Source organism: Meriones unguiculatus, chromosome 19, assembly GCF_030254825.1.
Source record: "Meriones unguiculatus strain TT.TT164.6M chromosome 19, Bangor_MerUng_6.1, whole genome shotgun sequence".
NCBI lineage: Eukaryota > Metazoa > Chordata > Mammalia > Rodentia > Muridae > Meriones > Meriones unguiculatus.
The window spans coordinates 36,930,215-37,068,527 of record NC_083366.1 but is presented as its reverse complement, the minus strand read 5'-3'; the positions used below and the strand labels follow the sequence as shown (position 1 = coordinate 37,068,527).

Genomic DNA, 138,313 nt, shown 5'->3' with positions numbered 1-138,313 from the left:
ACTACTCCCCTCAAGTTGATAAAAATCCTCCTCACTCTTTCTTTTGTTTGTTAAGTGTGATTTTTAGAAAGATGACAAGGACATCTTTGTCTCTGCTTTCTTTTTTGACAAGTAATAGGTATTTCTTTGAGCATCAGCACTGTCAGATTGGCTTACAGTCAATGTCCAATATATTCTAGACTCAAAGACAAGACAGTGGTTGAGGTGTAGTTAGGAGTAGAAAGATTGCTTCTGGGAGCTATTAAACGTTTCTCTAGTTAACAGGTGTTCTTTACTTAATTCTCTTGTGAAAGGGCCATTGAAAGAGAGAGAAAGCCACTGTTTACATATAATGGGATACGTTTTGTATGGAGTTAATCAAGCGGTCTAGAAAATACATATGCCCTCCAAGATTCTCCTCCAAGAAACTGCCATTTAATATGTATTTCTGCCAAGATGTCCACTTTTCTGAAGGTGACTGTCTGTCATCTGCTTTAGGATCTAACTCAGCGAGAGAAACATTTGTCATCTTACAATGGATAATTTTTGCTTACTTATAATAAAATGAGAAACAAGGCCTAGAACAAGATTGTCCCACTCATTGAACTGTTGAACAAAGAATATCTCCTTGTAATAGAGGCTCACTGAACATTCTGAAAACAGCTGGTGAGGTGAGTTCCATAGTGAAAGGTCACTGTGATGCTGCACTGCTTTGATAATACCAAGAAAGTTCACCCTGCACTTGCAGGGTGTCAGAACGGAGGGGAATCTGAAAAGTGGAGGCAGCTGTTTGGGAAAACAAGATCCATTTTGGAGAACTGCAAGCAGAAGGCATCAGGGCTTGGGGGGACTTAGTCAGTAGTTCTGAGCAAACATGAAAGTGCATGTGAAAGGCAGATGGGGAGGACAGCAAGAGGAACATACAAGGAAAAGGCTTGGGATAAAGGCAAAATGATATTGAGGAATATTGTTTCTTTTAGGCATACCTTAATATTTCGTGCTATTAACAATGAATGATTTCTCTTCCTTCCTTCCTTCCTTCCTTCCTTCCTTCCTTCCTTCCTTCCTTCCTTCCATCCCTCCTTCCTTCCTTCCTTCCTTCCATTATTTATTTTTCTTTCAGTTTGAGCCATAGCTCTTACAAAAGGCATGGTGTTGGTACAAAGATGTGACCATTGCCCATGTGACCTGTTATTTTAGACAAGAATCTTCATCTCATCCCTGGATGAAGAAAAGAGTCACTTAAAATCTAGACTGCACTCAGGGTCAGCCGCTTTGGACCCAGAGAAGAGCATGTCTGATTGCATGCAGGTTGATGCCCCAGGTCCCGCCTCTGAGAAAAAGGTATCAGATGGGTCTGATGCTCTTTGGGTGGATGACACCTAAATGAACATCGGTACAAGGTCCCAATTTATTTCTACTATCAGAGATCAGACCTCTACTCTTGCCTGATGCATCTAAAACAAAAAAGGGGAACTGTAGAGAGCTGCATAATGCTGTGCCTTAAAGATGGAGCTGGTTTCCGCCTTCCACCTTCCCGATGGTGAGTGCTCTCTGTCACAAACAACTCCATAAATTTGGCTAAGGCTGAGGATCTGGCTTGCTTCCCTGTATGTGGACCTATCTGCATTGCCCACGAGGCATGCTGGGGTTGGCTACCCAGAGGCTATTTTAAGCTGTGGGCTGGCTTTCCCCAGGGTCAGATGATTGTTCAAGGTTCCTGAATAAACTGCATTGAGAAGAGAAAAAAAAAAAGATCAGAAAAAAGGAGAGGAGGACCTCCCCTATCAGTGGACTTGGGGAGAGGCATGCATGCAGAATGGGGGGAGGGGAGAACCGGGAGGGGAGGATGGAGGGGCTTATGGGGGGATACAAAAGGAATAAAGTGTAATTAATAAAAGTTAAATAAAAAATTTAAAAAAAATCTAGAAGAGTCAAGACTGTCTCTTTTGTTCTCAGAAAAACATTGTCTTAAGTGTCAAGAGTAAACACCTGCCTCCCAGAATCACTTCTTCAGGTCTGCCCAGCTTTTTCAGGCATACAGTCTCAAGTTCAGGAATGCCAAGAAAGCCATGCATGATTTCCAATTCTGTACACAAAATACATGTTTCATAACAATCCAATTGTCTGTTGCATACCTTGATGTGTCTATTTCCTTTCTGCAGTGACTAAAGCATTCTTGATGACAATGTACCTTCCCCTGAATACAGGCAATGAGTCAATTAGATGTTATATGGCTTTCAAGGTTTATTGTTAATACTTAGGAAGTTTGATGTATATAATAGCAATTCACATGCAAGAATTGAGCACATGGAGAAGGTTAAAACATAGACAGCATAGAGAGTATCCAGAGTACATCTGCACAGAGACTATAGTCTTTTACCAAAGGTTTCTTGAGCATAAGGCAAGTAAACAGTAGCAGTCTTTCATCCGGATATGTCTTAAAATTTAAAGAGCAAAAAGTACCATTAATTTCATGAAATTGGAACATTCACCAGTAAAAGAAAAATAATTAGGAAAAGAAATAACTATGCTCTTTTGTAGTATACAAGTGAGAAAATGAAGATGGTGTGGAAGGTGGGGAGATTAATACTGGTTGGATTTTGATGAAAAATACAGTTACAAGCTTTACAAGCAGGTAAATTGTTGTATATGTTCACATGGTAATGAAAATATTTTTGGACCATTTTCCTCTTGATCTCAGAAGAAATCACGCCACAAACATGTTTCTTCAACACCACGGTCTTTTCCAGCATGAGACCAACTCTACTTCCTCACCACTTATCTTCTCAGGAGGCTAATTGCCAGCAAATCCACGTTTCTTCTAAAATATAATACATTAAGCATCAAGTGTGGGAGACCAGTTCTTCCACAGTTCTGGCAGCAAGAAGGCCATCTCTCCAGCAGTCCACTTCTTGTGTTTGTCTCCTGCACCCTCCCACTCCTAACCATACTACTGTTTCGTTGTATATCAGTTAGAATAAGAAAAGAGCTGGATACACACTCTGAATTATCTTCCCCTTTGTTTTTGAACCATCATCAAAATCTTATCTTCTATGAATTTCTATTACACACTTAGCTTCATAACATTGCTCTCCTTCGCCACTGCAAACTTTGTCATGAACTACTGACTTATAATTTTGGGTTTAAATTCCTATTCTACAAAAAAACATGTATTTTGAATTTTGTGACTAGTTCAAAACTGTCCAATACTGTCTACTATTTTCTTCTGTCACAGAGAATTCATTTTTTATGTTATTTTATTTTAATTACACTTTATTCACTTTGCATCCCCCCATAAGCCCCTCCTTCCTTCCCTCCCGGTCTCACCCTCTCTCCCCCTTCTTCATGCATGCTCCTCCCCAAGTCCACTGATAGAGGAGGTCCTCCTCTCCTTCCTTCTGATCTTAGTTTATCAGTTCACATCAGGAGTGGTTGCATTGTCATCTTCTGTGGCCTGGTAAGGCTGCTCCCTCTCAGGGGGAGGTGATCAAAGAGCAGGCCAATCAGATTATGTCAGAGGCAGTCCCTCTTCCCATTACTATGTAACCCACTTGGACACTAAACTACCATGGGCTACATCTGTGCAGGGGTTCTAGGTTATCTCCATGCTTGGTACTTGGTTGGAGTATGAGTCTCTGGAAAGACCCCTGTGTTCAAATTTTCTGGTTCTGCTGCTCTCCTTGTGGAGTTGCTGTCCTCTCCAAATCTTACTATTTCCCAGTTCTTACATAAGATTCCATGCACTCTGCCCAAGAGTTGGCCATAAGTCTCAGCGACTGCTTTGATAGTCTGCAGGGCAGAGCCTTTCAGAAGCCCCCTGTGGCGGGTTTCTAGCTTGGTTCCTGTTTTCTTCTTCTTCTGATGTCCATCCTCTTTGCCTTTTGGGATGGAGATTGAGCATTTTAGTCAAGGTCCTCTCTCTTGATTAGTTTCTTTAGATGTACAGATTTTAGTAGGTTTATCCCATGTTATATGTCTATGAGTGAGTATATAAAATGTGTGTCTTTCTGCTTCTGGGACAGCTCACTCAGGATGATCCTTTCCAGATCCCACCATTTACCTGCAAATTTCATGAGTTCCTTGTTGTTCATTGCTGAGTAATATTCCATTGTGTAGATGTACCACAATTTCTGCATCCATTCTTCAGTTGAGGGACATCTGAGCTGTTTCCAGCTTCTGGCTATTACAAATAAAGCTGCTACAAACATGGGTGAGCAAATGTCCTTATTGTGTACTTGAGCCTCTTTGAGGAAGCGCTATTCCTAGTTGTCTGAGAAAGCACCAGATTGCTTTCCAGAGTGGTTGTACTACATTCTGAACACCAGCAGTGGAGGAGGGTTCCCCTTTCTCCACAACCTCTCCAGCATGTGCTGTCACTTGAGTTTTTCATCCTGGTAATTCTGATGGGTGTAAGATGAAATCTCAGGGTCGTTTTGATTTGCATTTCCTTAATGGCTAATGACATTGAGCATTTCTTTAAGTGTTTCTCTACCATTCAATATTCCTCTACAGAGAGTTCTCTGTTTAGCTCTGTTCCCCATTTTTAATTGGATTACTTGGTTTGCTGCTTTTCAGCTTCTTTAGTTCTTTATATATACTGGATATTAGCCCTCTGTCAGATAAAGGATTGGTGGAGATTCTTTCCCAATCTGTAGGCAGTTGTTTTGTTTTGATGACGGTGTCCTTTGCTTTGCAGAAGCTTTTCAGTTTCATGAGGTCCCATTTATTGATTGTTACTCTTAGACCCTGTGCTGTTGATGTTCTGTTCAGGAAGTTAGGACCACAGCTAACATCAAAATCAAAGGATCTAACAGCCACTGGTCATTAATCTCTCTCAACATCAGTGGACTCAGTTCTCCAATAAAAAGACACAGACTAACAGAATGTATGCATAAACAAAATCCAGCAATCTGTTGCATAGAAGAAAAACACTTGAGTCACAAAGATAGACATTACCTGAGGGTAAAGGGTTGGAAGACGGCCTTCTAAGCCAATGGACCCAAGAAGCAAGCAGGAGTAGCCATTCTAATATCTGATAAAATAGACTTTCAACCAAAATTAATAAAAAGACATGAGGAAGAACACTTCATATTCATGAAGGGAAAATTACACCAGGAAGACATCACAATCCTGAACATCTGTGCTCCAAATACAAGGGTGCCCACATTTGTAAAAGAAACATTGATAAAACTTAAACCACATATAGATCCCCACACATTAATAGTGGGAGATTTCAACACCCCACTCTCAACAAAGGACAGGTCAACAAAACAGAAATTAAACAAAGAAACAATGTCTCTAACAGAGGTCATGAATCAAATGGACCTAACAGACATTTACAGAACCTTACACCCAAACACGAAAGAATTTACCTTCTTCTCAGCACCTCATGGAACCTTCTCCAAAATAGACCATATAGTTGGTCACAAAGTGACCCTCAACAGATACAAGAAAATTGAAATAATCCTTGTATACTGTCTGATCATCATGGAATAAAGCTGGAGAATTCTTTTCAATGCGTTTTTCTTCACCATTCGAGGAGTTCACATGATTCTGTACCAACTGCCTTTTGTCCCCACCGGCACACTTCTGAGTGGCTTCTTAGCAACTTCTTATCAAGGCAGGAAGCTGATGGTCAACCATCAGTGTCAGCAGCCAGAGGGACTAGAGAAACCTCTTCCAGGCATGAGATCTCTTGTTTATGGTTAGTATAGTGTTGTGTTCAGTAGATCACTACACACATCTATAATGAGTCTGGGGTGAGGAAGCTGTTTGATCTTTCTATACAAGCCTCCTCTACCCAATGCCAATGAACTGCTAAGTAGCATATGGAACCGCAGATGACAGGTGTTTTTCCATAGTGACAGTTCTGTTTATTTATTGAGGATACTGAGGAATACAATCATGCAGTAAGTCTTTCTTAAGGTGAAGTATATTGAATGCCATCTTATAAAATAGGCTTTTATAAATTCACTGTGTTGGCATCACAGCACTGTAGAAATACAACAAATACTTTAATTATGAGACTATCATTATGTGACCTTCGAGATGGTGGTTGTGAAAAGAACCATAGAAAGATAATTGTGTTGACAATGTCAGTCACTTACTTAGAAAAGAAGCCTTTGGCCTTGATATCCTTTGCCCAATCTTATAATTCAGTAGAGATAAAATAAATAAATAAATAAAAAGCCAGGGCCTACTGTTGCTGTTAGCAACATTGTCCTTGCTTCAGACACATTGCTTCAGAAAAATCTGCCAATGTTAAAAAAAAAAAAAACCCACAACATTTTATTTGAGATTGAATGTCGTTGAATTGTAAACATTCAAAGGACTGAACATATGCTGAATTGCTTTGGAATAACTGACTGGTGCTATTTTTCACTTTTAGAAATAAAGTCTGCCTCTTGTCAATATTAAAAGATTAAGAATATCATGCCTGTCAAAGGGTGGTTTGTTCCAGCTGGCGTGGAATGCTTGAATGCTCTTTAAAAGGCCTGGCTGGGTGACAACGTGCCCGACATGCACTGTGCCGTGGGTGGGGTTCACAGAAGGGTATGTCCAGAACAGTATTCAGCTTGGCAAGGAGCAGACTTGCTGGAAATGCAGCGTTCACACATTGGTTTCAGATTAATTAAGTTAGATGAAAATCATCAAACAGCTATCGTGCATGATGCAAATGGATTGCTCTACTGTCGTGCTTTGAAGAAATACAATCTTTTTGTATCCATAAATGTAAAACGCAGCTCCAAAAGATCAATGTGGTTCATACTTTTAAAGTGAAAATGCTCTAAAAAATGAAACCTCAAAATTATAAACGTTGTACCGACACCTCCATTGTTTTACCAAATTCGTGGCACAATACTCTACCCACCCCTCTGTTTTTGAATTGCAGCATCTGTATAAAAAATGCTGGAGTAATGCATGACATGCAACTACTTGCTACACTCAGTTTTGTATCACTGCTTTGCTTGCCTCCATGAGCTTTGCATAACAAAAGTTTCAAAAACACTGTGAGCCTTTTGAGTCTAGCTCCTCATCTCCCATCAGTTCTTTGGCCCAGGTCTGCTGTGTTTTAGACACCCAGCTCCACTATAGAATGTGCCAATGTTTGTTTTGTTTTGTTTTGTTTTCAGGTGTATATTTTTTTTAATTTTTAATTTTTTTATATTAATCACAGGTTATTTACTTTGTATCCCAGCCGTAGCCCCCTCCCTCATTCCCTCCCAATCCCACCCTTCTTCCCTCATCTCCTCCCTGCCCCTTTCCAAGTCCCCTGATAAGGGAGGACCTCCTCCCCCTCCATCTGACCCTAGCTTATCAGGTCTCTTCAGGACTGGCTGAAATGTCCTCTTCTGTAGCCTAGCAAGGCTGCTCCTCCCTCAGGGGGGAGGGGGTGTTGAAGAGCTCTCCATTTAGTTCATGTCACAAATAGTCCCTGTTCCCCTTACTAGAGAACCCACTTGGATACTGAGCTACCATGGATTTATATATGGGCAGGGGTTCTAGGTTATATCCATACATGGTCCTGTGCCAATGTTTTTGATGGCATCTGTTTATAAATCTGGTATTTAACCATGTGTCTTCATCTTAGTCTCAAAGAAAGCAATGATAAAATGAGGTTTCTATCATTGAAATATTTCCTTTACTTATTAGAAGCTCTTATCCTTAAAACCTTTTTCTCATACCACAGTTATTTAATTAAGTTATTTAACTTCAATTTCTACCCTATCTTAAAGTTTAGAATACCACAGGAAGCAATCCTCAGTGGTCTCTCTGCCTCTTTCTACAGAATTCCAGAAGAAATATCATATAATTTCATGGCTATAAATGTCAACTATATACTGACTTCTCCAAGTTATGGCTCTTGCCTTCCCTCTATCCTAAATTCTAGCCACAAACACAGAACAGCACATTTGAAACCACCATGTATAATCACAGGAAGCTTCAGTCTAAAGAAAGGAGAGCAGAACACTTGATTCCTTTTCCTCTTGTGGCCTTGATAATCTCAGAAATTGGCACCACATTTTACTGATTTGCTCAGACCAAATACCAAGAAACTATTCTTAATGTTCTTTGTATCCATCAAGGTCCAGCCAGGAAATGGAGACCACATGTACTTCACCAGAGAAAATTTAATATAATGAATCATTAGGAATACTAGAAGACTAGAGTAATAAAGAAATTAGCTATTAAGAAGTAATATACTACGGAATACAGTAAATAGGAGCTATGACTGTTATTTTCAAGTGAATTACAGAAAATTTAAGAGGAAACAAATTTGTTTAAAGCCTGCCACTCCCACCAACACTACCATAGGTTGAAATGATGACCTTGATTGGAAGAGTGTAGCAGAGGGTCTCTGCAATACTCGTTGAATAAGAGAAAGCTTCTCAGTGATATGTTGATGGAACTGTCTAGAAAGCCACCAGGGAAGGTGTCATGGCAGCATGTATCAGGGAATAAAGTCGGGACCATTCTGGGAATCTGCCCAAGGCACTGGATATCCCAGGGAGCCATGCGTTGATGTAAAGGGGAAGCTGCCCGGAGGTGTGGTGCTTATGATTATAGTAGCCTGCTGCAAGAACCAGATACAAGGGCAGGTAGGCAGCCTGTTCCTCCCCAGTGTCTCGTCAGCATCTTGCAGCATCAGATGCTTGGCTTAGCACCGTGTCTATTGGCAGGGGAAGGACGTTCTAGCTTCACTGAAGAATAGGAGTGGATCTGGAACAAGGAGACAACATGTCCCTCTGACAGTGCCTTTGTTTTGCCACTACATCTATTTTACTCACCAATTCTGACTCCACCTTTGAAGCATGACCCTTATGCCATTACTTCTTACCACATTCACTGCTACTGACTATGGGCTAATAGTACAGCCTCTTTCTCCCTATTTTGGCTGTTGTAATTACTCTGAAAAGAGTAATTTATTATTTAAAAATGTAAGTCTAACCTTGTTGGTGTCTTCTGAAATGTTCCAAACTTTCCATCCCACCCTGCCTCACTCTCACTGAATCCCATTCTGTTCCTTCTGTTCTTCTGTTTGATTGATCCTAGAAGCTTTGCATTTGCTTCTGCTCTGATGGTGTTTTTTTTTTTTTTTTTTGGCTGACTGGCTCATTCACATCACCACATATGCTCCAGTGTCATGTCCACAAAGACGTCCCTGATTTTCCTCTTTAAAACTATAAATCCTCATCCCCCACCATTAGGGCTGCTTTACATTCTTCTATGTCTCATTGCCGCAAGCAGTATTATCTATTCCTTTCTATTTTTTTTTCCTATCTGCTTCACTGCAATTAAAATATCATGAAAGAAAGTTTGGGTTGTTTTCTATTTTTTGAACTCCAGTTGCTATTATTATATAGCTATAAGTGGCGTTCAATAAACACATTGAAGGAATGAATGGATCGATGAAAGGGTGATGCTTGTTTATATCCTGGCAGCCATTCATAAATGTGAATCACCAGCCAGTTTATGAAGTTCTCGGAACTTTAAACTCCTTTTCCTCCCAATAGTAACCTAAAGCATCCAACTGCCAGCATCAATATGGAAATTTGCTGCAAGTCAGAAATACTAGTTTATCAAAGGAAGCTGGTGCCTGATCAAGTCTGGGTAGCATCTGCAAAAAGGAATCCAGGCTTAATGTTCATACTCGAAAAGTCTAGATGGCTTTAAAAAGGGTCTTTGTGTATAGAGAACCTGTGGATTGGACAGAAATGTGGTGTACTAAATACCTGATTTTGCAGATACAGTAACATGAGACAATAGGAGGTTTTAGATGGGTGAGCTGTTAGCACTAGCATATGAATATTCATGTCTGAATATATTTATGACTTATTCTTTAGCTAACAGCTTACCATTTATTCAACTAAAACTATGATGCTTAGGTTCCTTTGGGAAGCTCTTTCCTTTTCTGTCTCTTACGGAAAGTCTTAAGATTATTCTTTCACAGAGGGTAAAACATTTTCTTAGAGATATCCAATAATTTTTCAAGAGATTGTAATTATTCCTTTTGACTTTTTGAGTTAGTTCAATAGAGCATTAATCTCCTGAGTCTTAATAAATTATGTTCTAGCTTTAATAATTTTAACAAAAATGTTGAGGGTGTTTTAATTAGACGTTCTTTCTCCCTCAGTGAATTTGATTAAAACTTAAAATTAATAGCATCTTTAGGTACACAAAATCTAAATGTAAAAAGGCAAAGAGGTCCACATTCCTAGTCAGGTCTGCACTTGACAGTGGGATGCCTCTCTCCCTGTTACCAGACTTCGTGATTGTATCAGCTACCCAAGATATTAAAAAAAAAAAGCTTTTCTTTGTAACCCAGAACCATTGCTCAGTATGAGTTTTTATAGGAAGTAACAGGATAATAACCAAGACAATTCAGAGTGATGAAGGTCTTGATAATAATTAATGTTGGTTTTGCCAATAGTCGATAACTCAAAGTCCATCTTGATGACACTGGGAAGGCACTGTTTGCCTGGAGAGCTTTCTTGAGGATTAAAATGCTCTTCTGAGTTGGAGTGAGAAAGAAAACTGTGATATAGGCAATGAAGAATGAGTGGTAATTTGCATACAGAATGTATAAATATTGTATAAAGTATTCACATATAAAGATCTTAAGATAAATTTTCTCTTTTTAGTTGTACTTTTACTATTCACCTATTCCAGGTAAAAGCCAGAGTAGTTGGGTTGTTCTATTTTTGTAAATAAAAAAAAAATGAGTGTTGGGCTATATAATGTATATTATTAACCCTAATATTATCATGATGGTATTATTTAACATGATATCACACATAATAAGACACAGACACCTGTTAGGTTTTATAATTGCCTTATTTACCTTTGGCCTGGCAGATATTTCACATAGAGTAGCTCAATTACCTCACCATCCATCTCCCAGTCCCCATCTAATGCCATCCACCTTAATTCTCCTCATCTGGGCTACCTTCCATCCATAATCCCTTGGTACTTGCTTTTATTTTTCATCGGGGCATTTTTACAGCATTATTGGAATCCTTCCTCTTGGTCCACATAGTTTTTGCTCCACACTAAGCTGCCATGGTGTCCTCCTTCCTCCTCTCTTCCTGTCCATCTGTCTCTCATGATTCTCCTGTCCTCTCCAAGCCCAGAAACCTTAGCCACACCAACTCTATTCTGCCCTGCCCAGGTATGTATGTCTTAGGCAGATTTACAAAACAAGGCTAGATAATCAGATCTTGAGAGCTAGCATTAGAACAACCCCCATACTGGTCTGAGGGTATAGCCAGAAACTAGCAGAGACAGGATCTGTCTAAGTGTCTACTAAAATCTTATGCTCACACGCTGCACCATTCTGGGAGAAAATCACCTGTTACTAATGGAAATAAAATCTCACAGACACAGGGAAGCCAAAACCATATAGAAAAGGAAGTCCACTCTCTCTTGGTGAGACGCAAAGTTGCTGAGAAATAGATGCTTATTAGCTAAGATCAGCTGATTTTCAGATTTGAAACACTACAGCCCCCCCCCCCAAAGATTCTGCTTTCCTTGGGGAGGAGTTAAATCTCTTTTATCATCTCATCTACAGGATCCAGAGTAGTGTTCTGCTATGAATCCTTGGATAGTCATAGTAGATGTGGGTCACTGAAGAGCAAACTTTCAGAAGGTACACAGCAGAGCACAAACTCAGGGTTGGGTTTGATGTGCCTGTTAATACATGTTTGGAGGCAAAAATCTCCAAGCATACTCAAGTTTCTATTTTGCCAAACTGCCTTAAATTAAAAACCACTGGTAATATAAGGACATTGGTGATCATGTGACATAATTATTTTCCTGTTTAGGTGACAAGATATTCTCTCTCTTCTCTTCCAGCTTTCTTTTCTTTTTCTTTTCTTTACTTTTTTCTTATACAATACAACCCGACTGTAATTTTCCTTCCTTGACCCCTCTCATTTCTGTGTCATTCCCCATCCCAATCTCTCTTATATCCACTGCTCTTCCATTTCCCTTCAGAAAAGAGCAGGTCTCCCAGTGATATCAAACAAACACAGCATAACAAGATGCAATAAGTTTAGGCACAAACCACTATATCAAGGCTGGATAAGACAACCCAGCAGGAGGAAAGGGGTTAAAAAAGAGTGACAATACATGTTGGAGAGGTTGTAGAGAAAGGGGAACCCTCCTCCACTGCTGGTGGGAATGTAAACTTGTACAACCACTCTGGAAATCAATTTGGCACTTTCTCAGACAACTAGGAATAGCGCTTCCTCAAGATCCAGCCATATCACTCCTAGGCATATATCCAAAAGAGGCTCAAGTGCACAGTAAGGACATTTGCTCAACCATGTTCGTATCAGCCTTATTTGTAATAGCCAGAAGCTGGAAACAGCCCAGATGCCCCTCAACTGAAGAGTGGATGCAGAAATTGTGGTACATCTACACAATGGAGTATTACTCTGCAATGAAAAATAAGGAAATCATGAAATTTACAGGCAAATGGTGGGACCTGGAAAGGATCATCCTGAGTGAGCTGTCCCAGAAGCAGAAAGACACACACGGCATATACTCACTCATATAGACTTATAGGATAAACCTAAAATCTGTCCATCTAAAGAAACGAATCAAGAGAGAGGACTCTACTAAAACGCTCAATCCCCATCCCAAAAGGCAAAGAGGATGGACATCAGAAGAAGAAGAAAGCAGGAAACAACCTAGGAATCTGCCACAGAGGGCCTCTGAAAGGCTCTGCCCTGCAGTCTATCAGAGCAGACGCTGAGACTTTATGGCCAACTGTTGGGCAGAGTGCTTGGAATCTTATGTAAGTGTGAAATAGTAGGTTATGGAGAGGACATGAACCCCACAAGGAGAGCAACAGAACTAGAAGATTTGAACACAGGGGTCTTCCCAGAGACCCATACTCCAACCAAGTACCAAGCATGGAGATACCCTAGAACCCCTGTGCTGATGTAATCCATGGCAGTTTAGTGTCTAAGTGGGTTACATAGTAATGGGAAGAGGGACTGTTTCTGACATAATCTGATTTGCCTGTTCTTTGATCACCTCCCCCTGAGGGGATAGCAGTCTTACAGAAGATGACAGTGCAGCCACTCCTGATGTGATCTGATAGCCTAAGATCAGAAGGAAGGAGAGGAGGACCTCCCCTATCAGTGGACTTGGGGAGGGGCATGCATGAAGAAGGGGGAGGGAGGATGGGATCGGGAGGGAAGCAGGGAGGGGCTTATGGGGGGATACAAAGTGAATAAAGTGTAAAAAAATAATAAATAAAAAAGAAAACAAACAAAAAAATATTTAAAAAAAAAAGGCAAGCCAAAGAGCCAGAGATTCCTTCACTCCCACTGTGAGAAGTCCTACAAAACCCCAGCCAAACACCCAAAGCATATATATGGAGTACCTAGCTAGCATAGAGCCATTCGGGCTCTGTTATTGTTGCTTCAGAACCTGTGAGCCCCTAGGAGCCCTGCTTTTCTGGTGTCCTTACCTCACTGGCTCCTACAATCCTTCTCCCTCTCCTCTGTGGGGTTCCGAGCTCTGCTTAATGTTTGGCTGTGAGCCTCTGCATCTGTTTCATCACCTTCTGGAGGAAGCCGCTCTGATGACAATTGGGCCAAGCATCAATCTGTAAGTATATATGGGAAGGGGAGTGTTGCAACTTGTTTTAACTCTATAGCAACTCCATTGGTACCTATTTTAGTTCTTAGCATAACTGTGGCTCCTCTGTTAACACCTGCTGTCACCTTTAGCATGTAAAAAGCCATTTTTGCCCCCACAGCTCCATTTTGATTTATAAGGTAAAATTTATAAGGTAAAATTAAATACCCAGCAAGGCTGGAAAAGAGCATCAGATTCCTCTGCAACTGAAGCTACAGGTAGTTGTGAGCTGACATGTTGGTGCCGGAAATGGAACCTGAGTCTGCCAAAAGTGCCAGTAAGCACTCAGGACTACTGAACTACCTCTCCAGCTCCATTTTTTTTTTCTCTTTTCCTCCTCTTCCTCTTATTTCTTGGTCTTAAACAAAGCAAAGTGTAAAAGGATCACATGGAAAGCAGCTCTGAATACTGCCATCCTAGTGTGCTCTGGATGAAGCTACCTTGAAGCTATTTCCTCTGATTATGTAGAATATACAGGTCTTCTTCACAGTTTTTTGTTGTTGTTAATGTTACATGAATACATCTCTTGATTATACACACTAACGAAAGCTATTGTCCCCGTGGTGCATTCCCACAACCCAGACTTTTCCGTGGTTACTTCTGTCTCTTAGGTCTGCACCTTGTGCCATAATTTTGAGACTATAATCAGGCTAGTTCTAAGGTGGGACATGTGTGACATGAACACAGTTTGGTAGCTTCTGAGTTAATGCCTATTATCTACCAAGCTCTGACTCTGCTTCTCCTTTGCTCTAGAATTTAGAATGCCATATTCTTTTTGTAGGTGTCCATACAGGTAATACTGGCTCCTTTGTGTGGTACCCTAGAAGGACAAGGCCTCTGAAGAAGATGTCTTCTGGCATCATAGCAACATGGTCTAATCAAAAGTGTTCCTCACAGGTGACAAGGAAGTGTCATGCTGGGAGCCATGCAAATGACTAGCTTAGGTAAAACTTGGGTTTTGCCTAACCCTCTGACTATTCTTTTACTTTTCTTTGCAAGAATAAACACATTACTAGAATCATTGCCTCTACCTCTGGTATCTACAGCCACCATATTGTTCCCATCTGCTTTCTTTCTTTTCCCAGATGCAGTCTCTCTGGGTCTGTCATTGTGAACCTGCCTACTTTCTACCTAGCTATCTCTCTGAGGAACAGCTCCCTGGGGCATTTCCTTTGTGGCATCTATTTTCTTAGAGTCTGCTTCCTGTTTCACACTCTCTCTTTGGAGCCTACTTTTGTGCCAAACTTGGCTATGGCATTCCTGAGGGCCTTATGGAACCATTATTTAGCCATGAGTCATATGGATGTTTCCTAATTCCTTACCAAACCAAACCAAAAGAAACCAAACCAAACAACAAAAACAAAAACCAAACTACTAGCTGTATGCTTAAGGATGGCTTGCAGAATGCCCTAGGATAATACCACATTTTCATCTTAGGAAGCCATGACAAGTTTGTTGCACCTGTCAGTTATAGAGTTTCATCTTTTGAATAAAAACTTTCTTAGTGCAGGAAGCAAGATCATAAACTTGCCTGTTTTTTTTTTAAAATAAAAGGATTCAAAGATTCTGTGTTTAGTGCAAAGTCACACCTATCTGAGCCCAAATTCCAGCTGTCCCATTTCCTCAAGAGTACAATTCAAATGGCATGTCAAACTGTTCATTGCATAACAGAGTGACGCAATGGTCTAGAAGGAATTTAAAACTACATAGAAGGCAATGTTCTAAGAGTATCTGAGGCAGCACATTGCCCCAGGGAAATTAAACCCTGTCTCCCTGTGATGATGCCAGCTTTCTTGAGTGGCCTTTCATGCTGCAGCACTTGGATCCACCCTGCTTATCACCAAGGTCTATAAGCTTTGCTGTGATTTTTCATTAACTAATAAAAGGACAAATAAAGTGATATTTTTTAAAGTTTTATTTTCTTTGAAAAGAGGGAGGCTTGTACACTCAATTGAGACAGGTTTTACCACTCTAAGCAAAGTATCCAGTTTGGACTGGCAAAACCCACAGGGTTCGGGCTTTTCGTGAAAAGAAGGTTGAGTTTTAAAGGGACTTGTGAACTTTTGAGTTAAATGTGATTAGTGAAATTGTTCTTCATTCCAGCTGTAGTCTGAAAAAGAACACAGAGTTCTGTAGTCACTGTTGTAATCAAGACACAGTAATTATATTTCTACTTAGATAGTAGGAACTGCGAGATTTCTCTGAAGGCTCAGGACATGCAGGATTGGAGATAGAATCCTTAATGGATGAGGGTATTTCTTTGAGTTCTTTGAACTGTCAATGTAGAAAGTAGGTCACCACCAAAGGGTCCATTTTGATTGGACATCACACACTAACCCCTACGGCTTGTGTAAGACGGGCATTTTTGAGTTTTATCATATAAATAAGCAAAAAGCTTCCATTTTAAAATCTGTTGTGTAAAGTCCTCTATTTTTATAGCTACAAAGACTCTTTGACTTTAATCACATTTCCATTATCAGTGGATAGTTTTTAAGCTAATGTTTTCTTTCATCTTAGCAACGATACTCTGGTTGATCACATCCATCTTGATATTTCTTGTTCTCTGGATGCTTTGTCAGTTCCCTTAAGATCCTCATTACTACAAAGTACTTGCAGGGAAATCACTGAGACTAGGAGCTATTTAAGAAATTGTGCTTTGAGGTTGAAAAGAGGACTTGGTACTTAAGAGCACTTGCTCCTGTTGCAGAAAACCTGGGCTTTATGGTTCCCAACACCCCCAAGGCTTCTCACCACTACCTGTAACTTCAGTTACAGTGGATCCAGTGCCTTCTTCTGTTTCCCATAGGCACCGGCATGAACATGGTGAGCAGACTCAGGCAACAACAACAACAACAACAATAAAAACACCTCATATAGAGAAAATAAAAATAAATAAATCATAAAAAAACAAATTGTGCTTTCTTAGGTAAATATATTCAATAGAATTTTCTTTGAGAGAACACTTGAAATGTGTGACTAAGTAAGTGAACTGTTATATTTTACTTGATTGTTTAAAACAGATGCATGTGCAAATGGCTCTTGTGTGCACGGCGAGGTCCACACTTACTGTACAAGGTGTAGGCCACAGAGCAGTATTTTTCATGTCTCTTGGGTATGAGTTAGATCTCAGTTAGGATCTCAGGACCCTGAATTGGTAAGTCAGGGTCGCCATGTTAATAAGATCCCAGATGATTCATAAACACAATAAATGCTGAGAAGTGTTATTTTCGGTTGGGTATTTTTTTAAAGCACTACAGTGATACATCTGTTTGTATTCTAGACACTTCTGGGTGTTATCATACCCTTAAGAAGGCATTGTGACTTTAGGCCAACTCTCTCTTGTCATATTAATCGGACATATTGTGAATCATATCTCCAACTGAACTCCCTCTAGATAGTAAAATCTCAAGATCATTGGCATCTCAGGAAACTGTTGGAGTTAATCTTTTGATCGATGCTATATCTCATGTGTTAGCTAAACTGTCCATTCCTCTCATGTGCTCTTCTCTGAGGAAATGTCTTCCTTTAATATAGAATCAAAGAGGAAAGGAACTAACAAATCCTACAGTCACTTTAAGAGGTGAGCTGTTTTTTCTCAGGCTGGAGCCCTAAGGCACAGGGACGACTCTCCCCTAACATTCAAGGATCTGAAATAGAAAAGAATCATAAAAGTCTTTGTTGAATACAATACTTCCCCATTTCCTTACTTACCGGAAATGTTCATGTTCTAGGGTGCTTCCCAAATGTTAAGAGATATAGTAGCCTTCAAGACAGAATATGGAGCTAGCATCTGCTATAGTGCCTTTGGGATTGTTACCTTGGACAGCAGTGTGAGTCACTAAGGGAAAATGGATTTGGAAGCCTCCGAGGCAAGTAAGTCTGTTCAACCTTGGAGTCAAGCTGCCTCTGCAGCTCAGTTCCTTCCTGTAAAATGAGGAACTTAACAACATGAAGCTGGGTGGGAAGAAATGAAGAAAAGTCAGGGGAGGGGAAAACGTGATCAAAGTATATTGTCTGAAAATATTTTTCACAAAAAAATATCAAAATTATTAAATCATCACCAAAAAAAGAGTATCCCACAACTTCCCCTCTTGAAAGATCACATGCAGTTATACATTCATTTACATTATTGAATCAGTATAGGAATGCTATGCTCTATGCTAATCTGAGCACTGGGAAACAATAAGCAGTATGCTTAAGGTCCTAGGAAGTGTATCTTTAGGAGCCTGGTGGATAAGCCACCACTCCTAATTCCCAAAATTTTGACACTGACTCACACTGTAAAATGCCAAAGGCCAAGTCATAGAGACTGAGGGCAGAGTGATTCAGGAGAAGAGAAGCTGGCAATAAACCACAAAACTGCACGTGGGAATCATACATAAAGAAATTGAACAGGCCAGTGTGACAGACCCCCAAGCATACTCCCAACACTGTGACTGTTGGCGGGGGGAGGGGGGAAGGAAGTAACATCAGTGAGAACAGAATGACAAACGTCAGTCTCACTTGCAGAGCAGAGAAAAAGACCGCTCCAAGCAGAGAAGAAGGTGCCAAGGGTTCAGTGCCGGAAGCCCCGCTGCAGAAAAATCAAGGGCTGACACGACACACCATCCCGTGAATGGAAGTCCTATCTGTTTCTGTCAGCAAAGATTTTCTTCACCTCTAATCTCGAATTTCTCTCTTCCTCTACTTAACTTTTTCTTTTTAGGCTGAGGGGATGGTTCAGTGGGTCAAGCGTCTGCCACACAAATGTGAGGAACTGAGTCTGAGTCACCAGAAAGTATGTCAACGGAGGTGGAGACATGAGGATGCCCTGAAGATGCCCTGAAGCCTTTTGGCTCGCTGTCCTGGCATACACAGTGGCTAACAACAACAGAAACCCTGTCTCAAACAAGGTGCAAATGGAGGACCAACACCAGAGGTTGTCTTTTGACTTCCATGGTACCTGTACACGTACACTCACACATATCACACACATACACTGCCCTCATGCCACACATACATACACACAGAAGTAAAAATTAACACTATATTTGTTTTCTTTTTAGTTGTAAGGAACCAATGCTCTGCCAGGAAGTTACCCAGCTAGCCTGCAGTCCTCATGGAAGACTTGTTCCTGAAGGAATCCTTGATGCCAAAATCCAAGGTTCTCATGTCTCTTGTTATATAAAATAGGGTGGTATTAACCTATCATTATCTCATTTCCACCTATTCAATGCCTACTACAGCGTAAATGCTATCTAAATAGTTATGGTTTTAGAGAATAATGATACTAAAATGTGTGCATGTTTAGTACAGAGTTTTTTCCCCAAATAAGTTTCTGCCTGGTTTTAAAATCTGCTTGTGTGATGCCCCAAAAAGGAGAGAGCAAGGTAGGCATGCACACATATTTAAAGATGAGAATCCATGACTCTTGACTTCCAAAGACTTTTGTGTACCAGCTGTGGTTTTAGTACCTGAATCTCCATATGCTAGAAAATCAGCAAGAGTATACACTTTTTAAAATAAGACTTTGATTGACTCTTAAGAATACTGACAAGTTCTGGTCTGGGGCATCTTCCTGGGAAGAGGAGTTAGACACACACTGGGCTTCCTCCAGCTTTTATCTTCAGAGAGAATAGAAGGAATTAATCTTTATTTTTCTCATTCCTAATCTCTTATCTTTATAATAGAAAACTTGTTTCTGCCTATGAGAGCATTAGGCAGAATGAATGTGCACATACCCTGAGAAAAAAAGTAAATGAATAGAAAAAAAAACACAGATGCAGGTGTGGAGGGGGCTTGAAGTCCCCTACACTGCGTCCAGTATTCAGGATGACCTAGTGTCCACTTTCCAGGACTTTACAATGCAAGAATGTAAATAGGTTTGACTCTGAGTAGTTTCTGATTTTGTTACCAATTGCCCAAGGACATTTCCAGCAGCAGGTGAAGAACTATAGAGATGGTGGACAATCCCACCCCATCCTTTCAGGAGCAGAGACAACCCATCCATGGACATCTCAAAAGACATCTTCCATAGAAGGGTACACAGTAGGTCCTCTCGCAACATCTGATTCATGTATGTACCTGATGAGGACGTATTGACTTTGTCTTCTGAAACATTTCAGGCTAATAATTAATGTTCATGTCAAACTTCAGCCTATGAGGTTAGGAAAGACAATTCAGACAAAGTTTGAGGGCTAGGGAGATGGCTTGATGGTTAAAAGGATGTAATGCTATTCTTGAGGACTTGAGTTTAGTTCTTAGCATCATGTCAGATGGCTTGTAACTGCCTGAAATCTCCAGCTTCAGGAGATTCAGCACTTCTTCTGGCCTCCATATGTACCTGTATCCATATGGGCATACACTCATAGACACATGCGGATAAAAATAATTAAGTCTTTAAAACAGGAATTTTTACTTTCTAGGATTTTAAAAGTATTTCTAGAGGAATGTTTAGTTACATTCCAAAACCATGGTTTCAAAGACAATCTCCAACTTTCCACAGTCCTCAAGAAAACATTGAAAAACGCTACCAGGGATGCCAAGGGGAAATGAACCTGGCGCAGCCACCATAGAAATCCAGGTAGAGGTCCATCAAAAAGCTAAAAGTAGAAAGATCATGTGATCCAGATATACCACTCTGAGCACTCACTGGAAGGGGTCTGTGCCATCAAGCTACAGAGATGCTTGTGTAACCTCCTTTCCAGCTGCAGTGTTCACAACAGCCGGGAGGGTGAGCCAGCCTACATGCTGACCAACAGATGAATGATCAAGAAAATGCAGGTGTATACACTATAGTGTTTCAGTAATAAAGAATAAAGTCATCTCAGTCACGGGAAACGAATGGGATTCAGAATCATTATGGTGAGAGAAATAAGCTGGATTCAGAAAGACTAACACTGTGTTTTCTCTGAATACAAATATAGCCTGTGCCTTTAGGAGGAAGGAGGTAATGAAACAGGAGAAAGAACAGCAGAAAAGTTACTCTGGAAAAAAAAATCTAAGAAAAATACACAATATGCATGTATTAAAATGTCAAAGAAAGCATCCTGTTTGTATAGTGAATGCAGGTCAACTGAAATAAAAAAATAAAATAAACAGTAGAAAATGCATTAACTGTTACACTAACAAAACCCTCTTACCATGTGCATCCTGGTGGAGTGGATGTGATATTTTAGAACAAGAACCATGGCTTCCCCCCTTATCTGCCCTTAACTGGTCCTGCCGCCTGTGATAATGTCCTCATCTGTGAGTTTCAGTTGCCTAAGAAGATTGTATAATCCCAAAGTAAATCACTTCGAGGCTGCCTTGTTGGGGATCTGTTGTTTCTCTTTGAAGTTACCGTGACTGCATGGAGAAAAGGCTGGAGCTGCCTGTGGGTGGAGCCTGTTTGGGCTTGCTGTGTTTTTTCCCTGCTGTGGAGGGCCTTGCACACATTAGAGCGGAAATCCGTGCCTTCAGCCTAAGCACTAGGTTTGCATAGTTCTCAGTGACCGTTGTTTTATTTTATTTCCTGCTGTTGGCTGCAACTAACCTGTTCCCCAGTTTTCCTTCCTCATACAAGCAACCTCTAAACATAGCACCGTTTCTATGGAAACATACTTTAGCCTACAGATTCGAAAACGCGTTTTATTTGAAAAATAAAGATTGTCACATTAATACATCCAAATCTGGGCTGTGACCCAGATTTTGTATTTTATGAATTAATTTGACTTAAAAGGAGTTGCTTAAAATTGGTTGAAAATTGTTTCCATGTGATATTTTTTTTTCTAGCCAAGTTGAGCTGGTTAAAATTTTATTTTCTTAGGAAGAGTCAAACTTTTGTCTTTTGTTTACATTTTTTTTCAAATAATTAAGCAGGCAGGCCTATAGATTACAAGCAGATTCTGTTGTTTCACACCTTCAAAGTAATGAGCACTGTTGGATGATTGAGTACACCCAGACGGCATGGGTACAGGTGATGCTTATCTTTTCACGCACAATTTGAAGATAGTTTCCCTTCATGATCATAGACCACGATGAGCTTGCATTACAGACAATGACATTTCAGTTGATTTTAGTTTCTGTAGCTGAACATCGGTATGACTGCTGGCGGATGTGCCTGCGCCCATCAAAGGTGTATTGGCCCCGTTTATCTTTCTGTGGTACTAAGTTTACACTTCTTTTACAATATGTCTTGGGACAGCTAAAGATGTCTGTGAGGTTAGGACAGAAGGTGAGAAATTCTCATGTAAGAAGATGGGACCTTTGGGAGAAGCAAACCCTCAGTAGAAGCTCCATCAGCAGAAGGCAGATCTTCACAGGAATCACATCTCCAAATAGCAGCCCATGAACGGTAGAATGTGAGGTGACAGTGAGACAGCTGTCCAGAAAGTGTTTCCCCATACCGTTTTTATTCTGAGTATGGAACATTTGGGGTGGTACATAAAAGTAGGATCAGAAACTGCATTGGAAAATCCCTCCACGGTTTTCAATTTACATTGTAAGTCACTGGGAGTGAAAACAAAGCCTACACTGAGGAGCAGTTTAGAATCTGTCCTGCTGTGTAGATAAATGTCCATTTGAGCACAGAGGGCTTCTTTATCACGACTCTGCATCTTGGCTGTTGGACTTCTTGAGCCCTCAGTGCAAGGCTTGAGCTAGTCCCTACATTCGTCACTCCACTCATGGGTTGTTGATGACTGTTAAGGTAGTCTTGCTTACAGCAACTGCTTTTCCTGCCTGCTCTGACGTAGACCAACAAATGACCAATGTGCCTTGAGTTTTGTTTGTTTGTTTGTTTTCCACCAGAATCAATCAAAGCTGGGAAGGAGCAGGTAAGCACTTTTGGTGGCTGTTTGGTTTTCTGGTGGAAGGAGTATCTAAATATTTCGGTACTTGATTTTCATGAGCAAAGAAATACCTAGAACTAATTATGGGCTTTTGAAGGGTTATGTTAGAAATGGGGTTATGGTCACGAGGTAAAATTTTGAGAGAAAACATAGAAAGTTCCAGAGAAATAACAAAAGGCGGGGTAGGGTCTTTTGTGTCATGTTAAACGTCTTTGTGTGTGTTGTAGAGGAGGAAATGATAAGATGTCAGAAAATCTGCTAGGTTATTTATCAGTTTATTAGCCTGTAAGTTAGCACACAAAGTTATATTTCATTGCAACATTTTTTTTTGCAACATTTTAATACACGCACATCATTACATTGTTCTTGTTCATCCCCTCCTCCACTGCAGTCTTTCGTCTCCTCTGCTCACCTCTGTCTGGCTGTCTCTCTTCCCTCAAATTGTCCACCTTTTTTTTTTTTAATACAACACTTTCTATTTTTAATTTGTTTTTTGGATCTCTTTCCCTATTGTCATGCTGTCTTTTCTGATTTCGTGATTTACCACACACACACATTTATACACCAAGACATAGTTGTATTTGTGCACACATAGATTATTTTATGTCCAGGTTCTGCTTGCTGACATGTGGTGTTTCTAAGTCCTTTCCTGCAAAAGTCATGATTTTGATTTCCTTTATGGACTCAATGCAAAATAACTCTTGAAGAGAGGCATCGCCCAACGTTTTATAGCTAGAGGGAAGTTTAATTACCTGTTCAGTTGTGAAGCAGCTGCTTGTCAGCGGCAGAGCTGCTTGTCTTTTTCCAGATCCTGTCCTCTGCCTGAACACATGCTCACTGAAGCTGTGGAGCTGCGCTGGAATTTAGGCTTAACTTCAAATTAAATTCAAAATTCATATAAATTTCATAACTGCTTTAAATTAGTTTTAATCTTAAATTGTATACTTAGATTTGAAAAAAAAATCAAAATTCAAACACTAAATTGCATTGTAATTGTTGATTTTAATGTCATATGAAATTGTTTCACATAAAAGCAGGCAAATATATATTTTTTAGTGTATTAGTTCATTAAAATGCTTATTTTGACTATAAACACTTAGGTTTTTGTGGAAGTTGTAATGTTTTTAAGTTAGCATAAAATCTTATTGAGGGCAATAACTCTGCTAGAGTCAACTGAATTAAAAACAAAAACATAGCTATTCTTTCCAAGAAAAATCTCATCTTTGTAGATGACTTCTCACTTAGACACAAATGATTCTAGTTTGCCTCTCGACAGGTAGACGAGAGGCACCTGAGGACAGGCTTCAGACCCAGTGAAGGAAGCTAGAGCCACCAATACCTAAGCCTCGTAATGCTAAAACAGAGGTCTTGAGAAATTGTCATCATTTAAAATAGCAGGGTATTTATTAAGCACATTTACGCAGTAACAGTTTCAAATATCCTATTTATCTATCATGAGTAGAAGTTAAAACCTAAAATTTCCTCTTATGGCTTAATATTAAAAATCATGATTTTTTTTTTTTAGTCATAAAGTTGTCTGAAGCAATCTAGTCAACTGAATGTCTAAATAACTATTCACTGCAGCCAGCACAGCCTTCCTCCCTCCACAGCGGGATCCACTGAAACCTCAGTGGCTCATGCCTCTCCTCAGCCCCTAAACACAGAATTGCACTGCTTGTACTTGCTGGATGGCTGAAAGCCACCTGACAGTGTACCTGTGCTTCATGCTCCCACGCTTGAAAAACTTAAATACCAACCAAGCAAACCATCCTCCAATAGCATTTCAGCAAAACCTAACAAACCATTGCATGAAAGCTCCCAGGTTTAATCGGAAAGAGGTCCAGGGAAGAGCATGTGCTAGGGAGCTTTTTTGCTCAAAAACTGCTCCCAGAAAATAATCTCAAATGTAACCTGATCCACCTTCCTAATTGACCTCCACACGGTTGGGCACATGTATGAGTATACATGCACACAAGTGTGAGTACCCATGTTTGGGGCTAAGTTTTACCTCTGATGTAGACATTTCTCTCTCATGATACTCCACTTGTCCTGATAGGTGTACATGAGTGTATCTGTTTGTAGAACACCTAGGCACACAGCCCTGAGCTTTACATTCAAATAGACACAACTTTGTTATTTAATTTCACTCACTCTTCTCTCTGGTATGTTTGAATTACTGAACGGAATCTCCAACAGTACTTCTTTTGTATGACTTCAATGTTTTTAAAGAATCCTCGGGGGATTGAAAAGTTCAATATTTGCACATGACTGCATGGTTTCAGTACGTCAATCATAATTTTGTAAAACTCTTGATTTGGCAGTTTATGATCTGATTTCTTCACGAGAAGCCATGGACTCGATGGATGTAACCACTGTGTCAAATGGCTCAAGCGTGGTGATGCCTCCTGCAAGACAGTTCTGCGACGCCTACTGCAGGGCAATTCTGACAACAGCCTACAGCGTGGTTTTATTCGGAGGCACTGCGGGAGCAGTTCTGATGTCACACATGATGTTCAAAAGAAAGAGCCACTCAGCGATTGCCACGATCATCATTAATATCATTGTGATGCACTCCCTCCTCCTCCTCAGCCTGCCATTCCGCCTCAGCTACTACCTCTCAGCAGTCTGGAAGCTTGGGTCTTTTACCTGCCGAGTGGTTAGTGGCATCATATATGGTCATATGTACCTTACCTTTGTTTTCTATGTGGCCATTGTCGTACTTCGGTTGCTCATCTATTTTGGGAAGCTCCAAACGCAGCAGTTGCAAAAGTTCCATGCTGTGGTTCTAAGTGTTCTTGTTTGGATGGCAGGAAGCCTCATCTTTTTACCAATATTTTTTTTACAATATGGCACAGATCCAACTTACACAGAACAGCAGCGATGCTTTGAGTTTCATAGATCTCTCAACCGCAGGGAAATCATCATTATAAACTACTCCATAATTGTCATCATGATGACAACAGTTCTGGTCCTCTTTCTGATACAGCTGCCTGTCATTCTTCGTTTGATAAAAGCCTATTGGCCTGATATGTGGGCCCATCAAGAGTACAGAGCCCAAATCAAGAGTTTCTTCTTCTTGTTAGTCATAGTTGTCTGTTTTATACCCCACCATGCATTCAGGGTGTACTTTATTCAAAATTATCCAGAGCAAGAAAATTCTAAGTTAATACTTTATAATGAAATCTGTGTTGCTTTAACTGCCTTCTGCTGCCTGGATATGTTATGTTTCATAGGTGGTGTCATCCATTAGACATGCTTTTCCATGCTTTCCTGTGTGTGTGTGTGTGTGTGTGTGTGTGATTGATTTATAGAATGTCATGATGATGTTGATTTAATAGATGAAGCTGTTATCGTCTTAAATTTTTTTAAGCTCTCTGCTCCTGAACATCAAATTTTTTTCGCTTAGCCAAAATTGTTTTCCTGCAAAAATTTAATTAATCCGAGTCATCTATTTTTTTTTTCTATTTTGAGAATGCTTACAGGCTCCAAATGTATACCAGAATATGTTATATTTCTTGGCCTTATAGCAACCAAGTACAGCATTCCTTCTTTTCTCCATTTCACTTAGTATGCACTTCAGCCAAGTACATCTATTGGTTCTTGCTATATTTCCGAGGCATTTAGTCTATAAAGTTTTGCTCTGAACATGTTTGTCTCTCCAATTTCTGTCTACCAGAACCTATTGATAAGGACTCTGCAGATAAACAGGGCTCTAAAATAGCCATAATTTATTCAACTTAACATTTCCTGCTGCTATTGGCATTGGGAAGAGAGCATTAGCTTGAACAGAGTGGTCAGGAGAGAGTGAGAGGAAACTCTTCCAAGAGACTGGGCATTGATGTGCTTCCTTCTGATCAAGACACAGCGGGACTCGCAAGCCAGGAGTTACCTTCCAATCTCCCTTCAATACAATAACAGTAAAACGCATTGTAAAACATCAAAAACTGGACTTAGGCTAAGCTTGCCAACAGATCTTTGGGCACAAGCCTTTGAGGCCATAGAACTCTTTTTGTGATTTTCCAAGACATCCTATGCTCTCAAGGACAATCTTATAATTAAAATGAGCACCTGCGTCTGCCACAGTCAACAAAAGCAATCAAGATAACTAACTTGGTTTCTGTTTATATGATATAGAAATTGACATATGCTTTGCTCATAATAATGCATCCATGAATAATGTATTTGATTAATACCATAGTCAAACAATACTCTAGTGGCTAGTAGGTGAGGATAGTTAATACCAATAAATTTTGGAGTCATGTGGAGACCTAGCAGGGAGGGGTGGTGGAGATCTAACTGTATTTAGTAATCACTATACATGGAGTCAGATATTTGCAGTTCTTTCCATGGATCCTGTGACATAAAAAAAGTGCTAAACATGAAGGACTCCTTAGTTCCCTGCTTCCACAATTCAGTGACACCTTGTACAATATACTTTGAAGACTGATCTTTCGCTAATGCTTTGATAATGGAGTATACCCTGGAAAGGCTCATGTATTAAAATTTGGTCCCTATGTTTTGTTCTGGAAACTTTGGGAGGCATGACTGACCCAAGAGGAAACAGGTCAATGGTTCTTCCTCTCTCATTTTCTGCTTCCTGTTTCCCATAGAGGAAGAAAGTTCCTTCTTTGTCACATACCCCCTTATGGTGTTGATATTTTACTCAAACTCATGGTATCAAATGTGAGTTAAAGTAAATCCTCCTTTAAGCTGTTTTGTTAGTGACTTGGTTACAAGATTCTAAAGTGATTAATAAAAATAAAGCTGTTATTAGAGAAAACTTTGTTTCTTGGAGCTTTGGAATTGAATTGTGGGAATTGGGAAATGTAGGTTCTAGAGGCTCTGAGGTGCTAAATATAATGTTTAATGGCTGGATGCAGTGGGAGCTCAGAACACCTAATGTTGACAGAGATACTGACTTTTGCGAACAGACTTGTGAAGTTTCAAATGACACTAGGAACTCCCTGGGAACTGCACCCAATGCCATCTATGCTCTTTATGAAAAAAGCCTAAAATTTGTCTGTATCCTGAAATTATGTCAGATTGTTTAAATATAATAGATTAATAAATTTGGTGAGTGAAATGTCAACACAGTATAGGATTCAGGCAATGGAAACTTTTTTTTCTTCTGAATGCTTTTAGCCAGTTTACAGTGAATATTGGTTTTTCAAGCCTCCACAGGATAAGAGTTATTGGCATGACTCTACCAAGATTCCAAAGGAAGGTCTGGGAGTCCAGTCAATTTGTGACAGGTCAGGTTGCCTACAAGATGCTGCAAAATCAAGTCTGTGCTCCCTGGAGACCTCAGGATATTGGAGATCCCAGGAATGTTGAATGTGTGTTCAGAAAAGCTGGAAGCAACAAGAGAAACAAAACACGAGGAAAGCTATGTGGTGTGTCAGATGTGCGATAGTCTAGGAGGATACGCTGAAGAGTCAAAGGCAAGAGGATCATAAGTTCAAGGTCAGATTGGCCTACACCTTTAAAAGGGCTGGGAAAATGGCTGAACAGGTAAAGATGCTGCTACAAAGCCTGAGCATATGAGCTTGAGCCTCAGAACATACATGATAGTGTCCCTACTTTCCATACATACACACACACATGCACACACCACACTACATACATACACATACACACACCCCATGCACTACCCACCACACACACTATGCACTACACACGCACACAAACGTAAACATTCCACACTACACACACACCATATACCACACACTGTACATACGTATACATGTGCATAAACACACACACACCACGCTACATCTACACTCTAAACTACACACAACACTCTACACCACACAATACACACCATGAAACTAAAAACTAAGTGAAAAAAAAAACATAACAGTCAATGGGGGTTTCTCCTATAAGGCCATGGGAAGAGGACTGCTCAAACCTTTGGGGATTAGAACATGTCACCAAGTGCCCAGGGTACTTGAAATGGAATATAGAATTTAATGCTTGTTCTACTGGGATTTAGTTTTACTCAGGGCCTATCCTCCTTGCAATCACCCAATTTTTTTTTTGGAGTGGGTTATTATTTATTCTATGCCAACCAATGTACCTTCAGGAATGTAACTTTAAAAAAATTCAACAGAAGCTCACAGCTAAAAGTATAAATCTCAGAAGAGATGTTAAATGTATAACTTAGAATTTTTAAAATTTGACTTAATTAATTAATTTGTGGTATGTGTGTGTGTGTGTGTGTGTGTGTGTGTGTGTGTGTGAATGTTTGTAGAAATAATTTTTCTCCTTCTGCTGTGTGGGTTCCAGGGATCTAACTCAGGTCATCAGATCTCAAGTGCCTTTACCCATAGAGCCATCTAGCCAGCCTTTAGCCTGAGAATTTGAACATTGTTGGAACTATGAAGACTTTGAGACCTCTTGAAGATGAGTAGAATATAATTTACATTGTGACAGGGACGATAAAACTTTTGAGGGATATGAAAAACATGGTTTAGATATGAAGATTCCCCTTTAGAAGCTTATGAACTAAAACCTTGGCCTCCACTTGGGGGAAATTCTGGAAGTTTGGAGCAGTCGAAGTAAGCTGAAGGAAATAGGCTACTGGGTGTGTTTTCTTGAGGGTGTAGCACCTCTTCCCCTACCCCACCAAGAAGGGAAGACACATCCTTGATGTATGCTCCTGTCTCATGCGTTCTTCCCAAATGCGTTGAGCCAAGAACTTCTCTGGATCTGAGAACCAAAAATACACCTCCCCTGCTTTGGTTATTGTATTAGGTATTGGTCACAGTGATACAAAAGCAATGTCAATACAGGAGTCAAATTTCCTCATGATGGTAATCCATGTAGAAACATATTTCAGAGACTTGAAATCTTATTGAACAAGGCTTACCTTATGCTTTACTATTAATAATCAAGATATGCATAAATACTCATTTTTGCTCATAAAACTTGTCATTATTCATATGACAATTATCAATTACACTTCAAAACATTATAGTCCAAATGTATTATTTTGTTACAAAACAAGATTAGAATCAGTGTGCTTAAATTAAACTGAATTACTCTTTTTTTTAAGTTGATATGTCTTAACTAGTCCCTTCACAAGGTTGAGATTGATTTAGATGGTATTCAACTGACTAGTGCATTAACTTCCATTCCTTTTAAATATGATTGACAGCCTCTAAGAGCAATGCTAAAGATTGCTGCCTACAAATATTCACATCTCTGCACAAGCTCTTCCACCTCCTCTATCGACTTGCAAATAGAGGACATTTTGAAGAGGTGTCACTTGGCTAATGGGAAGCTGCTTCCATCTTGGACATTCTTTCTCTTTCTCATTTGGATTGACTTTTTCCAGAAAAACCTGAATCATGGCATAGGCCTGTGGAAAAGCCCATGTGGCAAAGAACTGAGGCTTCTTAGCAGCCCTGTGAGTGAGCCTGGTTATGAATCCTTTTTCATTAAACAATGAAACAACTGCCTTCTAGGCCAGCACACTTATTGTTGTTTCATGAGAGACTTTAAGACAGAACCACTCAGTTAAGCCACTTCTAGATTCCAGTATGGAACTGTAAGTGATTCATTTGAACATTGTGTCTTAGATGATGTTGAATGTTTTAAAACAAATTAATCACATGTACAAAATTCTTCCATGTAAGGCACGACATCTGAATTTTACAACTCACTTGCTAGTCTCTACTGTTCCAGTTGCTGGTAATAACAAACAAGCATTGCTTATTCTCCAAGATAATAAAAACTATGTCTGTTACTACGTCAGAGGCTTGCATGATAGGGTGTAAACATATGTAAACATGGAAACAGATCTTGGTAGTTTGTGATAGACTGCAAGGGGAGCATTGGATAGGAACTGATAGTCATGCTAAGCATATAAACCATTAGTTCTCATTATATGGTTTCTTGAATCACTATCAGTTATACTATTCGTGGTTTGTGTCTTAGTCTGTTCTGTGTTGCTATAACTGGATACCACAGACTGAAAATTTTACAAAATAAATATAATTGTGAGACAATAAAATCTTCTTTTTTATTTTTAAGTTTAATTTTATTTGTATAGTTATTTATCATAATTTATTCACTTTGTTTCCCCTCTGCAGCCCTATTCCTCTTCTCCTCCCAGTCCCACCCACACTCCCTCTTGTCTCCCTATGCTCTTTCCCTAGTCCCTTGATAGGGTAGGACCTCCTCCCCTTCTATCTGACCCTAGCTTATCAAGTCTTCATCTTCCTCTGCGGCCTGACAAGGCTGCACCCCCGGGGTCAGATCTAAGAGCCGCCTACTGAGTTCATGTTATATGCAGCCCCTGTACCCCATACCAGGGAATCCACTTGGAAACTGAGCAACCAATGGGCTTCCTTTGAACAGTGGATCTAGGTCCTCTCCATGCATGGTCCTTGGTTGGAGTATTGGTCTCTGCAGGCCTGCCAAAATCTGGAAACAACCTAGATATCTCTAGAGGAATGGATACAGAAAATGTTCACACAATGGCATACTACTCAGCAATAAAAAAAAGGAAATCATGAAATTTGCAGGCAAATGGTGAGAACTAGAAAATATCATCCAGAGTGAGGTAACCCAGAAGCAGAAAGACACAAATGATATATACTTACTTATCAGTGGATATTAGCCATATAGGATAAATATACTAAAATCTATAGTCCTAAAAAAGTGAAACAATAAGGATGACCCTAGGGAAGATGCTTTATTTTCATTCAGAATGGCAATCAAGATAGACATTGGAAGTAGGACAAGACAAGGAACAGGAGAGGAGCCTTCCACAGAGGGCCTCTGAAAGGCTCTACCCACCAGGGTATCAAAGGAGATACTGAGACTCATAGCCAAACTTTGGCCAGAGTACCAGAATCTTCACGGAAGAAGAGGGAGATAGAAGGACCTGGAGGGGTTAGGAACTCCACAAGGAGAGCAACAGAGACAATAAAATTTTCTATTCTCCAAACATCCTGGGCTGTTGCCAAGGCTATTATGTTGCTCTCCATGAAATGACAGCAAGGCCCCATTGTTGAAGATAACACCTGTACAACTCATTATAAATGAAGATATCTTGTTGGTGCCTACATAGAGCCTTCACCCCTGTGTTCCAGTGTCTTTGGTACAGGAGCATACTCTGCACACTCTCAAAAAAAGAAACATAAACAACAAGCCAGACACAAACCCTTTACCTAAAATGGTATACAGCCTGCAAGATGAGCTAGGGCAATGGTGGCACAAAGCTTGGGGAGAGTGGTCAATAACTGATTTGACTTCAGAATCACTCTAGAAGATGGAATCCATAACCAACACAGTTTGGGTGAGCAAGAACCTGAGACTAAATAGTCCAGAAACCTACAGTCAAACTAAACAACACTGGTCTGAAAGAAGAAGAAAAAAATGCAGTGGTAAAACAATTCCTAATAATATTCTGCTATACTCACAGATCAGGGCCTTGTTCATCTATCAGCAGAGAAGCTTCCTCCTGCAGCAGATAGGAACAAAGATAGAGGCCCGTGGTCAGACATTATGCAGAAAATGAGAGAACTTGGAACACTCAGCCAAAAAAGGGATGTCTCCATCAAACCCCTCCCCTCAAAGCGCAGGGAACCCTGCAGAGGAGGCAGAAAGAGTTTAAGAGCCAGAAGCAATAGAGGACACTAAGAAAACAAGGCCCTTCTAATCAATTTGAGCAAAGCTCATGTGAGCTCACAAAGACTGAATCAGCAAGCACAGGACCTGCATGGGTCTTCACCAGGCCCTTTGCATGTACACTGTAGCTTTCAGTTCAGTGTTTTTATGGGATTCCTGAGTGTGCAAATGAGTGAGTCTGACTGTTTTACCTTCTCTTGGGCTTTCTTTTTGCTGGTATGTCTTGCTCAACTATGATGTAATAGTTTTTCTTTTATTATATTTTATGTTGGTATACTCTAAAAAATGATGACTACATGAATGAAAACCTGGCCACTAGGGTAGAAGTTAACAACTAAACTGTCACTTATACTTTTAGGAAGAGGGAAAATTAGTTTTCTCTAATAGAGTGACACAGGGTGTATCAACCACTCTAGGACAGACCTCATATTCAGCAGTAGTTGACTAACATACAACTGAATGCCACAGGATGTGTGTGTGTGTGTGTGTGTGTGTGTGTGTGTGTGTGTGTGCTTTTCAGGGGGTTACAGTTTGATGAGGGTTTTTTTATGTAATTTTATTTTGTTTTCTTGGGTTTGAGGACTTTTGCTGTTGTATTGGGGTTTTGTTTATTTTTTGAGAAAGAACTTAAAGTTGGGTGAGTAGGGCAGGGGAAGGATCTGAAGGGACTTGGGAGTAGAAAAAAATATACTCAAAATGTATTTGAATTTGAAAGTTGTGTTAAATAATAAAATATAGTAATTATAATAAAAACAAAAACAAACAAAAAATTAAAAAACAATTTTATTAACTCACTTGATAAAAATATTTTCACTTAAAGATATGATCAATATGAGATCATATATGATAATATTTATAATATTTTATTCATTTATACTAAAGTCTTCAGAGTGTGTGTGTTAATGATTATAACATGTTTTGAATCGGTAGCCATATTTCAGTATCAAAGACAGCTAGCTCACGCTTAACGTATAAAACACTCATGCAATCATCCTGAGGTCATCCTGAGATAAGCCAAAGAAACCTTTCTCTACAGAAAGTTTGCAGCCATCTTTTTTGGTGCATCCCCCCACACACACACTGTGCAGAATAAAGCCTACATCAGATAGTTGAGATGAAAATAACGTGATTATGTGAGATACAGATAGCAGTGTCCAGTACACTGCAAAGGCTCTATAAGTCTAGTGTGATAACTTTTACTTTGTGTCCTATTTGGTTCCTATTGCTGTGATATAATGCTGACAAAGCAACTAGGATAGGGTGTGGTGGTTCATGCCTTCAACCCCAGCGCTCAGGAGGCAGAGGCAGGCAGATCTCTGTGAGCTCAAGGCCAGTCTGATCTACACAGTGAGTTCTAGGACATCCAGGACTACACAGAGAAACCCTTTCTTGAAAAACCAAGTAGATAGATAGATAGATAGATAGATAGATAGATAGATAGATAGATAGATAGGTGACAGAAAGACAAACACAGACAGACAGACAGATAGATAGATAGATAGATAGATAGATAGATAGATAGATAGATAGATAGATAGATAGATAGATAGATAGATAGATAGATATAATTAGATAAAAAACTGAGAGGAAAGGGTTTATTTGGCTTACAGTGACACATACAGTTCATCACTGAAGGAAGTCAGGGCAGGGATTTCCATATCAGGTTCTCACTCATGGGTGAGTGAGAGGCCTGCTCTGCAGGAAGGATTTCATACCTGGAACTGTACTATAACATGGCCAGAAGCTAGGGACTGGAGAGATCACAGGCTATAGAAGAATCTCTATTGTACCTTTTTGCTAAATCCTGTCAAATATTCTTCTAATTATTTGTTGAAAAAAGCTTCTTTTTGCAATAGGTAGTGGTTAGTGAAGAGACTTGTTCAAGTATCAAATATAAGTAGCTGAAAATACTCAGCTGTGGATTGGGACATCTTTATCAACCTCCTTTTATCCACTGCTCAAGGAACACCTCAAAAGAGGGGTAAGACAGAATGTAAGAGTTATAAAACATTGACTTCTTCTGGACATGACACAGCTTTTATATACATCAGCTCACAGCAATGATGGCTACCTGAAAAAAGATCAAGGCAGTCAAAATTCCCTTATGGGGGGCATGGGGACTTTGAAGGCTCTGTGCTTGACTGAGGAGGCATTGGCAGTTGATGGCTGCTAGAAAGGAAGAGTTACTCCTAACAACAAAGAGAGCCTGAAGCTGAGAGGGAGTTGGGCGAGGGACACTAGAGAAAGTCAGAGGGAGGTAGTGGTAAATGGATAACATCAGTATAAAAATTTCAAAGAATAAGTTAATATATTAAAGTGCCTTGATACAGAGGTAATTGTTTGGCCATGCTGATTGCCATTCTACTCAAACTAGAAACAAGATGGAAGCAGCCTAGATGTCATCAGCTGGTGAGCAGATAATGAAAATGTCGTTTGTATGCAGTGGGACTTTATTCAACTGTAGAAAAGAATGAAATCTGTAGTTAAATGGATAGATTGGAAAATATCACACTGAGTGGGATAACCCAGATCCAGAAATACGAATGTTACATTTCTTTTTCCTCTTATTTGTGGATCCTAACTCTATCTAGAGATTTGAATGTATAACTTGGAGTAAATATGAAGTGAGTAAGGGATCATGGGGGAAGGGTGAGATGTTCTGGAACAAGGCAGAGAAGGATACAAGTGCTGTGAAGAGGGAAAGGGAGGAGTGGATGAAGGAGACAATGGAGGAACAGGATAGAGGATAACACAAAAGAAAAATGAGGAAAAATAAATAATACCATGAATGTTTGAAAAAGCCACTGGGTAACATTTTACAAGCTTACTTCAACATATACATGATAGTGCTAGAGAGATGGCTCAGCAGTTGAAAGTATTGGCTGCTTTTCCATAGGACCTGGATTCAATTCTCAGCACCCCATGGTAATTTAATTATATGTAAATTCAGTTACAGTTCATCTGAAGCCTTTGCTTGTCTCTACGGACACCAGGCACACAATGATACACAGACATACATGTGATCAAATCATCTATACCCTTAAAATTAAAAAAATAAAATGCATATAGTGTGTGTGTGTGTGTGTGTGTGCGCATGTGAGTGTGTAATTTAGGTGGAGCTTTCCCCTAAATTATTCACCCCAGTATGCATAAACTATCTAAAAAAATCTATAGTGTCAGGCAAGATACTCCTGCCTTGGAGATGTTGGTCAGAGGGGTTCCAAGAGACTTGTGAAACAATACAGGACATTGTTGTTGCTCTTGGGTGCCTCCCAGACTTAAAGGTAAGACCCTATTGTTGAAGATAACATGCATTTTAAACACGAGACCTGGAGGAATCAAACTGGTACTGATGTAGAGGCCTCGTCCCTGGTGACTATCATAGGATTGGAAGGTGATAGGCAAGATGCTAAAGGAAAAATGCAATGAACAGTCATACCCAGCTATAGAGCCTCTGAGTCACAATGAGAACCAGCCAAGTACCAGATTCTTAATGGTGCAATAATGGCACTTTATCTTGGGGGTAACCAACAGCTGTCTAATTGGACTTTAGTCCTGCTCAACAGGTGGAAACCTATGGCTACTCTAAACCTAGTTAAGAACCTATGGCTGGAGAGATCTAGATCATAGGGAGAACCTACTACTTCCATTTTTCTAATCAATACAACTGTCATTTGTATTGTAAATACTTATTCTCTGACACATAGCAAAATGTAGCTCTCACCCCTCATCCAAGAAGCTTCTTTTTGCAACAGATGGAAACTACCACAAAGATCCACAACTGATCAAAATGCGGACAATGTATGAATATTCCAACTGGCACATCTATACCACAGCCCTTACACTGAAGGCTCAGAGAACATCAGGGTTAGAAAGATTGTAACAGCCAGGAAGCCTTCCGGAAGCTACTGTCTTCTAGACAAAAAAAGATGCCATGTCCATAAAATTTCAACAATATGGTTGCTTGCAGATGACATGTTTCATGACCATGCCAGTTACAACTTGTCAATTTTGATGTGGGTGGGGCATTTCACAAGGTTCTACTCCTGGATGAAGAGCTACAGGCAGTCAATGGCTGACGAGGTAGAAAGAATCAAGATGGTAAGTTTCCCAACCCTGAGTGGGAAATCCTAAACACACGTACATATGAGCAGCGCTAATTGAACTCAGCTATAGCTTATACACACACATCACCCCTTTTATAATTATTATATTTACAAACACACACAAAAGAGGCCACAATTTTGAGAGGAGCTTTTGAGGGTGACACAGGAGGATTTGGAGCAAGAAGGAGGTATAAAAGATATGTGAAGCAGCTATTGCAGTAGCCATAAGCGTCTGATTTACAGAGGGAACCTGATGAACAGTTTCCTTTTCTAAAACTCCTTGGATGAGCTCCAAAGCAGTTCTGTTGGCCCAGGAGTCTCATAAGCTTGTTTTTCAGAGTCATTAGCTTTTGACCTTCATCCCATGGGCAGAATATCAGCCATTCTCTTGATGAGAGTGCTTGAATATTTCTGATTATGAATCTTCTAGTCATAAGTGTTGTTCTTTTCCTCCTCACCATCTTTTAGGCAATATTTCCATCCTGCCTTGCTCAGAGCAGTAGGCTGGTCTCCATGCCTGTTTAAGGGCTTTTTTTTTGCTTTCTGGCATTGTTCGATTTGACCACTGTCAGGAGGTGCCATCTAGTGGGAGGAGAGAGACTGAGAATTTTTCTTCCCTTCTTGGTCATTACAGTTCAGATGCTGTCTTCATCCTTTCCAGAAAACTGCTGCTGCAGGCAGCCTAGTTCTCCTTGATTCTTTTACCACTGTGTCTTGTCTTGCCTCTTCAGATCAGGTGGTACTAATTCCAGGGCACATTATATCCTTTGATGACTTCCGTTTTCTCGTTCACATATCTAAAACAGGCAGCATCCTTAAGTTTACCCTTCTAAGCTATACTATTAATACAACCTGTGCTCTTCTGAAGACGTTAACGAGAATTCTTCAGAGCCTATGCCTTGAGACAGAAGGGGTAGAGAAACAGTTCCCGCCCTCTTTACCTGCACATGATCTTCCCCTTCTCCTGAAGGAAAAGCTTTGGGAATGCCACTAGTAACAGGGCGGGGAGAAGAGGTGATTTTTCTGTGATAACAAACTCTTGGTGCTAGATATAAGATAACACGGTATTTTATGCCTACCTTGAAGAGGACTCACTTGTTTCTTCCCCTTTCCCAGGGTTCAAGACTATAAGACTTTAATTCTGGTGTAAACTCCAGAGCACTAGAAAATCTAGCATGGAGCTGTGAGTTGTCTCCAACATGTCCTCACGCCTCTCTTATTTTTTTTTTCCTTTTTAACAAATACAGGAAATGAGTAAAAAAAAAATCTTTGTGAGCATTTGTACTATAAAAACATGCATCTATTTTATAATGTATTTATGTTCATCTTTCTTAAATTGTTGCAACATTCAGTTTTAATGCTAAGTATCCCTACATAGCTTAGTTCATGCAGTGAGTGTTAGTTTCCTCTTTACACTACGACTTTTACAAAGGATCCCTTTGAATTAGACTTGGGGAACTTGGGATTTGAAGAAGGCTAAGAAAACATTCTGCTGGGCTGTAGAGATGGCCCAGAGGTTAAAAGCAAGTTTTGTTCTTGTAGAGGACCGAGTATGGTTCTCAGTACTGAGATCAGGAGACTCACAGATAGACACCTCTGTCTTCTGCCAAGGACACACACACACACACACACACACACACACACACACACACACTACGACCACCACCACCACACACTTAAATAACAACAACAAAATCTATTTTTACAAAGAAAACTTTTTGCATCCACTATTTCAGACATGCATATACCTTGAAAAATGGCTTTAGAGTTTCATTTCCATTAGATTTCTTCACTGAGCTCACCAAGCAGAAAGATCACATAGGTTATTTGAAAGGAGAGAAACTGCAAGAGCAAAACATGCAAGGCCTAAAGCACACCACACAGCATGGCCCACACCACACTCCTGTTGCATGGAGCATGGGAGCATGCAGAAGGATCATTTGTTGCCATGCCAGGGGAGTAACAAGGCAGGGCATAGCCAGTCCAGACAAAGACACTTGTGTCTCTTCTAAACTGCCAGACTATTGAAACAATAGTCCCCAAGGAATTGGAACTTACCCAAGAACCTCGGGCTGAGAGAAGGGAGAAGCTGAACTCTGTGCCAACCAGAGGAGGAAACTGTCTCTCTGAAAGAGATTTCACACGGTTCTGACGGCTCGTAGGACCACCTTGTAGGAGGGAGCTCGGAGCTGAGACAGTAGTGGGTCAGCTGTGAACAGGAGGATGCTGTGTCAAGACTGCTTGGTTGTACACACCTTTCGCCCTATGTTTAAACCTCAGCCTGTGTCAGGACCCAGGCCAGAAACTGGGGCCACCCAACATCTATTTGCTACATTGAACACATTTCGCCTTTGGGCTTTTCTTTAATTGGTCTATTGAGGATGGACAGCCAGACCTAGGATGGCCCAAGTTTTGACCTTAGGAAGTCTGGTCCTAATACTTACTATGTGGGATATCACTAGCACGAGGATATAAACTATGAATAAGTATATTTAGTGGGATTCCTTGTTAATATTCAAATGCAGAAGATATTTGGCAGGATACAGTGAGACCCTCCATTCTAGAAGGCTTGTAGCAGTGATCTTATTCTCTATGAAAATGCTTTTCCCTTAAGGGAACAACTGTTCTCAGTTTGGGGAAGTATCATGATGGAAGACTGTGGTAGAGAAAGCAGCTAGCTTCCTCGGTTAGCTTATATGAAGCTGGAAGTAGAAGACATTTGAATGCTGCTTCTGAAGTTTGCAGAAGGGACTTGGGAGATAGGAAAGCAGAGCTACTGATCATCTATTCAATGGAAAGGCACCTACAGTTCTGTTATTGCCAGGCCTGGGAAAAATACAGTTACAGCGCATGATCCATGAGACATGGGAATACTTATTTCATATAAATCTTATTTGCTCTATTGGGAGTTTGTTTGGAGCAATTTCCAGCAGACAGAAATCTTGAGGAGGATAGTGACCCATGCACCGCTCACCCCCGCAAATTCACACCCTACCCCACAGTAGTATCCTTCTTCAGAGTGGTGCCTTCACCACAACAATGCTTCCATATAACCTTTGGGATCACTCAGGTCTTCGATTGGCATTAGAGTTCATTCTAGGTTTTTGTATATTCCAGAAGTTTTTGAAACTTCATGATGGCATATATCTATTGTTACACCTACATAGAGAACAGTTTCAAAGCAAATAAAAGAAATCTTCTGGCTCTCTCTGTCCCTCCCTCCCCTTTCTTAACCCTTGGACCACTTATCTTTTGTCACCTCCATAGCTTTGCAATTTTCAGACTCACATATGCTTAGAACCATAAAGCACACAGCCTTATAAAATGTGCTTAAGTTTTCACAGTATCTTTTTTATTTTTATTTTTTGGCAGGTGGACATTATCATTTCTTATTAGTATCAAATAATATTCCACCATTTTGATGACTATCTACTCACCTTCTGGAGAGGATCACTTTCCAAGCTACTATAGGTATTCCCTGAAGGGCTGTATGTGGTTGTAATCCTTCAGCTAACCTAAGTAAATACTAAAGGATCGGATTGTTGTGGATTGTTGTCTCATAAGGTGACATGAGTTTTACCTGGTAACAAGATGCTTACAGTGTCTTCCATGTTTGCTGTTGGCAGTCAGAAAGTGGCTGGTCATTTTACACCCCACCAGCAAAGAGCAGGAGTTCATGTGATCAAAAATCTGGATATTTGCCATTGTAATAGCTGTATCCTGGTACTTCATTGCTCCTCTTTAAATTTCATTTTTAGGTTAGCAAGTGACACAGAACAATATTTAACGCATTTATTTGTATTCTGATTATCTTCTTATGAAGTGTGTTTAAGTTTTAGGCTCATTTCAAATATTTCTATTGTTGATTTTTTAAAGAATTCTTGTGTATTGAAGTTAAGAATACTTCATCAACTATATCTAGTATAAATATTTTCTCCCAGTCTTTATTTGTCTTTTCATTCTCCTTAAGAGTAGATTTTTGTCTTTGCTTTAATAAATCCTAGATTATCTATTATTTCCTCTTCTCTTTAAACACCATTAATCCAGGGTTGCCTGGCTTCTCTCTCATGTTCAGTTTTTGAGGTTCTATTTTGTGTTTTATGTATTGGTCTGTGATCTATGTTGAGTTAATATATGTGAGAGGTATGGGCTATGGCTCTGCTTTATTTGTGTAGTCTAGTTTTATAGAACCTTGGGTGAGATGAACTCAAGATTTTCTCTTCAGCCATAATAAGCTATCAGAGGCATTTTTCAATTCTTTTTTTACTGGTTTTGACTTTTAGAAATTAGGCTTGGTTTTCAGCTCTGTATGTTGTACCTGTTTTTCTTTCCCTGTGAACTCAAGTTCCCAGGAAGAAATTGCACCTTCCACTGAATCTTCTGCATGGTCAATTAACAGATTAGAACTTCAATTACTGTTACTCAATTTGAAAGAAATAGGCCTCTGTAGATGTCATGGTTAGTAAAAATTGGAGGCAGATCTTTTTGAAAGAGATAATTTTAGCAGAAAAAAAAGGCATGCAAAGGTGGAGAGATGGCTCAGCACTGATCTTCCAGAGAACTCCATTTGATTGCAAGCACCCACATGGTGGCTCACAACCATCTGTACCTCCAATTTTAAGGCATCCAACACCCTTTCTGGCCTCTGAAGGAACCAGGCATATAAATGGCATATAGACATACATACATGAATAAAATAAAATATCTTATCTTATTTTATTAGAAATAAATACATGAAATAATAAAATGAAGCAAAATGACCTATAAAGACAAATAAGGCCCTCTTCAGTGGCATGTCTGTTAACATGCAAGCTTTTAAAGATTAAATCAAAGGCCAGAGTGAGTAGCCCTGTCTCAGGCTAAGTAATCAGTTTGTCTTTGTGTACCACACTTGCATTTTAGATTCTAGATTTGAGGCCAATTACATATGTGTTTTGTCATGTGATATACTTGTGGGTGAAAATTATGTACATGCCTGGTATCATTTTAAAGTTACAAAATCTTAGATTATTATTACTTTAGGTAAGTGAATGCAACAGAAGAAAATGGTATGGAGAGAGGACAAGAACTATGAGACAAAATGACATTCTGTGAAGTCTAGAACTTAGAAATTATAAAATTTAGAAAAAGTTAGGAAATATTTAAAAAGGTACAGAATTACCAAAAGGCCAACTACAGAAAATAATTACAAGATTTCTTTGGTTGTGAAGTGAAAGTGTGATGCCAAAATGTTGGCTAATTTAGAGATGACTAGGTAACTCATTGAATATGAAATAACAGCAACAACAAAATCTTGCTTTGGAATGCTGTGTGAGCTCATTTTGTGGCTCTCAAAACTCAAATGGAATGTACTGCAGGGATTTGCTCTCCTGTATTGTTATTGTCACCATCTTTTTAAATATTCCCTTCACCACCTTCTTTTTAGAAGGGCTTTCTCACTGCCTTGCTTTTCTCCTTTAATTCCCTTTCATGTTCACACTCAAGCCTATAAATACCAACAGTACTTTAGTTCTGATTCCAGTCAGTTTCCACCTAAAGTGTTCAATGAAAAAAAAAGAACGTGGGTACACACAGCCAGCTCTGCATGTTTTCAGATCCAAGGGACAGCTTACACTCTATTTGTCCAGGATATGCGAAGAGAGTGCCACGAGGCTGGGGTCCACTCTCTTGTTCAAGGGACAGTGTGGTCTTCAACAGACTGGTAGCCTTCAGTACATGCCAGTAACCTGATGGCTTTCTGGCAGACTCCACCTTTTAAAGGTTCCACTACCTCTTGGTAGCAGCACTGCGTGGAGGTTAGGACTTCACTGGGTGGGCTTTTGGGAGACATTTAAGATCCAAGCTCCAGGAATGTCCTTATCCATCCACCGAGTCTCAGAATTGATGTCACTTCTGGATCCGTTACACTTGATGGACTGTGTTTCTCATTATGGTTCTTTCCTGCTCATTCACTCACTCACCTGACATTTTAAAAAAGGAATTCATACGTGTGGTGGTGGTGGGAGTATGGGGGGGTGTATGGGTATGTGTGAGTGCCCATGGAGACCCAAAGTGAATAACAGATCCCCTTGGAGCTGGAGTTCCAGACATTTGTGAACCTCCTGATATGGGATCGAACTCCAGTCCTCTGGTAGAGCTGTCAGTGCTCTGAACTACTGAGCCAGTCTATCCAGCCCCATAGCTGTCATTTTTAATTCACTAGCACTCCAGGGAAATTCTACCTGGTTGGATAATGGCTATCTTGTGCCTTTATAATTTTGTGCTTTTTTTCCCCCCTCAGATGTAATTTGGTCTTTTTAGGTGTTGTTTCTAAAATTTATTAAGGAATAGAAGACCCAGAAATAAACCCACACACCTATGGATACTTGATTTTTGACGAAGAAGTCAAAACCATTCAGTGGAAAAAAGACAGCATCTTCAACAAATGGTGCTGGTCCAATTGGATGTCTACGTGCAGAAAAAGAAAAATAAATCCATATTTATCACCCTGCACAAAACTAAAGTTCAATTGGATCAAAGACATTAACATAAAAGTGGGGAATTGCCTAGAACTCATTGGCACAGGAGACAACTTCCTGAACAGAACATCAACCGCACAGGCTCTAAGATCAACAATCAATAAATGGGACCTCATGAAACTGAAAAGCTTCTGTAAAGCAAAAGATACTGTTGTCAGAACAAAACTACAGCCTACAGACTGAGAAAGGATCTTCACCAACCCTATATCTGAGAGAGGGCTGATATCCAGAATATATAAAGAACTAAAGAAATTAAAAAGCAACAAATCAAGCAATCTGATTATAAATGGGGTACAGAACTAAACACAGAATTCTCTGTAGAGGAATACAGAATGGCAGAGAAAAACTTAAAGAAATGCTCAACATCCTTAACCATCAGAGAGAGGCAAATCAAAATGACCCTGAGATTTCACTTGACACCCATCAGAATAGCTAAGATCAAAAACTCAAGTGACAACATATGCTGGAAAGGTTGTGGAGAAAGAGGAACCCTCCTCCATTTCTGGTGGGAATGCAAACTTGTACAACCACTTTGGAAATCAATCTGGTGTTTTCTCAGACAATTAGGAATAGTGCTTCCTCAAGATCCAGCTATATCACTCCTAGACATATATCCAAAATATGCTCAAGTACACAAGGACATTCGTTTAACCATGTTCATAGCAGCTTTATTCATAATAGCCAGAACCTGGAAACAACCCAGATGTCCCTCAATTGAGAAATGGATACAGAAATTGTGGTACTTTTACAAAATGGAATACTACTCAGCAATTAAAAACAAGGAAATCATGAATTTTGCAGGCAAATGGTGGGATCTAGAAATGATCATCCTGAGTGAGGTATCCCAAAAGCAGAAAGACACACATGGTATATACTCATTTATATAGACCTATAACATAGGATAAACATACCAGAATCTATACACCTAAGGAAGATAAACAAGAAAGAGGACCGGAGTAAGAGGATCAATCCTCACTTAGAAAGACAAATGGGATGGACATTGGATGTAGGAGAAAACAAGTAACAGGACAGGAGCCTACCGTAGAAGGTCTCTGAAAGACTCTACCTAGCAGTGTATCAAAGCAGATACTAAGACTCATAACCAAACCTTCTGTAGAGTGCAGGGAATCATAAGAAAGAAGGGGGAGTTAGTATGACCTAGAGAGGACAGGAGCTCCATAAGGACCAAATATATCAGGGCACAGGGTTCTTCTATGGGACTGTTTCTCCAACCAAGGACCATGTAAGGATATAACCTAGAACCTCTGCTCGGATGTAGCCCATGGTAGCTCATTATCCAAGTGGGTACCTTAGTAAGGGGAACAGGGACTATTTCTGACATGAACTCAATGGCTGGCCCTTTGACCCCCCCCTCCGCCCCGAGGGAGGAGCAGTCCTGGTAGGCCACAGAGGAGGACTTTGCAGCCATTCCTGAAGATACCTGATAAGCCAGGGTCAGATGAAAGGGGAGGAGGATCTCCCCTGTCAGTGGGCTTAGAGAGGGGCAGGGAGGAGATGAGACAGGGAGGGTAGGATTGGGAGGGAATGAGGGAGTGGGCTACAGCTGGGATACAAAGTTAATAAACTGTAACTAATATTTAAAAAATAAAAAAATTTTAAAAAAGATTTGTTAAACAGGTTCACAGCTCTGTTCAAACTCCTGTTACTAATTCTCCAGTACCCAGCCAATGATTTCTGAGTACTCTACTCAACACCCATTAAGTTAAGTACTTTAGCATGCAGGGTGAGAGCATGAGCTTCCTGCAACTCTCTGTGAGCAGAGTGGACTTCCTACTGCCCTTCTGTAATCTCCCCCCTCCCCTGTCCACCTTGTTGGGACCCAACAAAATGTGGAACTGCAGGCGGAGAAGGGAAGAGAAGAAGAGTGGAGGTAGAAGTGCAGGGGGATGAGTGCAGGGGGAGGACTGGGCAAAGTGTGCTACCGGAGTGCAGGGGGGAGTGAAGGGAGAAGTTTAGAGTGATGAGTGCAGGGAAGGGTAGGACTTCAGGACAGGGAGTGCAGGAAGAATTTGGCTAATTTGGCTGCTAATTTGCCACCTCCCCTCTTTTCTTATGCCTATTTAAAGTCTTATGTTTCCTATTGTGTTAGGACAGAGACTCTACTTTATCTCCACAACAATTTTCCAGAGAACAATAAGTCACGGGTGTCCATGACCTTTTCTCTTCTGTGGAAAGAGCATTTGTCTCAGATGACATAATGGTGTTAAGATGACCTAAAATCAAATGCTGTGGTCAAAATTTTGTTTCGTCCTTTACTGAGCAATGACTCTGTGTCACGGGACAACAGCAGCAGCACAAGCCTCCCCCACAGACTTCTTCCTCTGCCTGGCTCTGGTCTCCTCATCTCCAGTCTGTGACTAATTGATGGTAGAAACTTTTGTGAAGTGATGCTTTTGGCAAGTTTTAAAAAGAGTATAATTTTGCACAGAAAAGCTAAGGGAATTTTTAAAGTACTATCTCTGCAGAGAAATAGGTAATAATTACAGAACATTCACCATAACCTAGAGTGCATGGAGCTGACTGATTTGTTCACTATGGACAAAAGAAAGCAGCCCCATGCCTCAAGGCATCTTAACTTTGAGAGCAAAGCTCATCAGGCCGCATTTCACTACTAATATTTGTGTTTTCACTCAAATGACACAAACATAAAAGTTATTAAATTCACCTGATAAGTGATGTGCATATGCAGAATACATATAAAATGTAATCAGCAGAGACCATGTGAATATAAACATATAGGAATATTGAAGATGGTGTGGGACAATGAAATTAAACATTGGCAGTTGTGCACAGCTGTATCCATTGGTGTCTGACGTTATTTTGTTTGACAATTGCATTACAATACATTATTTTTTTAATATTTATTTATTTTGTTTTACTGTTCTGCCTGCGTGCCAGAAGAGGGCACCAGATCTCATTATAGATGGTTGTGAGCCACCATCTATAACGGTGGTTGCTGGAATTGAACTCAGGACCTTTGGAAAAGCAGCCAGTGCTCTTAACCTCTGAGTCCTCTCTCCAGCCCACAATACAGTTTTTGTTTTTTTGTTTGTTTTAATTTGGGATTTATATGGGCATAATGTGAACACACGAATCTTTTTAATTTATCTTGTATTTTAAAGTCATTTTAAATAATTAGGATTATAGACTGGATACAATACAGCCTTTATTCACAGATTTTTTTTCAATAGAGAGCATTTGACCACCACAAAGATCCATCGGGGTCTCTTTAGTAGAAATAATTTGCGTAAATATATTAGAAATAAATATAATAGATAAAATAGACTATGCAGAGATTTGGGGTTTATTTGTTGTTTTGGATCTTGCTGGAAGAAACATTCTTCCTCTCACTGTGGCTCTCCCCTCCATCTCCTGCCTCCCAGTATATCAGCTTCTCCTCCAATGACACCAAGTCAACATTCAAATAGTCAAGCTGATGCCACTTTATCAATTACCAGACAAGCCCTCCACCACCAACATTCCTTGGCAATGAACTCTTGTCTTCCTCCACCCGTCACTGTTTTAGACTCTGGAAGGCCCTGTTGGCTCCACTTCCTATTCCCACCTATACATTCACTTCTTGTGCGACTCAACTGCACATCAAGGCTGTGACCTCCTTGCTCAGACCACCAGGGTCGTGCCTTGCTGTACCTGACTACACCTGAGAGTGGACCGGTTGTGAAAATTTCTTCATCATTCTTTTTTTGTTTGTTTCTTTAAGTGTTTCTCAGGCATTCAAGATTCCTCTGTTAAGAATTCTAGGTTTGGCTCTGTCCACCCCTTTTTAATTGGATTATTTGGTTTGTTGGTGTCTAATTTCTTGAGAGGTTCGTATATTTTGAATATTAGCCTTCTGTCAGATGTAGGGTTGGTGAAGAAGATCTTTCCCCAATCTGCAGGCAGATATTTTGATCTACTGACAGTGTCTTTTGCCTTTTCCTGGCCTCCCTGGGCACAGACATAGATGCAGACAAAGCACTCATACACATAAAATAAAAACAAAATAAAATACAGTTATTATTATTAATTTTGCTTATTTTAAAATCTGAAACATAAGGATGACATTATCACTACACTTACATATTTATCATAAGTAATGTTCTCCTTGGCATCTTTGCCCTGCCAGTCTGGGTAATAGAAAACATGCTTACCTCAAGCTCTTCAAGCACTACATGTGTGCAAAGCTGCCAGAAAGCTCAACATCCGTTGAGTGTCTCTTGTCAGGAGCCTGTCACACAGACACAACCCACTTGTGCACCTTGCCTCCAAGCCCTCTTCATCCCTGGTTCCGGCAAAACCAGTTGATAGATATCCTTAGTAAGTTAAATATTATCGTGTCGAAGGAACAGTAACGAATTTGTATGCCTCCCTTAAACAAATCACAGGCCCGTAATTGCAGAATATCGCTCACCTTTAATCTGTTCCTTAGTGTCAGACAGTCATGAATTAATGATGGAAATGGGCCTTGTGTATGCTGTGGTTTCAATGAAATCTTTCCAGTTCCACGTATTGGAGTGAAAAATCTATCCCCACTGTGGCAGCTTGAGAGGCGATTAGTCCCGAGGCTCTCCCCTTGGTGAATGGACTCCTGCTGTTTCTCAAGTGTGGCCACCAGGAGGATTCTTTAATAAAGGCTAGAGTCAACCCCTCCCCCTGCAGGCCTGTGGGCTAGTGATTGCACTTGCTCTCTTTTATTAACCACAAGATCATTGCCACAGGGGAGTCCTTAACCCCTGCTAGCACCTTGATATTGGTCTAAGAAAACTCCCACATTGTAGAAAGTAAGTTTCTTTTTTTTTTTCACAAATTGACCAGTGTGTGTGTGTGTGTGTGTGTGTGTGTGTGTGTGTGTGTGTGTGTGGTGGTGGTGGTGGTGGTGGTGGTGTTCAACTCCAGCAGCGTAAGAGGGATGAGGTGAAATTATGAACTATCTCGAATTTAAACAAGTAAAAGTACTTGCAATAAGAAAGTCATCTCAGGCCAGTGAGATGGCTTGTTGAGAAAGGGTACCTGCCACCACATCTGACTTGAATTTGATCTCTGGAATGCATGTGGTGGAAGCAGAAAACCAAATCCTGGAAGTTGTCATCTGACCCACCTCCCCATGTACTGACCTCAACACTACTGTACACCCACATTCACACAAGCAAACAAAAATTTTGAAGTAATTAAAGTTGTAAAAAAAAAAAAAACACATACACACACACACTTTTTTAATTGTCTTTTAAAAAATCCCCAAATATTCTGATTCCCACCCTCCATGATTTGCTAACTATAAAGCACCCTGATAAATTGAGTAGAGGTGAAACCAACTGAGATCTGTTCTACGGAAAGAACACAGGGCAATTTCCTGACAATATAGTATCTCCTACATTATGATAGGGTTAGCACACACAGCCTTTCCTCCTTTCCTTTTAAAGCCACATTCTCTAGTGAAGAAGTATTTCCAGCACTGAAATAAGTTAGGAAAGGAAGGAAGGAAGGAAGGAAAGAAGGAAGGAAGGAAGGAAGGAAGGAAGGAACAAAGAAAGAGAGAGAGAGAGAGAGAGAGAGAGAGAGAGAGAAACTTATCCAGGCATTTGAATTATTTTCTCAAGCAAAGATTAATTCAGTTTTTTAAAAACAAGCATTCAGTCAAATTCTTTATTAAAAATTAACAATATTATACTTTGAAAACATGGATGCTATTACATCCTGCAAGTGAGAAATAAAAACATCTCTTTACAAAAATGATGTTATTAAAATTTTAAGAAACCCATATGAATTTGAACTTAAAAATCAGATAGGATGAGGTATTTTACTCAAGTAATCAGATTACAACCTGGCTCAGTGTTTGCTTTATTTAATCTTCCCTATATAAAGAATTTATCAGTAATAAATTATATGATTCAACCATCTGATTTGAGTTTTATGCTTAGATAAATTTATTGCATCTCATTTTTTTTTTTTTTCCAAATTGAAGGTTTTGGGAATCCTGATTGGGCTGCCTGTATGATTGTTCTAACATCCAGATAATCATTAGTTTTCTTATTGTTGTTGTTTTTTTTGCTTGTTTGTTTTTTAATTCTAGGTTTGGGCTATTACAAGTAGAACTGCTATGAACATAGTTGAGTACGTGTCTTTGTGGTATGGTAAAACATCTTTTGAGTATATGCCCAGAAGCGGCATAGCTGGGTCTTGATGTAGAACTGAGAGCACCTGGCTAAATAAGCCTGACCAACTCCATGACAGGCTTCATTTTCTTACTGGATAGAACAGGCCCGAGACTTATAGGAAAAAAAAAACAAAACAAAGCAAACAAACAAACAAAAAAAACACAGAAAAGGGCAACCAATCATAAACAGCCAAGACACCTGGCCTGAGGAAAATATACTTGCTTAACTGCTGATTTGGAAAGCCCCCAACTACTCACTCAGCCTTACCAATACCAAATCAGAGTCATGTAGCCTCCTTGGGCACCAGCCAATCCCAATCTAGGTCACATAGCCACAGTAGGAAGTCCCCTTTCTGGCTTTAAAGGGGCCCTCGGTCTACCCTAGGGGTTGCCGCCATTTTGAAGGTGGTGACCCCAGCATGCTGAATTTTCTGCAGAAGAAAAACTCGTTGCTTTTACATACTATTTGAGTCTGGGTCTTTCCTTCACCTTATTCCAGATCCTAATAGAATTCTTCCCAATTTTCCGAGAAAGCGTTAGACTGATTTCCAAAGTGGTTGCACAAGTTTGTACTCCCACCAGCAATGGAGAAGTGTTCCTGTTTCTCCACATTCTCTCCAGCAGGTGCAGCCACTTGAGTTTTTGATCTTGATTACTCTGAGGGGTGTAAGATGGAATTTCAGAGTCATTTTGGTTTGCATTTTCCCTGAAGGACATTGAACATTTTTAAAGTGCTTCTCAGCCATTAAAAATTACTTTGTTGAGAATTCTGTTTAGCTCAGTACCCCATTTTTAATTGGGTCATTTGGTTTGTTGGTGTTTAATTTCTTGAGTTCTTTATATATTTTGGATATTAGCTCTCTGTCAGATGTAGGGTTGATAAAGATCATTTCCCATTCTGTGGGCTGTAGTTTTGTCTTTTTTGATGGTTTCCTTTGCCTTGCAGAAGCTTTTCAGTTTCGTGAGATCCCATTTATTGATTTTAGGGTGTTCTGTTCAGGAAATTGCCTCCTTTACCCAATGCTTTCAAGGTTATTCCCCACTTTCTCTTCTATTAGATTTAGTGCATCTGTTTTTATGTTGAGGTCTTTGATCCACTTGGACTTTAGTTTTATGCAGGGTGATAAATATGGATCTATTTGTATTCTTCTACACGTAGACATATAGTTAGAACCAGCACCATTTGTTGAAGATGCTTTCTAGCAGCTGATGAAAACAGATGCAAAAAAAAAAAAAAAACCCACAGCCAAACAATAAATAGGCAGAGCTTGTGAAGGCTTGTGGAAGAGTCAGGGAAAGGGTTGAAGGAGATGAAGGGGTCAAAAACACCACAAGAAGACCTATGAAGTAACTAACCTGGGCCCATGGGTACTCACAGAGCCTGAACCACCAACCAAAGAGCATGCATGGGCTGGACCTAGGCCCTGTACACATATGTAGCAGATGTGCAGCTTGTTCACGTGGGTCCCGTAATAATTAGAGTGGGGGCTGTCTCTGACTCTGTTGCCTGCCTCTGAATGCCTTTCACATAGCTGGGTTGCCTTGTCTAGCCTCAGTGAAAGAGGAGACACTTAGCCCTGCTGTGACTTGATGTACTGGGGTAGGTTTTTACCCATGGAGAGCCTCCCCTTCTCTGAGGATAAGAGGATAGGGAAATAGGGAAAGGAGTATGAGGGTAGGGCTGGGAGGAGAGGAGAAAGGGAGGATTCGATCAGGCTGTAAAGTGAATTAAAAAAAAATTCTAGATGTTTTATTCTGCGCTATTGATCTGTGTCTACTTTTTTGTGCCCAGTTCCCCCCTCAATAGTCTTATTAGGTCTTTGAGCATGCCCTACAATGTGTTCTAAAAGCATCCATCCCAGTCTCCCTCACACTCCCCATTATCATTGTGTTACCCTGTTCGTATTGAGAGTTGGCTGGCTCTGATGTGTGGTCAGCCTACCAGGGGTCACATTGTTAAAGAAAAGTGACTCTCCTTGACCAGACGTCAAAAAGTACCAGCATCTCAGCTACTGGTGAGGTTTCATGCTCACCTCCTCCTACACCTCATGCTAAGATTTTGTCTGGCTGGAGCTTGTCCAAGTCTCGTGCGTGCTGTCACAATCATTAGGAGTGCACATGGCCTCTGTCCTATTAAAGGAAAGCATCATTTCTTTGATGTTTTTGACCACCTTTAGCTATCTGTCCCCTCTTCTACAAAGACTCCTGAGCCTGGAGCATACAAATGTCCACAGTCCCTGGTCTCAAGTGACCAGTTGAGGCTCTGTGAGTTAACTGCCATCTACTATAAGGAGAAGCTTTTTTTGACAGGCATTGAGAGATCATCTGTGGGTATAGCCCTAAGTCATTAGAAGTCATTTTGATATAATGTTCATTTATCAGGAAAATGGTATTATAAAGCACGCTCTTAGTTTTAGACACACATTCAAATATTTTATATGTGTGGAAGGGGAAGGATACACTGAGCAGCAAAATGATTTTTTTTTTAATTTTAGGTTTTCTGTGATGAGAATGCATTTTCCTGTTCAAATGAACTAATCATCTTGATTTGCCAAGCAAAACATACAATCTCAGTGGCTGAGCATGATGAAAGTTTGTCTCTTGAACGAAAGTCAACACAGCCATTGACAAGAGGGTGGAAACTCTTGCCTTATGGTTCCCAAGGGGGTAAAATAAATAGAGAGAATGTGTAAGGAGCATGACTATATCAACATATGTAGTATCTAAACCTCATTTCTCATTGACCATTCTTATGGGGTCAGATGTTATAAGGTCTGTAAAGCTACCAGAGTTGTATAGTTGCCAGTGTGACCAAGAAGAACAGGACATGCCCTAAGGAGCTGGCTCAGTGCCTAAGAGCACTGTTACTCTTCTAGAAGACCTGGGTTTGGTTTTCAGCACCCACTCAGTGGCTAAGAATCATCTGCAACTCCCATTGCAGAGGACTCTGGCTTCTGTGGTCAGTAAATGTTTTTTTGGTGCACAGATATACATTCTGGCTATATATATATATATATATATTAAAAAACAAAGGCTAGAACATGAAGGAGCTGGTTCCTCTATGAAGATAAAATAACATTAAGTAAAATTAAACACTAGAGTCACCGCCGCTGTGGGGGCTCTGAGGGCAGCAGTGTGCCGTGCATCTCAGGAACACTCCTTCCGACTAGGATGGCAAGAGGTGGTTTGGGAGGGGAGATGTGCCTAGTACCAGGTGAGGCGAAGCAGTGAGTCTTTCAAACAACAGTTCTATTGCTTGGGCTATTTTATTGTCAGTTTGGAGTCTCAGTTTCCACAACTGTAAGACAAGAAGGTTTTTTTTTGTGCTTTCTGAGAACTCATTAGAGCAACGGCCTAGATTCAGGATAAAAAAACATTTTTTTTTTCACATTCAAAAATGCATTCTCAATTTATTGAAGTTAGTAATTCACATCTCCCAGAGCTCTGGAAACCAACTTAAAGAGCTTTGGTTCTATGTTCATAAGGAACAATTGAACATCATTACTCTTCAAGGACATCCAATAAGGGTCACCTTGAGCCACTTTAACTGATGGCAAGGCTTTAGAAATGTGGTCAAGAAAGTGAGCATGTGTTGGGCGATTCCTGCTTAATGAATATGGAATGCACTGCACAAAGGTGAGCTAGAGCAGCTGAGTCAAGTAGAAGAAAAGCATTTTTAAAGAAATCAGCATCTATAATAATATATTTAAACATGGAGTTTGTGGTTTATTGCGTATTTTTTTCTTTGTTGATTTATTTTTTTTACTTTTTTGTTTTATTTCATTTTAATAATTACACTTTATTCACTTTGTATCCCCCCTAAACTCCTCCCTCCTTCCCTCTCAGTCCCACCCTCTCTCCCTTCTCTACTCATGCCCCTCCCCAAGTCCACTGATGGGGGGGAGGTCTTCCTCTGCTTCCTTCTGATCCTAGTCTATCAGGTCTCATCAGGAGTGGCTGCATTGTCTTCCTATGTGGCTTGGTAAGTCTGTTCCCTCCTCAGGGGGAGGTGATCAAAGAGCCAGCCACTGAGTTCGTGTCAGAGACAGTCCCTGTCCTGTGGAACCATTTGGACATTGAACTGTCATGGGCTACATCTGTGCAGGGGTTCTAGGTTATCTCCATGCATGGTCCTTGGTTGGAGGCTCAGTCTCAGAAAAGACCCCTGTTCCCAGATTTTTTTGGTTCTGATCCTGTCCTTGTGGAGCTCCTGTCCCATCCAGGTCTTACTATTTCCCACTTTTTTCATAAGATTCCCTGAACTCTGCCCAAAAGTTGGCGTGTATTTTGAAGAAAGAAATGACACAAAAGACCAGGGTCTCGTATCTTCCACCCGGTGTCATTTTATCACAGAGATAAAATAGTCAACAGGATAGTCAACACAAAGCCCCCGGGGTAGGAAGCTTTGTATTTTTGGTGTCCCAGGTCTTGGTTGATCCTCCGTGTACTACAGACAGGGAAACTTCAGAGCCCTGAAGACAGCATGGGATCCAGATTTTCATGGGATTTCTTCCTGTGCAGCTTCTGCCTTAGCCACAGAAGTGCTTACTGCCCCCTCGTGGGCATCCTGAGACATTGCAACTAAGTGTTTTTAAATGTGAAATTCAACTAAAAGAGACAACGAACAGAATGTTTTTGGAAACATGCAAAAGTGACATTCTCATATAAGGACTTAAGGAAAACGACAGCAAGGTGAAAAGACTGAGGTGTTGTTGTTGTTGTTGAATACGTTAAATAGCATTAGCAAAAATTCTCAAAGCTCTCACTACTTTAGTATTCTAGGAACGAGGGGTCCTTGAACTTCTACAAAAGCTTTGTTAGAAAACTCACTTTCAGTTAGCACAATAAGTGACAATCTGAATTATTTTGATTGCATCAAGTTCCAGTCTGGGCTCGCTGTGTGTGTGGCAAGCACTCTGCCGAGCTATGGCCCTCCCGGAACACTTTATATCTTTTGAAGTCATGCTCTGTCATTAGGCTTTGCCTCAAGTGGAAACAACAAGGAATAGTAAAGAAGCAGACATGCATGCCCACTCCTTATCAAACTTCTTGATTTAGTTCTTAACAATATGGATCTCACAGACACTTGGCTGTGGTGGCCCCTCGAGCTTGGGAAAAGTATTGTTGGAAGGAGTAGGTAGCTCTTGCTGGTCAACCTGCAAGGGGAGTGTAAAGCTGCTGAGAGCCCTTCTATTTCAAAGTTTGTGCTCTTTCCCCAAAGATAGCAAAAAATAAAAAATAAAAATAAATCTTTTGGAGAAAAGGCATACACTGTGTTGTTTCTGGAGAGGAGGCAGTGGGGAAGCCCATGAGCTTAGGGGAACAAAAGAGTTCCTGGAAAAATGAGATGGCGTGTTAATGGAGAAGAAAAACCAGGTAAAGTTCATCCTCATGAAGCTGAAATGTGTCTGGGGGAGATTTCACTGACAATCCAACAGAACTGGAGGCAATATCAAGATGAGCATTTCACAGGTACGCCTTCCACTGCAAAGACAGACACACCTTTCCATGGATGCACCATGTTTCTAATCTTTAACCACCTTTCAACATAAACGCCCTTCCGTATCTCCTTCTCTCTTTCTGCATCATTGATACTGCTTTGGATTCATTTCTTTAGAGTTCAGACAACAAGTAATGGTACCATGTCTGCGGTGTCAGTTTTCAAATGCAGCAGACCCTCAGCCTTTCATCATCACTTGCTACAAGCTGCAACTCCAGATGAACAGTGCATCCCTGTAAACACAGACAGTTACATTTTACACTAACCATATTTTGACTTGTGTGGCACATGGGATATGAAAAAAGTATTGAGAGAATAAGTGCATAATTAAATAACACAATTTTCTGAAGAAATAGGCAAGGTTTGGGCGAGGTTTGGATTGATTACACATAAATGTTGCAGTGGGTTGTCAGATCTCTCGGGCAGCAAAGGCAAGATAACTTTGGTAGCTGGAACTTTTTCCAGAAATTTTGTGTAAAAACTGAATAAAGGTAACTGGAGCCAGGCGAGGTGGCACACGGCTGTAATCCCAGCACTCAGGGAGGCAGAGGCAGGAGGTTCTCTTTGAGCTCGAGGTCAGTCTGGTCCACAAACTGAGTCCAGAACAGCCAAGGCTACACAGAGAAACCCTGTCTCGAAAAACCAAAAACCAAAACCAAAACAAAACAAAATTAAATCCTTAAAATAAAAGCTCTGTGAGCCCTGCTCTTAAGTGGGAATGGGAAGAAGAGGGCGAGGGCCTTTTCTGCTCCAATAGGAAGAATTATTATCCTTTACTGCAAGGCGTGGCCGGTCACAGATAATAATTCAGGGCCTAGGAGGGGACTTGTCAGGTCAGCCTTGAGAAGCTTCGCTGGGAACCTTGAAATGCTTAAGAGCACCGGGAAGGTGGTGAATGACATTGCACCCTGGACAGCCTCAGAGACTGCAACCCAGCAGGAGGCAGCGCGGGGAGGGGTCTTGAGGGGTTGGAAACCTTCTCTCTCGCGCTGTGGCGCGGAGTGGTGGAGGATTTTTAGGGACCGACTGCCTGTGGGCTTGGTTCCACCTGCTGTGAGCAGGTGTCTCGAGCTTCCACCACAGGAAGGGAAGGGCGGGGCGGGCCTCGAGGGCTGAACGTTGGCGCCCTTGCCCTACATCTTCCAGGGGGTGATGCCAGGCATCCCTCATCCCCTCCTCTAGCTGGACCGGCTGGGGAAGAAGGCAAAGTAGGAGCCCTGCCACCCTCAGCCCGCGCCTGACCCAGTGGTCCAGGTACTGAATTTCCTACTCCAAGGGGCCATAGACTCCAGCAAGGAAGCCAATTAAAATCGGCTTTAAAGGTCTTCATCTGGCAGAGAGGCTCATTTTGCTATGGTGTCTAGCCGTCTTGTTGGGATGTAGCCTTAGAGGCTAGTCCTTTCTTTCACCTAAATACCTGCTACTACCCATCCTTGATGCTAACACCCATGGAATATTTATTTTGTGCTCTAGAGAACACTATAGTGATTTTGTTCTGAAACGTCAATAACCTTGGGGTGGGCACATCTAAAGAGCATGTTTATAGCCAATTCACATGTTCTGCTGGTGTAGGAAAACACTACAATACGAAAATAAAAAAGCAACAAGACAGTTTGACTTTAGAATATTAAAATGCACACAGATGACAGAGAGAGAGAGAGAGAGAGAGAGAGAGAGAGAGAGAGAGAGAGAGAGAGAGAGAACGACTTTAAATAAAAAAGCCCCTAACATTCTTTGGGAGAATCAGTGCCTAGCATGCCCTCGTCTGCCTGTGACATCGACTCCACTCTAGAGGCCAGTCTGAGCAGACCAGCATTTTCTAAAAGGAATTGGACAGTACATTAAGATGTTCTTTGGGTACACAGAGAAAACAGTGTTCATATTTCCTCATGTTTTTTTTTTCTCATGCAGAAATACACAAATGGCAAGCAAAAAGCGTGAAGTCCAACTACAGGTGGGTGGGTCCATCCTCCCAGCAGGACCCTAGGGTGCAGTGAAGTTGCTGCAGCTTTACCGTGCTTTCCTTTCTTTTGCAGGCAGTCATCAATAGTCAGAACTTGTGGGATGAGATGTTGCTGAACAGAGGTTTAACAGGTAGTGGGGCTCTCCGCTGTCTGCATCATCCAGGGTTTGTTCGCAAGCGCCTGGGAACACCTTGCAGAACACAACTTGTTGTTTCAAAGGTGCCTTCCCGCCTTCCCTGGGCCCCTCAGCTCGGGTGGGAATGTGCTAGCGTCTCCATTTTTGACTCCGCCTTCTCATGAGCGTCACCATTCTCCAGTGATTGATGTTTACCAAGCCTGGTGCGGACCTTGCAAAGCCATACAACCTTTATTCAGAAAACTGAAAAACGAACTGAACGAAGATGAGATCCTTCATTTCGTCGTCGTAAGCTTTTCATTTCCAGTGTGTTTACTACTACAGCAGGGCTTAAGGATTCCCCAGTACTTCAAGCACTGTCTTAATTTATGCAATCTGTCAATCTTTGATTGGCAGTTTGACTATACGTTTAGTTCTATTTAGTTTGAAAATTAATATGCTTCTTTTTGCCTAATTCCCGTGATGCTGAGATAATTCATCAAGACTAAAATCCTCAGAAAAATATAAAAAAATGGAAATATATCTGTTAATATTACCTCATGATATGGTCAGTGTGTGTTTCTGAGTTAAGATTATGGGGAACTGTTTCCTGGGAGTTATGTAGTAGATCCCTGAGTGTTTAAATATGCACAAACATTTCATTTTCAGCTATTAGTTATCAAAAGTGATAAGAAATTAAGTACTATAGCCAAATTAATTTGACTCAATTTATTGATGATTCCATTTATATCCAGTAATAATATGTAATTCAACCTATACTCAATTAACAGTTGGTTAGAATCTTATGGGCCAATATGCCTCTATGCACAAACAGAACACTTGAGAACCATCTAGACCAACTGCAGAAATGTATTTTCAGTTTTAATTAATTTAGATTTAAAAACTGATGGATGTTGAGATAGTTCAGTAGGTAAAGGCACTTGCTGGCAGGGCCTGATGACATGAGTTTGATCCCTGGGAGTCAAATGATGGAAGAAGAGAAAGATTCTCTCTTTTCTTGTCTGTCTGTCTGTTTCTCTTATACACACACACAAATAAATTTAAAAAAATTTTAAAAACTAATATTACCAAATTATTTTTTGTGATATTTAATAATTGAAACAATTTGGCTATGTGAATCTATTTTTTATTAGAGGTCAATATTGATTAAAAATTATTTACTGAATATCCATCATTAAAATGTACTCTAAATATAAATTTTTGTAAAATAGTATTTTTTAATATTTATTGTAAAAAGTGATGTGAAACACACCATTAACATTTTTTACATTGACTACATGCTGAAGCTGATAATATATTGAGTTAAGGAAAATATTTCATTGATTATTTTCACCTGTTTCTTTTTTAAATGTGACTAGTAGAGAAGCTAAAATATGTTTCTGTAAGACAGATGTATACCTGAGCCATCTGGCTCTAACTGCAGAAACAGATAACTGGTGTGTGCACTTTTACTCCAGATCTCTAAACTATGAGGCAAAACCTCTACCCACTGCATCTTAGGTGTAGGCTTTCACTGTCCTTCAGGGAACACTCAGGGGCAGTTTAATTCCTGGCTTCACTTGGCGGCAACCAGCCATTCCCTTCTGTAGAAACTGTCTGTTCTTCTTTTCTTTATGATTTTCAGTTTTGTGTGTGTGTCTGTGTGTGCATGTACGTATGTATGTGTGTATGTATGTATGTATTTATGTATGTGTGTGTGTGTGTGTGTGTATCTGTGTGTATATGTCACTGTGTATGTCTGTGTATGTATATTTCTGTGGGGGGTGCACATGGGGAAATGTTTGTGTGTAGATGCATATATGTTGAATGTAGGTGTCCCAAGACAGGAACAGTCGTTTTATTTCCTCAGATGGTCAGAGGAAATGAGAGTCATACCTAAGCTCTATGAGTACATAGCTTCAGCCGAGCCCAGAGTGTTTCTATCTAATTATCCCTAGGCCTACGCCTGGAAGCTTCTAGCCTCCTCACAATCTAAACTTCTGTAATCCTGGACCTTGAAGGCTTCGGGTTCCAGCCTCCATCAGCTAACCTGGACCTGGAGTGTGCTCAGCCTCTGAGACTTAGTGCTGAATAAGCTCACTTTTTCTAGTTCTTTCTGAACTCTTACTGGCTAGTTCAACTCAGCATTTCTGGCTCAAAACTCATCTCCAAGCTGACTGAATCAAACTGGCTTCTCTCTGCTTCGCACTGAATTGCTGTGCTTAGGAAAACTGCCTCTGAATTCCATGAACTAAGCTGCATGTACTCAACTACTCAGCTGAACTACACCAACCTATACAGAACTGTATTGTACTCCAGAACTCTGCTGTATTGTGTACTGTCTCCTCTCTCTCTCTCTCTCTCTCTCTCTCTCTCGCTCTCTCTCTCTATCTCTATCTCTGTGTGTGTTGCTCTGAAGTAGCTTCCCTTTCCTGTTTGTTCTCCTGAGAATTGGGAATATCCCATCTCTGACTCATTCTGTCAAATCTTTCTCTTGTTCATCACTTTGTCTACCCCTCAATTAGATAGACATCATTGTTTGGGGTTAAAGGTGTGTCCTCTCTATGTTCCAGCCAGAGGGATTAAAGGTGTCTACTAAGGGTGTGTGCACAATCCAGCTGGATCACAAGGACCTAGTTCTTTGGATTTGATCCCCTGTCAGAGAAGCCCTGTTGTTGGATTAAACTTCCTCTACACAGGAGACAAAAGGTGTTGAATGCCCTGTAGCTGGATTTACATGTTGTTGGAAAGTCACTGCTCTCTGACAAAGCAAGTGAGGCAGCCTCATGCTTGCCTGCAATAAAGTATTAAAAGAGATATTCTGTGCTGGTTGAGGGGATGTCAAGTACAATATGGAGCCAGACGTGTCCTTTTGGGGAGGAAGTGAAAGATATTCTATCGATCAAGGACACTTGGGCTGGAATGGGCGGGGGAGAGTGGTAATGGCAGGATCAGGCAGTGAGGAAAGTGGAAAGATAGAAGTGAGTTTGTCTAAGGAGAACACTTTGTAAAGGAGAATACTGAAAGGTCCATTTGGCACCAAATAACCAAATTAGCGTGAGTTGCTAACACATGCAGTTTGATCCTTAATACAATTATCACAAACCCAGAAATGCTGAAGTCCCCAGAAAAATTGTGCATGCTTCTATATCATTTGAACATAGCATACAGAATAGTGTGGATATTGCTTTCTCATTATTGTATCAAATATTTGCAATATCCTTCAGGCTGAAGCTGACAGCATCCCGATTCTGCAGCCATTCAGAGATAAATGTGAGCCTTTGTTCCTCTTTAGTCTCGTAAGTATAGCGTTCATCATCTCATTATCTGAGCCACGTGAAGGAGCAGGTAGCACTGACAATTGCCATGGGGCTTTGTGCTGGCACTAATAATTGCACAGTGTTTGCCTTGTCTCTATTTGTCTGATAATAAATTCAATAATTTGCCTTCAGGGAGCTTGTTAAGACTATCACACAAATAAGACGGCATTTACTGGAGTGAGAAACCATTCTCAGAGGAGCTTCGGGAGAGAATTGGTTCTAAGTATCCACGGATTTCCGCAAAAGCATCTCTCTAATCATTCTTTCTAATGCATTTGCTTTCATCTCCGTGTTTACAAATGTTTAGAAATAGTGTACAAGGCTTATTCCAGGAGTTTCTCTCATTGTTTTCTCCATGGGATGGGGGATTGATCACTTTGTCTTCATTGTACTTTAGCTGTATTTTGCAATGGACACACAACTGTAATAGTTGGAAAACAACATAGTGAGCATTATTTTCTAAAGCCAGTCTACAGTTAAGTACTCAACCATGTGTCAGTCAAGAGTAACTACCACTTGGTCAACCTTCTGGTTCAGGGTTGTCAATAGCACTTTCAATAGTAGAAATATTTTTCAATAGTAGAAATATTTATTAATAGCACTTTTTGTATATAAGCTATTGATCCTGTTTAAGTAATAATCTTTCAGCTCTTTCAAGAAAATGAGTTTTTGCATTAGTTGAGCAAATACAGTACCGTGTTCTTGCACTATGTTGGACATATAGAGTTTGATGTATAGTATTTTCAGCTTTGAAGAAATATGGCCTTTGTTTAGAGTGATGGTTTGAGGCCACCTCACCTGTTTGTATTTTAAGGAATGAGAATAAGTAACTACACAGAGGAGAGAACTGGCTGGTCTGGAACATTCTGCCTGCAGCCTAAAAGTGGTGATTTTTTTTTCTTTCAGATTTTGTCAGATTCATGAGCAAAACAGATGTCTCTCTTACTTCCTGTCACTCATAGTTTAGTTGGTTTATTTTCCTTTGTTAGCTGGAATCCATTACATTTGATTAATTTGCTTTTTCTCCCACCTCATATCTTAGAGTCAGTTCTGCTCGTAACTGCACAGTTTGGCCTGTGGTTTAAAGTCTGATTTTTCAAACCTAAGTTATCCTGTTTCTATCTGGGTTCATTACCTACCTTGAAACCTCACTGTTGCCTGACTTGTGTATTCTTATTCTCCTTTCTATCAAAGATTTTTCTTTCCAACATACCTCATCCACTAAGCCCCATGTTCAAGCTTCAGGCACTTTCATCTGAACATACCCCATTGATGACAACTTATGGAGGAATAATATTCCCTAACTACGAAACTTCCTTCCAGTGGATTGTTCATTTACTCAAATACTTCCACACCAGCCTCTTTCATCAGTCAGCTTTCTTAGCTGACAAAAACTTCATTCTACAACATTTCAATGAGAATAGCTCTCCTCAAGAGAATTGTCAGGCTGGAATTGAACTGAGAATGCTTAGACCTATAGAAATACAGACATCTTCTCTTGCTCTGAAATCCTTCTCACAGAGTAGGAAAAAACAAAACAAAACAAAACTTGACAACTGGAATTTTAATTGGGAGGCTAGAGGGATGGTTCAACAGTTACATCTGCATCACCCAGAACAACGTTTCACAGCCACAGATAACTTCAGCTCCAGGCTGACCCTTGAAGCACACATGCGCGCGCGCGCGCGCACACACACACACACACACACACACACACACACACACTGAAAAATAGAATAAATCTTAAAAAAAATTAGCTATGGACAGTCTGCATCCCAGCATTCTGGTGACCTTTGGCTGATGGAAGGAGGCCTTGTCCCCTCCCTCCCCAAAATGCCCAAGGCCCCTTATAGTCTGAATTTTCCTGGGTGTGAAGACCATACATCTGGGTTTAGTTCCACTTTTTCAGGGAGCCTCTTCACTTTCCATGTCTCCTATAGATCCTTTGCCCTTGTAATCTGTTTTTCCTTCTACATAACTTATTTTCTTTTTTCCATTTCCCCTTCATGTTTTTTATTCATTTTGTATACCTTAAAGTAAGAAACATTTCCTGACACCAGATCGTACCTCAGCTGATCTCCCTGATCAGACATGGTCTTGGAGATATCTCCAGTGTTCTCAGTGCCTCTTAATGGCACCTACTGTAGTTGCCATTTCACGTTTCTGTACTTTGGTGGGTCTTTTGGGGTTTTTTTGTTTGTCTGTTATTTAATAAGGTTGTATACAAGGCCTCTCATTCCATGCCATCAGGTCTGGTAGCACGTCCATAAACTAATGTTTAGAACATATAAAGTGAAAGACAGAAAAGAGGCGCACGGCATCTCTTTGTTCTCACTGTCAATCTGGGACTACATAGTCATCTTCCCGGAGAGTCTCAATTGAGGAATTATCTAAATCAGATTGGACTGTGAGCATATTTGTTGGTGCTTGTCTTGATTATTACTTGATGCATAAGGGTCCAGGCCCTCCTAGGTGGCACCATCGTTAGGCCTGTAGTACTGGGTTCTATAAGAAAGCTTTGCTGGAGCAAGCAGTGGGTTCTACTTCGAATTTCTGCCCAAATTTCCTTCAATGATGGATTATAACAGAGAGTCCAGATAAACTTTTTAATCTCCAAATTGCCTTTGATCAATGTGTTTTATTACACCCAACAGAAAGGAAATCAGAACATCATCAGAGAAAATTAAAGGCCCTGTGTAGAATACCTCTCATTTAAAGCAAGGAAGAATCAGGCAGGCATTTGTGAGCTTGTGAGCACTCCTATAGGGTGCTAATGTGCTGTGATGAGAGTAAAGCCAGAGGTGGGCAGTAGGGTAAGGATGCAGTGGGGAGATGGGGACACAGCTATGACTTATTTGGAGGACAGTGTGGAACTCTAATTGCTGATGTTACCAAATCCAAGTGGCCTTTCCCATCAGTACTACTTTCAAATGCTGATCATGGTAGCTGAAAGAGGGTTGGTGGGAGCCAACTTAGTCTGGAGTAAATGTTAATGACTGACTTACTGTGAAAATGAAATTTTCTTCATACTTTCTCTTGTAGAATGGTAAATTTATTGAGAAGATTCATGGTGCAAATGCACCACTTATCAACAGAAAAGTCCTTGGCTTGATAGACGAAGAGAGGAAAATTGCAGCAGGTGAACTGCCTCGTCCTCAGGTAATATTATTGGTGAATGGCTATTATATTTTAAGTGCAACGTATTTATGTTTTCCTAAGGCATTTTCCCTAGCTACATGTTTTAGGCCATTTTATGTCACTGTGATATAATACTCAAGATGGTTGGCTTATAAAGAGGATGTGTGTTGGCTCCTGGTTTCCCGGGTGTCACTCCACTTCCTTCCTGTTGCTTTAGGGCTGTAGCAAGGCAGTTTGTAGTGGAACAAGTTGCTAAACTCAGGGGGGCCAAGAAGTGAAAAAGAAAGAGAAGAGGAAGAGATCCTTCAAGGGTGTGTCCCAAATGAACTAGAGTTCCAAGTAGGCCTTACTTTAAAATTTTCCACAGCTTCCCACTACCATCCCAGACTCGCTTCAGCCTCTGAAACACTGGCCTCCAAGGCTGCTTTGTGGAAAATGTAGCACTGTCTTTCTAGCAAGGTGCTGACATGGTCCAGCCTCCTTAGGAAACATGCTGCCAATGCAAATCAAAGGGTCCTTTGTGTTTTAACTTCTACCCACCCCCTGCTTTTGTTGACTAGAAACAAAATTTCTAGGCACTCTTTCCCTGTCACACTTAAGTAACTGTTTTGCTTTCATTTCTCTTTCACAGCATGCCGAAATTCTACTAGCAGATTCCTCTGAAGAAGAAGCTGGAGAATCACGCAATGATAGTGCTAGTAAGAATCAATGTAACAGAGACCAGCTGCTGCTTCTGCACTTGCTCTTTCACACACTGTTGTAGCAAGGAAGAATGGCTATTTCAGTGTTAGTCAGTACAGGGCTATCCTGATTTGTAATGGTTCATAACTTGCAAGACTTGGCTCCTGCCTTTGATTTCTGCTTAAAGATTCTTCAAGGCTTACCCAGGAACATATGATCCTATCTCCTGCAACAGAACTGGGCAGCCAATTTCTAGTTCATTTTCCACCTCCAAACTCTGTGAAAATAATTTCTCCATTGAATTCTGTGGTTTTGATTTTTATCTCAGTGGAAAATTTCATGCCTTTACTGGATTCTCTATGTGTTTGTGTGTGTTTGTCAGTTTGACCGTGGGCATGTGTGTGCCCATATTCGTGTACTTGGGTTATACTCATGAGCACATGCACACTCGTGGGCGTGTATGTTTCTTTCCTGGGGGCCAGTAAAGGCAAAGAGTTACACCTAGTGTTCTGGAGTGATGGCTGATGTTAACTGTCAGTTTGACAGAACGTGAAATCACCCATGGCAGAGTGTCTGTGGACACTAGTGCAGAATTCCCTTTATCAGGTTATCTGGGGTGGGTAGATGGGCCACTTGTAGGTGGGATCATTCCCAGGGCTGGAGCCTGAGGTACATAAAAGGAACCAATAGCTGAGCAGCAGCATCTGCTTGTCACTATCTGCATCTCTACTGTGAATGTGATACGACCATCTGGCCACCTCAACCTCCCTACCATGGCGATCTTGATCTGTGAGCCAGAATAAACCCATTCTGCTGAAAGTCCCTTTTGTCAGGTATTTTATCATAGCAACAGGAAAGGTAACTCAGATACCTCGTGCAGGAGGTCTGTGGTAAGAGAGCACTTCTTACACGGTAGGTCTGTTGGTTTCTGGTTTTCATTTGCACAGTGCATAGCTGAAGCCTCACGGACTGTCAGTCACACCATGGGTGTGCCTCTAATGTGTGGGAATTGTATCAGAACTGTATGCCTGTATACTCTTACAGTGCCCCCTTAAAAACCCAGACATTATCAACTCATATTTCTATTTCCAGACTTCTCTTGATTCTGGTTCTGAGCTAAAAAAAAATAACTTTTGGTTTTTCTCTTAGTGGATGCTTACAATATCGCTATTTTCAAACCTGATGCTGTACTCAGAAGAAAAAATATAGAAATTAAGGAAAAAGTAAGTAATAGTAATTCTTATCAAAAGTTGTTTAAATTCATTGCAAAATAATAGGACTATTCGGTAGCTCATCTGAACCTATCAGTGTTTCTACCACGTGGCTAGCTCTTTGCCTGTTTGCTCTGCTCCTTCTGTTCCCTTCCACACCTCCTTCAAATTTCTCACATCTGCTTGCTTTCCCTGTATAACTCTATCTGCCCAGAACGTCCACTCCATAAGACTGTTGAAGCTATTTGCCATCAGATCTTCATTATGACCGATCAGCAGCAAGATAACCTGATATTCTCTAGATTGCCTTTAGGCTGGTGAGGAAGGGCAGATATTTTCAAAAGTGAAAACATGGTGATGGGTTATAGAAATAACAATGCCAAAATCCTGCCAGCACTTGGCTCTCTGCAGGTACAGAATGAACAACTTAAAATATGTAGACGCACTTTCATACAAAGTGAAGAAAAGTTACCCCAACAATAAGAATATTTTCTGATTTTTTTTGGTGGGGGCAGGTGTATTGTAGCAACACTACTGATTTTTTTTATGTTGATTTTGCTGAAGTTTATCAGCCCTTTATTTTCTGGTAGAATCTGTAAGATTGTTTATGAATGGGGTCCTGTCATTTCCAAATGAGGAATGGCACGGCTTCCTTCCTATTTGTGTTCCTGTTGTTTCTTTTTTGTGTCTTCTTGCTCTATCTAAGATTTTTTTTAGCTATAGATAGCTAACAGTACATTGAATAAGGGTAAACAGAAGGGATACTTCTGTGTCGCTCTGGAGTCTAGAGGAGATGCTCTCTCTCTTCCTGTGGCTAGCATAGTGCTGGCTGTAATCCTTGTTATGTTTGGATGTGCTCCTTCAACCTCTACTTTCTTCAGGAAATTTCTTTTTTTCTTTTTTTTTTCCTTTTTTTTTTTTGAAATTTGTTCATTATATGTGCTGATTGAAGCTCCCTTCCTTAACTCCTCCCAGTCTCACCCTCCCTCTCTTTTTCCCTCCATCCCCTTACCCTAGTCCACTGAAAGCATGAGTTCTTCTCCTTTGCCATCTGCCCACAGGTTATCAAGTCTCATCAGGACTGTCTGGATCCTCTTCCTCTGTGGCCTGGTAAGGCCACATTGCCAGGGGCAAGTGATAAAAGAGCAACAGACTAAGTTCATGACAGAGGCAGCCATTGCCCCCCTTATTCAGATAACCACATGGAGACTGAGCTGCCAATTGGTTCTATCAGAGCAGGGGGTCTAGGTCCTCTCTATGCATGGTCCTTGGTTGGTGCTGTTTCTGCAGGCTCCCCAGGGCTCAGGTGTTTTTTTTGTTTGTTTGTTTTTGTTTTGTTTTTTGTTTTGTTTTGTTTATCTCTGTTGGTCTCATTGTGGGGCTTCGTATCCTTCTATTACCCCCCTTCTTCCATAAGACTCCCTGCATTCTGCCCAAAGTTTGGCTGTGCATCTCAGCATCTGCTTTGATCCCCTGTTGAGGACCCTTTATAGTAGGCTCCTATCCTGTTCCATCTCTTTCACTGCTTCTAGTGTCTATCCTGTTTGCCATTCTAAATGAGATTTAAGCATCCTCCCTAGGGTCTTCCTTGTTGTTTAGCTTCTTTAGGTCTGCACATTTTAGTATGTCTATTCTATATTATACAGCTAATATCCACTTATAAGTGAATGTATACCATGTTTGTCTTTCTGTTTCTGGGTTACCTCACTCAGGATGATCTTTACTAGTTCTATCCATTTGCTTGCAAATTTCATGATTTCCTTGTTTTAAATTGCTGAGTAGTATTCCATTGTGTAAATGTGCCACAATTTCTATATCCTTTCCTCCACTGAGGGGCATCTAGGTTGTTTCCAGGTTCTAGCTATTACAAATAAAGCTACTATGAACATGGTTGAGCAAATGTCCTTGTTGAATGGTGGGGCATATTTTGGCTATATGCCCAAGAGTGGGAGAGCTGGATTTTTGTGGTAGTATTGCTTCAATATTCTGAGAAAGTGACAGACTGATTTCCAAAGTAGTTGTACAAGTTTGTACCTCCACCAGCAATGGAAGGGGGTTCTCCTTTCTCCACATCCTCTCCAGCATGTGTTGTCACTTGAGTTTTTTTCATCTTAGTCACTCTGATTGGTGTAAGACAGAATCTCAGAGTCATTTTGATTTTCATTTCCCTGATGACTAAGAATGTTGAACATTTCTGAAGTGTTTCTCCACCATTTTATATTTCTCTATTGAGAATTCTCTGCTTAGCTCTGGCCCCATTTTTTAATTGGATTATTTGGTTTGTTAGTATCTATTTTCTTGTAAGGGACACTTGTCAACACAACAAAATGGCAGTCTACAGAATGGAAAAATATCTTCACTAATCCTACATCAGATAGAAGGCTAATATCCAGAATATATAAAAAAAACTCAAGAAATTAGACATCAACAAACAAAATAATACAATTAAAAGATAGGGATTTTTCTTACAAAATGATATTCAGCTTTGTTGAAACCTTCTGTACTCTGATTGAAATGATCATGCATGTCTTTTATTCTGATTGTGAGCTGAATTATGCATATTGATTTGTGTCTATAGAATAAACTTTGTATACTGCAGTGAAATTAACCTGGTCATGATGTATGATCTTTTGGTTTGCAAGACTAGGAATGAGAATTTTTGTGATTATGTTCACTGTGGAGGTTGATATGTAGGTTTGCTTCGTTGGGACCTAATCCTGCTATGGTATCAGAGAGATTTACTAATAATATTCCTTCCATTTCTATTGTATGGAAAGTTTGAGGAACATTAGTATTTTCTCTTTAAATGTTTGGCAAATTTCAACAGTGAATTCATCTGGACTTGAACCTGTATTTTTGAGAGGTTTTTGTATTGCTGCTCCAATTGCACTGACTTATAGATACATCTAAGTTATTTATATCTTCTTGATTGAACTTTTGCAGGTAATACATATCTAGAAAGTTATTCATTTCATCTAGATTTTCTGCTATTTTGAAATATAAAATTTCAAAGTTACTAATGCTTCTCTGTATTTCAGTGGAATCTGTATTAAATTCCCTTTGCCATCTCTTATTTACTAATTTAGGTCTTCTTTCTCTTAGTTATTAAAAAAATGGTTTCCCATCTTATTTTATCAAAGATCTGAATCTGTTTGATTGATTCCATGTATTGTTGTTTTAGTTTCCAATTTAATATCTTCTATCTTGGTCCTTATTATTTATTACTATCTCTTAGATTGTGTTTGAGGTCCAGCTGTGAGTTCTTTCCTTGAGAATTCTCAGTACTTCTTTTTCTTCCTTGGCCAGATACTTGTTATGTAAACACTCATAGCTATAAAGTTTCCTCCCACACCTGTCCTAGCTATATCCCATAGGTGTTGGTACATTTGCTCTCATTGTCATTTTTTTCCCAGAAACTTTTTACATTCCCTGTTTGGTTGTTTCAATGACTCACTAACACTCAAGGGTGTTGTTTAGTATCAATGAATTTATATACTTCTCATTGTTTTCTTACTATGGGTTTTTAGTTTGATGGGACCATGATCTGATAAAATACAGAGAATTGTTTCTTATTTTTGATAAGTCTTGGTTTATGGCCTAAAGTATTGTCTATGTAGATACAGGTCCATGGGCTACTGAGAATACTGTGTTTTGTATATCTAGGATGGAATATTCTGTATCTGTCCAATAGATATATGTTCACTTTAAGGTTGCACTGTTGGTTTTCAGTTTGCATGACGAATCTGAAATTAAGAGTAGGGTACTGAAATCACCTGTTTCATGATCAAACTGACCTTTGAACTCTATAATATTTGTGGCTGAATATTTGGTACATGTATGTTTATTGTTGGCATATATTCTTGTGAAATCATTCCCATATAATGCCTTTAAGAAATCTATTCTGTAAAAGTAGCACAATTTCTGTATCCATTCCTCCACTGAGGGACATCTGGGTTGTTTCCAGGTTCTGGCTATTATGAATAAAGCTGCTTTACAAACATGGTTGAACAAATGTCCTTGTTTTGTACTTGAGCATCTTTTGGATATGTGCCTGGGAGTGGTATAGCTGGATCTTGAGGAAGCACTATTTCTAATTGTCTGAGAAAGTGCCAGGTTGATTTCCAAAGTGGTTGTACAAGTTTACATTCCCACCAGCAATGGAGGAGGGTTCCCCTTTCTCCACAACCTCTCCAGCATGTGTTGTCACTTGAGTTTTTGATCTTGGCCATTCTCATGAGTGTAAGGTGAAATTTCAGGGTCATTTTGATTTGCATCTCTCTGATGGCTAAGGTTATTGAGCATCTCTTTAACTGTTTGTCCTTCTGTATTTCTCTACAGAGAATTCTCTGTCTAGCTCTGTACCCCATTTTTAGTTGGATTTCTTGATTTATTGCTTTTTAACTTCTTTAGTTCTTTATATATTTTGAATATCAGCCCTCTGTCAGATATAGGGTTGGTGAAGATCCTTTCCTAGTCTGTAGGCTGTTGTTTTGTTCTGATGACAGTGTCTTTTGCTTTACAGAAGCTTCTCAGTTTCATGAGGTCTCATTTATTGATTGCTGATCTTAGAGCCTGTGCTGTTGGTGTTCTGTTCAGGAAATTGTCTCCTGTGCCAATGAGTTCTAGGCTCTTCCCCACTTTTTCTTCTAACAGATTTAGTGTATCTGTTTTCATGTTGAGGCCTTTGATCCACTTGGACTTTAGTTTTGTGCTGGGTAATGAATATGGGTCCATTTGCATTTTTCTACATGTAGACATCCAGTTGGACTAGCACCATTTTTTGAAGATACTGTCTTTTTTTTCATTGAATTGTTTTGGCTTCTTTGTCAAAAATCAAGTATTCATAGGTGTGTGGGTTTATTTCTGGGTCTTCTATTCGGTTCCATTGATCCTCTACTTTTACACAATGGAATACTACTCAGCAATTAAAAACAAGGAAATCATGAATTTTGCAGGCAAGTGGTGGGATCTAGAAAAGATCATCTTGAGTAGAGGTCTTCCAGAAGGAGAAAGACACACATGGTATATACTCACTTATAAGTGGATACTAGACCTATAAGATAGGATAAACATACTGAAATCTATACACCTAAAGAAGATAAACAAGAAAGAGGACCTGGGGTAAGATTATCAATCCTCACTTAGAAAGACAAATGGGATGGACATTGGATGTAGGGGAAAACAAGTAACAGGACAAGAGCCTACCACAGAGGGCCTCTGAAAGACTCTACCTAGCAGTGTATCAAAGCAGATACTAAGACTCATAACCAAACTTTTGGCAGAGTGCAGGGAATCATATGAAAGAAGGGGGAGTTATTATGACTTAGAGAGGACAGGAGCTCTACAAGGACCAAATATATCTGAGCACAAGGGTCTTTTATGAGACTGTTTCTTCAACCAAGGACCATGTATGAATATAACCTAAAACCTCTGCTCGGATGTAGCCCATGGTAGCTCAGTATCCAAGTGGGTACTCTAGTAAGGGGAACAGGAACTATTTCTGACATGAACTGAATGGGTAGCTCTTTGACCACCCCCCCTCCCTGAGGAAGGAGCAGCCTAGCTAGGCCACAGAGGAGGACTTTTCAGCCAGTCCAGAAGATACCTGCTAAAATGGGGTCAGATGAAAGAGAAGGAGGTCCTTCCTAATTAGTGGACTTGCAAAGGGACAGGGAAGAGATGAGGGAGGGTGGAAGGGATTGGGAGGGAATGAGGGAGTGGGCTACAGCTGAAATACAAAGTTAATAAACTGTAACTGATATTAAAAATAAATAAAAATTTAATTAAAAACACACACACACATCTATTCTGCCTAATTTTGGTTTGATATATACTTTATCAGATATCGGGATTACTAGGTCAAATAGTTTTCAGTTTCTGCTTGCTTGATAGATTGTTTCTCATCATTTGATCTCAGTCTACAGATGTATTTACTGGTAAGGTGTGTTTCCTGGAGATAGTATAATATGGAATCTAGTGTTTCAATTGAGTTAGCCGTCAAAAATAGAAACATGGGAAAAAAAGAAGCTAAAATAATTTTGAACATAGTTAAGAAGTACTTTTAAATTTCTATCTCGTGACTAATTTAGAAAGTTATATACACACATATCCTATATGTGTACATATATTACATATATATGTATATATCAACTTTCTGAATTATTTATGAGAAATATATATACGCTTATGCACATACATATTTCCTTGGAATCATGTTTTTATTTTCCTCACCCTTCTGTGTAAGCATTTATTAGAGTCCACTCTAATAAAAATACTTTGAAATGACTGGTTGAAGTTTTAAAAATATGGGTATCTAGGGAGTATCAAGGGAAACCTTTATACATTTCTGAGCCACTTCAAACCTTGTGGATTTATTGTGGCCTTTACCTGAAAATGTGAAAATCCAGGTAGTTTAGTTAGTTCTGCATTAAACAGCTCTAATTTGTTTTAAATGTTTTCCTCTATCATGTTTGCTTCTGACATCATCTGAATTGAAGATTGCCAGAGAAGGATATGTCATTGAAGCACAGGAAAACATGTTTCTCCCTGAAGATCTAGTGAGGGCATTCTATTCTCATATGGCAGACCAGGTAAGAAGGCTTTTAAAAAGTCACTGTGTACTCATTTACATCTCTATGCACAAACACACATGTACCTATGTATTCAACGACAGTGATTGCTGTAAGTTTAGATTTTCATTAACTTCCAAATTAATAATTCTAGCCAACTGAATAAACTTTTGGTGTCTTGATGATGTCCACATCTTGGTGATGCCCAAGATGGCATCTCTGGTAACACCTCCAATGGAAACAGTAGCATCCAGGCAAGACTGAATGGTTTGTTTTGTTGAAGACTTTTTTCTGCTATGCTCTCTGGAAGAGAATGATAGCCAGTCTTCTATCAATTTTCAGCCTTGACGAAAGTATTGCTTTCCATCTGCTACATAGAGATCTGTAACTCACTTATTTGCTGAGTCATTTTCTTAAAAGCTATACTCCAGCAAGTTTTGTTCTTCCTGGAGTAACATGCTAAGAACAGTATTTTAAAAAAAATTAAAGTGGAGGTGTGACTTGGAGATTAGGAGACCTATCTTCTAAAAACACTCTGCCTATATTATGGGCAGTAACCATGTGTGGCTATTTGAATTTAAGTTCATTCAAACTGAATAACATCTAAAAATTGGAGTTTTATTGACACTAGCCTCATTTCAGGTGATTATGGAGCCATGTTCAGCAATATTGATAGAGTGCTGAGTATATCACCATATGCAAAGTTCTATTGGTCAGCCCCTTTATAATTGATCTACCACTCCACTTATCACTCTTGCTCCCAATTTCTGCATATAAGAAAAAAAAAAAGAATTTGGCCACCCATGTCATCAATATGTGTGTACTTTTATGAAAACCCACCTTAGGAATGTCATCCAGAAGCTGTTGTGTTTGTCAGATTTCTGTCACTGTCAACTGAAAAGGAGGAAAGTTTCATTTTGGCTTATGAATTCAGCCATTTCATTTCACAGTGGCCTGGACCCATAACTTTGGTGTCTGTGTTGAGGCAGAGCGTCATACTCAGGAGATCACGGTGAACTAAAGCTGTTAGCTTTATGAAGCCAGGAAACAAAAGTGGTAGAGAGGAGATGTTAGGGTCCTGATAACTGTTTCAAGGAAATACCCAGGACTGTACAGCCTTTTGTATTTCATTACTTTCAATAGCAATCAAATGTTGGTGTCCAAGCCTTTATCACATGGCCACTGGAGGACATTTTGGATCTAACTGTGAGAATTACTGAATTGGAAAGTTCGGGATTGAGCACCAAAAGATCTCTCTGTATCTGTCTTTGCCTCTGTCTTTGTATCGATCTGTCTGTCTGTCTGTCTGTCTCTCTCTCTCTCTCTCTCTCTCTCTCTCTCTGTGTATCATGTGTGTTAGTTCTTTGGGGGATTTTCCACGGCATATTCAATCATCCTTTCTGCCTTTCCCATAACTCCTTCCAGAATTCTCCCCACGCAACTGTGTCCTATTTAAAAAGACAAAACAAAAAACAAACAAAAAAAATCTAAAACAAAATCAAGTTTGATTGTGACACCATGCATAAGACCTGCTCAGGCTGAAGCCAGTCAAAATTCCAGCATGGAAAGGGAAGGAGGGCACAAGGTCCCATTTTTAGCTAAGGACCTATTAGCAATGATAGCTGCTGGGAGAGAGAGAGAATCAGTTTTCTTTAAGTTTGTGGCCCCTGGACCATGCACTCACACCCGATTTTATGGGCAGTTGAAGACGGTCTTTTAAGAAGCCTTTCAGATAAATCAGCAACCCTCTGTTGTTGTGACATAGTTGTGATACACTTTCTTAAAAACCATCTTCTTCTAGTTGTAAACGTCTGCTGTGCCAAAATGTTCCTCAAACAGGTTTGTAAGGAGAGCACAACATTGCTAGTGACCTCGGAAAGAGAAGATTTCACTTTTTTTTTTTAACAGTGGCTGCCATTTTAATGCACCTGCGTCAGGAGCCTGAGGGAAAGTTTCTCATTTTCTTTTGTAGCCCGACTTTGAAGAGTTTGTGTTTTCTGTAGTAAACGGCCTAAGCTGTGTGCTCATTATATCTCAAGGAGAAGAAGAAAACCTTACCCAGGAGGAAAACCAACCTCAGGCTGACACAGAAGAAGAACCGCTTGAGAACCCTGAAGAGCCTCAAACTAGGGTCACACCACCTGAGGTGTCAAAAAAGAAACGGGACAGGTAGGTAGTAAATTATAATAATAAATTATCATTTATAATGTGTCACCAGGCAATGGAGCACAATGCCCAAATGCCTCAAAACCTAATGTTTTTATATGGATACTACAAGTTTACCTTTTAGCCAACCTATTATATTATGTTCAGAAAATGGAGAGTTCCCTTGAATGTTTATGACAAGAAAACTATAAAGAGAATAACTTTCCCTGCTTGCCTTTATAAGCCTGGCATACCATCTGGCCTCATTGTTTCAGGCTTAGGAGAATGGGCCAACCCTGCCCATTCTCCAACAGCAGCCATTTTCTTCCATCTTCTAGGCTCTCTGTTTCATTTAAGACAGTTACTGTTATAAAATTTCTAGTGACAAAAATTCATATAATTTGGTAATACATTTTTAAATTATTTCAAAATGAGCAAGCAGTTTTTAAAACATTGGCCTTGTGTATTGCACATCATGACTTTTATTCTGCTAAAGACTAAGAGCCAGAGTTTGACACAACAGTTATACAGGACATGCCTGAAGGAGTTTGGTGAGTAAGAAGTTATTTTTACATTATGAAATCTATACACCTAAAAAAGATAATCAAGAGAGTGGACATGGGGTAAGATGATCAATCCTCATTTAGAAAGACAGATGGGATGTGCATTGAACGTATGACAGGAGTCTACTGAGCACATCTGAAAGACTCTAACTAGCAGTGTTTTCAAAGCAAAGACTCATGACCAAACCTTTGGCAGAGTACAGAGGATCATAAGAAAGAAGGGGAGTTAGTCTGATGGGGAAAGGATAGGAGCTCCACAAGGACCAAATATATCTGGGCACAGGGTCTTTTCTGAGACTGACATTCAACCAAGGACCATGTATGGATATAACCTAGAACCTCCGCTCAGATGTAGCTTTGGTAGCTCAGTAACCAATTGGTTTCCCAGAGTGAGGGGAACAAGGACTATTTCTAACAGGAACTCAATGACTGGCTCTTTGGCCTCCCCATCCCCAAGGGAGGAGCAGTCCTGTTAGGCCACAGAGGAGAGCTTTGCAGCCAGTCCTGAAGATACCTGATAAAACAGGATCAGATGAATGGGGAGGAGGTCCCCCTCTATCAGTGGACTTGGAAAGGGGCACGGTGGAGATGAGGGAGGGAGGGAGGGATTGGGAGGGAATGAGGGATGGGGACACGGCTGGGATACAGAGTTAATAAAATGTAACTGATAAGAAAAAAATAAAATAAAAAAATAAATTAAAAAAAGAATACTTTGCCTTGTCCAGAGACAGTCTCTGTGACTCCTTCCCCCTTTTCCTTTCCCTTTTCCTTCCCCCTTCCCTTCCCTTCCCTTTCCGTCCCCTTCCCCTAATAAACCTCCCACGTGAAAAAAAAAAGAAGTTATTTTTATATGTGAGTATGAAGGCTTTGTGGCTAGGTCTGCTACTTCTCTGTGTATCAGTGCTGATACAAATTCTGTCTGGGACTCCCAAGAGGTTTTCTCCTTTCCTTATAAACTGTGGGGTTTTCTTGTGGTTTCCAGTTACTGCATATTTTTTTAGGTAGCAGGCAATTTTAGAATTTGTTAAGCTATTGTATTGCTGGGTATGGAACTCAGAGCCTTCTGCATGCTACCCAAGTGTTGTATTCTTGAGCAAGGTTATGCTACCATTTACTTTCAAGTTTTAAGGAGGATAGAGCAATGCAAAAGGGGATTCAGTGGATACCAATGGGCTTTGGAAACAGTGGGAGTTACTTTCAAAGAGACAATGTGAGGGCAGAAAGAAGCATTGTATTGTGTTATTAGATTCTAAGTCATTCATTAACACAAAAAATTTCAGGCATTTCTCTTACACCTTATCTCATAATAATCTTAGATTATATTTTGGATTTCAACAGTTTGCAAGAATTTTTGGAACGTCAACATGTATCTGAGTTTTGCGATATTTTGGATGATGTGCCTAAGGTTTCCAAGTTCATCGATATCTTATTCCCTAACTTTAAAACCATGAAAAGCATGCATGTACAAAAGACTCTGGCACTGATATATCCAGAAGTCTATGAAGAAAGGCAAGGTAGGAAGTAAAGCTCAGAATAAGAAGTTGGTATGTATGACTTGAATATTGATTTATCACTTTCACAATAATAATGGGCAGAACATGTTTAGCTGAAGAACATACAAAGCATTTGCTAACGTATGGCTTTGCAAGAGTCTGTCTCAGCATTGTCAATGTCTTAAAGGATGCAAGGAACCAGGACAATTATTTCATGTCTGTAGTGCTTCGGCACAAAGCTGTGGGAGAGCCTGATTACTAATGTGACATGAATAAGATAATGTACCTACTGTATTTTATTTATAAAAATTAGAAGAACAAGATGAGAAGGCACATATAGAATGCCTGGTGTTCTTTCAGTGTTAGTTTTTATTCACTTTTGTTTTTTTTCCAATACTGGACACAGTGCCCAGGCTCACATACTTGTAACTAAGTATACTGATACTGAACTACAGCCCCATCTCTAATTACTGGTCATTTTAAACCCCACCCCATCATCACATAGCAGAATAAATAGTTCATAGTGAGAATGGAGGTTCTATATAACTTCATTCATTCATTCATCCATCCATTCATTCATCCATCCAAACGTCCATCTGAAAGCAACCTTGACATTTGTGTAGGAGCTTTGACACAGGATCAAGGCTAGCATTATAGAACACTGTATGGTAACCCTGCGTCTATTTGTATTGGGGCCAGGTAATTTTCTTTTGGGGGGGGTATGGGTGGGTAACTCATCACATGCTACATTGCCAAATTCCTGTCATCACTCTTGGCTTCTAGATATCAGGAGTTTCCCTCCCAAGCTAAACTGTAACAACCACAAATGTCTCCAGACAGCAACTGTCAAGCATGTTGAACAGAATCATTGATAGTGTTATGTGTTGTCTGCCTTGGGAGATATGGAAACTCTCACTTTCTATTGACATGCCTTGATTTCTTTTGATTTTTTTTTCCTCCTTGGACAAGCTGATGTGTCTGTGTGATGCTGACTGGAAACTGATGTTGTGCAGGAATAGTGACACACCATACCTCGAAACAAAAGGTTCAATTTCTGTAACATTAGGTGTAATGTTCTCTACTGATGCTCTTTCTTAGGTTAAGGAAATTTCCACATATTACATGGCTTGAGGTGAATATTCTTTTGGTTGTTGTCAATGCTTGTATTTTTATGTTATTTTGCAGTGCTGGGGACTGAGTCTATCATATTGCAAATGAGTGTTGTTATTTGTAATTGATTCTTTGTCTACTGCAGTTATGTATTTTTTTCTGTAGTCTATACTATGGTGGACTACTTTAAATTTTGGATCAGCCTGGCACACCTTGCTTGCTTGTATATTCTTGAGAACCGTGACTGTGAATATGGGGAATGTTGGTGTTTTCTTTTATGATAATCTGGTCGGGGTGTCAAGATACTGCAGCACTCACAAAATGAGAACAAAAAGTCTTTCCTCCCTTGTTGTCTAGAAGGTATAGAAGGTTAATCACTTGACATTATCTTTTTTAACTTTTTTCACTTGTAAAATTTTATTTATCAGTTTATTCACTTTATATCTCCACCGTAGCCCCCCTCCTTCATCCCCTCTTAATCCTACCCTCCTTCCCTTATCTCCTCCAGTGCCCTCCCCAAGTCCACTGATAGGGGAGTTGGTCCTTCTCCCCCACTCTGACCCTAGCCTATCAAGTCTCATCAGGATTGGCTGCATTGTCTTCCTCTGTGGCCTGGTAAGGCTGCTCCCCCGTGTGGGGGAGGTGATCAAAGAGCCAGCCACTGAGTTCATGTCAGAAACAGCAGAGACAGTTCCTGTTCCCATTCCCAGGGAACCCATTACTAGGGAACTCACTTGGACACTGAGCTGCCTTAGGCTACATCTGTGCAGTGGTTCTAGGGGTTCAAGATTACCTCCATGCACGGTCCTTGGTTGGAGTATCAGTCTGAGACTCCTGTGTCCAGAATTTTTTTGTTCTGTTGCTCTCCTTGTGGAGATCCTGACCCCTCCAGGTCTTTCTATCTCCCCTTTCTTTCATAAGATTCCCTGCATTTTGCCCAAAGTTTGGCTATGATTCTCAGCATCTGATTTAATACCTTACTGGGTAGAGTCTTTCAAAGGCCCTCTGTGGTAGGCTCCTGTCCTGTTCCCTGTTTTCTCCCTCTTCCAATGTCCATCCCGTTTGCCTTTCTGAGTGAGGATTGATCATCTTACTCCTTCTTGCTTAGCTTCTTTAGGTGTGCAGATTTTAGTATGTTTATCCTATATTATATGTCTAATATCCACTTAAAACTGAGTATATACAATAGGTGTCTTTCTGCTTCTGGGATACTTCACTCAGAATGATCTTTTCTATTTCCCACCATTTGCTTGCAAAGTTCATGATTTCCTTGTTTTCAATTGCTGAGTATTTTTCCATTGTGTAAATGTACCACAATTTCTGCATCTTTTCCTCAATTGAGGGACATCTGGGTTGTTTCCAGATTCTGCCTATAACCAATAAAGGTGCTACGAACATGGTTGAGCGATTGTCTTTGTTGTGTACTTGAGCATCTTTTGGATACATGTCTAGGAGAGCTAGAGCTGGATCGTGAGGACGCACTATTCCTAATTGTCTGAGAAATCGCCAGATTTATTTCCAAAGTGGTTGTACAATTTTACATTCCCACTTCTAATTGCCTTCTGAGATTTGTTAGGTAAGTTACCTATGCCTGGAGTTGTCTGTTTTGGAGATTTGATTGGTTTTTATATTTCATCCTTTTGGATCTTTTATCATGACCATGTTCTTTTTTAATTAATAAACTTTGTGATTTAGAACAGTTTTATCAAACAAGTCACCTAGCTCGTGGCTTCCATGTACAGAACTCCTGGAAGCTCTGCTTGTTGTAATCAAATTGTATTATTATTATATGTGTACTTAAAATATGATATATTGTAGTCAATGCTGCAATATTTTTGCTATACTTGAACTAAAGTTCATAGTTTGTATTAAGGTTCACTCTTGGTTTTTGAACATCCCAAGTGTTGAGACAAATGAATGGCATCATTTATTCTTTTGCAGATTAGGTCAGCATGGAGTCTCAGGCCTGAAAGTGCCATCCTTTTCTTTTCAGTTTAGGCCCCTATCAGATTTGAGCACTCTTCTGTCTTTTGTGTTCATCTTTCCAGAATGATGCCATTGAAACCACACAGCATACAGCCCCTTCCAGACTGACTTCTTCCACGTATCATTATCCATCAGGATTCACAGATCATTGCTTTTTTTTTTAATTGCTGAATAATATTCAGTTGTAAGAATACAATGAAGTTCAACAGGTGATTTTTTTTAAAGGATGTTTTGCCCAGTTTCAGTTTCTTTCACTTTCATGAATGAAGGTGCCATAGACACTCAAAACAGAGGTTCCTGTGTTGACATAAGCTTCCAATTTAACTAGGTTATTAGCTGGGAGCATGATTCCTGGATCATGTGTAAAGTTTTAATTAATGGTGCGAGAAACTTCCAGAGTGCATTTCAAGGTAGTGATACTATTTTTTATTCTGCCGTCAACAAATAAGAATTCTTCTTAGTCTGCATCCCTGTCAGCCTCTTAACTGTTTGTTTTCATCTGAACTAGTAGATGCACAATGATACTGTTGCTGCCCTTATCTGTGGTTCTCAACACATGTGTATGAGTATGTGTATGTGGCTCGATTTTTTTTTAAATTTTATTTATTTTATTAATTGCAGTTTGTTCGCTTTGTATCCTAACTGTAGTGCCTTCCCTCATTCCCTCCTAATCCCACTCTCACTTGCCCATCTCCTTCCATTCCCCTCCCCCATTCCATTGATAGGAGAGGTCCTCCTCCCCTTCCATCTGGTCCTAGTCTATCAGGTCTCATCAGAACTGGCTGCATTGTCTTCCTTTGTGGCCTGGTAAGGTTGCTCCCCCTCAGGGGTAGATGATCAAAGAGCCAGCCACTGAGTTCATGTCAGAGACAGTCCCTGAGTTCATGTCAGAGATAGTCCCAGTTCCCATTACTAGGGAACCCACTTGGACACTGAGCTGCCATGGGCTCAACATTTTTTTGACACACATAATAGTGATATCTATATCTTCTTTTATGGTACTTCTCTTTCAATCTTTTGATATTAGCTATAGGAGTGGATATCAAATGTGTCTGACCACAGTGACATGCTGGGAATTTCAAAATAATAAAAGATATGCTCTAATTTAATCATTTTAAAAGATCTTTAACATGTACCCCAAGTTTTTGTTTTCTCATTATTAAACTTTATGATTTTTTGTATATTTTGAACCTAAGTCCTTTTCATATATGTGGCTTATGAATATTCTCTCTTACTTTTTTGTTTAAAGATTTTGACAGTAATCTATTTTTTAGAAAAATATTTTAATATAGTCCAACTTAAATGTTATATTAATAACACATTATTATATAGTGATTATAGATAAACCTGGTGAATGTATATCATGTTTGTAATTGATTTTTTTTATTCTTTGCAATTTTTCTTGGCTTCTTTCATATTTAAAGATTTTTCTCTCTTTACATATTGTAAGAAACCGATTCATATTTCCTATCTCAAATGTGTGAGTATAAATGGGACCTTTAAGAAAGTTTTTCAAGTTAAGTGAGGTCATAAAATTGAGTCTACATAGGATTCAATATCAAGACTCTCTACACAAAATACTGTTGTGATATGATGAAACATGAGACATGCTCTGCTCTACCTACACATACACAAGACTGACCATGCAAGTCCATAGGAAAGGTGTATACATCCCTAAGCTGGAAGGAGGAGACCTCAGGAGAAATCAAACTTTCTGGCATCTTAATCTTCCACTTCTATAAGAGCTTCTAAAACTATTGAGTGTAGAGGGAATATCTTGTGTATTGTATGGATATGGGAGAGGTTCTCCTCCCCTCCCATCTGGTCCTAGTCTATCAGGTCTCATCAGATCTGGCTGCATTATCTTCCTCTGTGGCCTGGTAAGGCTGCTAAGGTATGCTGTGTGGTTTCAATGACATCATTCTGGAAAGATAAATACAAAAGACAGAAAAGTGCTCAAATATGGTAGGGGCCCAAACTGTCAATAATAAATCTGGTGACCTAGAGCTTAGGCAGGGCATCCAGCAGGCAGAAAGGATTTTGGAACACAGTCAGGCACACATGATTCAGTGGGCAAGATGTGAAGAGGATAGATGCTTAGTACCTGAGCCCAGGTAACCAGCCACGTAGCAGAATTCAAATTAGTATAGATGTGTTATTTTAAGTTATAAGCTAGTCTAAGAAGGGTCTAGCTATATGGCCAAAGTATTTATATAAAATTTAATGAGTCTCATGAGTCATTATTCTGGGAGCTTGGGGAAAGGAGGAAAAACTTCTTTCTACATAATTTTGTCCAGTGTGGGGCTGGTGGTTTTACCTCCTGTCCCTAAACTCCCAAAGTAAAGATTCATGAGACTGAAAATATATTTACAAATACCTAGACCATATGGCTAAGCTCTTCTCTGACTAGCTCATAACTTAAAGCAACCCATCTATTTTAATCTACATTCTGCCATGTAACTAGATACCTGTGCTTAGGTACCATGTGTCTGTGTCCTCCTCACATCTGCCTGCAAATCTTCATGACTAGCTTTCTCCCAGAATCCTTTTTACCTATCAATGTCCCACCTCCTATTTCCTGCCTATGTTATAGACTATCAGATTTACTGTTGACAGGTATTACATCCATACATTTCTTCTACACTTTTGGATCTTTCCTTGAGATTTTGTTATGTTTATTTTTCTACAGTTTGAAGATAGTTTGCACAGATGTAAACATTTTGGAATTTATCATATTCTGTGTTCTCAACCTTTCAATCATTAATTAAACAAAATGTTTAGCTATTATAATTTTCTCTTTCTTTGTTTTTCTAGTTATCTTCCTTCAGATTCTTTTTTCTGGTACTGTCACTATGGGTTTCTTTTACTTTATAATTGTCCAACAGTTCTTGTATATTATCCTCTGTTCCTTCACTTAGCCGACATTTCAGCTTGGGGAGCTCTTATTAATGTAGAACTGACTCACTGAATCATCTTTGCTTGTGGCACAACTACCAATTCAGGTGATCCTTTGATATGTTCAAATATTGTGTATATCAATTCACTTCAAATGCTTATTCTTTTTCTCTTCATATTGCCTTCTCCTTTTTCAATTACTTTGATTTTCTTTACTGTTATTAAAAACCAGAAAAGATGTATCACTAGTAGAAACTGAGGCAGTGAGTCTTTTAGTTGGTTTTTTGTTGATGTGATCAGGAGCTGGGCTGTGTTTAATGTTCTCTCACGAGACAGTTGCTCCAGCTTTCTTTACTTAGTTTGGTTTCCCTAAAAACTCTTCAAATGGAGTTTATGTCTGTAGCTCTCAACTGGAAGGCACTGAAAAGCACTGAGCTTCTATTGATGTTCTTCTGGAAGAAGAAGCACTTGGTCACCTTGTAATGATAACTAATGTTTTCCATTGGACCTGAGTACCTAGACTGAACAAGTCAAAGTCCTTCTTAGACATAACCATTCCTTTCTGTGAGAAAGGAGGACAGCTCATCCTAAAGGAGGATGGAGCATGCTGCAGTTACTTGATTGCTTTTTCCTGGATTAAAAAAGTTTGCAATAAATTGGTTTCATGTAAAAACTTGTTTTGGACAATTTTCTGGATGTATTTCAAAATGATTGGCTTTTCCCTTGGGCATAGTTTGAGGCATTCAGTTTTCCAGCACTGCCTGCCATCTAGTCTTTCAGTGGCCATCTCAGATATCAGCTGAAATATTTTAGTGGACACTGTTCACAAATGTATTCAGAAATAAAAAACACTTATAAACAACATTTATGCCACTGATAATAAGTTACTAAACATTTTGTTTGATTTTAGCTGGGTGTGGTAGCCAATTCAAGAAATCCCAGCACTTTGAAATCTAAGGCAAGAAGATTCCCATGAGTTCAAGGTCAGCATAGGCTACAGAGTGAATCTGCTCAGAGACCCCCAATGCAATTGTTCTAATTTATAATTAATATTTTCTAACCTCTTACATATATACAGTAAGAAATGATACACAGGTTTCAAGTATCCACAGATGTTGGATGATTTCTCTTGAGCATTATATTTCCCTTTGACCCAGAGAGAGAGAGCAATTACAGACAGAATAAATGCTTACATCCAAGTTTTATTTGGTGTATGAAAGTGGTTTTCATTGGCACTAGTTACAGGAGACCTGACGACTCATGTGCAGCTATACCAAGGGACAGTCTCCCTTTCCCTAGAGTTTGTTGAGTAGTTATAATAGAATCTTTTAGGAGAGAGATCTCACATATCCATAAACCTCATGGGCATCCTGACTTCCTTGTCCTTCAAGGGGCTATTACTGGTCCAATCTTATGAGGGTCTTGTGTTGGTGATCTATGCTCTGATTCGGAGACAGCAGTGGCAATGTCATACTTAGAGGAGCGTGTCCACTAAGACTGAGAGTGGTAAGGGACAACAGCAGTAACATAAATTCCAGAAGCATTTCTTGTCCTTTCTTTTAAATCTGTTTTTCCTCAGAGACATCGCAGCTCCATCTCTGCATTTCCTACCTGAGTGTGTCAATCATGTCTATTATCATTTTGTCTCTTCATGAGTAATTAGCACAGAATATAATCTTAAAATCAAATTGAGTCTGAACATCTGTGTTTTAACTGCTGTGTTCATGGCATTTAAATTAAATGTCATTATCACTTGGGAATTGTTTCTTTCCTGCTTTCTTTTAGAATTTGCATGATTTTTAAGTGTCCCATTTTAATTTAACCATATGTATGTATAATTTATATATTTCTTTTAGTGATTGCTCTATGGATTACATATAAATTAATAGTGAAATGATGAACAGTTTATATTTTTTCTACTTGAGAAGAAAATAATGTTAAAAGCAAATATGTCCTTTTCAAAGGTATTTCATTTGTTCTCACCAGTATTGCATGTACATGTATTGAACACTTCACCAAAACATACTGTGAGTTTGGCTTTTCATTTTAGAGAACTTATGAGGGAGGAATTACATCTCTTCCACCTCTATAGACCTCACTTTGACCCCAGCAGAAGTCAGCACTAAAAGAGTCTCACTCTTTTTTTTTTGTTGTTGTTGTTGCTGTTGTGGTTGTTCTTGTCTTGACTTTCAATGCTCAATAGCTCAGATTTTATCTGAGAGACAGAAAACAAAATAATCCCAAAAAACTGGTCTCATTGTTTGATCTTATTTGAGGTTTTTATTATGTGTACTCACACACTGATATGTGTACTTGCACACTGCTTTTTGAAGTTTATTGTTAAGTCATTTCTCACTCTTATTTTATGAATTTGTTACCTAGTAGCATTACAATTACTATTTGTGACTTTGGGAAGTGAACCTAGGGCCTTACACATACTATAATTATCTCCACGACCACTAACAATTTAATTGGAACATATTACTTTCTAATTTAAAAGTTAACGTTATTCTGTGAAATTTAATCATCTGTCTTTATGATTACTGATTGACTGAGTGCAGTGCTAGAATGTGAGCCCAGGGTCTTGCAGTTTTTGAGCCCCTGCTTTACCACTGAACTTCCAGACCTCTTCATGCCACTGGAAATAATTTTCAAAATTTTCTTTATTTTTACATTATGTATATGTGTGTTTGTCTTACATGTATGTCTGAGCATCACTTTTGTGTGGTGCCCATGGACGTAGATGGGGTGTTTGAGCTCATGGAACTGGAATTACAGGCAACTATGAGAGGCCATGTGGGTGGCAGGTTTTGAACCCAGGTCCTCTAGAGGAACAACTATTGCTATTAATCACTGGGCCTTCTGACTAGACCCTAATTTTTTTTTTTTTATTTTATTTCAGAGTTTGCTAAAAATTTTTGGTTTTTGAGAATTTGTTTCTTGATGGTTTGAAAAGTTATATTTCCTTTTTCTTCTAAAGACTGTTACTCAGTTATTTTTAGAACATATATTTCAGCTCATTTTTTAACTTAAAATTATTTACTCAGTCTACATTTAGTACTAGCTTAATTTGTATTATTTTTTTCTTTGATATTTTCTGAGGTTATAATATAAGTACATCATTTCTCTTTTCTTACTCTAAACCTTCTCATTGTTCTCCGAAAGCCATGGCCTCTTTATCAATTATTTCTACATACATATATGATGTGTGTATATTTCTAAATATATAAATACATGTCAAAGCATCTTTTTAAAGATGTGATCTTCATACCTCACAACTCACTCCTCAGATTTCTGTCTTATTTATGCTCCAAAGTCTTGGCTCCTAAGTCTTGTTGAATGTTATTTTCTGAGCCCACTCCTCCCTAGTGTCTTCAAGGGTTAGCTTCAGAGTTGCTCTGAATGCTAAAGCCCAGGACACCTGCCCCTACACATACATGTTGTACTCTTGGCATGAGATGTGCGTCCATCAGTATGTATGTGAGAGGATCTCTATGACTTGCAGTACGTAATGCAATGTAAATGCTATGTAAATTATTCTCATGCGTTGTTTCAGGAAGAACAACAAAAATATGTCCATGCCCAATATGTGCATGCATTCAGCAGTCCCAAAGACCTACCTATCTGCCCCTTTGAGTTGCATTTGGTGGAACCTGTAGATGTGGAGCCTTGGGGGACTGATCCCACTTGGAGTTTGGCCAGTAGTACTTTTCTAGGTAGTAAGAATATTCTGTACGGTTTAGTGCTGTGTAACTAGAGCCCTGGCATGCTTCACCAGGATTATCAGCTCCCCATAGTGTCATCTGTCCTAGAGTCACACTTTTGAATCCTTTGCGTTTCAGTTATGCCATGTGATTCATTAGCTGAAGGACTGACCGTGAATGGAGCCAGGCAGAAATTATTTCTACGGCAGAGATGAGAGGGTTAGCCTCAAAAAGCAGCCCTTATTTTCTCTGCAGTAGGAGGAAGAGGTGCCCAGGATCTGCACATTAGACTAGTGCTGGTGGCAGGAAACTGAGGGAGCTTTTCTTTTCTTTTCTTTTCTTTTCTTTTCTTTTCTTTTCTTTTCTTTTCTTTTCCTTTCTTTCCCTCTCTTTCTTTCTTTCCTTTCTAACTTATTTTTTATTTTTCATGTACATTGGTGTTTTGTTTGCATGTTTGTCTGTTTGAGGATGTTGGATCCCCTGGAACAAGAGTTACACAGACAGTTGTGAACTGTCATGTAAGTGCTGAGAATTAAACCCAGGTTTAATTGAACTCTGGGAGAGCAACCCGTGCTCTTAACCTCCGAGCCATCTCTGCAGCCTTTGGAGAGAGAAATAATGCCTTTATTACTCATCCTCGGCTGAAAACAAAGATAACACTTTGCTGTATATGACATGTGAAATGCCTCGCACTTTCTTATTCCATGCCCGTCATCCCTGCTGCCCAAGCAATGTCCACCTGCAAACGCCCCTTAATTTTCTTCCAACACCGCTTTCTCTCTCCACACTGAAGTTTTCTGGTTACCACAGTGATATATTCCAATTTGTTAATATGCACAATTCAATGACACATACTCATAAACCAAAAACCTCCCTTGGACCTCAGCACTTTCAGCCAGTATGTTACTTTTGTGTTCTCCGGCAGGGACCCCTCTTCCACAGATTATCTCTGAAAACTTCTTAACTTTCCCACTCCTCACTCCTCCCATGTGTGTTCTGCCAGAACTCCTAGTCATACTTGTCCTCTAGCTCGCCAAAGGCCCCTGCCCCTCTCATCCTCTCTCCCTTCTCTGTCCAGTACAGATGCCTTGGCTTAGAGTAAGAGGGAGCACCAGACTCCCATTAACTCAACAGCTGAGACATTCTCTCCATTTTCCTAAAGAGAGCAGCCTGTGCCAGCCTGTGCCAGAAAGCTCACCTTTTTGAAGAGTTTATGAAATGTTTTTTTTATTTAAACAAAATCCTTTATGAATTTTAATAGAAGCCAACAGAAAAACAGATTGCTGTCATAGCTTAGGGATCTTAGTGCTACTTGATGTTGCTAGGATAATGATAAAGGGGGGAAAGGAAATTGAAACTACCTCTCAGACATCCTACTTTACTGGTCCTTGTTTTGATTCTAGCCTCAATTTTTTTGATCATTTTTGGTTTATATGATTGACAGTTGATCGTAGCAACCCATCATGCTTCTCTTTCAATAAAGTTCTGTTAAATTCTGATGTTTTATTGTTCTGGATCACTTCAAGAAATTCTAAAGCAAAGCCCATGTGGATTATTTAATGTAGGTAACATTGACATCTTTAGGGCGGGGATGCTAGCCCTCTCAGTGAAATGCTTGCTATGCAAACATAAGGACCTGTAGAAAAAGTCAGGCGTGGTACTCCATTGTTGTAACCTCAGCACTAGAAAGATAGAGATAGATAGATCCCTACGACTCACTGGTCAGGCAGCCTAGCCTACATGGTGAGGCTCAGATCCCGGTGGGTGAGACAACCTGTCTTAAAAAAAAAATGTGGACAACTCCTGAGGAAGAACACCAAAGATTGATCTCCAGTCTCCACAAGCATATATGTGCACATATAGTCACATCTGAACACATACATGCTTGAACATGCATGCCAGCACACACACACACACACACAAATGAATAAATAAAATTGTTATGTTCATTATTCTCATTATTTCAAAAAATATAATACACCTCTATTCATTTTTTCTATATATCTTCTACTTGATATGATATTTTTCTTTTACTATTTTTTATTAACTTATTTTTTAGTCAAACAAATCTTTTGGAGCAAATGTATTTGCTTTATGTCCTCAGCAAATATCAGTTTTTTTCCCCAAGACAGGCTGTCCTGGACTCACTTTGGGGACCAGGCTGGTCTCAAACTCACAGAGATCCACTTGCCTCTGCCTCCCTGAGTGCTATTATTACAGGTGTGCATCATTGTGCCCAGTTATAGATAAGTTTTTGGTTTTGTTTTGGTTTTTATGGTTGTTGCTGTTTCGGTAAATAAATAGCTCTGTTGGAGGTTGTTCTCATGGTAGTTACTGGTCCTCTGTGTAAACCTTCCTAGGTCATTATACCTGATTGGCTAATTAAACAGCCTATACCTGGGCAGGGCAGAATGGGGTAGGTGTGGCTAGGGTTCGTGGACTTTGGAGAATCCCAGGAAGAATCACAGGAAGGACAGACAGACAGGAAATGAGGAAGGAAGAGGATGCCAGGATGGGTTAGCCTGGACCTATGTTACTACAACATAGGTCTATGTAGGATCATTCCCTGTTTGGATTATTGCTACCATCTCGCTCCCATTTTCTGTATAAGAAAGATAGTGACTACCATCTCTCTTGTTTCTGTATAAGAAAGATAGTGACTTCTGTATTTCTTTTTTTTTTTCCTGACAATAAGCATAAGGCTCTGATTAAGGCCAAGCAAATGCATCTGATATATTATGTCTCCCATGATGAACAGGAAATAAATCTAAAAAAACAGAGTGCAATGAACAATTGTTAGGCGAGAATAAAGCCTGGGAGCTATACTGCACATTAATGTAGTTTGATTTGCTTAGCAATGACCTCTATAGTCATGTAAGAAGTGACACTTGCTTCTCAGGCGATTGGAATGCCATAGCTTCTTATACTGACTTGTGAACAAGGCTGAGGGAAGCTGTTCTGGGAAGGTGAGCTGCTACAGCTAATGAAACTGCACATACTTGAAGAGTTGTGGTTGATTGTCTTTGTGTATACCTTCCTTAATTTATACTCCCTGAATCAGATGATTGTAAAAAAAAATCATTAAACAGGAATAATACTGACTGGGCTCTGAGTTAAAAACTGTATTTTTTGTTTATTCAGTGGTATCTACAGAAAGCCAGTGTAGAGGATTTTTCCTAGGTACCTCTTCTGAGAAACATCTCAGCATACTTTTGTAAAACATAATATATCACATCTGGGTTCATTTCCACACTGTGCAAGAGGAAGGTTGGCAAGGTGCTTAATTTTCTGTTCTTTGGCTGACAGAAGCAGGCTAGTGAGAAGGAGGTAGAGAAACAATTTGGGAAATGCAGTCAAATTATTTCTCTCCAAATAGAAAAGTAAAATAGTAGCTTGCTCTTACAAAGATTTATACTTGAATTGGTTAAATATTTATGTTGCTATCTTGGTTATTTTCTATTTCTGTGGAAAGACATTATGACCATGGAAACTCATGAAAGAAAATATTTAATTGGGGGCTTGCTTAGTGTTCAGAGGGTGAGTCCCTGAACATCACGATGAGAAGCCTGGCAGCAGACATGCAGGCACGGTGCTGGAGAAATACCAGAGAGTTTACATTTGATCCTCAAGTTGTAGGCACAGAAAGAAAAAGCTGACTGGCAATGGCATATGCTTCTTTTTTATTTTTAATTTTTATTATTTTATTAATTACAGTTTATTCACTTTATATCCCAGCTGCAGCACCCTCCCTCATTCCCTCCCAATCCACCCATCCTCCCTCATCTCCCCCCATGCCCTTCCCAAGTCCACTAATAGGGGTGGTCCTCCTCCCTTTCCTTCAGACCCTAGCCTATCAGGTCTCATCAGGACTGGCTGCATTGTCTTCCTCTGTGGCCTGGTAAGGCTGTTCACCCTTCACATGGAAGTGATCAAAGAGCCAGCCCATGAGTTCATGTCAGAGACAGTCCCTGTTCCCCTTACTAGGAACCCACTTGGACACTGAACTGCCATGAGCTATATCTGTGTAAGGGTTCTAGGTTATCGCATGCATGGTCCTGGGTTGGAGTATCATCGGTTTCAGAAAAGACCACTGTGCTCAGATTTTTTGGTTCTGTTGCTCTCCTTATAATGCTCCTGTGGCCGCCCATGTCTTTCCCTCTCCCCCTTCTTTCATAAGATTCCCTGCACTCTGCCCAAAGTGTGGCTATGAGTCTCAGCATTTGCTTTAATACCCTGCTAGGTAGAATCTTTCAGAAGCTCCTGTGGTAGGCTTCTGTCCTGTTCCCTGTTTTTTCCCTCTTTCAATGTCTGTCCCGTTTGCCTTTCTGAGTGAGGATTGATCATCTCAGGAGTGATAAGCAGGGTCGTCCTCCTTGCTTAGCCTCTTTAGGTGTACAGATTTTAGTATGTTTATCCTATATTATATGCCTAATATCCACTTGAAACTGAATATATACAATGGGTGTCTTTATGCTTCTGGGACACCTCACTCAGGATGACCTTTTCTAGTTCCCACCATTTGCCTGCAATTTCATGATTTTCTTGTTTTCAATTGCTGAGTAATATTCCATTGTGTAAAAATATCAAAATTTCTGTATCCATTCCTCCATTGAGGGACATCTGGGTTGTTTCCAGGTTCTAGCTATTATGGATAAAGCTGCTACAAACAGGGTTGAGCAAATAACTTTATTGTGTACTTGAGCATATTTTGAATATATGGAAGTGGTATAACTGGATCTTGAGGACGCAGTATTCCTAATTGTCTGAGAAAGCGCCAGATTGATTTCCAAAGTGGTTGTACAAGCTTACATTCCCACCAACAATGGAGGAGGGTTCCCCTTTCTCCACATTCTCTCCAGCATGTATTGTCACTTGAGTGTTTGATCTTAGCCATGCTGAGGGGGGGTTAAGATGAAATCTGTGTTGTTTTAATTTGTATTGTCTGATAACTAAGGACACAGAGCACTTCTTTAAGTGTTTCTCTGCCATTCGATATTCCTCTACAGAGAATTCTCTGTTTAGCTCTGTACCCCATTTTTTAATTGGATTACTTGATTTGTTGCTGTTTAACGTCTTGAATTCTTTATATATTCTGGATATTAGCCTTCTGTCAGATATAGAGTTCGTGAAAATCCTTTCCCAGTCTGTAGCCTGTCATTTTGTTCTGAGGACAGTGTCCTTTGCTTTACAGAAGCTTTTCAGTTTCGTTAAGTCTCACTTATCGATTGTTGCTCTTAGAGCATGTGCCGTTGGTGTTCAGGAAGTTGTCTCCTGTGCCAATGAGTTCTAGGCTCTTTCCCACTTTTTCTTTTAACAGATTTAGTGTGTTTTGTTTTATGTTGAGATTTTTGATCCACTTGGATTTTGCAGGGTAATGAATATGGATCTATTTGCATTTTTCTACATGTAGACATCCAGTTAGAACAGCACTATTTGCTGAACATGTCTTTTTTTCATTGTATGGTTTTGGCTTCTTTGTCAAAAATCAGTTATCCATAGGTGTGTGGGTTTATTTCTGGGTCTTTTCTTTGATCCATAATTTGATCCATTCTTTGATCCATTGATCCATAATTCTGTTTCTATGACAGTACCATGCAGTTTTTATTACTATTGCTCTGCAGTACAGCTTGAGATCAGGAATGGAGATACCGCCAGACGATGTGTTGTTGTAGAGGACTGTTTTAGCAATTCTGGGTTTTTTTTTTCCATATGAAGTTGAGAATTGTTCTCTCAATGTCTGAAAAGAGTCATGCTGTTATTTTGATGGGAATTGCATTGAATCTGTACCTTGCTTTTGGCAGGATGGCCATTTTTCACTATTTAATCCTACAGATCTGTGAGCATGGGAGAGCTTTCTATCTTCTGATATCTTCTTCAATTTCCTTCTTCAGAGACTTGAAGTTTTCTTCAAACAGGTCTTTTACTTGGTTAGAGTCACACCAAGGAACTTTATGTTATTAGTGTTATTGTGAAGGGTGTTGTTTCCCTGTTTTTTTTTTTTTTTTTTTTTTTTTTTTCTTTTTTTTCTGAGCTCTTTTGTCTTTTGTATACAGGAGGGCTACTGATTTTTTTGGAGTTAATTTTGTATCCAGCCACTTTGCTGAAGTTGTTTATCAGCTGAAGGAGTTCTCTGGTTGAATTTTTGGGGTCATTCATATATACTATCACAATATCTATAAACAGTGATACTTTGACTTCTTCCTTTCTGATTTGTATCCTCTTGATCTCCATTAGTTGTCTTATTGTGCTAGCTAGGACTTCAAATACTATGTTGAAGTGATATGGAGAGACGAGGCAACCTTGCCTTGTCCCTGATTTCAGTGGGATTGATTTAAGTTTCTCTCCATTTGGTTTGATGTTGGCTGTAGGCTTGTTGTATATTGTCTTTACTATGTTTAGGAATATGCCTTGTATCCCTGATCTCTCCAAGACTTTAAACATGAATGGGTGTTGGATTTTGTTAAATGCTTTTTTGGCATCTAAGGAGATAACCATGTGGTTTTTCTCCTTCAATTTGTTTATATGGTGGATTACATTGATGGATTTCCATATATTGAACCACACCTGCAAATATGGGATGAAGCCTCCTTGGTCATGGTGGATGGTATCTTTTATGTGTTCTTGGATTCAGTTTGCAAGTATTTTATTGAGTATATTTGAATCAGTGTTCATTAGAAAGATAGGACTGAAGTTCTCTTTTTTGTTGGGTCTTTGTGGGTTCATAGAATGAGTTTGGTAATGTTCCTTCTGTTTCCATTTTGTGGAATAGTTTGACGAGAATTGGAATTAGCTGTTCTTTGAAGGTATGGTAGAATTCGGCACTGAAACCATTTGGCCTTGAGCTTTTTTTTTTTTTTTTTCAATGCAGTTTATTCAGGAACCTTGAACAATCATCTGACCCTGGGGAAAGCCAGCCCACAGCTTAAATGGCCTCTGGGTAGCCAACCCCGGCATGCCACGTGGGCAATGCAGATAGGTCCACATACATGGAAGCAAGCCAGATCCTCAGCCTTAGCCAAATGTGGAGTTGTTCGTGACAGAAAGCACTCACCATCGGGAAGGTGGAAGGCGGAAACCAGCTCCATCTTTAAGGCATGGCATTACGCAGCTCTCTACAGTTCCCCCTTTTTGTTTTAGACGTAAAAGGGAGACTTTTGGTGACTGCTTCTATTTCCTTGGAGGATATAAAGCTATTTAATCTATTTACCTGATCTTGATTTAATTTTCTTAAATGGAATCTATCAAGAAAATTGTCCATTTCCTTTAGATTTTCAAATTTTGTGGCATATAGGCTTTTGTAGTAAGACCTAATGATTGTTTGGATTTCCTCAGTGACTGTTGTTATGTCCTCCTTTTTGTTTGATTTTTCTGATTTTGATAGTTTCTCTCTGCCTTTTAGTTAGTTTGGCTAAGGGTTGTCTATCTTGTTGATTTTCTCAAATAACCAGCTCTTGGTCTCATTGATTCTTTTCATTGTTTTTTTTTTTTTTTTTTTTTTCTGAATTTGGTTATTTCCAATTATCTACTCCTCTTGAGTGTATCTGTTTCTTTATTTTCCCCTAGGGCTTTTAGTTGTGCCATTAAGTTGCTTGTATGAGTCATCTCAAACATCTTTCTGGAGGCACTTAGTGCTATGAACTTTCCTCTTAGCACTGCTTTCATTGTGTCCCATAAGTTTGGGTAAGTTGTGCCTTCATTTTCATTGAATTTTTGGAAGTCTCTGATTTCTTTTTTCATTTCTTCCCTGACCAAGCTGTCCTTGAGTAGAGAGTTGTTTAGTTTCCATGTGTATGTAGGCTTTTTGTTATTTCTTTTGTTGTTGAAGTCTAGTTTTAGGCCATGGTGGTCTGATAGGATACAAGGGATTATTTCAATCTTCTGGTATCTGTTGAGGCTTGCTTTGTGCTCAGGTATAAAGTCAATTTTTTGAGAAAGTTCCATGAGGTGCTGAAAAAATGGTGTATCTTTTGAATTTGGGTGAAAAGTTCTGTAGACATCTATCAGGTTCATTTTATTTAGGATCTCTGTAAGTGTCATTATTTCCCTATTTAGCTTCTGTCTATATGATCTGTCCCTTGGTGAAAGTGGATTGTTGAAGTCTCCCATTATTAAGGTGTTGGAATCGATGTGTGATTTAAGCGTTAACAATGTTTCATTGGCAAAGGCAGGTCCTCTTGTATTTGGGACATAGATGTTCAGGATTGTGATGTCCCTCTGGTGGATTTTTCCTTTGATGAGAATGAGGTGCCCCTCCTCATCTTTTTTGATTAATTTTAGTTGAAAATCCATTTTATTAAATATTAGGATAGCTACCCCAGCTTGTTTTCTGGGTCCAGTTGCTTGAAAAACATTTTTCTAGGCCTTTACTCTGAGGTAGTATTTATCTTTGTTGTAGAGGTGTGTTTCTTGGATGCAGCAGAATGTTGGATCCTGTTTTTGTAACCATTCTGTTAGTCTGTGTCTTTTTATTGGAAAGTTGAGTCTGTTGATGTTGATAGAAAATAGTGACCAATTGAATCTTAGAATACAATGAATCTTCCTTGTATCGTGGAATTCGTGGTGTTATTGTTTTAATTTTTTTTGTTGTGAAGTTATCTATATCCTGTGTTTTCTTGGGTTAGTTGATTTCATTGGATTGGAGGTTTCCTTCTAGTATCTTCTGTAGGGCTGGGCTGCTGTGTAGATATTGTTTAAGTTTAGTTTTGTAATGGAATATTTTGATTTCTCCATCTATGTCCCGAAAGCTTTGCAAGATATAGTATTCTGGGTTGGCAACTTTGGTCTCTTAGAGTCTGCCATGACATCTGCCCAGGTTCTTCTGGATTTTTCATTTTCTGTTGAGAAGTCTAGTGTGACTCTGATAGGTCTACCGTCGTATTTTATTTGGCCTTTTCTCCTTGCTTTTAATAGTTTTTCTTTGTTCTGTAGATTTACTGTTTAGGATCTGTTTACTGTTTACTGTTTAGACTGTTACATGTCATGAGGAATTTCTTTTCAGGGCTACTTTTCTATTTGGTGTTCTACAATCCCTTTGTATGTTTATAGACATCTCTTTAAGTTGAGAAAATTTTCTTTTATGATTTTCTTTAAAATATTTTCTGGATCTTGGAACCTGAAATCTTCTTTTTCATTTATTCCTATTATTCTTTGATTTCATCTTTTCATGGCGTCCTTGATTTCTTGGTTGTTTTGTGTTTGGAACTTTTCTGATTTTACTTTTTCTTTGAGAGATGCATCAATTTCTGCAATTGTATCATCAACACCTGAGATTTTTCTCTTCCATCTCTTGTATTCTGTTGGTGATGCTTACCTTTGTGGTTCCTGATCTTTTCTCTAAGTTCTCCAGCTCCAGAGTTTTCTCTGTTTGTGTTTTTTTTTTTATTGATTCTAATTCTGTTTTCATCTCTTTCACAATTTCCTTCATCTGTTTCAATGTGGGTTCCTGTCTTTCCATGATGGCCTCTTTTCTTGTTTGTTTGTTTCCTCTCTATAAACCTCTACTTGTGCCTCTATTTGTTTGGCTGTACTTGCCTGCATTTCTTTGAGAGCTTTGTTCATTTCCTCTTCCTGTGCCTCTAGTAACTGGATAAACATAAATTTGAGATCATTTTCCTGTGTTTCCGATGAATAAGTATATCTGTTGATTTTGGAGGTTGCTGGTGAAGCCATGATGTTCTGATTTTTGTTGGATGTGTTCTTATGTTGACCTCTAGCCATCTGCTTATCTGTAACCTTTGAGGTTTATTCCTGGAGTCTGTACTTTAGACTAGGTCCATCTGTCTCTGGTATCTGGATATTCTTTAGTAAGATGAAAGAGGTTCACTGGTTTGAGAGTGGATATTGGTGTTTCAGCTGTAGCTAAGGGAGGAAGGTCACAGGCACATGTGCGCAAGCACAGAAGTGTGCATGGAAGTTTTGCCTTGAAGGACAGGGTGCTAGTGTGTGTAGATGCCTGGAATGTGGAGCTCAGGTGCAGGAGGGGGTGCAGGTGCTGGTGCTATGAGCACAGTGTGCATGTGCAGGTGCTCTGAATACCTCAGTGGCCTACAGGCCTGCTGTACTGTCCTCAGGGTATTCAGATCTGTCTGGGCTTCAGGAATTTTTTTGCCTGGATTCCACTGGCAGACCCACAGAACAGGGGCTTCAGTGTTGAGAACACTGTCCCAGTAGCCCAACAGATGGAAGGGATCCAATGTTTGGCTGCTAGTGTAAGGGAGCCTGGATCTGAGGCTCTGTATGTACTCACTTGAAGGTGCACTCACTCACTAACAGGTCTAACTGGAAAACACAGGGTTTCCCCCTGTTCTCTAATCTCAGATTTGGACCCATAGGGGTGAATGAGAGTGTAGGAGATCTGACAGCTCTGTGGTGTCCACTGTTTGACTGCCGGACAGGGAGACCTCTACTTGGGGTAGCCACCTCTGCTGTCTCAGTCACTGAGCACAAAGGCTCCTGTTTGGACTAAATGCCACCCCGCTGTCACTGCAGACCTGGGAGGCTGCTACAGCTGCCCACTGCCTGCTGCCAGCCTGGGAGGCCCACCTCTGCTGTCTCAGTCACTTAGAATGGAAGCTTGTGCTTGGAGCAATCACTGCCACCTACACCGGGCAGGGAGATCCGTGCTTAGGGCAAGGGGATGTGCAGAAGGGTTGAATATTCACCACTCTCAGTTCCTGGAGATGTCCACAGGTGACCTGGATCCAAATTGTCCCACCTCAGGGGTCATCCCCTCTCGCCCAGAAAGCCTCAATGTCAATGTTCTGGTTTCAGCTGCCCTTCCACTCACCAATTTTGGAGTTTCCGTTCCTGTGCCCCTCAATTACAGATATACTGGTAGCAGCCATCTTGGATTCTGGTCAGCATGAGATTCTTAAACTTCCAATCCCACTGTCAGTAACACAATCAGTAAAAACTCAATAACACCCAATAGCTCCTCCAACATAGCCACATCTCCTAATTCTTCACAAACAGTTTCACCAACAAGGAACCAAGCATTTAAATATATGAACCTATGGGAGTCAGTTTCATTCAAGCCACCACATAGCAGCATACACACAGTTCAAGTGCAGAAAATGAAATTATATCCTAAGGCTCCTCTGTGTAACTGTTTTAGTATGTGGTAAGAAAATTTCAAGCAACAACATTACTGATATATTAAGAAGCACCATTCATCTTGAAACCTAAGAAGCTGTTTATGAAAACTTCACATTTCACAAGAGAGTTAAGTATACAAGATACCTTCACAACATTGCACCACGTATTGTGCTTATAGCTACAAATCTGCAAGTTCGAAACTTACTTTGTCATAACTTTTTATTCAGATGAAGTTTTGAACATCATTCAAAATGAAGGATTTATCATACTGATGCAGAGGCAAATATTATTATCAGAGGAAGAAGCAAGAACATTGTGCAAGACATATGAGAATGAGGATTACTTTAATCAACTTATATCCTATGTGTGCAGGTAAAGCAGGGATCAGGCTTAGAAAGCGTTCTGATTATTTTCTGTTCATTTCAACCTTTTTAAAGCTTCCTTTTCATTAGGCTAGAAAACTTCTGAATTCTTCAAACAAGTTCTTGGTCTATTTCTTTTTCAGTGCTGTTACTGTGCTTGTTCTCTGCTCAAATGTCTGTCTCCTCTCTCTCTCTCTCTCTCTCTCTCTCTCTCTCTCTCTCTCTCTCTCTTTGAAATACTGTTAGAGAAAATAATGGGTCCTATGGACATGGACACATACCAGTTTCCAGTTGAGTTGGATGTAGAATTCCAGAGTGGGCAATATTACCAGGTCCAAGCAGAGAACTATTAGAGCCTTTGGGCAGTCTAATTACTGCTTTGAGGGTTTGATAAGCTTTGATATCACACATCCTAGAGAAGAAATAAGATGCTGGAAAGCTGCCTGATAGCTGGTGGAGTAACAGAAATGAAGCAGAAGCAAAAAGCCAGCAAGATTACATAAACCAACCAATGTATGACAGTTTGGAAGAAACCACTCCAAAGAGCTTTTCTTCCTGTTTTCTCATCTCATCTAAGTATACTCTTGAGTGGATGCCAATATATATTAATGTTGGGCTCTTTATAGATCATTTGATACACTGAAGTCAGTTTAACGACACATACTTGTGTCCTCTGAATATCATTAGCAACTAAGATGTTTTTTCATTAACCTTTGGTTTTTTGCTTTTTCTAACAGTGATCAGTCTTATGTCCTTGTTCTACTGAGGGAAAATGCTGTGGATTACTGGCAATATTTAATCGGACCCAAAACTGTTGATGAAGCTTTTGTATCTCATCCAGACTGGTATCACTTACATCATGGCTCCCTACCCTTTTTCATGCAATGCAGTTTTAGTATGAGAGAGCTTCTCAGGAAAGCAGGTGTTCCTAGTGGAGTATTTGACTGCCTAGTGTGTAGGTCTGCTCTAATATAAATTTGGAGATAGCCATAGTTTTCCTAGAAGAGCTGGAATGCTTGACTTGGGCCTCGTGTCTCTCTACTTACAGGAAGAACTATCCACCATAGTCACAATTTATGACAAATTACCATGAGAAAAGTTGTGATCATAGCTTCGATATCTTTAATTGATCATAAGAGCTTTGAAATGTTCATGGGAAAAATCAAGATTAACCTTAACACTACTATACAGAGAACTTTAATCTTACCAAGTGAAGTCCCACAGCTACCCAGAATTTTTTACTACAGGTCTTCCCGCCCTTTATTGTTTTCCTTGGTTTTAGCCATTAACAGTGGCATTTAAACGTCCACATATTTTCTTCCCAATGTGTGCTACCTCCCTAAAAGGACATTGTATGTCAAAGTCACTAGCTAATTACTTCCTGTTATGCAGTACTTAGATCTGGGATGTGTGTTGTTGCTTGATTTTTCTTTTTCCAAACTTAAATAAATAGTATGATTTTTGGGGTTGGAGAGATGGCTCAGTGTTTAAGAGCACTGTCTGCCCTTCCAAAGGACCCAGGTTCGATTCCTAGCACCTACATGGCAGCTCACAACTGTCTATAGTGCCAATTCCGAGGGATCTGACACGGTCACACTAATGCACATCAAATAAAATGAAATAAAATTATAAAAAATAGTGTGATATTACATTTGATTGTTTCCCCCCTCATAGTTTGTGCGCACAGTTTGCCACAGAAAGTTTACCTGTCAACCAGTTCTATGGAAGCAGCTCAAAAGCAGCAGCTGAGAAAGAAATAGAGTACTTCTTCCCTCTGCAGAGCACACTGGGACTGATCAAGCCTCATGTGTCATATGAGCACAGGGGTAAGCATCTACTTTATCTTCAAGTCCTGACAGCTTATTTTCTGCTTGATTTGCTCTATATAATTCAGGTTATTTCCCCTGAATTTTCTTATTGGGTTATTAAGGTTTTCTCTTTCAATGTCTTCTTTATTTTGGCTTTTGTTTCCTTCAGTGCTTCTCTTTATTGGATTCAGTCTTCAAATCCTGACTTGTCTCCCTTCCTTCACTCTGTTTTGTATTTATGTTTTCTTGGACACTATTCAGGCACTTATTTTTAGCCAAGTGGGGTTCAGTGACGCGTTTGTTCACATCTACTTTAAACTCACTGAGTTATTTGGTAAAGTTTCTAGTTGTTCTTCTAAATGTTGCCTTCTGGATTCTCCTGTAGAGTCCTAGTGAGTTTTAAGGGAAACTTGCTGAAAATGAACTCCTTGGATATTCCAGGGAGCACTGTTTCCTGGCTTGTGGGCTAGGAACCATGCATATTATTCTTTATCATATCATCTTCTCCTGATAAATTTACTGGGTCAGCTCAAATTTTGATGTATGCTTTGTACTCTGTTCACCTTTGTCACTAGAGGGACCCTGGAGGTATGACCTGGTTATCTTTGCGAGCAGGAAAGGCCCAATCTTGTTCAGGTTTTCTGTAGGTTGGGTCTCACTCACCTTTCTTCCCAGCCCAGCACCTCTGAGTGTTTTTTATTTGGTGTTAAAAAAATCCTTTATTTCTTTTTCCCTTTCCCCTTCCCTCTTTCCCAGGCATCATCCCATCTTCCCTCCTCCTCCTCTTCCTTTGTCAGAAAGCTCCAGGTCTTTCGGTTGGTTCCCCTTGGTCTAGAGAATGAAAACTTCAGCATTCAAGCTGTTGGTGAGATGCGTACAGTCTTCACTGTATTGATGCACCTAGCAGTGCCTCTCGGTGTCAGGCAAGAATGTTGGCCTTGGCTCTCCCCCCCAGCACAGATCACACAAGAAATTTGTGGACATCTGGGGCATAAAGACAAAACTATGTCTTCATGCTTACCATGTCAGCAGACTTCCTTTTCCCTTTGATGCGTCCTCAGTTGATCACAGTGGGGCATCGATGCTAACGACCTGAAGGGCTTCTGGCTGGGAATTTGGTGCTTTTAATCTTACACAATTTTGTATGTATCAAAATCATTAGATGCAAGTTGAACTCGTGTTTTCCTCTGACATTTTGATTGCCTTGAATATACCATGGACATAGGATGAATGCTCTACAATGGTATTTAATGTTTGTTTCCTTAGTGGAGATCCTAAAGACCATCAAAGAGGCGGGATTTGAGTTGACCTTGCTGAAGGAAATGCACCTGCTTCCAGAGCATGCAAACAAAATTTATTTCAAAATAACAGGAAGAGATTTCTATAAGCATGTATTGGAAGTCTTGTCTATGTAAGTTTGGGCAACTACTGACATGCAGTTATTTGTACTGTAGAAGTGCTTCTTGTACATTATAGAAACTGTGAGAGACACAAATTACTTTTTAAATAATGCTCTATCTAATCTGACTCATGGAGAAACACCTTGTTAACATTTATAGTTTATTTTTACAATTTCTTCCCCCTTCCTTTCTTCTCTATCTGTTCTTCTAGTTATTTAGTTCTTCATACTACATATAGAGGCTGTCAAGGTTTAAGTTCTTGTTTAGCCAATGCAGAACTATGCTAAAATATTCTTATCTGTAAAATAGAAAGACACAGACCTACCTTACAGGAAGTGAAATCAATGAAAACCTGCACCACAAACACCAAGAAAGCAAAGTTCCAGGCAACTTTGTTGTAGATTATGTTAAGAACTGAAGGTTTAGGTAATATACTTAGAGGATTGTGCAGACGGAGGCAAAAGAGGTGAAAGGGGCAGAAAGAAGAGGTCAAGGTGCTATACAGAGGACCAAAGTCTCTGCTGACCAACTAGATCTGCCATCTAAGTGGTAGTGCAGTGGGCTGAGGTCATAAAGACATCTTTATGACTTATACCACCCAATCACTGGATAGAGTACATCTTGAGAATAAGGGTAGTCTGTCTAAGGTAGCCTTCTGTGGTGGAGGCAATCCCTATAGGACTAGACAATGGTTCTCAACTTATGGACCACGACTCCTTTCAGGGTCGCATGTCAAATCTCCTGCACATCATGTATTAACATTATGATCCGTAGCAGTAGCAAAAGTACAATTATGAAGAAGCAATGAAACAGTTTCATGGTTGAAGGTCACCACATGAGGAACTGTATTAAAGGGCCAGAGCATTAGCGAGGTTGAGTACCACTGCACTGGAGACTGAAGGGTGAACATAAAGTAAAAGCCTGGGTCCAGGAGAATGTTTGTGTGATCCCCAAAATGGTAAAAATGGGAATTCTCTCACATTCATTCTCTAGAATTAAGTTACAGCACCTAAATGACACAAAGCTTGTGAAAAAGAAGAAAACATGTGATTATATTGATTAGGGAAAAATTCTCTGGATGTGCCAGAAGCATTCTGTCTTTAGCAATGTGTGGAGGAGTCAGCCTTCTAAAAGAATTGCTATTTGCAGGGGCAACTCTCTAGTCATGGTTCTGACCAAGTGGAATGCTGTTGCAGAATGGAAACGCATGATAGGCCCCGGAGACCCAGAAGAAGCAAAGCTGATCTCCCCAGGTTGCCTTCGAGCCAAATATGGGGTAGACATTTTGAGAAATGCTGTCCATGGGGCATCTAGCTCAGATGAAGCAGCAGTCATCATCAATAGTATTTTCCCAGAGAATGATCCTGAGAAGACAGAACACTAGAGTACGTACTATAAAGTATATGCCACTTTAATAAATTGTGTTTTCTTTTTTAATTTTATTTTTTACATTTCTCATATCCCTTTCCTCCCTCCAAACCCTCTCACATACCCACCTTCTCTCTCCTTCAAAATAATGTTTTCTGTTTCAACTAATTGTTATTTTATACACACACACACACACACACACACACACACACACACACACACACAATGTTTCCTAAGTATAACCCATTTAGTCTGTGTAGTGCTACTTGTATGTATGTTTTCAGGGCTGACCATTTGACATTGGACAACCCATTCATGTGAGATGAAGTCTCGCAGCAAATCTTCTGCTCCCTCTTTCACAGTATTTCCTAAGCTTTAGGCTCAAGAGTGTTTTGTAGATGTATCCACTGGGAGTAGGCTCCACTACTCTGCATTCTGATTGGTTGTGAAAGTTCCCCTGTCCTTTTTTTTTCTTTTTCTTTTTTTTTCTTTTTTTCTTTTTTTTTTTTGGTATATGGTGAAGACTACATTTATCTGTGCATATAAAGACAAATGCTTATAGGATGTTGTTAGGGGTTGTGCTGATTTAGTAAATTAGTGGTTGTAGATTCCTCTTCAGTAACCAAGACTTCACTACCATTGAGCAGTTGGCGAGGCTTCCATTACCAGGCATGGTTTCCATCTTGTTAAGCAGATCTTAAATCCAATCAAAGAGTTGTTTATTGCCAAGGCTGCAGCATCCATCTCTGATGTCTCTGATGTCTATTGGTGTCTACGGACCACACCAATGACTGATATGACATGACAACAGTACAGTAGTGGTATGCTACTTCATGTTAAATACAGAGTAAGAAATGAATGATATTTTTCCATCAAACCTGTTCTTCCTTCTTATGTTTAAAAGCAAAGTTTAAATATCTACAGCATATCTCTAGCTATGGATTTTCCAATAACAAACCTGTGTGTGAAATATTGTCTTAACAGACCTGGTTCAGTATCCACAAGAAAGTAAGGAAACTGTGAAGTAGAGAAACCTGTTAGCAAGGTCCTCCAGGAGCAGAAGAGAATACTGTTTGTCTTAGGTTGGTATTACTATTACTGTGATAAAAGACCATAACCGAAGCAACTTTGGGAGAAAAGGGGTTTATTTGGCTTACACTTCCACATCATAGGCCATCACTGAATGAAGTCAGGAAAGGAACCCAAGCAAAGCAAGGACATGGATCAGGAGCTGATGCAGAGGCCAAGGAGAGGTGCTGCTTATGGCTTGCGCCTCATGGCTTGCTCAGCCTGCTTCCTTAGAGAACCCGGGACCACTAGCCTGGTGATGGCACCACCCATAATGTCTGGGCCGTCCCCCATCAACTGCTACTGTAAAAAATGCTCTGAAGGTTTGCTTACAGCCCCATGTTATGAAAGAATTTTCTTAATTAAGATTCTCTCCCCTAGGGTGACTTTAGCTTGTGTCAAGTTGACATGAAACTATCCAGAGCACTATTCCACGTTCTACTTAGCCATTAGAAGCCAAGATCAAAATACTGTATATAAAAGTAGTTTTGTAAATCAAGGCATGGTTTTACACCCTATGGATGTTCATGTTTTGAAAATATGAATTTTATGTATCGTTTCAGCTATGTTTAAATGAAGTATAGTACGTATAGTACTTGCAAACAGATGTAAATCTATTGGGATGATGAGTGAGGGAGTGATGTGAGTGAAGCTTCTCAAAAGGCCTACACTCTCCATGTAGCTTCTGTTGAGTGTGAGTTTTTCTCCTAACATCTGTGTTGTCCTCCTTTTATGCCAAGGGCAACATTACCACTGATTTGGGTGTTTCCATTTAGTATATATGATTCAGTGTTGAACTGGGACGTCTGTATGTTTCATGGGTCAGAGGCAGCCAATTTAAATATTGAAATATACCTGGAAATAATGGGTTAGAATTTCAAAGTCAGAAATAAGGATAAGAAAGAGAATGTTTTAGAATTTCTAAGTCGTCACACCCATTTATAAACATAGATAAGCACATAAACACACATGTACTGTGTGTACTCTCTTAATGTAACTCTCTTAATGCTTGCACATAAAAATATGTTGGATGCTGCATTGATGTGCTTTCTGTGCTATGGAATATTACTATGATGGTAATATTAAAAGTATCACACATTTAAGACACTTTTTTTTATTTTGGCTCTTGCTGTATGCTGGGTATACACAATTCTTTATGCTGACTGAGTCCATGACTGCAAGAAGAGAAGGTAGAAAATGCTATGTGTCCTAGAGCAGATGCTTATAGAAAACAGAGAGGGGGAGAAATGAGGCACAAGTCATCCAGGCAGGACACTTGGCAATCAGCAATGTGAAACGTTAGAGAAGCCAGAACTAACTTGGGAAATGTGAGTTTAGGACGGGTGGATGATAAAACAATTCTTAGAAGGCTGCATTGCACCAGGATTTAATAACTGGCTGCCGCCCTACCAAAGAAAAGAGAAAAGAGATTTTATGGTTTCAGCCACTGGGTAAGTAAGCTAGTCAGTCTCAGAAGATTCAAAACAGAGAAGAGATTTAGAAAACACCATGCATTCTGTGCTGGTCACATTGGGTAAGTGATATCCAGAATTTAAGATAAATCAGGTTATATGAGCTAGCGAGGTTGAAAAGACTCCTATGTGGTGGATGACACGAACAAAATGATGGAGCGTGTGCCTATCCTGCTCATAGGACATAAGAACTTTACCAGAAACTGCTACGAAGAGATTTTTCAGGAATCTTGAAAGTAAAGATTTGTGGGAACCTGAAAAATGATGATTCATTTTAGAAAAGAGCAACAGAAGATGGTCTGAAAGGCTGTGGCTACATTCCCAAGGTCAGAGCCAAGTCTTCAATTCTAAAAAGGGCAGATTTTACAAATTATTTTGTTTGCTTGCATTCACATTTCTGGATGCCATCTGAAATAAGAGTTTCACACACACACACACACACACACACACACACACACGCACATGTATATACGTTTATGTACATCATGTAGCCTGGAAACCAGTCAACTGGAAATTGCTTGGAAATATTGTTTAATAACTCAGAAATCCACAATTGCCTAAGCCTAAAGATTAGACCTAAAATTCATATAATAGATTGTCTGAAGTCAGAGAAGAGTTAAAAGGGTCTTTAAGAAACCAGAGCATGCAAAGGTGCTAGTCTATATAAGGGAATTTAGAAACTTTTGCCAGTACTCAGCACAGTATATGCTCATAAAAAACATGAAAGTCCTACATTTTCCCCACTTGCTGATCTGTGCACTCAGTGTAAGCAGGTAGTACTGAAAGAAGCAAAAGTTGTACATGTATTAACTAAACATTTGCGTTTAAGCACAAAAGTAATCTGCAGATGTGGAGTAATGTGTAGATGTTGCGTTGCTGTTGTTGAAAGTGGCTTTTAGGGAACACAGACAAACTGACACACACTAAGTAAATTCTCACCAATCCAAAAAAAAAAAGTGTGTGCAAGTAAGTTCATGAGCTCAAAAACCTACTATTATTAGCAAAGTGGTCTACACATTGAAAGGGTAGAGATTTTGTGTAGAGACCCCCAAACATCAAGTCATCACCCTATCTTAGGTTCAGCTGGATAAAACTTGTATCAAAAGATACAGCCAATAGCCTAATTCCAAATGCCTACATCCATGGCAAAGCCACAAACAATATGAATAGAATAGATATTATGTCTCCCAACAAACTACCAATCTTATAATAATGGTCCCTATCAAGCATAACTCAGAAAAAACTCAAGGTGTGGAAATCAAAAGAATTATAAACACACTCAAAAAATTCAAGAGATCAAGAAAAATATAATTAGTACAACTAATCCTCCTCAAAAAATTAAAAAATAACAATAGAAAGAAAACTTCCCAAAATCTTTTTGCAACGCCAGTCTTAATCCAGCACCCAAAACACATGAAGATTCAAAAAAGGAGAATATGATGAACATAAATACAAGAATCCACAAGACAGTACATGAAAACAAAATACACATACACACACGCATGCACACACACATAAACTATGGCCAAGCTGGCTTTATTTCAGAGATAAAAACAACAAGAACAACAACAACAACAAAAATGAAACACTTTCAGCAAAGTTGCAGGATACAAAATTACCATACATGGCCTCTCTATATGCCAATGTAAATTCAATGAGAAGGAAATTAGGGAAACAGTTCCATTTACAGTAGACAAAAATGAAGGACCTCTATGATGAAAACTTTAAAACTGAGATGAAATCAAGGAAGACACTAAAATATAGAAAGACCTTTCATGTTCATGGAATTGTTACAAATGATACTGTGAAAATGACCTTCATGCCCCAAAAAGTTTATATATACAATGAAATCCCAATAAAAATTCTCATGCCATTTATCACTGAAAGAGAAATAACAATCTTAAATTCATATGGAAACACAAAGAATCACAGAGAACCAAAGCAATCTTGAGCCAAAAGAACAATGTTTTGGGCGTTATTACTAAATTGTTTTTACGGTGTACCACACAGCTATATTAATAAAGGGAACAACTGAATAGCACTTGCACAGAAAGCAGATAGACAAAGAGACAGACAGACACACATACATTTACATATCATTTGAATATGTATATAATATATATATGCATATATATATTATATATATATATATTAACTTGAAAAGTAGATTCAGACCTAGGCCCAAGCAATCACAGCAACCTAATTTTTTGACCAAAAAATAAACTGGAGGAAAGCAATCCTTTTCAACAAATGATGTTGTGTAAATTGGATGTCTACAAGTAGGTAAGGAAAGTTGATTCTTGTCTCTCATCCTGACAAAAGCCAACTCCAAGTGGATCAAATACCTCAATGTAAAACCTGAAACTGACACTTCTAGAAGAAAAGGTATAAAGCACACTACAATGCATAGGCAGAGATAAAGAACTTCTAACTAGAACTCTTGTTACTTAAGAAATAAGACCAACAACTGACAAATGGTACCTCATGAAACACAAAGGCTTCTGGTACAGCGAAGGACAGAATAAGTGAAAAGATAAATGAGAGAAAAATCTTTGTTAGGTATACATCTGACAGAGGATTAATATCTAGACCCTTCAAAAAATAAACTTCAGAAAACGAAACACCAAGTAAACAAACTACCTAATAAAAAATGAGCTGCCGATTTGAACAAAGAATTCTCAAAAGAAGAAATATGGTAGCTAATTAACACTTTAAAAAACAGTTAACAGACTTAACCATTTTAAAATTAAAACTACTTTGAATTTTCATTTCACTCCAGTAAGGAATGTTATTATCAATAAATTAAATCGTATCAAATTCTGACAAGGATGTGGGCAAAGAGGAACCCTAATTCTCTGTTGATGGGAATGTAAACTGGTTCAGCCACTATGGAAAACAGCGAGGAAATTTCTCAATAAGATAGAAATAGAACGACCATAAGATGCAATTATCCCACCCCTGAGCACATACCAAAGAACCATATAACCTACTCCCAAGACACTTATCCATGTTTATTGATGCTTTATTCAAAGTAGCTAGAAAATGGAACCAGCTTGGATGTTCATCAACTGGTGAGTGGATAATAAAAATGTGATATGTATACACAATAGAATTTTTATCTAGAGGTAAACAAACATGAACATTGCAGACAAGTGGGTGAAACTAGAAAAAAAATCACACTGAGTGAAGTAGCCTAGATAGTCTCTCTCATATTTGAATTTCAGCTTGTAATACTAATTTTGAGTCTTTAATTTAGAGTTCTTACGGATGACAGAGGTGGAAAAGAGCCGCAGGAAAGGGGTACTTTAAGAGAGGTGGGAGAGTAGATTGGATCATAGGTAATATGCGAGCAGAGAGAGTAATGCTGGGATTGGAAATTTTGCCTTGGGGAAGCGTGGGAGGATAGTGGAGATGGTGGTGGGGAAGGAGAGTCAACCAAAATGAGGGTCCAAAAGGCCTACAATCTTAAAACAACCTGCTCTAAGATTAGCCTGTTACGCTGCCATTTATCTTATGAAATGTTTTTTTTTTTTTCTGTTCGCATAAGTTTGAGAAGGTAATGAAGTTTTCATCAACCTGAAACCATGAGGTACAACTTTCTGTGAAGAGTAATAGCAAGAACAGTTCCTCCAAGGAAGGCACACACCAAGATGGAAACTTGCATGGCTATGCATGGTAACAATAAAAACAGCAACCCCCAAACGGGTTCACGTGTCTATATTTCAACAATGACATAAGATGGATTATATAGAGGCGTACACCTCAGTACAACAAAAGGTGAGGAGAAACGCGGGCTAGGAAGAAGTCTAGAGTGGATGCAGCCTGAAGAGGAGTGACTTGAGAAAGAACGCGGCAAGGCCCTAAACCTGCCAGAAAGTCTAAGAAGGCAGAATATAGCTAGAAACACTTTTTTTTTTTTAAGATTTTTTTTTTAATGTGTGTGACCATTTTGCCTTGCACGCATGCATGTGCATGCAGAGGTCAGAAAAGGGTGCCGGGTCCCCTGGAACTGGAATGATGATAAATGGTTGTGCAGGGCGCTGAGACCCAAACCCAGGTCATCTGTGAGAGCAACAAGAGCTCTTAACCACTGAGCCATCTCCCCAGCCCCAAGGACTTGTGTAATTTGTAATCTCACCATGGGACTGTGCAGACCACGCTCTCAGCTCCCCACAGGTATGGTGCTGACCCTGTCTGTAGAGAAAGGAACAGAAGTGAAGGCTTTCGTTGGCTTTATCTTTTCCTCTCTCAGCTGAAACTTCCTAACATTTCTCCGGGTCAAGCCCTTCCGAGCTTGAACCCAAGTTCCTGTGCGATTCCCAGCCACTAGATGTCACCGTCACGAAAGAATTGGCTGTGTCTGGCAAGTGAGCTAGGATGGTCTGAGACTTTTTCCATAGGACGCTAGTAGCAGGTTACTCACTTGAAAACTGTAGTCTTCCAACACTGCTTGACTCTACTGGGTGATATTTGTGAGAGGCGTTTGTGAGTCAATTATGCTAAGTCAAGTTACAAGAGAACTGTTAAAAAATATGCTTCCCATTTTTAAAACTCCAAGTGACTTTTAGTGTAACTATTATTTTGTTTTAGAATATCACATGAGTACTGTTTTAGGTCATTTTAGCCACTCCCTCTTCCGCCTTCAGCTCTTTTACTGTTAGCCCAACTTCATCTCAAATTCATAACTTATTTAATTTTTATACATACTTATCCATAACCTACTGGTTCCATTTTGATATTACTCCGATGTATATGTGTCTGGGACTGACCACTTAAGATTGGCTAACATATCAAGGCCCTCGTCCCTGTAGAATACTGAATCTTTCTTTCCCAAAAGCCAATAAATACACATTCTCTCCATCTAAGCTAGGACTTCTGAGACTTCCCCCAAATACTAATGTAAATGTCAGGTGGTGTCATTTTTCAGGTCTAGTTTAGGTGACCGTGTTGTTGTGGTTTTATGGATACAGAATCTTTGTTGTCTATAGAAACAAAATCTTCCAGCAGAGCCATTGGCTCCTGGCAAGCATTCTACTCTGTCTTCTGAGATGTTCCCAGAGTCTTCAGTGTAGGGATTGTGTTGCAGATGTATCAGTTGGTGTTGAGGATCCCCATCATTACCTACTGAATATTGACCCTTGGTGGATTTCTGTAATGGTCTTCATCTTCTGCAGAAAGAAATTTCATTGGTGAGGAGCAGAAGCAAGTTCACTCTTCTAAGTATATAGAATGCAGTTAGAAGGTATATTGACTTAGGGGAGTGGCAATAATAGGTATTCCTCTGGGGGCTGTGATCTATCCAGCTGTAAGTTCTGTCTAGACGTATAGTACCAAGCGTAAATTCCCACTGTTAAATGTGTTTTAATTAGTTGGCTACTGGTTACCCCCAAGATACAAGTGCCACCATCACATGTCTGAACGTATCCTGCTATACAGATGGCTCTACTTGATTTGTTTTCTCCCTGCGTAGCTTGCATAGCATCTTTAGATGCTATGAGAGTTCTCAGGGTGGAGGTTTCCAGGTCAGTTCCAGCTCAGTTCCTCCAAAACCTGGGTCTGGTGTTTGTAGGTCTTTAGCATTAAGATCTTAACCTTCAAGTTCTGAAAGGCAATCAAGGACAATGTCAATAACCTATATTGTCTGTGGAGTCTCTTAGTCCTCCCTGGTCACAGCTGGAAGGGATGTTTTCTCTGCCACAGAAGCTTTTGTTAGGCAGCCAATGGCTTTTCGGGGAAGCATTACCCCTCCAAGTTTTGTAGCTTTATTTAAATATACATTTTATATATAATATATACACATATACTGACTAATAGATTTGTATTTTCAAGTAAACATAAAATAATTTCCCTATGCCCTTTTCAAACTCCCTTAGTGTTATTTATTTCCATTCATTCCCTATCCCTCTGTATTTACCCCCATCCAGATAAATGCCCCCTCTTTCTTCTCTTCCACCATAGCACCTGTATCCTACTATCCCCTGGTCCCTTTATACTTTCCTGATTTTTGCCATTACTCCAGGTTATATACTCACATCTAAATATTCAGAGCTAGTGTCTGAGTTAGGATGGCTATTGCTGTGATGAAGCACCAGGACTAAAAGCACTTTGGGATGAAAGGGTTTATTTGGCTTACATATCCTGAATAACAAACAGTCCATCCAGGAAAGCCAAGGCAGGAACTCAGTCAAGCAGGACGTGAACCTGGAGCCAAGAGCTCATGCAGAGCTCATAGAAGAGTCCTGCTTATTGGCTTGTTCCTCGTGGCTTGGTAGGAAAGCCTTTCATGCAGGCAATTTCTCAACATTCCCTCTGAGACGATTTCAGCTTGTGTCACGTGACATAAAGCTATCCAGCATAGCTAGGATTCACAAATGAGACAGAACATAATGGCGTTTGTTTTTCTGGGTCTGGGTTACACCAGTGTAATATTTTCTAGTCATACCCATTCACTTGCAAATTTCATGATTCATTTTTCTTTATAGCTGAATAGTATTTCACTGTATATATGAATCATATTTTCATTATCAATTCATCAGCTGAAGAATATTTAGGTTGTTTTATTTTCTAGCTATTGTGAACAGAATAAGAATAGACATGGATCTATTTTCATTTTTCTACGTGTAGACATCCAGTTAGACCAGCACCATTTGTTGAAGATGCTGTCTTTTTTTCCATTGAATGGATTTGGCAGCTTGTCAAAGATCAGGTGTCAATAAGTGTGTGGATTTATGTCAGGGTCTTCTGTTCGATTCCATTGATCCACCAGTCTGTTTCTATGTCAGTACCATGCAGTTTTTAGTATTGTTGCTCTATAGTACAGCTTGAGATCAGGGATGGAGATACCTCCTGAAGATCTTTTACTGTAGAGAATTATTTTAGCAATTCTGGGTTTGTGGCTATTGTGAAGGGTGTTGTTTCCCTAATTTCTTTCTCGGCCCTTTGTCTTTTGTATAAAGGAGGGCAACTGATTTTTTTTTGAGTTAATTTTGTATCCAGCCACTTTGCTGAATGTGTTAATGAGCTGTAGGAGTTCCCTGGTAGAATTTTTGGGGTCACTCAGGTATACTATCATATCATCTGCAAACAGTGACGTATCAGTTTTCAATTTCACCAACACTCAGTGAGAGTACTCCTTTACCCACATCCGCACATCCTTCTGAGAAGTTTTGTCTTTTTTTTTATAATTGTGATGCTAACATGTCTAAAGTTTTGTCTCCTTCATAAAACTTAAAAGTAATTCTTATAAGCTGCAGGAAATCCACCTGAATCTACATCTCAGGTCAATTGGGCTCCAGATAAGTATTGTACTTATTGCCTATCTCAGAGGGTGGGATTCCTCCCCTTTCCCTGGTTTTAGGACTTTCCTTTCCTGGCTACTTGATTTCTACCTCCTACATAAACGCCAGCTGGATTGGTGAGTTCCCCTTATTGGCCAGCCAAGATTGGTGAGTTCTACTCATTTGTTGGCATGAAACACCTCTCTTGGTAGGGGAAGACTGACCATTGAGTGTCTGGATACCTCCTACTACCTTTTGAGATGGAGGGAACCCCCAACCATGGTCTTCACTGGCTATAGTTGACCCTTAGCTGACATCCATTTAGGACTTCCTTTTTCACTTGGGAGAGATATTTTTCCCTCTAGTTTCTCCCCCTCACACTCAGCTACGAAAATCCTAGCATTAGCTAAACTGTGTCTCCTATGGGCAGCCATGCCCTTGGTCTCTGGCCAAAGCTGATGAGCTGTTGGATCAGGTAGGATTTTCTACTTAGCCAAACCTTGCTCTTGAGATGCATTGACAGGTCACTGATTCCTACCCTCCCAATGGGAATAGAGCATTTGTGCATTCCTCCAGATTTTCCTCTGGGATGCGTTCTGGAGAACTTCAGTTTTCTACACCTAGTACCTGCTTTAAGGGCCTCTAAGCTTACACACTTCTGTAACCAAACTTGGCCTCAATTTCCTTAGGTGACAGACCCAAGCAAAGCCTTTTTAATTACTGCCAGGAATTGGGTAAATGAAGTTTGTTTCCCATGTTCAAGTCTCATTCAAACCTTCCACCTCTGTTCATTCTCCCAAAACTTTTTTAAAAAATTCTTTATTAATTACACTTTATTTACTTTGTATCACCTCTGTGGTTCTCTCCCTCCTCCCGTCCCAATCCCTCCCTTTCTCCAGCCTCTTCATGCATGCCCCTCCCCAAGTCCACTGATAGGAGAGGTCTTCTTTTCTTTCTTTCTGAGCCTAGGCAATTAGGTCTCATCAGGAGTGGCTGCATTTTCTTCTTCTGTGGCCTGGTAATGCTGCTCCTGCCTCAGGGGGATGTAATTAAAGAGCAGGCCAATCAGTTCATGTCAGAGGCAGTCCCTGTTCCTGTTACAATGGATATTGTAACTTGGATATTGAACTGCCATGGGCTACATCTGTGCAGGGGTCTTAGGTTATCTCCATGCATAGTCCTTGGTTGAAGTATCAGTCCCAGGAAAGACCCCTGTGATCAGATATTTTGGTTCTGTTGCTCTCCTTGTGGGTTCCTGTCCTCTTCAAATCTTTCTGTTTCCCAATTCTTTCATAAGATTCCCTGCATTCTGCCCAAAGTTTGCCCATAAGTCTCAGCATATGCATTGATAGTCTGCAGGGAAGAGCCTTTCAGAGATCCTCTGTGTCAGGCTCCTGACTTGTTCCCTCTTTTCTCCTTCTTCTGATGTCCAGGCTCTTTGCCTTTCTGGATAGGAATTGAGCATTTTAGCAAGAGTCCTTCCTCTTGGATAGTATACCTGAGTCACCCCAAAAATTCTACCTGGGAACTCCTATATCTGATTAACACATTCAGCAAAGTGGCTGGATACAAAATTAAATTAAAAAAAAATCAGTAGCCCTACTGTATACAAAAGACAAAAGGGCCAAAAAAGAAATTAGGGAAATATCAACCTTCACAATAGCCGTAAGGGCATAAAGTACCTTGGTGTGAACCTAACCAAGCAAATCAAAGACTTGTATGAAAAAAAAATTTCCAGTCTCTGAAGAAAGAATTAGAAGAAGATATCAGAAGATGGAAAGATCTCCCATGCTCATGGCTTGGCAGGATTAACATAGTAAAAATGGCCATTTTACCAAAAGCAATCTACAGATTCAATGTAATTCCCATCAAATTACCAACACAATTCCTTACAGACCTTGAAAGAAAAATTCTCACCTTCATATGGAACAACAAGAAACCCAGAATTGCTAAAACAATTCTCTACATAAAAGATCTTCAGGAGGTATCTCCATCCCTGATCTCAAGCTGTACTATAGAGCAACAATACTAAAAACTGCATGGTACTGACATAGAAACAGACTGGTGGATCAATGGAATCGAATAGAAGACCCTGACATCACACACTTATGGATACCTGATCTTTGACAAGCTGCCAAATCCATTCAATGGAAAAAAGACAGCATCTTCAACAAATGGTGCTGGTCTAACTGGATGTCTTTTGTTTTTTATTATTTTATCTTAGCCACTATGGCTGGGATGAGATGAGATCTCAAAATAGTTTTAATTTGCATTTCTCCAATAGCTAAGAATTCTGAGCACATTTAAAAGATATTTCTCAGCCATTTTTTTTTGAATGCTCTCTATTTTGATCTGTAGCTTTTTGTTGTTGTTTTTCAAGACAGGGTTTCTCTGTGGAGCCACAGATGTCCTGGGACTCACCTTGTAGACCAGGGTGGCCTCGAACTCACTTTCACTCCATCAGCTTGGGCACCACTGTCTTCTGTTTCAGTTGGCCTGTCTGTGCTGAGGTGTGTATTACTCGATTGGCATACTGTAATTGCCTGAAAGAAGGTCCAAAACCTTGAAAATATGAAAGCTCCTTAGAATTATTATTATGTTTTGCCAGCAGATGGCAAGGTACACTCAGTTGCATGTATACATGGCTCTGTCTATACAAAGATTTCCTATGCAGCATGTAGAGAGAAAGGCCATTTCTTCTTGTGCTGTTATTGTGCAATATTTTTTGTTGCTGTTGTTTGTTCTATTTTCGTCAACCTTAAATAAGCCACAGTCATCTTAGATGAGGGATCCTCAATGAAGAAGAGGCCTCTATCATATTGGCCTGTAGGCAAGTCTGTAGGGTTTTGTCTTGATTAATGATTTATGTGGGAAAAGCCAGCCCACTGTGGGTGGTGTCACCACTGGGCAGGTGATTATTCAATCTGAATAATCCATGGAGGAGAAATATAGCAAACAGCATTCCACCCTAGCCTCTGCATCATTTCTGTCCTACCCCTCTCCTCCCCAAGCCCCTAGCCCACTAATATTCTGCTGAGCCTTCACATGCAGCCTACCTGCAGTTTTGAGAACTCCATTTTTTCATAACACAAAACAGATTGTTATAGCCCACTAGAGCTTTAAAAACCTTGGTTGACAGAAACTTTTGAAACTTCTGCCCTGTGGCCTGTCCCTGGTATGACGTAACTGTCATTTTAGAAACCCTACTCTGCCTCTCTGCTGGGTGGAGAGTCCTTCCTGGCATGAGCCTGCTCTTCATTGCCTACACAGCCAGGACTCTTAACTTGACCCCCAATGAGTGTCATTCTCTTGTTTATCATGTGGATACAGCAGTTTCTTATTTGCTGGAGCTGAGGAATCAGTTATTAACAAGAGACCAGCACCACTGGAGTGAATCCTCTGTTTTGTAGGGACAATCAATGCCGGTTAGCTGGGAATAAAATCCCAGTGTGATTATCAAGACACCAGCATCGCTGAGCTGAAATCGTCTGGAAGGATTTTCTTGCGATCAGCACAGAACTGCGGTCTAGAGGAGGCCAACGCTGCGTCTAAATTGGTACAGCCTAGAGGAGGCCAGTGCTGCATCTTAAGCTGGCAAATAAACTTGGTGATGTGAGACCTACAGAACTGAAGGGGTCATGCAGAACATCATTCTGAGCATCTATAGAGACCATTGTGAATGTGCATCCTCAGCAATGGTGGAGACCCCACAATCGAAGGAGTCATGGAGAAAAGCTGAAGCTTAGCAGTGCATGCTGAGGGTGGAAATCCCTGCACAGAGGGCATGGTGATTGTGCAACCCTCAGTTTAGCAGAGACTAAGGATGTGAAGGGGCCCAGTACAGGCATGATTTCCCTTTGGCTGCTTGTCAGTTTTGTGGTGATTTGAAGCTTATTGTGCAGACCATGGTTGATGGAACACTGATCACCTTCTGGAGGAAGCCAGAGAATGTTGGGAAGGATACTTGTGTCACTAGCAACAGCCTGTGATGCTCCCCATTGGCCTCAGCACACTTGACTGTGCAGTGTGAATAGAAGGGGAGGAGAGGGCTCTGAGCATCCCAATAGGACCACGCTGCACTAGTTAGCATGAAAGCTGAAGACCTAGCATGTTTCCAAGGAATGAAATACCTCAGATAGAAATAGGGGTGGCTCCACAGGAGGCTGTGATCAGGCTGGCCAATGGCGTGACATCTTCTATGGGCTGGGCCACTGGGTGTCAACTGATGTATTGATTCAAGCTTAAGTTGTGTTCAAGGATAAATAGACCCTAGCTTTGAACATTTGCCCTTCGGAATGGCGGTCATTCTCATGTTCTTGAGTGTTGGTTCACCCCTGGGCACATTTCTCAAACTAGTTGCTACTGGTCACATTTTCCTAGGTGTCTGAGTGAGCAGTGCTAATTTCTCAGCCAGTTTCATCCTACCTTTCCACATATGGACAGTGGGCACTGAGTGGGAAAAGACCTTTCTGAATGACTTGGTCTGCTTCCATATCTGGCTCCTCTTGACTACCTATACTGTGAAATCCAAATGAATGAGCTGCTATTCAACCAGACCTGCTTAGTACTAGTACTTAGTTCTTTAGTACTTGGGTGCCCTGTGTACTTTTTTAATCCCTGGCAATTTGGACACTGTGAGAGATTGAGGTAGGAGGATAGGTAATGAGGATTAATGACTTCCTTTTGATTTGTTAATGGCTCTGTCACTCAGACAACCCAGGCTGCAGACTGTTGCTATAGGTGACAGACCTCCATCATTAGAAGGCTGGGTTTTCACATACATGACCTTTGGTTGTGGAATGCCAGGTGTGAGCAGTGTAGCAGTGTGGAGACACCTGACTTAGGTCAGCTGTTGAGCGAAGACAAGTAGAGGAACAGTTCATAGCTCTGGGGATCCCCCTTGATGACTCCACAGGTCTGAAAGTTTGCATGGGTGTGCAAGGTCACGTTCGTGGATCTCATTTAGACCTGCTGGGTCACCCATCGCCACCCCTCATGATGTGCTCACATTGTTTTCTCACATCGGCGGGATGACTTTGCTGCAGAAACAGTGACCCATTCTCTTGTACTGCTGACAACTCACAAGGACTTGTAGCATGCTGTGGTACGTGTGCCAGACTCTTAGGAGCTTGGAAGTCCTAGACACGAGGCATCCTCCAAAGACCTGAAGTAGAAGAGTTAAGAGACTGACTAGATGCACTCACGCAGTGCTGGAGAGGAGCGGCTGGAGGCAGAGGCCTCTTCACCTTGCAGGTGTGTCTCTCCCTCTGGGCTGCACACAGGATGTACCACCAGAAGACAGCAATGATGCAGGAATGACAGGCACACAGAGATTGGCCTTCAGGAGAATGCTAAACTGAAGGCTCCATCCTCAAAGCTACGCACGACTGTTCTCTTGAACTTTTTGGTTTTCCCCAGCACCAGCACCAGGACCCACTCCCACTCATCCTTTTAAAAAAATAATTAATTCACTTTACATCTGATCTCAGCTTTCCCTCCCTCCTCTTCCCCTAGCAGCTCCCTCTCTTATCCTTCCCAACCCTCCCCCTCCTTCTCCCTTTCTCCTCAGAAAAGGGGAGGCCTCCCATGGATGTCCACCTTGGTGTATCAAGTTGTAGTAAGACTAGGTGCATATTCTTCTGTTGAGGCTAGAGGAGACAGCCCAGTTAGGGGAATAGGACAAAGGCAGGCAACAGAGTCAGAGACAGCCCTTATTCCTGCTTTAGGATTCTCACACAAAGATTGAGCTGTACATTGGTTACATATATACAGAGGGGCGTGTGTCTGTCCCATGCATGCTTTCTGTTTGGCAGTTCATTCTCTGTGGGCTCCTGTAGCCCCAGATTAGTTGATTCTGTAGGTTTTCTTGTACTGTCTTTGATCTCCCTGGCTCCTTTAATCCTTCCAACTCCTCTTTGGCAGGATTCCCTAGTTCTGTCTAACGTTTGGCTGTGGGTCTCTGCATCTGTTTCCATCAGTTGCTTTGTGAAGGCTCTCAGATGACAGTTATGCTAGACTCCTGTCTACAAGTATAGCAGAGTATCATTAATAGTGTCGGGGAGGGGCGCTCTCTCGTCACGTGGGTCTCAAGCTGAGCCAGTCAGTCATTGGTTGGCCATTCCCTCAATTTCTGCTCCATCTTTACTCCTGCACATCTTGAAGGTAGGACAAATAGCGGGCCAAAGGTTGCGTGGCTGGGTTGGTGTCTCAATCCCTCCATTGTGATTTTTTTCCCCAGAGTTCCTCTCTCTCTCCCTGGATGTCCTGCCTATCCTCTTCTGCCTCAGCTATTGGATGGTTAGTTCTTTATTAAGCAATCAGAAGGTGTTGGCGGTAGTGTTAACAGAATATAATGCAGCCTTAACAATAACAATACCAAAGTCTGTTCTGTGATCAGATCACTGCTAGTACAGAAATTAGCATTTGAATAATGTAAAGACAACCTTTACATAGTGCACAACCTTTACAACGGACACAAACTTGAATTTGTATAACTTTTAAAATGTTTTTGATTGTCCTCTTCACATCCCTCCAGCTATGTAAATGGCACTGTGTCTTGTTCAGTCTCAGGCACATTTTCCTAGAGTCTTCTCTTGCTCTCCTGGCTAACATCAGCTCCGTTTGGTAAGTTCTGTTGACTGAGCCTTTGCAATAAGCCCGGAATCAGGCCTTCTTTACTCGTCTTTATTGGAAAATTGGACTGGACTGCCCTCCTTCCCACTCTAAGCTACTCTTACGTTGTTCAATACAGACAATGTCCTGATCCCCAGGGAGACAGAGGCCACTCAGTCATCACTTAGCCTTTGTGTCCAGTTTCTTTCCTACAACTTAGTGAATGAAAATACTGAAGCAGAGAAAAAGAAAATAATTTTGTTGTTTTGAGGCAAGATTTCGCTACACAACTCAGGAGGGACTAAAACTAGCTACAAGGCCCAGTCCGGCTTTTAACTTTTATTGCTCTTGCTTCCACGATTGGACTTCTAGGACAACAGCCAGAACCAGTTATAGAGATTTTACAGTCCTTTTTCATTCACGTGTTTACACACACACATGAATGTACACATGCATGCACGCACACTCCATGCACACTTTATATAAGGTTTTCCTTGCCACAAGAATAGATTTAAAACTCCCTTGTCACATTTGTCATTTCTCTCTTTCTAGAGCATATTGTGTTTACTTTTTTTTTTTTAAGATAGAGTCTGACTATATAGCCCAGGCTAGCCTCAAACTCATAATCCTACTGACTCATTCTCCACAGTGCTGGTAAGTGTTAATTCTGAGATTCACCAGAAAAACCAACTCTATTATTTTAGGCCAAATTCAAAGCAAGTTTTATTAAATATTAAATACTGACCAAGAGATAGATATTGGTCAGGACCATTTCCCAGAATTTCCCGCTTACCAATGCCCTCATCCCATGTGTTGCAAGGTTTTATAAGGACAAACCTATAGGCCATTGTACTTTTCCATGAGCCTTTGTTATAGTCCAAGGACTACAATTCCCAGCATTTCATAAAGTTACCTGGTTTGTGGGCAAATGGGACTTCCAGGCTATTTTTGGGCATTGCACAAACTGTCTTCTGTCAGAGCGTCCATGTCAGAGGACTCTCTGTATCTCTGCAGCCAGGTCTTGGTGGTTCCCTTCTCCTGAGGATCTATGGACGGACTCCACTTGAGTCTTCACCAGGAGAGCCACACTTTCTTTCCAGACATGGGTTAAGGAGATACTGAGGGCAGAGTTTCTTTTGCTCTGGGATTAGGCTATGTGCCCTGGATCCTCCAAATGATATGATTCTCGGAGGTGTTGCAGTCCACTTGACCACTGGACCTCAACTCTCACAAAAGGGAAGAGTAGCGTTTGGACACTCACATACTTTTTCAGAAATAGATCCCTGGTTCTACCACCATGCCACAATGGCTGCTTGCGCAAGCACATTAGGGGCAAATCTGCCTGAAATGCTGGGTGATATTTGGAGGCTCACACTGACCTAGTGTGCAGTCTTTACTTGTCCTCACATAGCAAGTTATTTCTGCACCACGTTCTGGGGTAGAATGGAAAAGTAGGACGGTGGACTTTGTGATGAATTTGGGCAACTATTCTGAGGACTGTTCTTGGAATTCTGGCCCAGACACTGTCTAGCCAGGTGGCATTAGCAGCTTTTGGCTGGGCATGGGGTGGCAGCATTACTCTGACATCTTCGGGGCTCTGAAAGGACTCAATGTCTATTGCAACGTAGACTCAGACTGGTTGTTCTCCTAAGAGGTCTTTCTTGTGGCTTCTCTTGGAGGCCAGCAGCATTCTTGAACAACTGGTAACTGCTTCTGTCCTTCCTTCGAGGACTGTAAAGGAAATTAGCAGGATACACTCCACAATGCCAATAGCATGATCAGGGTGCTTAAGTGCTAGGCGTGGGCACATGTGTGACAGTCTGTTTAGAAATGTGTATATATTGGGGTATATCCACTTCTACGGGCCAGTGGTATTTATACTTCACCCTTGAACTTGGCAATGACCAACAATGAATCTAGGGCTTCCATTTTTCTTGCTATGGAAGATCATGTCTAACAAATGGCATGCTTTGGGTCTGGTAGCCTTGCACAAGTAACAAAGTTCCAAACCTGTTCCTGTGCTCCGAATTTTCTCTACCATTTCCTCTGCACCCTGAATGGAAGTAAGGGTGCCCTTAGTGTTTAAGCTACTAATGAAGATGTAATATGGCTCTTTAAGGAGGCAGAAAGTCAATAATTAGGGAAAGATGCACAACTGGGAGAAGTCAAACCTGGTTTCCTGATTTGGTGGCTGGCCATCAGAAGGCATCATGGTTCTTAGTGGAGTCTGTGCTTGGGTGGTCATTGGAAGCTGTTGGGTCAAACATCTGATGCTGGCCCACACCTAGTGGTCACCTTTTTTCCTTCCCAGATAACTTGGAGGGACTAGGACATTAGAGGAGAGATCTGTAGAAGCTAGTTTTTCAAATGCTACTTTCTTTTTTTTTTTTTGGGGGGGAGGTTTCCTTAAAGCTTATACCTCCCTTCCAACCTTACAGCCCCAGGTATGGGAAAAAGAAGGTTGGAAAGGAAAGGGGACATAGACCTCTTTATTTCTTCTGGCTGGGTAAGATCATGGGATTCTTTTTGGAGCAATACCAGTCTCAGTCAAAGGCAGAGATGGTGGTGTACGGAGGTACCCCAATGCCTTCTTTAGGGTTCTGAGCGGTTTCACTGGAGATCCTTGGGTTGGCTCTATCTTTTTTGCAGACTCTACTGAAATGGAGGCTTAGAGCCTTGCTGGCTGTGTTTATCGTCTTGGGAAGAGGCTCAGGATGTATCTTGGTGGCCAACAGGCATTAAATACAATAGTTGGCAGGGTAGGTACGGTTCACAAAGAAGAGTTGAAGACATAGAGCTTGGAGAGATGGCCTGATCTCAGTCAGGCAATGTGAGGCTGACCAAGTGTCAGAACATGGCTAGAGAACCCAATCTGGTGAAGGGATATGTTCAGCACTGGTCCTCAGTAAACCCTGCATCTGGATATGAACTTCTGCCTTGCTTTCATGCTTTCCCAGATATAATTTATAGTATGTACCAGCAACATCATATAGTAATAATAGAAGAAAAGGGTATATAATTAAATCTGCTCTTCAACTATAGTACTGGTGCTATTATCACATATTTTTCATACATTGGTATAGATTATTGTATATTGATACAAAATTAAGGTTATTTTTGAAACATTGGTATAAAATTTTATATACTGATACAAAAATAAGGTTATTTTGATACATTGGTATAGATTATTGTATATGGATACAAATTTTACATTATTTTTGATGCACATATGTATAGATGTTTCTCCTTTTAGAGTAGAACTGCAACTCAACCTTAAAATACAAGGTTTACTTCCAGTCCTTTAAAAAGCTGCTATGACAGCTGCTTTAAATGTTAAGTAATGCAAGTTAACAGTCAATCAAACTCATTGTCTTGTCAGACTCTAGTGTAGTTTTTTCATAAAACTATACATACTAGGTAAACAAAGTGTCTAGCTAGAAACAATGTTTACTTATTCAGATTTACTAAAGATTGATATGTAATGATTAAACATTATGTAAATGTATGTAGTCAAATAGATGTCTTCAAAAGCCTCAAAGACCTACAGAATATGGCATTTAGAGATGTTTTTATTATTTTAAAGTTTTTCTGGCAATGAGACATGTCGGCTTTTGGCAGCACTCCATCTAACTTGAAACAAGATGGTGATCAACAAAGAATCCCCATTAGAAGATGGCTTCAAATGTGGCAAGCTAGCCATCAGACCAAAAGAAAATGCCCTCACTTCATTGCAGACAGAATGCTGTCCAAAATGGGCAAAACGTAATGCAGGAAAGTCAACTGCCAACCTCTGGCAAGATGGAGCAAGCAAGTCTTCATAGTTCCTGCTTCACAAATATGCCTGTCAGTTATAGTGGGCCATAAGGCTGATTGATGCTCCAAAGTTATAGAGGAATTTTGGGTGAACGTCCAGGCAGCCAGCTGTCAGTTCTATTTTGGAAGGTGCTTGCCTGCACTTCCTACATACTAAGATAATATTTATTTCCTTATCAAGTCTCTGATGGAGTTGAAGACTAGATAGTTATCTTATAATTAAGATTAGCTGTTTAGGTTTAACAAGATGTTTTTTGATTGGTAATGCAAATAAGGATAGAAAATGATTTATGTCCAGAACTGAGATCTCATCTAGATAGTATAGATAATAGAATACTTTCTTCTGAGTTGCCAGATGCATTTGGACTGAACGTTGTGAATATAAATCTTACCTAATGGTTTCACAATTATTATTATTGTGTATTAGTTCATTATTGAAAGAAAATAGCCTTTTACTGGACTTAAAGGGAGAAATGTTAGCATAATGTTTTGTGGATTGAGTAAAGTTTATTCTTGTTCATTCAAATGCTGATTTCTCTACCCTATTATCTGGTTTTAGACAGAACATGGCATTGTACTGTTTATGCTAAGAATCTCCTGTCTCAAGTTTGTGTAAACATGGCCACCATTTGTTCTCTGTTTTGCTAATCAATCCCCCACCAGCTAATGCTGAACAACACAGAGAATAAGGTAGGACATTCAGTTCTACAGAGGGGGCAGAGGAGAGAGAGAGAGAGAGAGAGAGAGAAAGTAGGGGTTTGAACCACTAGGAGAGACTCAGGAAGAATGAACTGGAGCTGGGAGATAATTAAAGAGCAAGTACGATTGGGAAATTTGGCTGGGAGAAAGCTAGACTAACTTGGAGGCTTAGGGTGGAGTAATTATTGCTCAATTTTGTGCTCTAGGCTAATTAAATAAATCATAGTCCCCATGTGTCATTAGTTGGGTAAATAGCTGGTTAAACATAAACTGCCACCATAATAAATTTATGAGTTATATCACATTAATAATCATTCTACATTTCTCTATACTGAGAAAGCTCTGAAAAGGGGTTGTCCTGTTAATATTTATTATGTGTTTGCTGGCATTTATTTACATATTTTTTCTGGTCATGTTTTTTTCTGAACTCAACTTTCCTTGGATCGTTGCTTTATTTGTTACATTCATGTATAAAAGTACACTGAAACTAAAGTAAAGTTGTCTACAGCATTTGACTGTAGCTTGCCCCATTATTTACGGTCCCCAAATACAGGTCTCACAGATAGATCTGCATCGATTGCGGAGAGAGCAGGAATCCTGGGATGCACAGTATAGGGCATCGAGCCTCCAATTCTCTTTGGAGCACAACAATGTCCCTGACAGTGCAGTGTCTACTCTGGGGTATTGTCTTGAGAAAATGAGTGACTGGCAGCGATGGCAGTCAGGGCTAGGCTTGCTAATGTGGAAGGAATAGAGCCAGTGAAAAAAGGTTGTAAGCAGAGCCTAGTAAGCAGGCCCAGACCAGACCTTGGAAGAAATCTGCCTTAAAGACCAGGCTTTTCTACTTGTAGAACTGGCCTTAACCCTTGACTGCTGAAAACAAAACAAAATAAACAAAACAAAACAAAAACCAGAAAAACAAAAAAATTCTTAACCATGTTTTTCAGCTTTACTTTTTTGTTTTTAAGGCTCCTTGGGTAGAATCTGGGAGACTTACCTTCAAATGAGGCCCTATCACTAGCTCCTTGACAGTAGTGAGGGAAGGGCTCTCATTCTCCAAAGCAGCTATGGCAGGCTCTGCTTCTTCCTCCTTTTTGTCTATTATCAGTATTGATGGTGGAGACACTGGAATTGATGGTGGAGAGGATGCCTGGCCTCCAGGCCTGCCACTTTTTATTCTCAAACAGAGAGAATGCCTTCATTCTGGAGGCTACACAGTGGCCTTATCCCTACAGGTTTTGTCTTCAATTTTTTCTTCCTTTGATAGGTTAGAGTTACCAGACTATAAGTTGGACAGTAAAAAAAAAAAAAAAAAAAAAAAAAAAAAAAAAAAAAAAAAATTCACTAAATTCCTTACTGTGCCCAACATCCTCTTGGATCTAAAAGTGGAGCTGAAGATCTCTTTAAGAAATCAATAAACCAAGAGTAAAAGCCAAGATTGTCAACTTGGTATTTGCAAGATGGTGGCTAATAACCACTGTTCCTTATGAGGCAGAATCACCAGGGACCCAGAGCCTTCTTCCTGGGTCTTTATTTATACTTCCAAATAAACCTTTCAAATGTCTGGGGTGTTGGGTTGCTAAGAAAGTAGAATTTATTACTTTTTTTTTGAGACAGGATTTCTCTGTGTAGCTCTGGCTGTCCTGGAACTCATTCTGTAGACCAGACAGACCTTGAACTCAGATATCCACCTGCCTCTGCCTCCCAACTGCTAGATTAAAAGTGTGAGCCACCACTGCCCTCATGACCTCATTTAATATTAACTCTCAAGTCCCAAGCAACTTAGTCTGTTCCAAAGATACTCCTAGACACTAAGGGTTTCTGTGTAGATAAGAAAAAAAAAAATACAGGCATTAATGCAAGTCCTATTGGTGGCTAGCTATGCTTGGGGGGGAAAAGAGTTTGGGATATCCTAACTACTAAAAAGTTGGGTAGATTGGCAGCCATTCACTGAATCACTTGGACATTCTCTTCTGCGGTGGGTTGTTTGCAGATAGGAATTCTGAAGAGCTCTAGTGAACAGTGTTCAACGCGGGACCATTGCCTATGAAATTCAACCAAAACAGCAGAAACTTGATTGGCAGTCCTGGCCTTGTCTGTCTACCATTCCCAGTTTAACTACACAGCAACAAGAATGAGTGTGCCTGTTGTTTTTTGGCTCCTGACAATGGATCCCACAAATCACATCTCCAACTTGGCGTTGATTTCCTGGACCCGTTTTAGGAAGTAGAGCAAGCTCTCCCTCTAGCCACTTATCACCTAAATTCTCTTCCCTTCCTTTCCCCAATGTGTGGTTCCTGGGACCTCTGGCTTATGCATAATTTACAGTAAGAAGGTGATTGGGTTGGGAAGACAACTGGGGGAAGGTTAAGTGGTTAGATGGTGGAAGGGCATTTGCATTTCAACCTTAAAATATTAAGCATTCTTTGGGGACACCCTTAGGATTTTACATAAACTATGGTTTGGGAAAATAACAGATTCTCCTCAGCAGGTGGGATAGAGATTAGGGGGCACTTGGCATCCTTTTGGCTTAGGGATCTCTTATATTTGGTGTAGGGGGATAAGTTTTTTGACAGCCATCCTTGTAAACCTTGAAAGAGTCACTGTCACTTACTCTACCACTGTGTATTTATATCGTCTACAGAACAAATGAGCTGTCTGTCAGCAGCTGACAAGGTCAGGGAAATGGTATGACCCCATTGGTTTCTCTGCTGGTGCCAGATTATCTGCCTGGGCTTGAACTCCCATCAGCCTCAGGTACCTGCCTGTCTCCTCTTCAGCACTGGAATTACAAACACTGCTCACCAGGCCCAGCTATTCTAGGGATCAAATACAAGCCTCCATGCTTACACAGCTAGCACTCTACTGACTAAGCTATCTCCCCAAACCACAAATTGCTATTGTGCGTATTTCTGCTAAACATTTGACATCAATATTACTTAGACTTATAAAGTTATTCCTCAGCCTTTATTGCATTCAATTTTACACTTAAAAATATTTTTACAGCAGTATTTTTCCTCCTTTTCTGCAGAATGTGATGAGTTCTATTTCTAACGCTCCTCCATCAGCCCGTCCTCCTATGCTAATAAGCTGCATAGGCTATCAACAGTTCTTAATGACTTGTCCAGAGATCGTAGAGTTTAGATGCTATGTGTAATTGCTATCAGGTTGTCCTTAAGAGCTAGTGGGTCCGTTTTATACTGTAGAATCATGTTCTTCGTAATTTATTGATGCTCTTGGGTTTCTTTGATTGCAAGCATAGCTAAGCCATCAGGAGGCAGTACTTCATAGAAATCTTTGCCCGCTTGCCCGTGCCCCGTTCATCTCAGTTTCGTGTTTCGATGACTATGAACGTGACACATCACTTACCTTTCCCCTGGCCATCAGGGACAATGGTAAATCTAAGCATCAAGTGTTGGTACTGTCCTGCTACCACCGGAAGTAAACAGTAAGTACGGTGCCTATGGCGCAGCACACTGTGAGCCGGCTTCAATAGGCTGTCAGTCCTTGCCAGTGCACAGAGAATGTCCTAGAATGTCCTGTTGTGACTAGAAGCACTAAGATGCCCTGGGGTGAGATGAGTGACCCACTCACTTGACTGGATTAACCTGCTACTTGGTACCTGAGCTGCAAAGGGGGAAAGAGGCATGCTGTCTGTGGGGCAGCATCCAGGGTACCAGCAAGGAGCGGTTTGATTAGAGCATCTCCAGCGAGGTGTGGCAGCCGGACGATAAGAACACACATGGACAGTCTGCCTCTCCTTTTTATTTGTCATGTTTAGCTTAGCTTTCAAAGTTTAAGCTAAAGACAGAAATGAGAGTCTGAAAAACACACATTACCATCCCCACATCCCACATCTCTAAGCTTTCCAAAACTCCATTCATCAGAAAAATCTTTACGCAGACAACAAACAGACGAAGGTCTTCTAAGTACCATTCCTCCTGCCTTTGTCAAAAGCATAGTTTCAGCCACATTTAATGTCTCACTAACTTCCTAACAGAAGTCAAAGGAAGTACAATATTTTTTTTGTCAAAAAATTAAAAATGGTTTTGTTTGACATAGTATGTGAACTTTACAATGTACATATTAGGTCAAACTCTCAAAACAGAGGCACATTTCCTGCTGCGCGGAGGTCACACAGAGTATGTGGCCACTCTGAATGCAGAAACCTTTCCATCATCTTTTCCTCTTGCATCTTCCATACGGGAGGACCAACCGGCACCAGGACTGTGCGGCTTAAGGAGAAACACTGAAGCTATCGTTAGAGAAAAATGCTGCAGCATGTGTCTAATAAGGAGAAGTGCAGTGGGTCCTTAAGGCAAGTGGTGTGTGGCCTTCCACAGGCTGTCCCAGGCAGTAGCGCCTTATCCTGTAAGGGTGGCTCCGTCTTGGAACCCTGTTAGCTTGCGATTTTCTTTAGGTTTGACGTTTTGGTGGCACTTCTGGCTTTCACGTTCTTCTTAGGGCTGGCAGCTTTGGGAACGGGTGTCCTTCCCTTTGGCTTTGTGGGGTTGCTGCGGCTGGTGCGGCCAGCCGTTCGCTTCTTGTCCTGAACGGTCCTCTGCTGTTCGCGGAGCCTCTCTTCCCACTGCTGGGAGGCAATTTGAAAGCGTAACTGTCAAATATGTGTCACCCTTTTATGCTGTTCTAACACCAGAACTGACCCGTGAGCTTTCACATAAGTGCTGTTCCACTGTAGTATTCTGCAGTTAGTGCAGATAGCCTATGGTGGCCACTTATCCTGCGTCCAGTGACTGGAATGTGTTCTCTATGCAAAGAAGTCTCAACTCTCACAATCTCGTAGAAGCTTACTACAGATCTGAGCACTGTCGTCACAACCAGTAAACAACAATATAGAGGTTATTTGCAGAGGTCCACAGAGCTGCTAAAAATCTCTCGCCAGAATTCAGCATCCTCCAACTGTTTCTAGAGCCCGGGCCCGAGGTGTGTTTCTGATGGCCAGTGTCAGGATACAGTAGCTCTGCACAGCAAAGCTTTCTGTAATGGTGGTGTTATTTCTAAAAACGGGAGTCTATGTAGGCTCCCTGCAAAGCCCAGTGATTTCCTACATTGAACTAATCCTACATCCAAGGAAAAACAAAACCAATAGTTTCCCCTTTTCACTGGGTCTTCTAAGCTCCCGTGTGGGTAATGCTGACCATGCACAGCACCGCACTCTACGGATGCCGTGCGTTGTGTAGATGTACCTGCCAAAAGCTTTGACTAATATGTTAGGCGCAGTAAGAGATAATATCAAGAATATACTTACTGCAGCCTTGCACTATAATGAAAATGGTCTCTCTCAGAATCTCTTACTGTATTTATTGTGTTATATTTTTGAACTGTGATTGACCGCAGGAAAACAAAACAAACATGAGACACGGAGGCAGATAATGGGGAGTTGCTATAACCCACAAAAGTGCCCAGACCACTGGGGAATGAGTCACCTTACAGGTAACCACATTTCCCTGAGAACAAAAGTTGTGGTATTTATTTATTTATTTATTTATTTATTTATTTATTTGGTATATGTACACACATACATGCAGTGTGGAGATCAGAGGTTGAATAGATTTCTCCATTGATTTTTTTTTTTTCATTTATATTCTCGACTTGGGAACCAGAAATGCAATTCTGCTGGAATTCTGTATCTCTTAACAGTGAACACACTTACTGAGCTCCCAAGTGTCTGAGAGGAGGTTTAAGCATGGGCCTAACACAGTAGTGTCTGCCTCTGTTTTGCTGGCGTGCTCAGTGTTTAGCTGTTTTCTCTGTAAGGTAATTCTTGGTACATCCCCTTGTCCTGCCTAAGAATTTATATTCTTGCAAACTGAAAAACTGGGCAGGAATGATTTCTTTTGTGAAACCAAAATACAAATTATCCTCAATATGTCCAAATTTATCGTGAGGAGCAAAAATTCCAAAACGGTTACCGTTTTTAATTGCAGGTGATTTTCAACTGGTGTGAGGGAAATTATTCTAACTCTAATGTAACTATCAATATGGCAGTGATATTACCATTTAAATTATGCATTTGACCACAAGCGAATTATTTTTGCCCAGAGACATGCCTGACATTTTTTTAAATGCAGTAGAGTATGGTTTGTTGTGGTATCTGTTTTAGAAGTATTTGCACATATACAAATATATCTCCATTTTAACCCCAGTGAATACTGAATTTTTATGCCATTTGCTGTTTTTATAATGTAATACAATAAAGAAAGAAAAGGGCCTAATTTAACCTGGAAATAACTGGTGCCTTATAACCGAGTACAACTGTGGCCACTGTGATGTTGGACAATAGCCTTTGATAACAATTCCAAGTAAATTGGGTGTGATTCTAATTTTTTTTTATTCCGTTAATGTGTTTATTTACTCACTCCACAGCCTGATCGCAGCGCCCTCCCTCCTTTCCTCCACTCCTCCCACCTCTCCCCCCACCACCTTCCTTTCTCCTCAGAGAAGGGGATCCCACTCCCTCCCTCCCCTACCATGGGTATCAATCCACCGTGGCTCTTAACCGCAGATTCAGGTGGCAGTTGCTTTAGCCTTTACTAGCTCCTCTGAAAGCCTGGAGAGAAGCCAATGCGGGAGGGGGGCAGTCTGTAGAATTTTTCACCATCGTTTCTACCCATTCCCACCATCTTGCTAATTATACTTACCGTGGACCTCCTACTAAGTTGATCTCTCCATTTTTCAACTAAACAATTTTCAAGAAGCATCATCCTAGAAAAATAAAACATGTCACGATACAGAAAATCACACTTGTTTTTAAGCAGCCCTCATGCCCATTACCTGTGTATTCGCTATTAATAACCTATGGAATTTCCTTGTCCTTATATGTCTTTCTGACCACACTGTATATGTAAGCAATATTTTACTTTAACTTTCATGGTGGTGTTTGTTTTCTGTGATGATTACTAAAACTCAAAGTAAACTATGAACAATGCATAGCACAACTGTGGATATTCACTTAGCTGGTCAATGTTCATCATTTATTTATCTAACATTACTCTTGTTGTGTTAACTCTGGCTTCAGAGGATCTAATGCCCTCTTGTGGCTTCCATAGGAACTGCATACATATGATGCACAGACATACAGACATGGCAAAACTGCCACACATGAAGATACATAAATCTTTTATTAAAAAAATTTTTCTTCAACACGGTGCCAATTGTTTTAAAAAACAGCCTTATTTTCATCTAATTCGCTGACATTAAAATGTTAATTGAAAGTAGAATCTTCTGTTCACTTGAACTTTGGAAATACAAAAGTAAATTTTAATGTTTATTCACTATTTGTACTTACGCGAACTTTCTATTTGGATTTGTGCAGACATTTACGCATCACGTTCATAACACTCTACACGCTAATTTTAGACCATAATTCCTCCATTTGCATTGAATCCGTTACAGGCACAGGTCCCGTATCTTGTGACTGTTGTGCACATATCACCCAGCTGACATTCGCAACAGTGTTTTCCCTTGGGCTTTCTTGCATTGGTTTTGTGTTTACAGAGCACATTGTCTTTAGGTGTCATATTTTTAATCATCTAATTTTGACCCTGGTTTTAAAATGCTCACCAACTTAACCCATTCAAATTCGTTTCATTCTGCAGTGAGAAAGCAAACTATTTTTCCAAACAAATATGTTTGCACCTAACACATTCATACTCTATTGTTTTGTCACATTTTCTTCATAATAAAATATTCTTTTATTCTACTTGTTCTTCAAGAATTAGTTGGGTCTGCCTATATTTCTACCTATTCAGAAGGAAAACTGAGGCCAGAAGCCTGCAAGTTTGAGGTCTGTCTGGGCTACAGAATGAGTTCAACGTCAGCTTTATGACCCTGTTTAGAATAAAAAGTGAGCTGAGGGCTGAGACTTAACTAAAGGGTGGAGAGCTTGGCTCACGGAGTGTTCAAGGCCCTGGGAGCAATCCTCCGTGCTGGAGACAAAGAAAAGAAAAAGGAGGCATTTCCTTTGCTTTTTTTTTCTGCATGGCTATTTATACACTTCCTCATTCCAGAAAGGTAGCTTTATGCCAGTTTTGTGTCTCTCCTAAGATAGATATCTAATTACTCTCAAAATCTTTTTTACATAAGTCCCAGTCATCCAAGATATTTGGACTGGGTGAGCCTGTAATCCACTCAACTGCCCGGAAAGAATTTAATGATTAATAGCCTAGTATGTCCTCAAATGAACCCTGGTCAGCTACAGCACATGTAAACAGAATGCAAGAGATGAGCCCAAGGCACTGACCTCTTCTTGAGAGAGACAGTTACAAGGAGAAGGATGGTTGGAAAGCTAAGAATGTGCAGGTCTATGGGAGGGGAATTACCAACTGATGGGATAAACACAACTAGGCACCGAGATTACGATAGTTTCAAAAGATGCAGTTGTGTTTCTGTTTAGAGGAACAAAGTCTTGGGCTTTATCAACAAGCCACATATAAGCATGAAGGCCAGAGAATGAAAGGGGTGGCCTGTTATTTAAGAAGAAAAGTGTGATTTCTCTAAATTTAAGTTACAGCAAGTTATGGGTTCTATACTAAGATGTGAGCTGAAAAGTTCAAGTCTGCATTCTAAAGATTGTACTGATGAATGGGAGGCAAAAGACGAGAAAAACACGGGTAGACTATCCCTCCCAGCTGGAGGTATGCAGATTATTCAATTATGCTTGGATTTATAATGATTTAATTTGACAGGTCTACATTCTCAGATCCAGAAACCAACTTAAAGTTTCCACATGCGTTTGTGCATGGGAAATGTTCCGTAAAAGATACTTCAAAGTACATGTTAGGAAAACATGTACAACTTTAGTCTAATAGCTGCTGGTAAAACTCTGAGCTCCTGAGCATTGCTTTAAAATTCAAACCGCTTTCCTGCGGAGACTGATGCCACAACTTAAAAAAATAACCATTGTTACTCAAAATAATTTACTCATAGATTATTTTAGACCACCTAATGGATTCTGAAATAGGTTTTCAAAGATTTTATTTTAATGTTTTTTTTTTTCTAAATTTCCTTCAACCTATTAACTGGGTTTCATTATTCAGATTGTGAATAAACTGATACTTAGGAAATATAATGTTCCAGGAGAGACAACTCCCAAAATAGTTTTTAAATGTCAGCTGGCATTACTTGGTTCTCTAAAACCATGACCACCGAGTGGGTCTCTGTATGCAAATCCTCTGCTCTCTGCCACCTACCTTGAACGCCACTCATAACACATGATCAGGACATCCTGATGGGGCAGGATATGCGGACATTGGCAGGAGGAGTTCGTGATGAGGGGGACTTGTGTTCGAGGGATGGGTGAGGAAGATTTGAAGATCTCTTTCACGTCTACCACTGTTGTCACTTCATTGCAACCACTCCTCTGGACGGCTTTTATTTTGGCATGAATAACTGCAGTTTAAAACACAAGTAAGTGCTGTTGTTGAAGCCTTTGGGAGAAACTAGAGACGATGTTTTTTGGTTCACATCCAGAGCCTCTCTTAAAGTGTCACTCTCTATAATTAAGGTCATGTCCAAACACCCCAGCACAGAAAGGCAGCCCACACTGCTAAATGCAAAGCCTCCTATTTTGTCAACATTATCCTAAAACTCCCCAATCACACCACGAAATGAAAAGAGAATTAGAAGGCCAGGGTTAGCCTGAAATTGGGCTTACAGGTCAACCAAACTTTCATGTAAACATTTTTATCCATTTCTACTTTCCCTCTGAGGAGTTGGAGGATGGGCATATTAACAGGTTTGGAAGTCACGGTAAAGCTTGTGTTCTTTCAGTTGTCCATCTTATATTTACAGAGGAATTCATTAGTCATAACTACCAGGTCCCTGAGGAATGCTGGTTTTCAGCTAACCACCATAATCATTCTATAGCCCAGGCTGAGCTCATTTCTGGATGTCTGGACAGCCTGAAACCTAACCTTAACATACTCCAACCACAAGGACTCTGTAATAGCTGCTGTTCTCAGTGCGTTAATCTCACAAATTGACAATGCAAGGCCCAGGGTGAGTGGAGATGAGATTGTTATTGCAGATGGATGTGCAGGTCACCACCTTGGATCAAGTTTTAAGTTTTAGAGTTGTTGGGTCCCCACTATTACTTAATACTTCTAGTTGAGTTACAGACCAGCCCAACCAGGTCTTTGTTTTGGATTCCAGCATTGGAAACCAGCTTGAGGGAGGCCAAAAATGCATCGACTGAACAATTTATCAACAAGGTGACTCCAAAGCATGGCACCCCAGAGGTAGCAGGACACTCTGCTTAGACACAGAGGCTGGATCTTGGCAGATGAAGAACTAAGCCAAACAGATCAAGACAGTATCTACATGGAACATGTTTCAAGGAAAAAAAAAAGCTGCTTGGAAGAAAATAAGTTTTCTGTTGTTGAATTGTCCACATGGGTTATCTGTGACTCTCAAATCTGACAGCTGAACTACATCCAGATTTTTTTCCCAGAGTTCCGTATCTCCTTCCTCTCTCTCATTGTAGATGATCTCAACTTCCTTACTGATGCATGATTTCAGTTAAAATATGAAAACCAAGTTGATAAAGAAACTACACCTTTCCTGTTACTTTTTGCCATTACGTTAGGAGAAATAAATTAAGAAATGCAATAAAATATTAAATATCTCAAGTAGATTTGTTTCCCCCTTTCTTTTCATGGATGTGTGCATGTGTGTGCATGAGTGTGTGTTTGAAAGAGAAAGATGTACATGTATATATGTGCCAGAGCAAGCCATTAAATTGCGTCAGATCTCAAGTACATATTTTAAAAAAACATATTTAAATTTAATTCCAAATGATGGTAGTAGCATTTTAAATATTCAGAACATTAAAATACCATGGTTGATTGGTTTTTCCTTTGGAGGAAGTACTAAATGGTTCATTCAAGTAAAAGAGAGGGAGTCTGAGCTTCTGTAGCTGTTGATGAGGAAAAAGACACGGGGTCAGGCCTTCATCCTCTGGTCTTCAGATAAACAAACCTTGGTCCAAACCCTTGTCCTTCCTTTAGCGAGACAACCCAAGAAAAAGAACAGTGGCCTCCACCACTTTCGACACAGCCCTTTTCACTGAGGCCATTTTTATGTGCGTGATTTATTTTGTGTTTGCTTTGATTCACCCAGAAAAGCAAGAAGCCTTGTGGTTGTTGAGTGGCCCAGAAACCATGTAATTACTCATCCACCATCCCCTTCTCCTTGACTCAGGGAGTCTTAGTGTGCCAAGTCCCCAAAGCAAAATACCCTTAGGAGAAGACTTACCATAGCTGTAGTTTTTGCTCAGGTAAGTTGCCAAAGTTGGCTTCACCTTTTTGCACTTGCACCGGTCTGAAAGAGACACAAAAAACATGGGAAGCAGGGAAGAGACATCATTCTGGGCACAAACAAGGAAAGCCTGAGGATGGAACTTACCAGGGCTCAGGCGTTTGCAGTCAGCATCAAAGGACCTCTCCTGCACCATCATATCTGGTGTGATGTCTATCCACTTCACATCTGTAACACAAGCAGGGCCAAGAGGATGCAGTCAATGACTGGGTCCTCTTATTCATATGTAACAGGGAGCCATCGGAGGCTAGAAGCCAACACAAACACGCAACATGGTATTACCCTAGTAAAAAGAACATGTGATTGTCACCTGCTTTTCCCATAGCACCTCAGGCTTAAGAAGTCTGTGAGCCCAGGACTTGCTCATTCCAACGGAACCTGGTGTGAATGAACATCCACCATACCTGAGCCCTCCCTCCCTGAGCCACCCTGATACAGACGTTCCAAGTCAACAGGTCCCCAGTCAGAACAACCAGACTTTTTCCACGTTGCTGCCTCACACCACAGTGCAGAAACAGTCCACAGCCTCATTACCAAAATTACTAAGCGCAACTTCCAGGCATTTATGAAATGTAAGCAATTTTCTAATTTAAACTTTTTCCTAGTCTACGGAACGAGAGAAGGGTTTAAAGCAAGGCTCATAAACCATGGCACTCCCTTACAGTCACATCCTAGACCCAGTCTCTCTAAACAGAAGATGACCCGCCTCAGGAGAAGCCTCGATAAAATAGTGCAATAATGTCCTCAGGTTTCATTTCAAGAAGTGAATTCAGAGTGCTCCTTCCAACAAAAACAGTAACGTAGCAGAAGAGAGACCAGCAGGAAGTGACACGGTGATCAGACTCACCAGTATGCCACAGTGGTCTGCTCAGTGACCACACCATCGACGCGGCGTGGAGCTGACCCAGAGCCACTGCATTTACAAACTTTACTCCTGGTAGGGAGTGAGAATTGTTACTGCTCTCTGAGAAAGAACTGCCAGTCCGCACTAAATTAGCGAGTATTGGCCACCCCGTCTGTAGCGGCACTGACTCAAGCAGGAGGTAAAGTGAAACAAACAAAACAAACAACAACAAAAAAAAAAAAAAAACGTGCTTTAACACTGACCCATATCCGCAGTAATATTTGTTGGCCTCGGCTATGTTTCTGCTATTTATATTAAATAAAAACACTTATCCCCCCCCCCCAAGCAACCTTATTCCCCGCGTCCTTCAGGGAGCTCTGGCATGTTTGCCTGCCTTAAGAAATCCCTGTAAGGTAATCTTCCCTGCCCTTAACTCTCCCCAAGGCTCGGTGAACTATAACGGGACAGGAAATGGTCAGCTCTACGCACAGCCACCTGGTTCTCACAGAATTGTGTAGGCCCCTGGAATACTCTGTTGGTCGCCCTACCACCTCCTCTTGCCTTACCTTCCGGGAGATCGGTGACGATAGCTTCGGGAGAGATGCACACCCCGCGGTCATAAACGGGCAGCTCATCGCAGGCCAGGCTCTCGGGCCAGCTGTGGTTGTACATCTTCATGAGCGGCTCGCAGTCGTCGCGCGCGCGCTGGCACACGGACTTGCAGGGCTTGATGGGGTCGTGCAGAAACTCCAGGGTGCAGATGGGTGCGTACATGGCGCAGAGGAAGAAGCGCAACACGGAGCTGCAGTTCACGTCCACCAGCTCCTCGTACTGCTCTATGGCTAGGATGGCGTTCTCCTGCGTGCTGTGGTGCAGGTGGTTGGGCATCCGGGTAATGTTCCAGGGCATGTGCCTGCACATGGGGATGCGCACGGCCTCGCAGGGCGCGCCGCGCACGCCCAGCGCCAGGCGCAGCCACAGGCACAAGGCCACTAGGATGGAGAGGAGCATGGCACTGTCCTCCTGCGCCGCCGTCCGCAGGAAGGACCCTTTTCTTCCAGCACCGCTGCGCTCCTTTTCTCTTCACCTAGAGGGTGAACTTTCTTGCCCAAGCTCCAGTCTGCACTGATGAAGAGTTCTGGGGTCTGGCTGCCAATCTGCCCCGGACCACGGAGCACCAGCAGAGCCAGCACTCAGCCTCCAGAGCACCGACCCCGCGCAGGAAGCTCCAGTCTCGGACCCCGCAGCTCGGAGCGCAGCGGGCCACGGCCATTGTGGGACCCTATTTATCCAGACGCGTCCCCTGACGTGGGCTCGGGAGTCTTGGCAGCTGCGAGTGCAGAGCAGGCTCCTGCTCCTCTGCTCCACCCCCAGCCTCTTGTGCTGAAGCGGTGACATCATCCCCGTCGCTCCGCAGCCAAGGGTTACAGTCCTGCATTTCCCCAAAGCCCCTTCTTTTTAAGTACTTTTTCTTCAGATCAAGAAAAGGAGCGCCTTGCATCCAGTCATCTGGGATGCTCGTTACTAGCCGGTGCAGGGGAGACTTTGAAGAGAGAAAAACACACTTTGCAAAGTAAGCCCTTAAAGTTTCCCAGAGTTGGAGCAACGTGACCCAGCTGTCGCCCTTTAATTGTGAAACATTTGTTTTTTCTTTCCGGTAGGGGGCGAGAGAGGCTCTTGAGTAGTGAGGGCTGTGTGGCGCAGGGAAAGCCCAGCAAGGTAGGTGAAGGAGTCAGCCCTGACAGTTTATATAAGCCTTCTTCCGCCCGCCCCACGTTGTGTGGAGTCTGTTGTTATTTTGTTGCTGCTACTGATGTTGTTTTGTAGCCAGTTGTCTTAGTTCTTGTTCAAGTTTTTACCAGCTTGGTGCCTGCTCCAGGAACTCAGAACTGCCCATCGGCTGCAACGGCATCTTTGTGTTGGAGAAGTTTCTCTACTCGGTTCCTTTCTCTAATACTAATTTCTGAGCCCAACACGAGTGGAAACCAATAGAAAACAAAGACAACGTGAGACACCACATTCTGAAAGATTTCCCCAAATCCAACAGCCTAAATTATTATTATTATTATTATTATTATTATTATTTATAAACTGCAGTATTTTACTTGGGTTAAGAATCCACCTGGTTTGGAAGCAAGCATGCTTGTTTGCTTTCTTCTTTGCATTAGAAAGAGCCAGCAAAATTAATGTTGGCCTCAATTTTCACAGAAAAGAGGTGTGTCTGTTGTCTGTTTAAATCAAATGTCTGGCAGCCAGACAGCAAAATTTCTGATGTAAATTTGCTCTCACCGTTAACAATAAGAAAACAAATTCTTTGAAAGTTAACCTTTAAAACTGTGGTTGAACTTGAAGTCCAAGTTTAAGGAAGTTCTTTAGCCTCTCCAAAGGTGAGACCCACAGGTTAGCTTAGGTGTGGATCTGACTGAGGATTAAAATAGCTGGGCAAAAATGGAACAAACCAAAGACAAACACAACTGCTTTTGTCCTTGTTGTTGTGGAAGGTGTAGAGACAAGCACCTTCAAGACATCAGGGCCCCTAAGGTACTATTTGGAAGCTTCCCAGAGTACCTAGTCCATCCAGGCAATGCACTGAAAAAGATATTCTTATTTCCAACAGGGTGGCTTTCATCTCCCAAAGATGGCAAACCATGATGAGGAGGTGGCCCAAAATACATCTCAAGATTTTCTAGTAGTGGATTCCTAAGCATCAACCCCAGCACAGAGAGAAAAAAAAAATGATTTTTCAGATTAACTTTCTAGGACGGAGAGAGAGCCAGAGAGTGACAGAGAGAGAGAGAGAGAGAGAGAGAGAGAGAGCAGAATTTCCCACCACTTTCCTTCTGGCTTTCAGGGGAGGGCACATTTGGAAAGGGCTCAGTCTCAGGCAGCCAATTTGAGTTTGTTGCACATTTAACATAAGCTATGCAGGCCCCTCACCACCCCAAAGTGTCATGGGCTTCTCTGGTGTTCTTGGATTGGATTGCCTATTCCTTAATAAAGGGAGGGCTAGGGATGTGGTTCAGTGGTAGAGCACTTACATGGCAGAAATGAAGCCCAAAGTTCATTGCAAGACAAAAAGAAAACAAGAAAAGAACTAAAAGAAGGAAAATGTTAAGACATATTTGTGACAGAGGGTTAGGGCCTCTTCAGAGCTCAGCCCAAGTTTGCCCCCAGCCTGAGGAGGCTGGCTTCAGTGCTGTTTGTAAGCCTGCCTATCTGGCCCACTGGCAATCTGCCCCTGTGTTTCATAGACTGTGTTATATGAACAGCAGCTGAGGGACTCACAAGAAATTTAATTTTCTTCCTTCTGCCCTCCAAAAAAGCTGGAATTCTAGCTTTAGCACTAAAGCCACTGTCCTCCAGCCGAGTTCTTCTCTGGGGTGACTCCCTTTTGGGCCCTCCATGCTTACTTCTCTCCCCTCCTGAATACCTCGTGCTCTCCAGGATTTTGACCTCAGCCCTCACCTTACTCTTCTCCCTCCACTCCATTCCCGGTTTCCTCAATCTTGGCACTTTTGAAATTCAGGGCTGGAGAGCTCCTTGGCAAATATACCCTGGAAAAAGGGGGCCAAAAATCACCCACCCACCCACCACCACAAATCCCTTTCAGTGACCATCTGTATGCCCTTGTCTTCCAAATCTAAAATTGGTACTTCATTCCCAAGTTACACAGAACTGTCCTTGGTTATCTCTACTTGGATATTCCATAGTCATCTCAAAGCCAGTTAGCCTAGCTAGAATTTAGCTCTTTTCCTTACTCAGGCTGAATGCTCACCTACCCAAATCAGAAACCTCCGGCTCCAACTTCAATCTTTCACTGTGTTTTCTAGCTCCACCCTACCCATTCCCATTGCCTTAACTTACCCAGGCTCTGTGGCCTGTACAGCA

General features: G+C 40.4%; 3 protein-coding genes across 3 annotated transcripts; 2 read left to right on the top strand and 1 right to left on the bottom strand.

The window, feature by feature from the left end:
* Window positions 1–24,792: 24,792 nt before the first annotated feature.
* Window positions 24,793–25,692, top strand: LOC110553992 (probable G-protein coupled receptor 141). Its single transcript, XM_021646310.1, has one exon. It carries the CDS (start codon window positions 24,793–24,795, stop codon window positions 25,690–25,692), a length of 900 nt encoding a protein of 299 aa, XP_021501985.1.
* A 30,606-nt stretch (window positions 25,693–56,298) lies between these two features.
* Nme8 (NME/NM23 family member 8) lies at window positions 56,299–101,319 on the top strand. The gene is made up of 15 exons (XM_021646312.1): window positions 56,299–56,331; window positions 56,414–56,471; window positions 56,659–56,765; window positions 59,684–59,755; window positions 62,819–62,935; window positions 63,546–63,612; window positions 64,745–64,818; window positions 71,304–71,396; window positions 73,348–73,544; window positions 75,422–75,597; window positions 96,593–96,737; window positions 97,465–97,572; window positions 98,402–98,553; window positions 99,802–99,946; window positions 101,085–101,319. The coding sequence occupies exons 1-15, from the start codon at window positions 56,299–56,301 to the stop codon at window positions 101,317–101,319; spliced, it is 1,779 nt and encodes a 592-aa protein (XP_021501987.1).
* A 23,985-nt stretch (window positions 101,320–125,304) lies between these two features.
* Sfrp4 (secreted frizzled related protein 4) lies at window positions 125,305–135,952 on the bottom strand. The gene is made up of 6 exons (XM_021646308.2): window positions 134,992–135,952; window positions 133,669–133,749; window positions 133,519–133,584; window positions 131,457–131,655; window positions 128,907–128,970; window positions 125,305–126,835 (listed from the first exon to the last, which is right to left on the bottom strand). The coding sequence occupies exons 1-6, from the start codon at window positions 135,434–135,436 to the stop codon at window positions 126,644–126,646; spliced, it is 1,047 nt and encodes a 348-aa protein (XP_021501983.1). The 5' UTR covers window positions 135,437–135,952; the 3' UTR covers window positions 125,305–126,643.
* Between the last annotated feature and the right edge of the window lie 2,361 nt (window positions 135,953–138,313).

Coding starts and splice junctions, on each gene's coding strand:
- LOC110553992 (XM_021646310.1), top strand. CDS start 24,793: ATGGACTCGATGGATGTAACCACTGTGTCAAATGGCTCAAGCGTGGTG.
- Nme8 (XM_021646312.1), top strand. CDS start 56,299: ATGGCAAGCAAAAAGCGTGAAGTCCAACTACAG. Junction 56,472..56,658: donor GCTGAACAGAGGTTTAACAG/GTAGTGGGGCTC, acceptor ACCATTCTCCAG/TGATTGATGTTTACCAAGCC. Junction 62,936..63,545: donor GTGAACTGCCTCGTCCTCAG/GTAATATTATTG, acceptor TCTCTTTCACAG/CATGCCGAAATTCTACTAGC.
- Sfrp4 (XM_021646308.2), bottom strand. CDS start 135,436: ATGCTCCTCTCCATCCTAGTGGCCTTGTGCCTGTGGCTGCGCCTGGCG. Junction 133,585..133,668: donor CTGCAAACGCCTGAGCCCTG/GTAAGTTCCATC, acceptor TGTCTCTTTCAG/ACCGGTGCAAGTGCAAAAAG. Junction 128,971..131,456: donor TGTTATGAGTGGCGTTCAAG/GTAGGTGGCAGA, acceptor TTATTTTTCTAG/GATGATGCTTCTTGAAAATT.